Consider the following 144,179-nt stretch of genomic DNA (forward strand, 5'->3'; position numbering starts at 1 on the left):
AAAATTGATGTGATTTTGAAAATGGAAAACTATTGTACGACTCTCTTTAGCATCAAGAGAGCAAGTTGGACTATCGCCATAAGCTGCATTTATTCGAGTCAATCTTGCATTAATCACTGTGTCTTGAAGATTACATTTCATGTTTTTTATTTAGTGGTTCATATATTATAAAAAGTGCCTTTAAGTGTTTTGAGGAAACACATTAAAATCCACTGTAATGCCTAGGTGTCTGAAAATGTTAATATATAGCAGGTACATTTGCCTTTGCAGTTTGAATAATCTGGAAAAGGGTTTTTTTTAAGTTTCATCACTGAGGCTCCCTAACATCTGAGGATTAAATTTATGAGGCTACTTTTCAATACCTTCCAAAATATGAATGTGTATTTTTCAATCACTCAATTGATAAATATGAGGTTTAAGAACTTTTCCAGCTTGAAGCTACATAAGTGATTTGCCACCTTTTTGCTCCAACAGGAGGGCTAGTAAATTAGCTGAGCTGTTTTCTGTTACATACATTAACTACCAGAATTTAAAAGTCTGTCTTTTATAAAGCAAAATGCAAATATCTGTTCTCTCTGCATTACTCTATGATGATTATTATTAATGAGACTCTAAGGCCATAGAAGGTTCAGATCAGCTAAACATCCACATGTTTGGATACTTTATCCATAGTTTATCTGAATGTTGTTTATCCTGAAATATGGGTGGACATCTCACAACAACAGAATTTCTTTTGAATTTTCCAGTCCTTCCTTCCTGGATCTGACAACCTTTCCCTTGTGAATAACTCTTTCTCATGGGAGTAGTTCTGTTGCAGCCACAAGACTACTCATGTGAGGTAAGGATTACACCTGTGAGTAAAGGTTGCAGAACTGGGCCCTTAATTTGGGTCAAGATAAAGGAAAGCGTGGGGTGGAGGCCTTTCTCTTGGGTGGGTTAGCAGGGCTCCCTCCAAGCTCCCTCTGCTCCTTGGCTGGTGTGGTGAGAGCTCTCCTTTCTGTTTGAACCTACTTTATCCACTGTTGGGGTCCAACATGGAGTGTGAAAATAGTTTTTATGATCCAGGCCAGAATGTGCAGAGGCATACAAAGATTGATGGGTTCGAATGAGTTGGCATCCTTTCTTGCCAGGCTGGTAGAGCAGCATTATCATGCTAGCATAAAAGATGCATTGAGAGCACTGGTCTGCTGGCCCCATGACTAGAACTCCACTTTATTCCGCTCATTATGGAGCAGAGAGCAGGAGATCACTGGAGGCTTGTTGCAGGAGAACTGGGGGAATGGAAGATTGAGGAAGCTGAGCAGAAGCAGAACAAAAAGAGAGAGATGGGGATTTCAATCCTCATTTCATGGAAACTCAGCCTCTTTAAAACGTACATGGTTTTCCTAAAACAAAATGTCTCAAACATTTCTCTGTGGTAAGTCTTGAACTTTATAGGAGGCATTTGTATCATTGCTGGTTCTGCTGTGGTGCTGAGCAGAGTTGAATTCTGCTCTCATATAGGAGGGTATTTCTGATGGCAGCATACCTGTGATCGGAACACTCAGTGCCTCTATTGCAATAAGACAGGGCTGCTGTGTGAAGTTGCCCAACATCCTGTGATACCACATTCAGTGCCAGCATCATGTGGGGGCCTGTGAATATTGTCATTCACAAATATTAAAACCAACTGCAGAAGGCTAAGCAATTGGCTTCAGTATGGTTTGGGTTTTGAGCAAAGGTTTTCTTTTGTTTTTTATTTTCTCCAGACTAGTTTGTCCATATCTAGTAATTATGTGCAGTGGGCCATATCCTGCAGCTTTTAGTCTTTACTCAGGCTAAATGCCCATTGACTTCAGTAGGAGTTGTGCCAGGATAATGACTGAACAAGGACTGCAGGCTTTAGCTTGCCTGTCTTGCAATCCATTTAGATATGATTTTCTATATAAATATCTCAATTTTTTCTTTAAATAAAACCATATAAAAGTAGAAGGAAGATAATAATTTATGTGGAATGACTGAATAAAATAACCACCTCTCACACTTGTTCGTTTATTGTACAGCAAGATGAAGGCTAGGACATGAACCTTATTTGCAAAGAAACATAGCATATATAATATATTGGGAGTGTGCAATAGGTAAACAAGATCTGGCTGGGTGAGAAGTTGAGTGAATACACAGGAATTATTTAGTACTTTCTCCAGACCAGAAACAGGCCCAGACAAATATATGCCTCTGACAAATATCTATGTAGGTGGATGCTGATGACCCAATTAATTACTTTCATTAGAATTATATGTGTTTTGCTGGGCAGCTGACTCATAATTTATTGGGATGCATTCTTTTCATTACAGATTAAATATGAGAGGAGTCTCAGGGAGGCTGCATGTTTATGGCCCCGTAGAACCTTGGTGTCACTCTGAATCAGTGGAGTTTCATGAAAGATTAAGTCAGTTCTTAGAGCCTGGAACAGAAACCATCATTGTCTGCTGGCCCATGGAAGTTCCATAGCCTACTGGGCTCCACAGCCATGAAGGATGTTCTCTGTTAATACCTATCTGAATAATCATAATATAGGCTCATGACACTGTTCCTTCCCAGGTGCAAACATAGACACATTTCAGAAAAATTTGGGGGGAAGGAGGGAGAGGGAAATGTTGTGTCAGCATACAGATTATTCTCTGTCCCAAACAGCATCACAAATGAGAAAAAATAGGCAATTACTGCTTTCCTAAAGACTGCACCCAAAGCCTGGGGCAGGCAAAAAGTGGAAGACATAATGGAGCATATAGAACTATGAAAAGTCTGGGAGGCAGATGGGCAAACCAACATCGAGGAGGGGGGGGAAACTGCCTCCCTTCCCCATAGCAAATGAGGCCCCTGGACACCATTCAATCCAGTGAATGACTTAGTAACTCCTGCTAGAGTGATATAGGGATGGAGGCAGATAGAGACCGAGAAGAAGCTGAATGTGAGAAGCGGGGCTCTAATTTACTGGAATTCTCTTCTGCTGGCCAGCTTTGCAGCTCAGTCTGATGAAGTTTTCTTGGACTGACCTATTCAGCGAGAGGATATTTTTGTCTGCATCTGCTCTTTAGGATATACTGCACAAACCAGAAAAATTACAGCTGGCTAAAGCCTTATTATTTCCTTTAGTCGTCTGCCTGGCACTGCAGGATTGTTCACTAGAGTATGTTTTTGAAGCGTTTACAATATAAGCGAGAGCTGGCTTTTTAAAAAAAAAAAAAAAAAAAAAAAGGAAATTGTTTAGTTAAAAAAAATTGTCCCTGGTTTGGTTAAAAAATGTCAGAATTCAAACATATTTGACCTGTCCAATATAATTTGTATATTTGTACCTACAATAGACAGTTACCATATACTGTTATCTTTTACCATGGTGCATAGAAAGAGGGTTCTGAAGCTTCCAAATGGGAAAATATATTTTAGATGTTGCAACATAGTTGTGTGATGGAGCATCATAATGGCATTGAATCTTCCCATTGTGGTCTCATATGTAGCATCACATATTCATATAGTGACATGATGTGACAATGCCATGTGATGTAGTGCTACAGCATCATAACGTGGCAATATTATTTAATATTTACATTGCAGTAGCATCTAGAGGCCCCAGTCTCATATATAGAGACATATATGAAGTTTCAATTCCTGGTCCAAAGAGTTTATAAGCTATAATTATAGAACAGCTTCTGTTGCAGCTCAGGAGGCTTGGGGCACAAAGCAGGCTGGGCATGTAAAGGGCATAAGTGCCCCCTAGCACAACTTTGAGCATTTCCAATGGACTGTTCTGGTAGCTGGAAATCACCAGACCACATCAGCACTTCAGCCATGACCCTAGTAATGAAAGAGTGATTGGAGCAGAGGGTCTGGACCCTTGGTCTGCCACCTCCTAGGTGGTGCCCTAACCACAGGACTACAGTCATTTTCACTTTCTCCTTCTATTTCTTGCTCAGTGACTTTAATTATTTATACACAGTGGAACAGCTGCAACAGGACAGACTAAGGGAGTCCCCTGCGCTTCCCCCATCGGAATATCCCATAAAGCACACTCCCAGAGGTGGGAGACCCCTCTTCAAATCCTTTCTCCCTCTCTGGCAGAGTGTGGGGAATTGAACCTGCTCTAACCACTGGGCTAAAAGTTATAAGGTGGGTGTCATCACTACCGCCACATTGTGAATGGGACATGATCTGGTAAATGGCCTCTGAGCATGCCTATCAGATTGGTCCCCACACACAAAATAGACAAGCCCTGCTCTTTTCTCCTGGTTCATGGATCACTCTGGGCCATAGACAGGACATAGGCATCTGAACACCTAGAATCAGGGAGCTACGCGCACGCTCAGAGGCACCTAGGGAACTTTTATTCTGAAAATTTAGGTGCTGAGTGAGTTTAGGCACCTACAGAGATCGGTCGGGGTGTGTGTGTGTGTGTGTGTGTGTGTGTGTGTGGAGAGGGGGTTGTGGATTGTAATGGAATCTGAATCAGGGACTTGGTGCCTAAAGCCTAGAGTTAAGCACCTAACGTACCTTTGCAGATATGGACCAAAGTATTTTTTTCAAACTTCATTAACCTATGTGATATTTTTACAGCAGATTTAACTCAAATAATTAACTGTGTTCTTTTGGCACCACATTTTCACCCCCACCACATTTACCTGTTCATAGCTGCCTGGAAAGGAAACTTGAGTATAAAAATTGTCAGTAGTGCTAGTATTAATTTCTCTACCACATCTGGTATTGCTTAATGTTATGCATAGTCTCTTAGCAGAGTAATTTTCCTTTCTACAGTACCAAATGAAACATATATTGCTTATAATTTGTTTCCACTCCCTTTCAACATTTTTGCTTTCTTTTTTTAATTTAAAACTTGGAGGAAAATAATGAAAAACATTTCTTCTGTTTTTTTCTTTCTAAGTTTCTGTAACAAGCAGATTAATATGAAAACTTAACTTGTAGGAAGGAGAGGGATATGTTTTGTCATGAGTTTGCCAAAATCATGTTTTTCCTTATGAAAATCATGTAATAATAATCAAATGCTGGATATAGATCATTCAGTTAAGAAACAAAATATGTCAGGTGCATGCTTCAATGTTCTGACAACTTTACAGACCAATCCAGCTTTGTTGTTGTGGCTCTCAACATATCATCAAAGAATTGTGTTCATTGTGTGTATAGCCTTTTATCAAGGGAACTAAAGGCCGATTCAGGAAAGAGTTCCTATTTGGGAACGTGAGCTTAACTTTAAGCATGTTGTTAAATCTCATTGATGTCAAAGGGATTTTAAGCATATGTTTATATGCTGTCCTGATTGGGGATGGACTTACACGTATTTATGTGCCTTCCTGAATCAAGTCCTAAGGGCATCAGTAAAGGTGTTAGTAAATACCTGCAGTAACTGCACTGGGCAGGACTTGTTATTCAGTTATGACTTGGGTTTTTTTGTTTTGTTTTGTTTTTAAATTTTATTTTTAATTTAAAATGCAACAGATTTTAAGAACCAGTCAGCACTTGTAGCTGAGCTGACAACCCATGGATGAAATCTGCAAAATGAAAGTTTTAATAGGACAGCTCAGGGGATGATTGGTTAAGGAACTGAGCCAATACCCATTTAAGTTAATAAAGGGACATCAGTGGCTTCAATAAGCTATTGATCAAGCCTACAATGATATATTTCTCTCACATCTCCTTTAAAAAATGTCTCCTGTCTAAATTTATAATCTTTTACTCTCCCTACATATGGAAGAGCTTTCCACCCCCAATCTCCTCCACATTTCATCCTATCATTTATATTTTTCATAGCCGTTCTCTGCACCTTTTCTAGTCATGCTGGGCCTTAACACTCTGAGAAAATAGTCACTTTTTTCTATGCTATATAGGCCAAATCCTCAGCTGGTATATATCAGAGTTGTTCTTTTGGTCCTATATTTTGATCTATAGGCAGCAAGAAGCAGGTACATTCAGGGTTTTGAATTGCTAGTATCTTTCAAAGTGGACTTTGAGATAAGGAGGATTAAAGAATGAGTTACACTCATATGTTCATACTGTGTTTGTGGCCCAAAAAACAGGCCTCTTCTGTGAAACTTGGGAAGCAAATGGAAGTGCGTGGAAGAAAAATTACTCCACAACACAAATAGGAGCCATATCTCACCAATTAATCCCTTTACTTCTGTCTTCCTTCACTGAATGTTAGAAATAGCATTAGAATAACCTTATTAGGGAGTGGGGGTATTTGAGAACAGCTTCCTTGGCAAAGATGAACTACACTGCAGGGAGGCAGATATACCACTCCTCAGCATCACGGTGTGATTTACTGTTTGTAAGAAGGTGTCTGAGACTTGTTTATTTTGATGGTTAATTTGCTAGAAAAGAGAATTTTAACACAGAGACATGAGAAATAATTCTGCAGTCTGCTTCTCATTCAAATTCATGTCTTTACATTTAAAAGTTCAGCTGCAAAGCCAAAATGAAAATTGAACTAAGCCTAGATTTCTCTGCTGAATAGCCCCACTGTAGGAGCATTCAGTACAGGACAGTTATAAATTCTTTTTCATCTGTGAAGTCCTCTTGCTACTTCCTGGTTCACTGCAAATATCCCATAATGCATCATTTGGTGATATGACAAATATGAGAAATATTAGTGCAACCATTAAATCCATTGTATTTGTGATGTCATTGAATGATGCACTACGGGATAGTTGCAGTAAACCTAGAGGATTTCACAGAGGAAAAATAATGTTTAAAAAGATTAGTTGAAATGTATTTCTGTTCTGAATGTCCCCTAGAGCCTGGTTAGTGGGGAAATTCAACCCATATATAAGGGCTAAGCTCTATTTTCAGTTCATCTTTAAGTGCTGAAGAGCCCATGTGGTTCAGCAGAGACTGCAGCTTGATTCCTGTACAATGATCTGTGTAGGTCTGTGCTGTGCACAAGTAGGTCATTCCATGAGAGGGCAAGGCAGATCTGAATCCATGTAGTAATCCTCACCATATTGCTACCAAACATAAGCAACATATATACCCTGATTTTAGTCCTGAATTTGTCTTTGTTTCACACTGATCTTGTGAGATATCTCACTTTCTTTCCAGTAAATTACTGACTTCATATATGATGAATCATGAAACTCAGGCTGTACTCAACACCATTGGTTCTAAAAAACTTTACAGGGCATTGTTGAAAGTTCATTGTAGTTTTGTCATGTTTGTCACTGGGCTATTTTCCCCACATTTGAGCCGTAGCAAGTTTGGAGACAGGATCTCAAACAATGTCCCTATGGCCTATAAGTCTCTTTCACCTAAATGAATAAACAATGGAATATAGAAAGGAGACAATCACCACATAGGACAGTGGTCATCCGTACACATTTCAAAGTTTTCTTTAGATGATGAAGCTTAGTATTTGTAATACTGTACTTATTGTAAGGAATATGCTAAACATATGAGGTAATGTTATCTAAGGCAATTTAGGGTTTTTAACAGTGTGTGCTGGATATGTGCTGCCACGTCTTCTATAAAAGCAAAGTACAATGATGGTAACAGGTTATCTATAGTACTTACTGACACACTTTTAGTACTGTGTTAATGCTCAGCATTATCTTTCCTCAGAGGGCTAAGTCACTAACTGTGGAACAATAGTGGATCCTTTGTGAAATATTTTCCATAATGCATAATATGCAGCTCAGGAAAAATGCTTCACTAACTTCAACCACAGTATATTTTAAAGAGGAAAATACAATCCATTTGGGGGATTAATGGAGCCTGCATGGAGTTACTATAATAAAGGGATCTTTGATAAGAATTAAACCAGTTTAATGCCATCCCAAGACTCCCTGTTCCCACAGACACAGCAGAAACACCATCATTAGTAATGCAGCTGTACAGATCTCATTGATTTGCAAGTGAGTGAACTGGAAGGTAGCAGGGAACATTTGAATGGCTGTGCTCTCCACTGTCACAAATGTAGCAGTAGCCACTGGAGTCAGTGCATGTCAACCTCGCTGAGACAAGGGAATAACCTTTGGTAACCCTGACTCATGTCAGATGACTGGTGTGAGGAATAAAGACCAGTCTCTTCCTATATATCACTATCAAAGTATTGCCTGGTCATTTGTATGATTTCTAGAAACTTGATTTAGTGGTGTGTGTGTGTGTGTGTGTGTGTGTGAGAGAGAGAGAGAGAGAGAGAGAGAGACGCAGCCCACAGATAAAAATAATTCCAGAAACCAAAAGCTATACAAATGAAATAAAAACACTCTGTGTCTTCTAGGCAGGGACAATGTCAGAAAAAAACACAAAGGAACCTGGAGAGTTGCTAATCATTCTGCTTTTGGTACTGTAAGGTTGTCACCATCACAATAGTCAACACTGAACAAACAGCTGATTGGGTAAGTACTGGGTCACCCAATGACCCACTGACCAAATAGGATACAAAGCCCACTGCTCAGGATTCCAAAGTTTATAATCCACATAGATGAGATGTTGTTATATAAACCTTGCCAAGTCTATAGGGCCTTTTAAATTCTCAAATAAGAAGCCTAAGAAATTTATGGCAGTGTTGCTAGATGTAGAGGCCAAGTAAACTTGCAATGTTGATCTTAGTTGTGTTTAAATTTCGCCTGCCTTCTGGCACTTTGAGCAGTAGTGGAAAGAAATCATTTACTCATAGTGGCATTAAGCGTTTAGGAACACAGGGGTACCATGGACAAGCATTAAGAACATAATTTATGTTGCACATGTGGTCTCAGAACTGGTGGTGGGTACATTTTCTCTGAAACATTGTTCATCTGTAGTGACATGGGTGGCATAGAAACCAAACATTATCCTAATGGGACAGACAGAACGGAATGCAGTGCCAATTTTCCATTTATCAAGTTTTGAACCAGGTTACCAATTTTAAAACAGTGAAAACAAAACAAAGTTTGCTTTCTTGAAGATTTTATTTCTGATGAACACACAGTTGTCGTTGTTGCATGACTGGCATTTAGAGGACTTTGTTTATCTTTATTTATGTCTATTCTTTGTGGCTTGATTTGGTATGGAATGCAGTATATGGGCTTGTCTCTTCCTGTTTTTTTAATTCCTCTGCAAGTTTCAGGTTTAAGAAAATAATCCAGTCAATTTGGGATCCAGTCAGGGATTATAGTTTATAACTATCAATTGGAACCCCAGATAAAACAGCCAGAATAAAACACAGTGTAATAATCTCTTAAAATACAGTACATGTTGGACTGAATCTTTAGAAACGACAAAAAGCCTATCCACCTCACACTGAACAATTTTGGTTTGAAGAAGCTTGTTTTTATTCCTTCATGGCGCATTTCATTTCAAATGTACAGTGAAGATTGTTTAGAAGGCTATAAGTACTATAGTGTGTAAGAACAGCAGTGAGATGATCTACCAAGGGAAAGAGAACCTTGATTTAATACAAGCTAAAATGCAGTACAGTATTTTAAACCTAGAGACAAATGAAGGACTCATTTGTGTGATTTTGTGATGTGATTTTAATGAAAAAATTGTATGATACATACATACCCTTAATTTTCTCTGGTATAAGGTTGCTTTTTTATTATTAATACTTGACTTTTTATCCCCCTCCTCCCACCAGTCCCTGTTTTCCCCCCACTTATGTATATTCTTAAAGATCTTTAAGAAAGGAAAAATGCATAGACTGTATTTTTCTAGCACATAAATTATACAGTAGAATAAGACTATCGGCTATATTGGGATTCTGCTTGTTAATTTTAAAAATACTAATTTTTTTAATAATATATTTTCTTAACAGTATTAGTCACTTAAATCTTGCCTGTGTCTTTAGTCAAATTAGATTTATTTTCTCATGTTTCTAATCCATCTGTTAGAATAGCTACAAATCATAATCCGTTCCCTGTAATGACGGTAGTGAAGAGTTGGTTTCTGTGCAACAGTGTATCTTTTTCTTTTTTCTGTTTTTTTCCTCTTTTTTTATTTCATTTGTTTTATTTTTATTTCATCACATTTTTAGTTGGTATAGCTAGATCTTGCAAATTGCTGTCTGAGCACTATGTGAGTTCTTGGAACCAAATATCAGGGGGTAGCCGTGTTAGTCTGTATCCACAAAAACAACAAGGAGTCAGGTGGCACCTTAAAGACTTACAGATTTATTTGGGCATAAGCTTTCGTGGGTAAAAAACCCAGCATCTGAAGTGGGTTTTTTATCCATGAAAGCTTATGCCCAGATAAAACTGTAAGTCTTTAAGGTGCCACCAGACTCCTCCTTGGAACCAAAGCTGCTTAGAGGGCAAATTGCTCCTCCCCATCTCTCCAAAAATGTTCAAATCCATGAGATTCACTAAAGGGCAACCTGATTTGCGGGATATGCAGTTTTTCTCTTGATGGAGTTTTACCTGAAGGGTTTTTTACAAACTGAGATTTAGTGTTTTTCTTTCTTTCAATACAGCTTTTAATACTAGTTAATCACATTTTCCCCAAAGATCATTGTATAGTTACTCAAACACAGTACAGTTGGTTAAAACACATGATTAGTATTATATGGATTCACTGTATTTTATATGTATGGTTGAATGTTCTTTCAGAAAGTTCACTGCACACATCCTTTGAAGGAGAGCACTATGCCTGCAAAAATAGGCCAGTGAGACAAGAAAAAGAAGGGTTTAGAAAGGCTATGTTTATTGATCAATAAATCACAGTCACTATAAGTGACCTGCTGACTTCAAGTTCCTTAGGTCAAGGAACCCTTTGCTATTCTGCAACTTCACCTCTTTGCTGAGCCTCTTAATCAAAACTGTAAAGCCAGAAAGAACATTGAACAATCAAGACTTGGATGATTGGATTGGTTATTTTAAATGACTAAACCTCTGTTGGTGACAGAATTTTGCGGATAGATTTCATCTTCCCAGACATTACTAAGTGGGTTCAGTATTTTGTGAAAAATGAACGAAGTATTTCTTTTTAAAAAGAAGCAAGCATTCAAAGACAAATCAGTGATTAGGAAGAAATACGTAACTGAATGTATGTACAATTGCTGCAGGGGATAATCAGGTATGCAGTGACAACTCCTCCCTCATCAACATCACTAGAGAATCATTTTTAATGGCACTACACTATGAACATATAAAGGCAATAGTATGTGTCCATCCTAATTCACCCTGAGAATCTATTAAATATAAATTACTAGATGTGTCTGTGCTTTTTGAGGCAGTGTTGTATCGAGGTGGGCAGTAATCAGGATATAAAATACATTGTATTAAAATGTATTTAAAACAGTCGATTTGTTTTATGCCAGGGTAACTGAGTGATCTCTGGTATAGCTAGTTCACTGCCACTTATTGTTGCTTAAAACATTTTTTTAAATTAGCAAAGTCCATAAAGAAGCAGCTGCTGTCCAAAATACAGATACTTAATGGGAGGGGGAAAACCTGTAAAGCTTTACTACTGAAATGCACCTAGAAGTAATAGGGGACAGTGAAGAAGATATGAGTTTGCCATGTGATTTAGCAGCAAAAAATCCAATGTATTCTTGGTTGCAGCGTATGATGCCATCAGAAAGGGATGGTTTTAGATGCCATCAGAAAGTTACTGGCAAATTGAAGGGAGAGAAATGTTCACCAAAAAATTACCTTTTTTGTAGAAATTTTTCAGTTTTCACCAACCAAAAAATGACATTTATTTACTGGAATTTTTTGAGTTTGGCTTTTTGTTTTCTGACAAAACCCCTCAAAATTTCAGAGGGTTTTTTTTAAAAGAAGAAACATCATTGTCTTGAAATTTTCCAAAGGGAAAACAATCATTTCCCAACCAGCTCTTATTTTTTTGGCATTACCCACAGACCAAGGAAAAGCCTCCGAGTCAGAGATTCCTACCTGCAGGTAGTGCACACCTTCAGAACATCGATCATTTCAAAATCTGAGATAGGCACACCAGTTAGATCCTTTCTTTTGATAGGTTTCAGAGTAACAGCCGTGTTAGTCTGTATCCGCAAAAAGAAGAACAGGAGTACTTGTGGCACCTTAGAGACTAACAAATTTATTAGAGCACAAGCTTTCGTGGACTACAGCCCACTTCTTCGGATGCATATAGAATGGAACATATATTGAGGAGATATATATACACACATACAGAGAGCATAAACAGGTGGGAGTTGTCTTACCAACTCTGAGAGGCCAATTAATTAAGAGAAAAAAAACTTTTGAAGTGATAATCAAGCTAGCCCAGTACAGACAGTTTGATAATAAGTGTGAGAGTACTTACAAGGGGAGATATATTATCAAACTGTCTGTACTGGGCTAGCTTGATTATCACTTCAAAAGTTTTTTTTCTCTTAATTAATTGGCCTCTCAGAGTTGGTAAGACAACTCCCACCTGTTTATGCTCTCTGTATGTGTGTATATATATATCTCCTCAATATATGTTCCATTCTATATGCATCCGAAGAAGTGGGCTGTAGTCCACGAAAGCTTGTGCTCTAATAAATTTGTTAGTCTCTAAGGTGCCACAAGTACTCCTGTTTTTCTTTTGTTAGTAGACTGATCATATTCTACTGCAGCATTTAAACTGAAATGTTGTGCAGTGCTACAGCAAACTTCCACAGATGGGCTTTCCCCTTCTATTCCTCAAAAGTAACTGACATTTGGGGCACGTCCACAAAAGCACATGGGTATTTCAAATGCAAAGGTGTTGTCTTGCCGTGTGACACAGTAGCACAGACTTGTCGCTGAGGCTTTGAAATTGTGAAGGGCTGGAGCAAATCTTCTTAAAGTCATTACAGTAAGACCAGATGTTCAACTGGTGTAACTCAGTGTAGTTCCATTCACTTCAAAAGAGTTACTCTTATTTACACCAGTTGAGAATCTGGCCCAGTGTATCTCTCTTAACTACAAGGTATGATGGTTACACAATGTAGAAAACAGGGACCACAGTTAATGGTGGTTTGGATGACTTTAATGTGCATTTTTGTACCCTCCATTGTATTTTCTAAGGTCATCCTTCAATTTCCCAGCTTTGACAATTGCCACTTGTAAGAAAGCTCAAAAAAATAATTCTGCTAAATAGATTCACAATGAAAGCTATCATGCTTTATTTATCAGAGGTGCAAACTCTGCAATCCATATTCTGGGCTCCCTGAAAAAATCCAGACCCAAGCCTCTGCATGACGTTTGAATCATGTTCATGAAGGCCTAGGTTATGGGAAAGAAAATGAAGTCCAATGATCCACTGTGAAACATAAACACGGGCAGGTTTTTTTGATAGTCACATGCATACTCATTTGAAGAAACTTGAGAAAGAGACTTTGATTGAACATAGAAGTGTGGAAGAGGGGCATGAAAGATGATCAAAGAGAGAAATAAAAGTATAATGGATGGGAGTGGTGAGAGCAGAGAGAATGGGGGCATGAAGAAAGAAAAAAGACTAATTCCCTAAAGATACACTGCCAAAAATCAACTGCCACAGCTGCTAGCCTGGAGAAGACATCTGGGAAAAAGCGAATGTGGTACAGGTCTGTCTATAAAGGATTGGCTGGTCTGGCTTGCGAAAGGATGATTGTGGAAGGCCACTGAAGATAGAGGCCTAGTTAAAACAAGACTAATTACTCCACAACAAAATACATGATTTGACACAGTAACTCTCAGAGGTGAGACTTGAAGGGTGAAGTGCAAATATTTTGAGATCCCAAAAAACAAATCTCTGTACCTAATATACAGACCTACGTAGTCATTCCCTTTTGTTTTTCCTCCTGCCCTGAACTTGGTTCCAGTTGTTTTTCAGATCCAGTTTGTCTGCTGCATTAATTTATAATTGGCTCTGCTGTAGTCAAAGGGGAAAGCAAGTCTTAAGACTCATCTGTTTGCTGCACCCACAGCTGCCAAAGGCCAGCTGCGTGTAAGTTTCTGTTTCGCTCTTAGCTGGTTCTCAATCTACAAAAATGCTCGAGTGTTAAGAGCAAGTGGGTTACCAAATGTTTGTTTATATCCAATAAAATAAATAGATGAACATTCTCTGACAATTAAAAATAGGTTTAAAATACATAATTGATCCTGTCATTTGTTGTCATTGGGTATGTCTATGTTGTAAATAAATAAATAAAAACCCCACAAAAAATAAAAATAATGCACAGCAAGTCTTAGCATCCGGATCTATTGACTTGGGTTCATGAGGCTTGCACTATTAGGCTAAAAATAGCAGTGTACATATTCCCACTTGGGCTGAAGCCTGGGCCCTGAAACCTAGTGAGGAGGGAGGGTTTCAGAGTCCAGGCTCCAGCCCAAGCAGGAACGTCTACAGCTGTATTTTTAGCCACATGGCGTGAGTCCCACAAGCCCCACTCACTTGACTTGGGCTCTGAGACTTGCTGCCATGGTATTACCCCTCCCCCCCCAGTATAGATGTACCCATAAAACCACACACCCAGAACCTGAGTTTCTTTTTTCAGCCAGCTCCCTTGATTTTAACATAGAAGATAATTATTTCCTCTCATTTAGTCTATTACTAAGCTAAAAACAGTTCAAAATGCCTAATCATCAGCCTGCAATCTCCATCCACAATGAGACTCCATGTCATGATCAGGGAGAGTTGGACCAGAATTTCTTTTGAAACCTTATGGTGCAGCTTATTGACAAAAGGGTGTAGCCAACTAATTGACTCGCAGTTCAATATTAAGAATGGGCAAGAGACCAAATAACCAAGCTCAACCATATTGTCTAAAGAAAAAACAATTGCTACAGGAAAGAAAGAGTTAATACATCACCAATCCTTCCCAGGAAGTGAAGTTGCTCTGTGTGTTCAATTCACCTTACACAGAAGATGCCCCCTTAAACTAGCCATCTTTTATAGGATGGGTGTTTACAAGTTCCAGAGCATTGTTCACATCACTTTAAAATTTAAGTTTAACTAGCCAGCTTGTGCCAGCTTTGCCTTTGGTGCTACCCTGTACTTTCCCGGCTTTCGTTTGAATATTAAATTCCATACATTGAGGGGCATGAAGATACTCCCTAATACAGAGCATTCATAACTCTTATAATTATTTCCTTGTACCATGTTGGTCCTTTGTTTCATAACACTCATCCATCTAGCTCTTGACAGTTTTTATATTTGCTTAAGCCAAGTACTGAACTATACTTGTCCTGGGGCATCATGCCATATGTCTTCACATAAGTGAGCAAGAATAAGCCTAGTACAATTTAACATCGTTACCCAATACATGTATGTTACATTAATACCATGTGTATAATATCTATTAATGTGGTGAGTGTATAAGGGTGTGAATATATCCTGTATGTGTTGGCTAACAGTCCCCTGCTTGTCACTTTGCTGATTATATCAGGGTGATTTTTTGGATGACCCGACAGCAAGTGTGAAAAATTGGGACGGGGGTAGGGGGTAATAGGAGCCTATATAAGAAAAAGACCCAAAAATCAGGACTGTCCCTATAAAATCAGGACATCTGGTCACCCTAGTGATAATTTAGCCAAATTAATATATGAAGCAAAGGTAAGGGCATTCATGTGAGATTTCCACTATTTTACCAAACTGTGTAAGTGGCAATACATGATTAATACAATTAAAATAATACTCCTTGTAATATAAGCACAACTTTAAAGATACTTCTATCCAAGTATGGGAAATTATTATTTCCAGATCGCCATCATGGATAAGGTTGTCCAAAACTTGTTCTGCTTTAAGCATGTTATCGTTAATCTGAAAAATATGAGTTGCTTTTCCTTTTAATAAGGTTTTTAAATTTAAAGTTAGTGAATCCATATGTATGTTAAAAACTGGCACATATTTTTGACTTCATCCTGGTTCTGGGGCTCACTTTGAATCATGGATTTATTTTGAAAAACTTAGATTGGCTGAGATGATAGAGTAAGACTTTTACAATACTATGTACATAAGGAGTAAAACAAATTTGGGCTAGTAACATTAGAGACAAGGATTCCATACCATTTTTTTTTTTATAATTAGTCACTACACAATACTGTCTAGCCATATTAGATGTCACACTCACTGCTGGCATCACCACTTGGTATGCGTCACAGTGCAGGAGCCAGTATGGGCTAACTTTCCTATCTTGTTGTACTGGTACAGACCTGCATGGCCACGTACTATAGTAGCACTGTCAAAGCCATCACACTGGTACAGGTAGCCTCCTAGCTGGCTCGCCACTATTCAGAAAAGTGTGTAGCCAACTAATTGACTCTACTTGCGGGTCAATATTAAGACTGTTCAAGAGACCTAATAACCAAGCTCAGCAAGTTCATTATCTAAAGTCAAAGAAATACAGGAAAGAAAGAGTTAATACATAACCAATCTTTCCCAGGCATTGCAGTCTCGCTGCATGTTCAGTTCATCTTACACAGAAGATGTGCTTCCCTGGGTGATTGTTACTCCTGTTTGCCCTGGACATACAATTTTCTTAAGCTGAGTTGCAATACTGTCAAGGACTGCTGTCCCCTTTAAAGCTGTCCAGTAAAGCTGCCGTGGCTACAGCTCACGGCAGAAGTTTCTTTCTTTTATAAGTGGTGCAGCTTGCCATAAGATCACACTCAACTAGCATGTAGAGTTATAGAATCCCCTCTCCGCATATGCCCTACATTTTGTGCCACAAAGGTTTAACGTTTTAATGCATGACCTATGTATCACAGAAGCATTTAGTGTCTCATCCTGCCTTACTCTAAATCCCACTATAAAATTGTATTCCTCTAGCATTACCTGCCTGGAGAACTTGGTCCCATTTTTAGGTGCTGAATAGAGTCCCTGATTTCCTCGGTAGTGTTATGCAATCTCCTAAAAACATAAGTAGAGTCTCTCTCTCTGTGTCTGGTGAGCTGTATGGACCAGCAAGTCCTGGCATATTTTCCCTATTTGAGGCCGCCTGCTTAGCAACTTCTCTAGAGGGACCCTTCAGGTCTGTAATGCTGAGTGATGCATCAGTAATGGAAGTTGTTTCCTATAAATGCCATTTTCCAGGTAACCTGTGGAATGGACAGTAACCGACTATATTGCAGTGTCAGTATCCAATATTGGTACTGATACCATAAAAGAAATATACATAGAACCAGATACTAAGCAAGGTTGTTTTGAATAACATAAGCCTTAAATAGGATGCAGTGGTCACTGATCCCAAATTACAAATTGTGCTACAGGGAATTTAACACACAATATAACACCTTCCCAATCCACTTTAGTTTTTGCTATGGAGAACAACACTATTCACCTAATTGTTCATCATTAATAAGGTCTGGTAATTTTTTTCAGTATTCTCTAATGACCTGGTTATGGTGGGTAATGCATAATTCCCATAGATTCATAGATTCAAGGACTGGAAGGGACCTCGAGAGGTCATCGAGTCCAGTCCCCTGCCCGCATGGCAGGACCAAATACTGTCTAGACCATCCCTGATAGACATTTATCTAACCTACTCTTAAATGTCTCCAGAGACGGAGATTCCACAACCTCCCTAGGCAATTTGTTCCAGTGTTTAACCACCCTGACAGTTAGGAACTTTTTCCTAATGTCCAACCTAGACCTCCCTTGCTGCAGTTTAAACCCATTGTTTCTGGTTCTATCCTTAGAGGCTAAGGTGAACAAGTTCTCTCCCTCCTTTTTATGACACCCTTTTAGATACCTGAAAACTGCTATCATGTCCCCTCTCAGTCTTCTCTTTTCCAAACTAAACAAACCCAATTCTTTCAACCTTCCTTCATAGGTCATGTTCTCAAGACCTTTAATCATTCTTGTTGCTCTTCTTTGGACCCTTTCCAATTTCTCCACATCTTTTTTAAAATGCGGCGCCCAGAACTGGACACAATACTCCAGCTGAGGCCTAACCAGAGTAGAGCGGAAGAATGACTTCTTGTGTCTTGCTCACAACACACCTGTTAATACATCCCAGAATCATGTTTGCTTTTTTTGCAACAGCATCACACTGTTGACTCATATTTAGCTTGTGGTCCACTATAACCCCTAGATCCCTTTCTGCCGTACTCCTTCCTAGACAGTCTTTTCCCATTCTGTATGTGTGAAATTGATTTTTCCTTCCTAAGTGGAGCACTTTGCATTTGTCTTTGTTAAACTTCATCCTGTTTAACTCAGACCATTTCTCCAATTTGTCCAGATCATTTTGAATTATGACCCTGTCCTCCAAAGTAGTTGCAATCCCTCCCAGTTTGGTATCATCCGCAAACTTAATAAGCGTACTTTCTATGCCAATATCTAAGTCGTTGATGAAGATATTGAACAGAGCCGGTCCCAAAACAGACCCCTGCGGTACCCCACTCGTTACGCCTTTTCAGCAGGATTGGGAACCATTAATAACAATAATATTGTTATTAAGCGGTGCAAATAACTTATCTAACTTCTTGATTTTCCGTGACCTTTTTATTTATTTGTTTGTTTCAATTATTTGGTTGCTTTGCTATTGGCCCTAGAACTGATCTTCCAGTTCACGGCTGTCACGTTGGGGTGGGGTGTGAGTGTCATACCTACTCTTTGATTACACTTCAGTCTCTGAAGCTCTCGGACCAGCACCTAAAAAAAATTCATCAAAGGAATTAAAAGAAAAAAAAAAAAAAACTAAGAGCACTGCCTGCTAAGAGACCTGAGACTCACCCCACTAAATAACTCACAAGAAAGGGAGTGAGGTGGACCCAGGAATCTACCTTACGTGTCTTATAAGGCTATCATTAGATCACCAGCCCAAAAGGCTCCCTCCCACCTCCCCTTTTAAACATTTGTGTCTCATTAGCTCATGACAGATTACACAGGTTGGGGGATATAATCTCATGCAGCATGACTCAATATAATTTCTTGTTTTAAAGAAGTTTCCTGACATATATAGAAGTTTGCCTCGGATGATTGACTATCCATGCTACTTGCAAATCAGCAGGCAGCCTGCTGGCCAATTACCTGAGTATATTCTCAAGTACAGTAGTTTTGCACAATTATTCTACCAGGGTGGTTCTGCTGCTTACATAAAAGGTTATAGAACATGAAAAATAACAAAAACTGACATATTTTTCTCATACTCAAGTGGTATTTTTTTCAAGTGGAACAAGGGGGACTTAGTGAAATAATCATTGCTCTTTCACATATATGACTGCAGTGAAATCATATTACAAAAGGCACAGAAGGTCTATTGCAGCAGAGCATGGTTAGTGCTTTAGAAATATTTTAAAAGACAGAGCAGATATCAGATAAACTTGGAGCACTGAAATTCTGTCTCAGGCCACTAGATGGTGATCCTTGTAAATTGGGGCTCAGGTAAATACATAATGAAGGTTAACACTCTTAGAGATTAAAAAAAATCATGTAATTTGAATAAGAAAAATCAGTTAAAATGCAAAATTATTTGTATCATTAAAATAAAAAAACAAGCTACACAGTATTGTAGGGAAGTAGTTCTCACTTTTCCACAGTCGCACCTCAAATTACAACATAAAAACAATTTGAGGATCCCTCTCTCTTACCATCTAGCCACAGAAAAAGGGATGGGAACAGGGCCATGACATCTCAATCCTGTTTGCAGCATCCAGCATGAGAATGAACCCATGCTGTAGGATTATAAAAACTATTGCACAAAGAATATTGCAAAGCACCTCAGGTTATTTTGATACCTTTTGCATCAGCATGTTTAAAGCTTATTTGTATTTCTGTTCCATTAATATTTTGAAAACATAATTATGAACAAAGAAAAAGGGAGATATAGGACTTAATGATAGAAATGTTTTATTAATCAAATATATTTACATTTTTGTTTTTTCTTTAAATGTGTGCCTTTTTCATTTAAACACTGGTAATCTTTACAGTTTATATCACAAGAATAAAGCTACATGCATGACTTAATTGGTCCTTTGCAGTAAAAAAAAAAAAAAAAAGATGCAATTTTATGACGTTTAAAAAATGCAAGCAAGCTGTTTACCATTCTAAGTACAGTGCCATTATTATTCTTATTACAACAAAGGACCTTTCCAGCATACTGTACACTTACTGCATGGCTATTTGCCCTTTTGTAGATTGGCTTGATGATGTCTAAACTTTCAAAAATGAGACAAATCAGAGGAAAAAGACAGCACAATTTCAAATGTTTTATTTTATGGAAACTCATATACAGAAGGTATTTGGATGCAACAAAAAAGTGCACTAAGGATAAATTTAAAATAAGTCATAGCAATACATAACTTTCAAAAGTAGTGAGGACTTTTATCACTTTTTAATTTTCAAATATTTATCATTTAGAAACCACATCTGTTTGGCACATATCAGACAGCCATATACCCTAATGGCACCATACAAGTGATAAATAACAATTTTAAAAAGAGATAAGTATATCAAAGAAAGTAACAGATCCACACATCATAGCCTTTGTGTTTTTAGTATCTAATGTGCTGTAATTATTACATTGCTCAAAGCTCTGTTCTTGTTCAAAAGAAAACAATCATTTTGTTATTTTAAAAGTTCATATTATTTGTCAACTGTGATTTCTTAAGGGGCTTGAAGCTTTTCTAAGAAGTGTGTGTGAGGGAGAGAAAGAGACTTCATTCTGTGTGTAGGTGAACATTAGAAATGTATACAATTTTAGATATATTGTAAAAGATTTTGGATTTTGCAGTATTGGAAGAATGTTATACTTGTACATATTTACCAAACTTCAAAAGGGAGATCACAACAGTTTCAGAAATTCAGAAATGGTAGGCACATAATTATTACTGTTTGAGGTAATCATACTTTACTTACTGTTTTAATTCACTGTGTTCAAGCATATAAAATTATATCCTTAATGATCCCAAATGCATAATTAGTACATCGATACCCAAAAAGAAACTCACTCAGCATTCAGTAAGAGTAGAAAGAAACTAGATTTTGTTTAGTTCAATTCAGGATGCGTTTTAGCTTGTCAATACTCTCAAGGACAGTTTTACACTTACTATATTGTAATAGATGCACACTGTTGCACTGAATAACTTGAGAGCGAAACACCCACTCTGAAATCATGTATTTTTTTGCACTGAATTGCATTTGTATGCTGCCAACTATATTGTGAAAGTGCCTTAGTAAAGCGACAATGCAATAATTAAAAATGTGCTTGGGAAACAGGCACAACATAATGAATAAAATGTCCTTTGGAAGTACAAAATAATTCCTGCAAAAATTATGCTTTTTCACTGGTATGTTTAAAAACAAATCCCAACAAACTCCTAAAAGAATGCAGTTAGTCTTCAAATCTTTTGGGCCACATCCAAGAAAGCACTTTACGGCAATTATAAGCACATGATTAAGGCCATCGCTTTTCAGCAATGGAGTTATGGACAACTTTAAGTACATGCTTAAGTGCTTTTCTGAACTGGCCCTTAAAAACTACTGCAAAGCATAGGCCTGACCTTGTGAGATACTGAGTGCTCTGAACTACCACTGATTTCACCTCACAGAAAAAGAAGAGAATACCTTGATAATACAAAATCACAGTTTGCTGATACAACATGTAGCTCACATTTGCCTCTCAGAGTTTAGCATATCTCATTTCTCACCTAAGATGCAAAACCTACTTATTTCTGCAGTTTATGATGAAATAATTCCATAATTTACAATAGTGATGAGAGTCTTGCTCTGTTCAAGTGCTGAATAGGACCGTTGCATTATATTGGGATTATTTCATTACTAAGCTAGAATAATGTGTGTGCATCACAGTACCAACAAAGGTGTGCTAAAAGGTTTAGAAGCCATCCTGGTCTTTCTAAAGTAGAGATGGCCCCAATCCAAACACTCCCAAATGTTAGGAAAATACAGATTTAGTTCTGAACTTTGCTGCTTAAGCCAATCACTGCTGTGAATAAAATGATGCCTAAATTCTGACCTTTAAATTGTAATATTGGATACCTAACTATCCATGTTACGTGGCTCTCATCCTATAGAAAATCCGATGAATACTAGACTAGAACCTCAAATAATTCAAAGGATAAATCTGGATAAGCATCCATAAAGTTAGACTCTTACCCAAGCTTATCCAAATTTCTTTAGTCTAGAAACAGGGCTGGAAAACTCAAGCGGAAAATGCCTTTTTACTATATTTCTGCTACTTTCTGATTTTGTAACTGAATACTTATAAACAACTTGAAAATTAGGACCGGGCAAAAATAATTAATCTGTTTTTAGTCACAAAATTTCACAAAACAAAATTACAATTTTGCCTCCATGACATAGCAAGACCCCCAGAACTGGCTCTATCCCCTTATCTTAAAATTGCAGTGTTTGCAATGAAACAGAGAACATTTTAAAATATTAAATGTGAAAATTGATCTTTTATTAAACAAAATTATGAAATTAAAACACGTCAAGGTTTATCCTTGAAAAGAGACCATTTTTGAGTGAAAATTAGCCCAGAAAATTCAGCCTTTTTTTGTTAAACTGAACCCATTTAAAGAATTGTTGAGGTTTTTAAATGATGCTGTGAATACTTCAGACAACCCTTAATGCAAGACCACACCAATGTGGATGAAACACTGAAAAATAATATAGAAACTGACAAATAGAGTATCTTGACTGTGAACTGTTATGGTGTAGTATTGCCAGCAATAAGATAGGAAGAACACATGGCTACAAATGACAAGTATTTCTATCATTTTATTGCCCTTCATTTGCCAATACCGCCTCCTTTTTTCTAAACTCTCCCCTCTCCAGCACTGGAATCCCACATTCCTGTGAGTACAAGCTCCGAAGTAGGTAGGACACTCATTTTCCTAGTGGGATCCCAATGTGCATTTAGCTGTTGAAGAAAGCTTGTGTACCGTATATTGGGTGAAATCCTGGGCTCATTGAAGTTAACAGGAGTATTGCCATTGACTTCAGTGAGGCCAATATTCACCCCTTGTATTTATAAATAACGTTAGGAAGTCAAGATCCAGCATCTCTCTGATTACCTCTGCTCTGGATTGCTGTGCGTTCATGTTTCTTTACCATCTTAGAATAACACATAGAAATATCAACAGAGCTGTGTGGAAAGAAAGGTTAGTAGTCCTGTTTGATGGTGGTTGATTTAAAGAGGCACTGCTTTGCGCAGTCTCGTTTTTGAGCAGAAATCACCATTGAAACTGATGAGGGCATGCTGCCTAATATCTGATGAGATGATATGACAGTTGCATCAGTGCCTACCAACTCAGGAGACTAAGCATTGCTTTAAAGATGAGTAAGATGTAACCAATACTCTTGCCTCCACAAAGGACTTTACTTACACATAAACATTTACTCTTTTAAAAAAAACATATGAACTGGATCCAGAGGGATATATTTTTAATCCTGAATGCTTTAAGGAGTACCGGTTAAAATCCTGGCCCTGCTGAATCAATGGCAACATTCTCATTGTCTTCAGTGGGGCAGGATTTCACCTAATGTGTGCAACTGCCAATAAAATCACATTGCATTAGCTGTGCCTGTTCAGAAAGTATACAGCCTGAAGGTGTTTAGCCTTTCCTGTATGCACACACTAAGTACTCTGTTATTGTCTATATATCTTTATGAGGACACTTCTTTTCTTGGTAAATGTGTATAAACTCCCTTTAGCATTAATGGGCATTAAGCTCTTGGCTTGAATGAAAATTAGGTAGAGATCTCTAAAGTGACTGCAATGAAGCCACACACAAGACACCTGGATTCAGGTTTTCTTACAATCTTGAAACTGGCTGAGTTTGTTGAAAGTTTCAAGTGACCTGGGATTGCTTTCAAATGAACCTGAGCCAATAAGGTACAAATATCTGGACACTGTAAAATAGGCTACAGTAGACTTTTGAGTAACAAATCATTACATCAACCTCCCAAATAAAATCTAATCCTTTTTGTTTTGCTTCTCACTGTAGGACTTTCAGATAGAGAATTTATTAACATTGGATTTTTATTGAAAACACTTTCTCTCTTTTTAAACAGTGATATTGTGTTTCAAAGCTCTACGTGTTACAATATTTTCCTTGCTGATAGTCTTACACAACTGTATATCTATAGACATGAAAAACATTTCTTGTTTGGTTTTCCAGGAACTTTGTACCAGGACAAAATTGTGTAATGAAACCATGTACATGGAAAAAGTGTGCAAAAATGTAAAGTCTGGAACCATGAAATGAAATGTCCTTTGGTCTGAGGAACTGGACACTGATTCAGATATGGTTCTAGATCACTTTCCATTGCACCATTCAGACACAAGAATTTCTATTATAGCTATGTCAAGACCAACCCAACCAAATATAAGGACTATTTCTGGGTCCTTTGAATCATGCTCCAAAAAAAGGTGCAACAATAAACAAGTCCATGTGCATTCGCAGTCATAACTATAGGCAGAAGAACCCTTGAGATTCCTCGCTTTGGTATTAAATAACAATTATAAATGCTTTTAGAAATAAAGCAATACATGGTGGGACTTGAAATGTTAGCAGTCCCAGGTTATTTGTCCATTGAAATAAGTCTCATCCCTAGTCATAAATAAATAATCTCTTTCCTGGCCTTACTTCCATGCCAGGATCAATATCTTTTAACATCTTACTTATTTTATTACTGCTTTTGGTTTTCTGGGACTGATTGAAAGTTGCTCAGAGGAAATCTTTGGTTTTGCTTAAGTGTCCATGACATTTAATCATGACTTTCCTTGCAGTTTAATTCCAACCAGTCAATCAGTTAATCCACTTCAATTGATTCTGTGCTCTCTGTTATTGGCTTGCACTCATTGGGCATCCTCTGGTGTCGACTCAGCTGGGTGGCTTGTGTGAAGCTCCTCTCACACCTCTCGCACCTGGTGAAGGCAAGAGAGAAAATTGAGACTGGGGAGCTGCTCTTGCGGGGAGGCGGGGAGTGATGGGCTTTGTCTCATCCTGTCTAATCAGAACAGACACTCAAAAGTGGCTTCAGATTTTACCGGCTCAAGAGGTTTAATTGGTGGCTACTTCCAAGGCCTTGATGCCTATGATGGGACAAGGCCTGTCTGATTCAGAACAGAGGAATCTGTCAATAGACAGGGGGAAGGTGATTTCTCCAGAGAGGCCTGTCCTGCTGTAGCTCTGATCACTGTCAGTTCAAATAGATAAAGAACAAAAAGAGATTTTTAGGAGTGAGCCATCAAAGCAGCAGCTTGGCTGCAGTTTTCTGCTCTATAACCCCTGAGGAGAAATTGATGACAAATAGAATTTCACCTTCTGCTAATTTAAAAATAAGAAATTCACCTATTGGAAGAAGAGAAGCTGTAGAGCAATAATTGCTTAGTGTAATAACAAGAGAAAAACTCTGTATTTATCTATTACTATATAGTTGGGTTTACTTTAAACAATCTGGTAGGATTAGTGCTTGGTTAATCAATTGTCTGAAAACATCCACAGCATTTGATATAGTTGGGGGGAGGGGGAGAGAAGAACTCTTAATCAGCAGTGTGTGTTTCATTGTCTTTTAAGTCTTTTAATTACCCTTCCCCCCCTCCAGTGAACTACAATGTGTGGCAAAATAATCCGAGAATTAAGATATGAAATTTGAGGGAAAAGAAAAGGGGTTTCTCTAGTTCAGAATGAGTCATCTGGCCTTCTAGTAAAAGAGAATCCCTTGTGTATCTAATATCAACTTCTTTACATATTGTGTCCTCTTAATTAGCACTGAGAATGCTAGATATAATTGTATAATGAGCTAGGAATACAGCAGATTTTTCACTGTAAGGCGCTCACTCATAAAGCGACCATTAATTTAATGGAGCTGTGTGATGTTTTATCTTCATCAATAAAAGCATCACTATAATGAATTAATTCCCCAGCTTCAAAAAGTGAGGAAAACAATGGCCTGTTACCTTGTATCCATCTTTCTCTCTTCAGTGATATAAATCAATGGTTCACAACCAGAGGTACACATGCCCGTGGGGCTATGCAGAGATCTTCTGGGGGGTCCATCAACTTATCTAGATATTTGCCTAGTTTTACAACAGGCTACAGAAAAAGCACTAGCAAAGTCAGTACAAACTAAAATTTCACTCAGCCAATAACTTGTTTATACTGCTCTATATACGGTACACTGAAATATAAGTACAATATTTATATTCCAATTCATTTATTTTATAATGATATGGTAAAAATGAGAACATAGTAATGAGTAATAGTGTGCTGTGACACTTCTGTATTTTTATGTCTAATTCTGTAAGCAAGTAGTTTTTAAGTGAGGTGAAACTTGGGGGTACGCAAGACAAATCGGACTCCTGAAAGCGGAATAGTAGTCCGGAAAGGTTGAGAGCCACCAATATAAATTATTGAAGCTGATTTATTACAGGATTTGCCATTTACAAAAAGAGTAAGAAGGTATTTACATATATTCATAATTATGGTATGTTCTACATGTTAGTAATTTAAAAAAAAATGTTTAGGAACCCAGGGCACAGATATTATTCATTCATCTGAGCTATTGTACCAGCATAGAACGTCAACATCCGTACATTGTGTTTCTTTGATTGTCTTTCTGGGAATATTTTTAGCAGCCTGTTCTACTGTTAAAAACTGCACTGTGATCTTGACAAATGTAAAATGTCAGCGTTAGGTCTGATACATTATCAGCTCAATGAAAATAACTCAGAAGTATTGATTGCCTAATGATTTTTGGTGTATTCATTAACGTCTATGTGCAGATCATCCTCTCTCCAGAGCTCCTGAAGTGCTGATGACACATTAGTGTATTGCTGATTGTTTATTAGAAAACTGATTAGTTACTGGATTAGTATGTCAAAATATACTACTTTTCATTACTTGACAAACTTGCAGATTATATATCTATATAAAAAATCATGAAGGAACTGGAATCAGTTTTGGTGCCAGGATTAGTTTAGGCTATACGAGTCACTGCAATTTCCTCAACTTTGCATTTTGTTATTTGATATATGACTCGGTGTGTGAGTATTCTAGGTATATGTTTGTATTATGCTGTACATACATTCTAGATCAATACAGACCTATGTAGATCTACACAGCAGTGTTTACCTACATATTCCATATATGATATATGTAGGCTAAGATTTTTCAAGCATGGGCCTGTAAAATTAGGCTTCTAAATTAATGTTTGGACACACACAATGTGGTTTGATTTGCAGAGGTGTTGAATAAACCAGAAATCCCACTATAGTTGATAGGAGCTGAGGGTACATACAATTTTTGAAAATCATGCTACTTGTTTAAGTGCCTAAATAATTTTTGGTATAACTGTCTTGAAAGCAGTTTGAAAAGTTAAAAGTCCATTGCTAAAAATGTGGACCAGGAAAGAAATCACTTCAATATCAAAATATTTAGTGAACCAGTTTGTTTACAAATGTTAATTTTGTATGTGTGGCTGATCATCTTTAAGGCCCGGTATACAACAAAGCACTTTATGCGCATATGTAATCCGATCCCTATTCAGCAAAAACCTTAAACTCATGCTTAAATCCCATTAAAAACAATGGGGGTATGCACATGCTTACTTTGAAATGCTTCAAATTAAACACACATTCAAGTGTTTTGCTGGTTTGGGGCTAGGTTGCTCAGCACACTGGAGGATCAAGCTGTAAGTAAATATCCAGATATGAACAGATGAGGTGGGCCATCACAACCATCAGTATCACAGTCTTAGGATAACGTAGAAGGAAAGAAAAACAGAAAGTGGACAGTGTATAGGAAATAATGTTTCCAGGATTGTGCTGTGGGTTTTTTCTGTAATGGCTGTCCTTCCCCACATACTCTCTGTAAAGTAACTGGTGTAGTATGCTGTATTCTTCAAATGGACCAACAAAGACAGATACATGCATATATTGAGCCACAAATGTTTAATCTTGTGCACTAGTTAAGTAAACTGATAATTGGCGGGGAAGGCGGCCGGCATCTAGTATATGTGGAAGCAAAAGTGTTCCTTAAAAAACAACAAGGAGTCTGGTGGCACCTTAAAGACTAACAGATTTATTTGGGCATAAGCTTTCGTGGGTAAAAACCTCACTTCTTCGGATGTTCCTTAAAGTTATTGCAGAAAGAGAGACAATAGTTCAGCTCAACAGTGATCACTCACAAGGGTTAACACATAGATCATAACCCATCCTGATTCTCTCTGAGATTTTAGACGAGATTTTTCAGACCAGCCTCAACAAAATCTTTATTTTTGAAGGTGAAGGTTTGTTATTACATAATGAGGCTGTAACTATTAGTAGTTATTCTTCCTACTACCTGCTACGAAGGTGCAATCAGAGGGGACAGATGTTCTGTACAACCACTAATATTTATTTCTAAAATGCATTGTGGGTTTCATTTACCCCTGAGCAGAAAAGAGCCGTGTACTAAAATTCCATATAAGCTATTTGAGAGCCCTTTGTGGGACTTAAGTGGTCCCTAGGCCCCATGTCAGGCCCATGCACAGGAATGATACCATAATATTTAATGGCACCATATGCAAGATGTAGCAGGTTCTTGCCTTATCCACAGCACATCTCTCTCTTTTGCTAGTTTGATTAAGGGGGTGGGGAGAAGAAAGTGTACATACTTTTGCTTTGCTCAATAGTATGGCTGGTTTTCTAAGGGTCTCAAACAGCATTGACATCATGGTGGCTTTTCAGGAAGTACTGTTTGGCTAGATAGTGCCCATGTCACTGTTCTCCTAGTTCGCTGCACAGTACCCTGTCACTGTTAGTGGTTGTCACAGCAGCAACATCATGTTCCTTTAACTCATCTTTAGCTAGTGTTACTGAACTGGAAGAGACTGTGGGAGTAGAACGTAAGATAGTGGCTTGGTCAATAATTTTCTGTTTTTTCCCACCTTTTAATATGGTTGAGAACTTTGTTCCAGATTAAGAGCCATAGTGGAGACTTCAGTGAGAGAAGAATACATAAAACATTACAACGATGAGGCTCAGTTCATAGCTTGTGACGACAGAAAGAAATCCCTTCCAACTGGACCTGCTGCCCAGACAATGTAGCGAGGGCTTTGATTACACATAACCTCTCTTAGCTTTTTTTTAATCGATAGGGAAATGCAAATAGAAAATTCTCACACACACATACTGCTACACCTTGCAGCAAAAGAACCTTCTCCCACACCGAACCAATCACAGACTACCCCTTTAATAATAATTTTTAAACAAATTGTGAAGGGATTTTAAAATATTTGTCTTTTTCAAAATTGTGAGCACACAATTTTACATGCAAAAAAGGACATGAAGTTGTATAACTAATCTATGTGCATAAGCACTGTGATTCTGTGTGTATTAGGCCAATATTTCATAAAAGGCTAGTTAAATGCTTAACTGGCCCTTTACATGAGCATTAGTTGGTTTGCGCATGTAATCACATTAACTGTACATGCATGTTACTTGTGTGCACATTTCAGCTGTGAAATTGCACATAAACCATTTTTAAAATTTACACCCATGATATTTTTAAAATAATTTCGTTCAAATTTTAATCAAAAATGTTCTGTAACTTAGTCCTAAAAATTAAAAAAACACCGGAATACCAGCAACTTTCTGAACATATGTCAATTATCTCTTTTGTTAATTCCAAGAATATTCCCAAAGCCTATTCAGCCAGAATACGTTAAATTCTGTCTACATTGCCATGACTGTCTGTCCTTTAGGAGTAGGGAGAGTTTAAACCAACGGACTTTTTAGTTTTGCACTTTTTAAGTAAGCATATGCTCAAATCCCTTTTGTAAATATATATATTTTTAAAATACATTGTGAAGCAAAACCACAAAAATTGTCTTTGAACCATGTACTACTCCTTGATATTTTAAAATGGCCTCAGAATGTGTTTGGGGTTTTTTCCTTTTGTTTTTTATGTTTGTTTTAACTTTAGTATCAAGCCCTCAATTACTTCTTCTGGTGGAAGATTTGGCAGCAACCTGGAAGGATCTGAATGGTGGTGATACACAAAAACAATAGTACCGATCTTTTAGATAGCCCTTTTCATCAGTAGATCTCAAAGTAATTGATAATCTTTTTAATGTATTTATCCTTACAAAACCTCTGTGAGGTACATAAGCTGCAGCTCTGTCTCCCCCCTCAACTGAGGGGGAGGGTAAACCGATTTCTGGATAATCTAGTGCCCACCCTCCTGCATGCTGGTCCGCATGAGTGCGGGGGTCTGCACTTGTGGGGAAGCTTGCAGGATCAGCACATAAGAATATGGATCCCCTCCTCTGACATCTGGGGACAGGGAGAGTTGGAGCTCCAGTTTAGCTCCATGTGACATCACTATTCAGGGTCCTCCAAAGCTCTTGTAAAGACCTTCAGCAAAAAACAGAGAAATTAGAACTGATGTTTCTGTATTAAGCAGGTTAAAAAATCCCTAAGACAATTGTACAATGTTGTTCTTATCCATCGTAAGGAAGCAGTTAAGGGTGTGCACATGTGCGCATACACAAACATTTATTTATATATTTCGCTACTCTGCAGTTCACCTTTAAGAAATGGCAGAACTATATTGTCAAGTACATGTATGTCTTAACATGAGCAACAAAAGAAACAAAAAACAAAACAACACCCCAGAATATCTGTTAATTACATAGTACTTAACTAAACACTTTCTTTCAAGAATGAGATTGTGGTGTTGTCACAAAGAACATTATGGAAAAGAAAAAAAATCACCAGACCAAAGGGGGGAAAATTAATGATTGTAAATGGGGCAAAATAACAGCTCTATTGGAAACATGACAAAAACAGGATGTTAAGAAAAAAAATTAAGTGGAGTCAACAAGGTTACACATAAGTAACACCTTAACATTAAAAGAAATCTATTTTCCACTTTGACCTGGAAACCTCTTCAATTAATTACTAAAATCTATTTACACAGCAACTAGATAAAAATCAATCTAATGGCCAGCACTATTTTTGGCTCTCTTTCTATGGGCTCTGTTCACTCAAGATACTAGCTCTGTGTGGGTCATTGTTGAGGCTGCAGGATTCCATGACTTGACATCCACAAAGCTGTCCTATTTTCTATTCCTGGTCCCCAAAATCTACTGTATGGAATATGCCCAGAATTCTTATTCTTGTCCTTCCATTCCCCAGCACACACATACATGGAGGCCATGCTTCTCTTGTGGCCATATATGGAGGCTGGCCAACTCTGATGGAATCTTGCTATGAGGAGGTTCAGTGATTGACCGAAGCTCTCTTACATTAGGCAGGCATAAAATACAGGAAAAGAAAAATCATGTTGAGTGAGGGCACATAGTGAACTGGGAAAGACGCTCTCTCCCTTCAACTCCTTATTTCCTCATCCCCAGGTGAAGAAGACCAGGTATTTTACAGAAAAGAATGGTTTGGTTATTTTTTCCCAGGGAGGTATTGGTTCCAGGCAGAAAATTATATGAATCCATGTCTCTCAATTCAGCTAAGAGAGGGACACTTTTTACTAATGCACATTTTCTTCTATAAGAGCCTCCTAGATTAAGTAAGGAGTTGGTCAGAGCAGAGTCCTTTATCTGCATGAAGTAGAACCTACATTAACCAACTGTGCACCAGTCTCTCAAATACACAAACAAACAACAAATTTCTGTGGCTTGGCAGAGTGTTGGGTTTTATTTTAAGTGAATAACTAGGTAAGGTAGATAACTGATTTCTGTACTACCTCAAAAGTGCAGAAGCCTGCAGATCTTGTTAAATCCCCTCTTTTATCTGAATTTATACCTCTTAAAGAAGTCCTTCATGAAATGTAGATAATAAAGGTCTCACTGTGTACATGTACATTGAAACCTGCACTAAAGGTATGGCTACATGTAAATCACTAGAACTGCAGAGACAGTTACAACAACAGGTAACCACTTGTCCTAAGTATGCACTTGCAAATAAAGATGGGCCCAAGCCACAAAAATTCAAATTTAGATTTCCAACCCTACCAAGTTTGGGTGTATTCTGATTTCAGGTTTGGGATTGGCCCATTATAGAGACAGTGACATTCAAAAAATCTGAAACAAGGTTTGTTTCCAAACATCCAAGGAACGTTTGAATTCGGAATGTTTGTATCAAGGATTTTGTTGAACTATATTCAAAGTTTCCAGCAAATTGAAAACCACCTTGACTGACAGCTGATTTTCTCTGCTCACTTGGATGGCCACTGCATTTGCAAATTATTTTTATGAGTTTATTAGAGTCATGTCATGGGATACACATAGTATTTTTCCAATGGTCCTGAGTCTATTTTTCTCTATATGTGATTAACAGTTACAAATTAACTGGTATATGAGCTACTTCAGAGTATTGACAAAACAGGATGAACCATATTATGCCTGTTACAGCACAGTCTCGACCCATCCTTTTCAGTTTGTCAGACAATTTCAACTAAGGTTCTCTAATTGAGAGACAATTGTTAAACTGCTATTTAAATTAAAACAATCAAGTTTTGATTGGATGACAGGCATTTGCTCTGGGCCATACATGTACTAGGTATCTGCATACATGCCTGGTTTGATTCTGATTTCAGTCACACTGCTAATGAGTCTGTCTGGAATCTTGACCTTGACTTTCAAAAGAAGCTCTCCCATGGGCTGTTATGGGTGGACAACTGCTATGCCTTTCCCTCTCTGCTCACTGTTGATCAACATTGATAGCTTCAGTTACTTACTTAAAGGGTTTTTCCCCCGTATGCGTCCGGATATGATTGTTCAGTGTTGTAGCACCAGCAAAGGCACGGCCGCAATAGCCGCACTTGAAAGGTCTGTCACTGGAATGGGTGACTACGTGGTTCCTTAGTTCTGAAGGTTGGGAGAAGGATTGGGAGCAGTGGCCACACTGATAGGGTCTGCAAAACAATAGAAACACCACATGATCACTACTTTCTATTTCAGCAAATAGAAAACAACTTGGGTGGTGCAAACTAATTTTTTCAAATTAATTTCTTAGTTTTCAAAGAGGAGTCTGGATGTGAATCTTTGGATCTATAGTAGGAGACATGCAAGTCCCCCATCCCCCATGAATCACTGTGCAAATTTAGAGGACAGAATCCATGTGCAGAAACTGCCAGAGATCCTACAAGGCCCCTACAAAACCCCCAATATAATCATAAAGTATTCTTCAGGTATACACAAAACCTGGATTAGATTATATGTCTGATTTTTTAGTTTCCTCAAACTAAGGGCCCAATACCGTATTCCTTATTCAATGAAAACTCCCTCTAACATAGGGATTTGAGCCCTATGCTAGCAGACTCAGAAAGTCCTATTCCTCTCTAGCATTAGTGCAGTCTTAGCTAAAAATTTTACCTGTACTTGTCACTGGTATATCCCAGATTGGTTTCTATGACCATTTGAAAATATTTTTTTTCTAATCCCTTGTACACTCCAAAAATTAATATTTTTTTTCTAATCCCTTGTACACTCCAAAAATTCCAGCTTTTTAAAGAGGAACTTTCACAATGAGACAAATTTAGAAAACAATCACAAGCTTTTGCTTTTCCTATTATTTTTCTGTATTCTTGCTGCTATTGAAGACATTTGCATTTAATTAATAGGTTTTTCCATCCTGGCCTGGATTTTCCTTTTGTGTGATCCTGAAATGAAATCATAATTCTGTTTTTGTGACATCTTAATTTCTTGCAGTGAACTGACTGTGATGCCACAAGTTCAGAATTATAACATCATCACTACGAACTCAAGTAGAAAGAAGAGGCTGAGAGACAGAAGGATGAGACAGGACAATAGTTTGAGTACCAATACCATTACTAACTTGTTAAAGTGGCAAAAAGTGTTTTGAGAAACATATACAAAGTAAATCAATTTCTGTTTTGGCAAAATAGATTTAATTTCCCTCCTTTACACAAGTCTCTCTATGTCAAAACGATTTGGTAAACTACTTCAATATTTGGAATGCTTTCTATCTGTTATGACATTTAAAGTAAATCAGTGGCAGGTCCTATTCCGTTTATCAAACTTTTTTTTAAAGAAAATTAAGAATGTCTTAAGGGATATTAATGATTTTTATAGAGAGCAGCAATTCAGGGCACAACTCTTGCTGTCTGAATTTTTTTAGAGCCAATGGCCAACACAGTCTTAATTGCTCTCTCTTTAACAAATGTGTATGTTCAAATAGCTAGAAACCAAAACTAAAGGGAAGGAGATAGTGGTGACCAAGCATGTACAACAATTCAATTAAGTGCAAAATAAAGTGTACCCTCTCATTTGTCAAGTGAGCTGCTTAATTGTGTCTGCTTGCATCGCTGATCACAAATACTATTATTTTATAGTGCTTCAGAGTACTGAGCACTGATTGTAGAATTTTTTTTTGCTTGATTAATAGTCTGGTATTGGTCAATAACTCAATACTATACAATTTTAATTACTTACATTTGAAAATCTATCTAACTGCTTTTAAAGAAGTTTGAAAGATACATATAAAAGTTGTGGAAAGGTTACCTGGTCTGAATGATTATACTAACATTGTTTCCCCTATTCCCTTTAAAAATTATATAAATGCATGTAAAATAATATATTTTAAATAAACACTGATAACTAATGTATATCAATTACCATTGCTGGAAGACAAGAGAAATATGTTTTTCTGCTTTACTGCTTCTTCAAATGCATTGTTAACGGATAAGGAAATTATTTATCAAACAGATATGTAAATTCAGGCTTTTTTAGGATTAAACATTTTTAAGCAAAAATAATATATTAAGATATGCTGTATCCATGAACAATTGATTTTCTAATAGTGAAAGGGACCATTAACGTTTATTAGCCTCTGGTTATCTATTTTTAACAGCTCCCATAATAAACAATAAGACACTAAATAAAACCAATTAATCTTTTATTTTTTAACAACAGTCAATATGATTAATTTCACATTGTGAGAAGTCACATCATTCTTTGTATGTAAATACTTCACAGTAGTAAACCAGTTATGAGCAAACATTAAGAAGCCAAATAAAATGTTGCCATTAGCCTCCACATTGATTCAAACTAGATTTCTTGACCATAATGAAAATTTACATTTTATATTATCCATAGTGCATTACACTGTATGATGCACACAATGATGAACTTTGTAGAATATTGTCTATTCTTATGTCCCTTATCTCTCATTTTATTGCCTTTCACCCAAATCTTGCAGGAATGGCTATAAAAGATGTTACTTCACCAAATAAATTGATCCCTTGTGTGAATCTGCATAAATGATGCAGATCTCCAATCAGATTAATCAAGAAAGGGATCAAGTAAGTATTTTGGAGCTAGATAAATGAATCATAAGTTAAGCAAAGCCTGTTTTAAAAAGAAGACAAATTTATGCATGCATAAATGTATGAGCTGACAATTTGTAAATGTCTTACCTACTTTATTTGAACTGCAAGCAGTTCCCAATATGCAGAACTGTATGACTTTTGAATACTGCTATAATAATGTATGGTATTTTCCAAGAAAAAAAATATAGTTTTGTTTTGTAACCATTTTTACTGTACTTGGGTTGTTGTTTTTTTTTTTTTTTTTTTTTCTTAGCAGAAAGAAATCAATACATTGTTTTTTTAAAAATGAAAGCAGTGCAGAAGGACTGAATGTGAGGGATGATCGGTTCGGTGAGTACATGGACACCTTCAGAGCAGGGTTGTCTTTGATGTAGCAGTTATCTCCTGTGCCATCATTTTACTCTGCCCTGGAAAACCACATTAAGATGGTGACCCCCTTATTCTCAGAGTCATGGAGAGAATAGGGCTCATGAAATGAATACTAAATGGTGGACTTTATAGGCTGAATTTTCAAAAAGAGGCACCTAGGTTGAAGCTGCAACATGGTTCTGACCCCATCCACAACCCCTCATTCAAAAACTCATACAGTTCTGCATATTGGGGACTGCCTGCAGTGCAAAGAAAGTGGATAAGATATTTGCAAAGCTCTTCCACAAATGCATAACTTTAGGCATATGGTAGGGCCATTGACGTCAAATAAACTGCCCACGAGTTTAAAGTTACCCATGTGGGTAACAGCTTAGTTGGTTTGGGGTCATATACAAGTAGACGCTCCAGCAAATTTGAATTTCTCTGCAGTTACTTTTATGCATGAATGGGTACATACCAAGAGTACCCTCTTCTATATCTGAATACACATTTGCAGGCATGTAAACTGTTATATGCATGTTTATAGGTGAAACATATACATCAGTGTATGAAAATATGGTCCTAAGAATCTTTTAAATGTAATTTTTCCGTAAAAATCTATCCTAGAATTTTCTCCCCATCACTGTGTGCTAGAAGTAATATAATAATAATAATTAATAATAATTAATTTACATCTCTATATTGTAGCACTTCAGAAAGGCTTTCATAGTGCTTTAGAAACATTAATTAAGCCTAACAAATACATCTCTGAGTTAGGTATTATTATACCAATTTTAAAGATAGTTAAGCTTAAAGAAATGTACATAGTGACATACGGTATCACTGAGAGTCAACAAAAAGAACACAGCAGTCCTATCTTCCAATCCTCTCTCCTTAAAAATTAGGCTATATGCTTCATCTTCTCACCCAAACTCAAAGAAAGCGTATCTCCCTACCTAAGAGGCAAATTCTGCTGACAGACAAAATTGCACAGCTCTCATTTGCCTCATGTACTAGAAATCCATTTTGTTACCCATCTTTGATTACAAATTTCTATAGGTAGATTCTACAGTGTCAGATCATCAGTGTGTAGGAGCCCTCAATCTCTCTCCTCTAGGGACCAATCCGATGACCCTTACTCATGTGAGGGTCTCCCTGGGTGCACTCATGAATGTAAAAGCTATGGGCTCAACATCTAAAGTATAATACTGAAAGGAGTTATTTTTAAGAATTTCTTTAAGTACGGGTGAATCTCTGGCATCTGAGGGTTTACAACATTCTCAAATTACATTTTCCAAGATCACAGAAATAGTTAAGAACTTTGTTTTTTGCAGTGTACTTTAAACCTGTCTCTTGAATGTGTAAATTCTGCTGAAACCATTATGAATGTTTTCTTTTCCCAGTGCTAATAATCCTTTTTCTGTCCACTTTCTATGGATGATCAGCACAAAGTCAAACACCACCTATGCACTTAACTGAATTTCACTCAAAATATGCATGCTTATCCAAGCAATTGTATAACTTTTGGGGGAGATTGCACTAGAATAAGACCATTTAGTTACTGTTTTCTCATTTAAATAAACCCCAACACAAAAATACATAGGTTTGAAACCACTTTTTTCAGTCTTCTTTTAGTAAAAGATTGATCTAATTAATCTATTTCTCTTGTGCCCACACCTTCGGTATTGCAACATGTCTTTTGAATCCAAAAGGGCAGAACTCCTGGACTAATCCAGCTCATATGAACACATGTCCCATTTCTTTACACTGTCTCCAGCATAAACTGCAGGAAATATTTGAATGATGGGCTGCATGATCAGAGTCCTGAAAAAAAATCTCATAATTACTTTGCACTGAAATACTCAATTTTTCTCTTTTATGGTGAGCTGGTCTTTTATGGGTCTCTTCACACAGTTTCATTCATTATCTTCATGGTTCTCATAGAACTCCAGTGTAAATCTTTTGAGGATGGGCTGCTTGTAACAGTGAGTTTTTGAATACCTGTAAACCTTTCATTGAAATACTGTCAAATCAGCAAAGCCAAATTGTGAATCAGATTCATCGTTTCCTTAGCTAGATAAGTACTAGCAAATAGGAGAAAACCTGACATACAGCTGCAGATGCATTTCTCACTGTCAGAAGGCTAAGTGTAGGGCCTTGTTGCTAGTGAAGAAACAAAGACATATTTCATGATGTCAGAATGCCAGGAAGCGGGACACCATGGCTTTCCCCATTAAACAAGCAGTTTGTTGCCAAGGCTTTACGGGAAGATGGAAGACTCCGATTCAGGCATCACCTTAGTTTTTACATTACCTGAGTCAAGGAAAGCAGGGCATGTTGTGATGCTGGCACTCTCTGCCTCCAGGGAAGGGACTCCATGAATTGCTCTCACACACACGGCAGTGGTTTTGGAGCAGAACTGCAGACATGGGCCAAAGTTTCAGTACCCTCTTCATAACTGAATGGATATGGCATTGGAGTGGAATCTGCTGTTTTGTATGGTTAATGAGAGGGGGAAATGCAACTCAGGGTGTCAGTGATTCACTCCAGCTGCCATTCTGAGTGGCCTAAAATGACTGTTTCAGAGAGGTGAAGAAGCTATTGGCATAGTCCCTGCACAGGAGCAGGATGAGTGAGGGAGTGCCCAGTTGTGGATGCTTTAGTTAAAACAATCAGTTGCCTTGGACCCTACCACATGGAACATTTGAAGTTACTCACCATGAGTATTTATAAAGGGTTTAATGCAGGTACTCAGTCTCCTTCTAATTGAACTGAGAGGACGTGATTCTGCAAAGTGACATTTAAGAACTAGCCTACATCTTGAAGTTCTCACAGGGCTCAGATTGATGGGTTTTGTTATATTTACTAACTATGGGCCTACTCCTGCAACTCTTACTCACATCGAATAGTACTTATTCAAACAGAGTAGTCCCATTACAGCCAACAAGATTACAAACATGAGTACGTATATCTCAGTAGAAGTAAGGATCACAGAATCAAGTTCTCTATGACTTTTGGGGCCATCATTTTGTAAAGAACAAAATAGCTCATATGTTTCTAAACTTCTAAAGCAGTAGGGGAGTGGTACCATTTTGTGCACCTTTTGCTACTATTAACTATAAATGCTGGAAGCCTGCAAACCTTTTTGAAAAGAGTATGCAAGAACAAATGTTCAATTTAGCATGACATTTACTTTAATTGCAAAATAATCCATAGTCACTCTATAAACAGAAATAGACATTGTTCACAGTATTTCTTTTTTGTTTAGTTGCTATAGGTTTTTTAAAAATAAGTAATTAATTAATTAGGGTAACAGTACTGAGGGCCAAAGATACACATCCTACAAAGAAAAATGTATTGCAAGAAAAATACCAACTGGGGTAGAGCCATGATGCCTAGAGAAAAGCATCAATTAAATTGACAACTTAACCTTAAAAAAACAAACAGACATTCATTGCTGAACTGTAATAGCAAAACAAAGCGTACATTAATATACTTCAAGGAAACAAAAAGCATGAGGGCCAGATAACATCCAGAATCCACCCACCAAGGACGCACTTGCATGTATAGTGTCTACCCTCCAATCATCAGCTTAAATACATGACAATCAACAAGAGTAAATATCACACATACACATTGAATATGAAAGTGGGCCACAAGCAACACCTGGGAAGTGCAGGCATCCTCCCTCCGTTAACACCACTACATACTGTACATGACAATCAAAGAGAGAAAAAAGAAAGATGTAAATAAAAACTGGTCATTCTAAGAACTGTTGCTGATTTTTAAAAAAATAAATGAAAATATTTGTCTGAAAATGATTCACTGTGATTGAAGGCTTTTGCTTACCCCTTTCTGGAGCCCCCCAAATGGGATTGTTGGGAATTTCTGCAGCAGAAAAACAGAAGAGAAAAGGGATTTCTGACTCCTGGTTCAAGGAATAGAGGGTCAAATTGCCTCTGTCTGGGCAAGAGTTTAAGGAAAAACTCCAGAGGCTTGGATGGTCCCTGGGTTAAATCTGAATGGATTTAGATGTTACCTCCCCACCCATCAAGTGACTACAGAGAAACTCTACATTATTTAACAAACAGGAAAAAAAAAGACCTCAGTGGGAAAGGGGAAGTAAATGAAAGGGGCAAATAAGCTTTCATTAAAATCTTAGTTAAACTCAAATTCAAAGAAACTTCTGGGAGAACTTGGGACCCTCCTCATCTTGGGTTCACTATTATCCAATATTTATTTCTTCAAACTTCTGCCTGCTGAATAGTATTCTGTTCTCAGGGGCTGATTGAAAAACATTTTTTTTCTGTCCTTTTTCACTCTTATCTTATCCTCTACTCTCATTCAGATTTCTTCTGAGATAAAGGAAGTTTTAAGTCATTTCCTTCTTTGTATTTCTCAACTCCCAAATAGTTTACATTTCTTAAATTTCACGTGATGAAGTGGGGATCATAGCTACATTCAAGGATCCTTTTCCTGCTTTGACCACCTATAGTTAATCATGCTGCCTGCAAAACAAACACAACGCCAGACTAGATAGTCTCAAGGCCTTTGCTAGAGGAGGCAGCCACAGCTACTTCCCTCACATCAAAGATGCAGTGGCTGGTATGTTTACAAATTTCTGACAATAAACAGGTAGCTGTTTATCGCCTAGAGTGGTGCAGTAGATAGTGGAGAGAAATTCCAATCCTAAGAGTTGCATACAGTATCTAAGGCTGGCAGTGAAACAAGCCTGGGCAATTTACACCTTGATTTCTTGTTGCCAGGAAATTACTTTAAGAAATGAGAGGTGTTCCTAGAAATAAGCAAAGATACTTCTTTTCCAATTCCTATGTTGCTAGGTATATGCTCTACTAATGCCATTTATAGTAGGAGGAAAGACTGGCCATGAAATAAGTTTAAATAATAGTGATTTCTAGTTAGGGATATGAGAACCCAGAAAAATCTGGAATCTGAATTCAAGAACTCTGACCCATACTCCTAACTCCTATATTTTCAAAATGTTGCCAGAGGTTTTAGCTATGTGAATCACAACTAATACAGTTGGGAATTGTATAGCTAAAATCCCAAACAATGTTGGGAAAATATTTTTCTCTGGTAGTTTTGGTTGTTACATATTGTGGGAACTCAGGAGGCATTTGAAAGTTGGCTGCTATCAGAAAATTACATAATTTATAGTATGAAATAAAGCTATTTTTCAATACAAATATATATTTTTAACATGACAATGCTTTTTTTCTGCTGGAGCCAGCGTGCACTTTAGATATTGCTAAAGGGCACAGAAACTTGAGAAGGTTTTGACGCATCCAAAATTTTAGCAACTCTCAAAATTCTATTCGGGATTAAGTTCTAAGACTCTAGATCTACCATACACACTTTAAAATTCATCTGTTTTTATCCAGCAGCATAGGATATATGCTTATTACACAAACACACACAATATACACTGCTATTGCATTTTTGTCAAATGTAACTTGCATTTGAGTGCTGCATTTAGAATGATTTTCCAGGCGATTCAGCTGTTTTACTCAAGCGTTCTTCACAGCTGAAGGAGAGACAAAACATGGGCAGTCTTTTTAGTTGAATTAATTTGATTTCTGTCTTTTGTGCTGCCAGCGATCAAGATTGTCAAATAAACCAGCTTTGATTCATAAATAATAGTTCCATTATATCTACTCTGCCACTGGTCAGAGTACCTGAAATTTTAATTCACTTGTTCAGCTAAATTTCATCCTCAGTTCATGGCCATAAAATTCTCTATTGACAAACTTTCAAACCAACTTTGACTCTGAGGTATCTAGTCAACATTTTTCTTCTGTGTGGATATTAGTTTATTGAATAAGTGGCATCTGTTTTCCTCCACATCACTAGTGGAGTAGGTATTTCCTTTTGACAGCTTTCCACGATTTATGGGTTTGCATGCTCTGAAGAAAAATAGTACTAAGCAAAAAATTCCAATTCATTACCTCTTAGTACTTAATTAAGTTCATACACATTGCACACTATAGGTGAACCCTGAAATGACTATGACAGCCACTGAACAGCAAGTTATATTATCTTTGGAAGACAAAGAGACTTTTGATTATCTTGACCTCATTTTTTCATCCATAATATTAATAAACTTTCCTTCTGTTTTGTTCCCTCTAACAGATGTACCAAACCATTCTGAAAACAAGATTATATTCTTGGATATTTCCTTTTGTATGTACGTTTAGGTACCAAATGTTTTTACAAATTGTGAAGTTAAGCAATGGCCATTATCAGCTTACTTCACACAGCCATAGATGTATTATGTTGTACAGGCTCCTCCTAATAATGGTTTAGTTTTGGAAATGATAACAGTCTGATAAAAGCAAAAAGCAGAGGGTCTGGCTACGCATCAATACAGAAATAAAGAGTGCCTGTGTTTTACCTGTCAGGGTTCTGCGTACACACGTGCATCTGTAAGAGGATCCGCTGGGTGAAAGTCTTAAAGCATTGCCCACATTTCCAAAGGTGCCAGTCACTGAACTCAGAATTTAGTTGGCTGGTTGACGTTGGGCTTGCAAGAACTCGTTGGTTTTTGACACTGATCTGGTTAAATCCTGACTCGATAGGCCCAGACTTATCCAGAAGAGAAAAATTTCTGCTACACGGAGTCTGTGGAAATACTATGGATCGCTGTGGTGTGGCAGGGGGTAGTTTGCTACTTTTGTTAAATGGCTGTAGGGTGTCTGGTCTGGACATGGCCTCCATTACAGTTGAAGGGACATTCACTGGGAGAAAACAAAAAAAGTAAATAAGATCTGCTTTACTATTTCTTAAAACTAATACAATTTGGGGAGAAAATCAAAAACATTCAAAGTCTATTTTTTGCTGACTAGATTCAAACAATTTAATGTTGTTATAACACATATAAAAAGGGCTGGAATGAGACTGCGATCTGAACGGAGAAGCTGGTTCTGCCATGTAGGAAGTTATCTGAAGAGAGATGTAAGAGTTTGTAATGGGCCAGAGAAGAGTGACAAGAGTGGTTAGAAGTATGATACAATAGGATTCACATCTGAGAGAAAATTCTGCAGGACTTACACTATATCAAATCTCTGTGTTGCAGAAAACAGACACAGCAGTAGTTCCCTTATCCTATCAATGGGCAGTCACTAAAAAGCAATATTATACCCTCATTTATACACACAAAGTCTGTACAATACAAATAAGTGTATTCAGTGTGATTGCTTGCATGATTAAGTTCACGATGAGACATTGGAAAATATATGCCTAAATATCTTTGTACCTCAGTTCCCCACCAATAAAATGGGATTACTAATACTTCCCTACCTCACAGAGGTGTTGATAAGATAGATTGATTAAGGTTTGTGAGGCACTCACATATTTTGATGATGAGCACAATGCAACACATGAGAAAATAAAATTCTGCATTCAGTGCAGCATTTGGATGTTGTGCAGTAAATGAGTCATGGGGAGTCGCACACATAAAAGAAATATTCGAAATCTGCCTCATTCCTTGAGCACTGTCCATCTTGTGCACTGAATGAGGCAGGGATTCTGTGGAAAAAATAGTATGTGATCATGTACTTAAAGACTGTATGAAAACGCACAATGTCACATGGATGTCTTAAATTCTGGTGTTTCGTAACTTTTGAATGCTTGAATTTGCAACCATAACATTCTTTTAATGTAGCATTTGGGGATTTCTCTCTCTCTCTCACACACACACACACACACACACAGATTTACCTTCTGAATACAAGTATGTCTAGTTGAGATACAGTAGCAGTTTCAAATGGTCTGTTTAATGAATAATTGTGACTAATGTCTGAATAGTTACGGAAATTAAAAATACTGAAATAAAAAAATGCAGTACAAACCCATTTTGATATGGTACTGTAAATAATACAAAGTTCCTTTACAAAATTATTTTTTTAATGTTTCCTCAACCAAAACAAACATGGTAATCCATGTTATTTAATTTATGTATGTCTAGTCCTTTCTATGTTGCTCTTCACTGTACAGTCTGAGGGCCTATTTTATGAGTAGTGTTACCTCCAGTAGGATGTGCATTGCGTCTGCAGTACAGTTTTTAAAACACATCCAAACATTTTAGGTGTATGGAAAAACATGTGCAGTAGAGCCTGTCATATGTAAACTTTTCTTTTCATAACTCTGTTTTAAGTTTCTCTGTCACATAAGGGAGACTTAATTTAAAAAAAAATTGTAAGCATAAAACCTCCATCAAGAGACTCAAATAATGAGGTTTAAGAGCTAAGTAATATTGTCACAGTTCATTGTGGGTGAAATTCACCCTTGTGCAGAGGAACAGCACAAGGGCTATTTTGAGGGTTTAAGTGGCACTTAGGTTATGCATAGGCCTGGTGCTGGGCCTCTGCCCAGAGATGAATTTTTCCCTTTCTGTCGATCTCCCTAGCTTGTGGATGAAACTCCTTGGTTTCCCTTGTAGCGAAGCAGTAAGTGACAATATTTAAAGATTTAACTGTGGTGGGATTTTGTTCACTGTATCGTTTAAAAAAAATGATTTTGTAAAGTACAACTCACAGAAATGAAAATAATATTTCTGTATTACCCACTGGAGCAGATGATTTTTTTTAGTGCTAAACATTATGGCCAAAATTTAATGTCTTTAAAACTCCTCTCAAGTATAAGAGATTTGAAAACTCAAGATGAAAAAGGATGTTTATTTTTGACAGTTTAATCCCTGATATCTTGCTGTTTTATTGCTGCCTGGTTCAGTATTTAAGTTGCTAAGAGACCCAAGTTCATCTCAGTATAGCTGTTTAAGTATCCAAGTATTTGACTGAAAAAAATATAATATATAGTTGATTATGCGCTGGCAGCCACAGGGTCATTTTTGGCCAAAGTCATTCAAGCTGTTATTATTTGCTTCTTCCACTACATAGACACACATGGCTGTCACAATGGAAAAGAGTTCCCTGATGCAAGCTGAAAGAAGGTTGAGAGAGACGCACACAAAAATACTAGGAGGTGCTGAGCACTCTTAATTCCCACTGAAGACAAGTACACACACCTTGCATGACTGGGTCTGTGATATAAATGATTTGCTTTTTTAAAATTCACAGTAAAATCAAATGGCCGGGGAGACGAATGATTGGAATTGGGGATAGTTGTGACAGGACGGGGGCTCCATCATCATATTAGGTTATTTGTAATTAGCCTTTATTTAAAGGAACTAGCATTTTCTCTAACCACAAGGACCTCATCTCTATGGACAGCCAGCCTGGGCCTCCATCAACACATCCCACACTAATATGATGAAGCAGCATTGACAGTGACTGGAAAGATCACATTGTTATCTTTTTGGCAAGACAGTAAATCCTATTATAGAACTGGCAACTAGAGAGAGGGTTGGGGAAGTAAATAGAGAATAAACCTATGCCATGGGGGGGAACCTGCAATTTAGGTCTCAGTCCTGCCCACCTGTAGGTATGTGCATTTTAATCATATAAGTCGTTCCACAGACATCATATATCTTAAGGATTTTCAGAATCAGGGCCTTTGTAATCGTCCAACTTACCTTAAATAAATATCCAGGGTTTACTTCAGACTTCTTAAGAAACACAAGGAACAAAACAGATTAATTGTGAAATATGCATTGTGGACATATAGTTAGAAATAAAATACTTACAGTTTTCATCCTGTGCAATACACTGTAAAGGGATTCCAAAGAAAGATGTGTAGCTGTCATTGTACCACACCAGCAGTTCGGTGCCTCTGGGGATATCTATACAGGCCCTGTAGAATATATTTGACCTAGTCATAACAAACAGAAAAATAGCCCAATTTAAGAACAGGTAGCGCTCCTTTTACCATATTTACTATTATGATGGAATTCCACCGTTTTGGAAGAATTTCTGCAAGTTATCCCAAAAGAATAGCTCATTGATTATAGTAAACCTGAATCCATCTCATCAATGTGGGACTCCAATTAGTGCTTGTAAAACAGGATAACAAACCGCTTAAAGCTACTTTGTAACTAAGGTAGTTTAAGCCCTAAGAAAATGTTTTACAAAACATAATAAGCTATTGTTGTTGCAGTATCCTTTTTGAAAGAAAGTTTAAGGCAGACAGGTTTTTTTGTTTCAAAAACATTCCAGTGCAGAATTTGGAATGCAAACACGGCAGCATTGCACCAGTGCACAAGATGCAGGAAATGGGACCGACTCAAAACAGATCAGTTTATTTTCACTATCCAAACTGAGGGAAACTTCAAACACACAGTTTAGATGGTAAAAAGTAAATAGATAATAATTCTTTTAGATTTAGTAAGTGCTGTTAGTAACAAAGTGAAGAATTTTTTAAATACAGAAGATGATTTTTAACATGTGCTCTCTTATATTTCCTTCAGTCTCACAACAGAAATATACCTCCCAAAAGAGAGAGAACTAAGGTTGAATAATATGGACTTTTGGCCCAGAAGAGTCCAGAAAACAGGGCTTGTAATGAAGAAGAGTTACTGAGGAAATCTTTCTCAATATGAAACATGGGAACAAGGTTGATGGCCCCTCAGGTAAGTATGATTTAGTATTTACCATAACTGAGAATCCTTCTGTAAGTTCTATCCCGATCTCACTTTGAGTTAAAGAACTCGAGTAATTCCAATGAAGTTAGAGTTAGGTGCAAAATCGGTGTGAGATCGAATCAAGCATCTAGAAGAGGAACTGAAAATCTTATTGGTTTGTAGTAGCTTTTTGCTTAAGCCTGGTACAGTACAGTAAAACGCTCTTATATGAAATGGATAGAAATTCAATACATACAAGAAGAGCATTCCACTCTGCCTGAACGATTACACACCAAAATGATACAGTCAAGGTACCAAGAAAGGACCATTTTTTAAATTTTTTACCCTCTTGCGTAAGGCAGAAAAATATCTATAGACTAAAAAAAATAAATGTTAGACCTCAACTGGTTTTCTCAGTGAAAAATTGCTACAAATATTAGCCTGAAGTTCAAGATAAAAGCGTTTAGGATTGGTAGGCCTTAAATTTAGCCTTTCTGTAAAGAATTTGCCGTAGCAGTGCAATTTGTTCCTTGTATAACACTGCAGACATAAGGAGAATCCTTCACCACATTTTTCATGGCAGTGAGATATGCACTTGTCAACATATTTTGTCACCGCAAAGTGGCTCTTGGCAACAGGATCATAAAGATCAATAAAAAAGTGCAGATTCTCAATATTTTACTAGCAGCTGCAAAAATTTCATTTATCTTGTTATTTTCTCGCTTACTGCCACCCTGTCTCAGGAGGGCACTGCTAGCTAAGCAGAATGTTTTTCCCAACATTCTATGAATATCTGACAAAAACTCTTGCCTTCGTGTCTCTCTTGTTCATTCTCTCTCACTCTCTTGCTCTGCTCCTTTCTCTCGCTCATTCTCTCTCTCTCTCTCTCTCTCCCAAAGCTGTACATGTTATTAATTCTTTCCACCGTTACATAAAAATCAAAATTGGAGCCATGCTATAAATCACCAGCATCTCCTAACTTGAGAAAAATCGAGTCTACTTTGTACTTCACCCTTGTAACATTTCATCTCTCAGTTTGGCTTCCCTTAATATAAACACAGCAGCCCGGCAAATGAATGTGCTAAAACCAAATGACACACTTTGCCGCTGAAAGAGCAGAACTGTTTTTGAGCAATGGGTGGTCTGTGAAGCTTGGAGTAGGCCGAAAAAAAATGTGTAAGCGTACACCGTTCCTTACAAGCGTACAGAGCTTCCAAAACTCGCAGAAATCTCTGCATGCTGAAGTACATCAAAGGGATTTTTCCCTTTTCGGATAATATTTCCTTTGCTGACATGTATTTAGTATTGTGGTTGGATGACTCATAAAGATAGCTTCATGGCGTCCCAACGCAGTTGAAGCAGAACACATGCCAACAAACATTATTGTCAGCCTCAAAATAAAAACAAAACGTTCAGCTAAGGGTCAATCAATCAAGAGCGCTTTGAAGAAAATTCCATTTAGATATTACAAATCATAACAGAATGAATTTAAACCAGCTGACTTTCTGTGAGGAGGACGTCCATGTACAATAAAAATTAGACCGGTTTTTCAGTGTCCAACTTTTCTATTTTCTTACACTTGGATTCAGTCACTGGTGATGGATGCCAGTTTTTTAAATTGTGTTTTTGTAGTTCATTTTACAAAGATCTGAAGTAATCAAAAACAGATCAACAGAGGGAACTCTAAGTAAAAGCTCCATCATGAAAGCAGAGTTGTAAAATGTACTTAATATTGACAGATGTGTAACGACTTTCTCATGCCCATATTTCATTTATGTTTTTCATCTATATGTTTGTATACATACACACACTGTACACATACTTCACATACTCAAACATGGTTGTCTCAGTGGTTCATAACATATGTGGACTACCAACCAAAAGTGCTCTTTACATCACAGAGACAACCTTAGTTTAAACAGACCATTTAAAAAATGAACCATCAGAATTATAGCTAAAAATATAAATATTTAAAACTACAATAAAAGTTTGTAATAATATAATAAAACACTGTCATATATTCTTCTTTGATTTGTTACTTTATTTTGACAAGGGGCCAGAAACAAAGTTGAAAAATGCTATTGGGCCATTTTATCATTGTTAAACTGGCACCCTAAAAGAAAATCATCAAACTGTGTGTATTTTTCATTTTTGTTTGCATTCACATTTGTTAAAATAGTTAAAATATTATAAATAAGTTTAAGACCTGTCATTAAAAAAAAGAAAACCCAAAATAAATAGCCAACAGCAGGAGTGCTCAGCTTAGTTCCCAAACATTCTTTGATGTACTTGCTATAACATTTAATAAAGCCAAACAGTCGCTTCTGATTCTGAAGGGGGAAGATTTGTTTATGGCTGAGATCATATATTTATGTAACACATTTTCTAGGTTTTTTGCTATTGTTTGTAGGGGGAGAAATGGGAGCCATAATTTCTTTACACATTCTTTTTTACATTCTCATTTTTATTTTGTTATAACCTTCACTTGCTATTGACATCATAGGCATAGGCCACAAGACCATCTTGGCTGACAGGTGCATTCAGCAGATGCATATTTGGGTCATAAATGCCCAATGATGCTCCCCAAACTGAATTTTGAACACTGAAGTCTGATGTTTTCATTTCAAATGCGGCCTTCTCCTTGTCCTTCTCCCCTAACACAATTATTTATTGTAAGAGAGGGACAACTCTTCAAGCAAACTACTCTTTCCAGAGCAGTCTACTGAGACTACTCAAAGGATGTGCAGATTGCTTTGTACAATGTGATCTGCATACATGTTCCTCTTCTAATGACAGAGGGTTTAAATCATCAGGAACATCAGTGAGATCAGAATCAACCCTGTAGTATGTGGTCTCAATGATGTCCCCCTCCTCAGTTTTTGACAACCAAACTTAAGAGCTCTTAAATCCATACTACCAAGTTTGTACTGTACAAAATGAAGCCATCCAAGAAAGCCCAACAACTGTTTGTGAACTGGTGATAATTACAATTCTGACTTTTCACTTCAAGGATTTTTTTCTTGCAGCAAATAAATCAAGACATACTTTACCTGTACTGAACTACTGTTAGGTTCTGTTCCCCACAGTGCCTTGCACATCGGATATACCTCATCCAACTTGACTTACTGGGTTCCCCGCCATCAATAAAGTGCTGTAGTGTCCCATCTTGGTCATATATCTGGAGAAGAGGTCAGAAGGTCAAGGAGTTAGAACGAATCATCAGCAATCATTTTCACTGCTTTGCCAGTGTCTCTGGGTGCCTGTTCCAGAAATTTATTGCCATGAGATTTGTCACTGCTTATTGATGCCCTTAGAAATACAAACGGAATAACAGAGAAATATTTTTGGTGATGCAAGTTTATCATGTTCCCCTTATCAAGCCAATCTTTTTATATTAAACATATTTGTGGTGTCTCAAAGATGTGACCATGTTTCCCAAAGAATATTTAACCTATTTTTGACAGGCCAGCCTTAAATAATGAACTGCCAGATAAACAAGAAAATCTGGATGTAAAGGCTGTATTGAAATGGCTGGAACAGCTGAGCAAGGGTTAGTAATCCCTAAACATCTAAAGAAGTAGGTTTTTTACCCATGAAAGCTTATGCCCAAATAAATCTGTTAGTCTTTAAGGTGCCACCAGACTCCTTGTTGTTTTAATCCCTAAACAGGGATCACTTCTTTCACATTTCAAATGCAGCAAAAGCTTGTACTTCAGGACAGGATGGTATAGAGTTTAATACAGCAAATACTAATCAATTGGGGAGCCCTAAGATTCATAGCACTAAAATTAATGGAAGTGAAAGGAGAAAGAGTAATTAAAAGTACAATTTCTGAGATAGCAAATGAGAAACCAGTCTTGAAGAATCTATGTTTTCTTAAATATGACATCCCTGCTAAGGACAGGAAAACCAGTCTGAAGTTTAAAAAAGAACCCCACCGCCCTCTTCTTATTGTGTCCTCCTAAAACCAAAGAATCAAACCTCTTTGGAGGCTCTGCAATATTAGGTTAGCTTTTAGTTCTCCATTATTTTTCGTACACGGATGCACTGGGATTGGGATTGGAACCAGAAAACCGAGACTACAGTGAGAGAGCCTGTTCTCACAACCTTTTAAATCAAATTTTGCAAATCATTTGGATAGTTTGGTTAAGTTTCAGATCAGCACTCGAACTGTTGGCTGCTTATCCAAACCAAACCTGATCTCCAAATCTGTTGAGATCACCCATTTCTTAATTCCTGTCCCTTTAAGAGCACTTTCTTTCATGACATGCTTGCAGAAAAACATCTAAGTATACTAAAAATAATCTGCTCTTTTAAACATGTGTTTAGCTAATAAAACAGGGAAAATATACATATATTAAATTGAATTGAAGATTTAAAAAGAAAACACATTATCAATTCCATAAACTCAATGTTATGTTGGCAGGATTGATCCAGAAATGATATTGAATAAATCAGTGTAAATGTGTTTCAATCATCATTTTAAAAAAACAACTTGCTTTTAACCATGAACACATTAAATGCACCAAACAGGGCCAGTCAGCAGTAGCACAGCGCCGTACCACATGGGAGATATGAGCTTACAACCTGACCTTATTTCTTTGCTCCTGGTTGAGAAAGGCTGGGATTTCTTCAGAGGCAATGTATTCATCACTGGGAGACGATGAAGGGGAAAGTGAGTCTTCTACAATGATGCATATAAGTTATTCATGAGTGGCTATAACAAGCTAAAGATGGAACCATGCCTGATGCTCCTTGACTGGAGGGCCAGCTAATCCAAGAGCTAAGAAGTGATGGAATAATTAGGTGAACATAGCAGGGATCCTCAGGGCTTTAAGGGTGTCTTAGGGGAAAAAAGACCTGTGTCTAAAAAGGACAAGTAAATGTTCTTGATGGTTTTCATTTGTTGTTTTTTCCATGTGTGGTACCTTGTTATTAACTAACAAAAACATGAACTGACATCCTTTTTCATATAAATACATGCTAATTTATTGTACAAATATAGGCAAATATCTTACAATGAATAAAACGTATGTAACGGAGAGGGAAAAGTTTTACAGGAAATGTGCCCACAAAGAGAGAGAGAAGGAAAAATTAATGACTAACAGTGTTTGGCTGGAGCCATCTTGGCAAAATCTGTCTAAACAGTTTTTCACACAATGCTTATTTATTTATTTATGTATTTATTAAAGGTATTTTTATGGTGCCTCGCATAGCAACATGGCTTACACTGAGGCAAAAAAAATCCCATTCATAGAGCTAATATCCCCCTCTATGCCATGAATTCTAAAAGATAGAGATGAAAAAGATGAGAACAGCAGATCAGGTGACAGGGTAAATGGACCCAGCATTTATAGATAAACATGGACAAATAGAGGCCTTTCCACACTTTCTGAATATGACTAGCTAGGACAGGGGTGAGCAACGTTCGGCACACGGCTCGGCAGGGTAAGCACCCTAGCGGGCCGGGCCAGTTTATTTACCTGCTGATGTGGCAGGTTCGGCTGATCACGGCCCCCACTGGCCATGGTTCGCCTTCCCGGGCCAATGGGGGTGGCGGGAAGCTGCGGCCGCACATCCCTCAGCCCGCGCCGCTTCCCGCTGCCCCCATTGGCCCAGGACAGCGAACCGCGGCGAGTGGGGGGCCACGATCGGCCGAACTTGCCGCGTCAGCAGGTAAATAAACTGGCCTGGCCCGCTAGGGTGCTTACCCTGCCGAGCCGCGTGCCGAACGTTGCTGACCCCTGAGCTAGGACCTGCCACTGAGCATGTCTTAGTACCAATTCACTCAAGCTTCACTCTTGAGTGGAAATAATCCCCTTTATAAGACAAGAATGAACTGAATTATAGCCCTCATCCAAAGTGTACTGGACTTCCATTTACTTTACTCAGCTTTGGATCAGGCCCTGTAGCTGTTACTTCATTTTACTGCTGACTTGTACCTATGGTTTAGCTTTCTGTATGTCACCATTCTGCCCCACAACTGTAGCAGCAATGTCTATAAAAGCAGATGGGAACTCTAAATTGGGCAAAGTTTCATAACTGCTAGCTTTTCTTATGTTTGGGAGACATCACAATTTCTCTATCATATTTTCTATCGGATTAATGGCAGAGAAAGGAAGGGGAAATTGCTAAAATGTTGTTGATTACCTGATGTTCTGGTTCCTCACCAAAGACAACTGTGTTTTCCCCATTTCAAATGAACCCACAGCAGTCCAATTCCTGTTATGCCACAAACCAAAATCTATAGTGCCATGAAGCAGAGGGCCTTTAACACTAAAGCAAGAAGGACATTGCTACATTGTCTGTGAGTTTTGTTAAATCACAAAACTCCAGCTGAGGTCTAAAAATGTTGATTCACTATATCATTATATTTTTGTCTAACTCAGGCAACAAGTATGACGGGGGGAAAAGCATAATCAGCTATAATGTAGAATATTTATACTCTAACACAAGCTGTGAATGGAGCTACTCTGGCATATTATATACATTTACACATTCCCTCTATATTACACACACACACATATGCATACTATGCCTGTAGCGAAGCAAGCCTTGTAATAAATTGCATTTACTATGCATTTACCTTTGACGGGATTGATAAGTGAACAGACAAAACATTTTGGGATTACTTTTAACAGATTCCAGAAGAAGCTGCCATTCTGAAAATAAGGTATTCTTTCCCCAACTCTGGCTGGAGAACCCACTTGCCACTAGGTGCCACAACCCTCCTCACCCCGTGCCTTTCCCTGATATGACCAAGGGAGTGGAATCCAACCAATTCATTGTCTCCCTCTTTCTCCCCATGTTGTTTCTTTCAGTCAGAGCTGGGAGCAGCATCCAACCTGCTTACTCTCTTCCCTTCCCTCTTCTGAGCCAATATAACTGTTGATTCGTTATTAGTTTTGCTAATAAGTAGTATGTTAACATTTCCTATCTTTAGTCAGTTCTAATTTATCTTAAGTAGTACACTGAGCTATTGGTACAATTCAGATACTGACAAGAGGTTATTGTATAAGGGTTATTTATATGGTACAACTTGTTCCTTTTTTATTAATCTCTATGCAATAGAATATTGATGTTTTACAGTTAAAGAGATTATATACTCAAATTTAAATGCAAAAATGTATGATGATTTTGCAGTTATAATCCCTTGGTTTCAGATTATCAGATGTCCCCACTTTCTTGTCCAGAGCCAGAGTATAGGTCAAAGTGGAAGAGGGCTCTAGTTGACACAAACTATTGAAAGTAATCTCTTTTCCAGTTTTTATTGCCCCTTCTCAAGAATACAGACTCCCCAACATTTAGGGGCATAGGCACAGTGAGTAGCAGCAGACTATTAGGTATATGAAGGGCAGATGACCAACCTCTTTCCAGGTTGCCATCAATGCTGCTACATAAGCTAGATGTGTTCAGAGCAGGATATAATGGAGACAACAACTAGGCAGTTGGTGCGCTGAGACTGCTGCTTCTTATTCCAAATATAATTGTTTCATCTGCCCTGTTTGTTTTTCTCCACTTGTCTTTTGGCATATGCTAAGATTGTAATCTCTTTTGGGGGCAGGGTTTGTCTTTTAATTGCATGTATATACAGCACTACACAATGGGGTCTTGATCCTTGATTGCAGCCTTTGGGGACAACCAGAATACTATAATAAATCATTATTAAAATAAAATAATAATAATAATAATTAATAATAGTCTTTTCAAACCAGATAATATATCATGTAAGTGATCCTTAAAAAAAATCTATGCAAAATGGTTACTAAACAAAATAAAAAAATACTGTAACCAAGCAGTTGGGTACTATTTAGAATATTCAGAGGCATTCGTATGAATTTAAATGTGACCGTTTTTGGAGGGGCATGTTAAACACACACATATTATACACATCAAACCATCAATACACATAAGTACATCATATGCATAGAAATAAACAGCAGTACACTCACCATTTCAACAAAAATACATGCACTGTGGAGCCATCTGAATAAATGTATCCACAAGTACTTGGTGTGGTGGGGTCACATCGCTCCTCCGGCCCTGGAGCCGCGACAGGGAGAGAGAGCAAGAGAGCCCCTCTCTCTCTCTCCCTGCTGCAGTCCCGGGGCCAGAGGAGCTCTGTGTCCCTGCTTCCCCGGCCTCTCCACACACACACACACACACCCCCGCCATGCATGCCCCTGAAAATATGTCATGTACTAAATTTAAATGAAACCAGGCACCTCCCACTTGGATCAGACCCCCCCACCCGCGAAACAAGCTGATGTCCTAGGCACTGCCACAAACAATAATAATAATAATAATTAATAATAAATGAATAACAAAATGCCAGACAAGACATGGCAAAAGCATTCAGAAAACTCTGAATCATTTTCACCCAGATGCTGCCATCTAGGCTCTTGATTAACATGCCAGGTACATGGCAAAATACCCCTCCAGTGCCGTTAGATGTACAAGGTCCAGAAGTGCCACAGTAATTGTAATGGAAGGTTGGAATTTTGGTGGAGCATTTCTGCACAGAGCGGCAAGCCAGCAGTGAAATAGTTAAATACAATTTCACAGGAGAGAGAGTGAGGGGAAAAAATGGTTAGTTCAGTCAAGTTCTTTCCTCAGTATCTGTTGCTTAGCTTTGTTCCCTTTCCATGGCCTAATGAAGGATTGTGTCTTTTGAAAGTCTGCCTGCATTTTATTTTTCCACTTAACCCAATAAAAAGTATTAGTGTACAACTTAACTGACCTCTTGTTTTCCTTGCTTGCAAAAAGAGGAAAGACTGGCCCGCACAGTGGAATTTTTTAAAGAGAAAACATATATGGTTCTATATTCAGATTCTAAAAGTGACTATTAAAATTATACTTTTATTTATGTTGTAAGACATCAAAGAGATGGCTAAAACTCCCAAACTCTGCAAATTAATTCTTACCATTGGTAGAGGATTTTTTTACTTTTTGCTGTACAATACTTTCTATATTGATATGACACATATAAGGTCATGGTAACTATAATATGCAGCAAGGATGAGATTTTCAAAAGATTTCCCTCAATATTAGATACTGGAAGCTGCCTGTAGGAGTTTCTTTGTAAAAGGCCCTCCAACTATGGAATCCAATGCCCTCCTGAAGGGACTAAAATATCAAGCCCTTCAGGACCCATTGCAATGCCCATATTTTCATTTATGTTTTTGGAGAAGAGAATTGTGTGTAATAAAGGCTGGCATATGTGGGTATGCTGTGGTACTCTGACCTGATATCACTGGTTGGTTATTTGTTTTGGGAAAGCTGCTGTCTGTGTCATTGTATTAGTAAAATTATGTTAACCTAGATTAGTGGATGGGCATTTTTACCCCCTTTATTGTGTTAAAAACCTTACTCAGTAGATAAATGATAACTAAATAACGATACTTCAAATGGTGAAAATGTTGAGAGAAAAATACAAACCAAAACCCAAGGACAAAAGACAAATATGGGACAAAATACTTCTAGAACTTGCAAAACTGCTCTAGATGCTTCTCAACATTTTATTTTATTTTTAAATTTAAAACATTCACTATTTATACAAAAATTAGCAATGATCCTGAACTTAAGATGTGGTTTTCTTTTTAACCCAAAGTCCATCCCCACAGTCTATATTTAATTGGGAAATTTTGACTTTTGTCTCTCTTTATCTCAATAATATCTTATTCCAAATCTTTCAAGCTTTCCCGACGGTTGGATCTCTTTGACAACTCAAGCACGTTCTTTATTTGAAGAAAATAGGTTATAATTAAGCAAAGTAACTAACAATTTGTATTGCAGAGAGTTTTGCAGCCCAATATTGATCCTATTGATTTCTAGGGAGTTGACTATTAATGTATTTAAAGTTAAGCACATGCTGAAGTGCTTGGATAGATCAGGACTATAGCGCTTGGCACTTTGCAGGATCAAGCCCTAAGGTAATAAACCTGGTCTCTAGCATGCAAATGGCTTGAAATCCCGGATTTATTTAGGCCACACATAAAATGGGAATAATAATGATTATTCATTTTTGTTAAGTACTTTGAGATCTATAGATGAAAATGTGCTATGTAAACGTAAAGCGTTAGTATTAGTTACATATGTCAAGTGCTGTAACTAAACACAGCGTGGTTCAGTGTCTTGACTGAGAGGCACAGTGGTGCAGTAGATTAGCTAGGGCTACAGAATAAAATGTCTTGGGTCTGATACTTAATGTTATTTATTTTTTAGCACTTCTAATCAGCACTCAGCAAAAATGAGCTGCACTGTGTGTGAGTAGCTAACTTAGTTGATTAGGAAATATGAGTATTTTGACAGAGACACACTTAATGAGGAAGCATCACTAAAATAATTATAAATTTAGCCAGTGTTGCTCTCTCTTTGATTTATTAATCTGGTAACCCACTCATCCTATTTACTGAAGATTTGAAACTCATCTCTTTATTCACCTACGCAAAACAAAACATGAAAAAGACCAAAGCCAACTCACAAGCATGGGAAATTCCCCAAGCACATCATTTACAAAAACCCACCATTTAAAAGAAAGGCAATAATTAGATAAACACATAATAAATTTTAAACTAGCTATATAATAAACAAACACAAGCACAAAGAAATTCATGTTCCATCACATGGAACCTTAAATTTGATGCAAAATTATTATTATTATTATTACATCAGTAATACCAAAATACAAACAAAAACTATTTTGAAAAATAATTTAAAATATCCATGTATAGCTGAATTACACTGACACATCCATAACTAATTTTACCATAAGATGATAATGTTACATGGCTTTTCTCTTAAGCTATATAGACATTATTTCCAAGAAACGTCAATTATAAGTGCTTTACTAAACATTCTACTCTCAGTTGATAAACAGATTAACTTGATATTTGAACTTTAAAATATGCCTCAAAAAGACTATCTAGGGACAGATATCAATATAACAAAAATATTTTTTTAAGAACCAAGAACTCCTGTGTTAGTATTAAAGTGGTTGGGTTGTGATGAAATATTCATTCATTAATACTTGATAATAAAAACAAACACATAATTCCTATTTGGACGGTGTAAAGTACTATAGTAAGTGGGCCTTTTAGAGAGAAAGGTACATAGACACTATGTCCTTAACTATCAATATACACCTCTACCCCGATATAACACGAATTCGGATATAATGCGGTAAAGTAGCGCTCCGGGGCGGGCGGGGTGCGCTCCGTCGGATCAAAGCAAGTTCGATATAACGCGGTTTCATCTATAATGCAGTAAGATTTTTTGGCTCCCGAGGATAGCGTTATATTGGGGGTAGAGGTGAACTTACTTTTAAAGGTTTGGATTTTGTAAATAATGTGATAGGTAACTACCATTGTTGTCACTTAGCAAAGTCAACTTTTTTTTTTAAACAACATTTTTTTGTTTTGCGAATCTTTATATTACACACACACACACACACTTTTCTGCTACAGTCAAAGGTTTCCAAACATTTTTAGATGCACTTAAAATGTCTTTAATTACTATTAGCAGAAAAAGAATCTAACTACGTGAGCAGTAAGGAAACATCAGGAGGCCTCTTTGGAAGAAATTTAAAATGAAACATTCTTGAACGTTTGTTGGAGATCCTCCCCAGCAGCCTCTGCACATCTTTAAAAATGTAGAGAAATCAATCTTGATATTCAATGATCTATAACTGCCCAGGCTATCCTAAACACTTCTTTACAGTTAGTCATATGTGGTATGGACTGTACATCTTGCAATATCTGCTTAATGTTTCTTCTCTTTAATTTAGCAGCCATCCTCTAGCCATTTTTTAAAAAGAAAATATTTGCCAACTAATATTAAAAACTACTTGGACTTAATGTATCTCAAAGGATTATAGCATATGAAAATATAAATACTGTTTGGAACTGTCTGTGTTAGGTGAAAGGCTTCATCTCTTTAGACCCCAATCCAGCAAATGCACACGTGTAGTCTCATTGCCCTCAGTGGGACTACTCATGTAAAGACACGCACGTGTGTAAATGGTTGCAGAACAGAGGTCTAATTCTGGAAAGCTGATGAGTTCATAAAACGGTTGATTTTAAATAAAAGTTTCAACGTTCAGATTTTGACACTGAAACCTGGAGGTCCCCTGTTGTAAAGGAGATTTCCATGTAACAATAAGGGCTAGTACTACTCAACAATATGGTCCTACACGGTGACGTTACAGACTTCAAACTAAATTTGTGTGAAATTGGTACCCAGATTTTCTCCAGCACAGAGACAAGGGCATGGAGGCAATGTAACTTTTAGGGCTGTAATAAGCAACATTCACCAGTTCACAAAGGCAAAACTCAGGAAATGTATACACACACACTCTCTCTCTCTCTCTCTAAAGCTGATGGACTTCCCACAAAGCATTTTATGGCCTCCTCACTATATGCTTTTGTATCCTCTTAATGGCTCCAGTGACACAATAAAGCAAATGCCAGTGTTTAGTGCACCAGTAGTTCCAATTTGGAAGATTTTGCTTGGGTTTAGTATTTGAAGATCCATATTGTGCCCCACTGCCCATTCCTATGGATGCAGTCACAATAGCAGCAAGAGCATGTGGAGGCCGCACCAATTCAGCCAGCTGAAGTAGCATCACCACAGACTATGCTGAGGCAGTTTTCCAACTTCTTCTCCACTGTCTCATTTACCTGGGACACAGTGCATAATAAGCAAATATTTTGCAAAACTGGGCTCAGTGCATAGATAAACTATCCTCACAAAAAGCAATGGGCGAAAAAGAAGGATGTTCCAAGAAGGGAGAAATAATGAAAAAAAGAGGGATACAAATGATCAAAGATGTGATAATCCCGAGAGAAGAAGTCCAGCTGGGTGCAGCAGAAATTCAAGCAGGTGTGCTCAGGGAGAAGGAGTTCCATATGTGAACTCCTTAATGAAGAAGGCCCATGCACCCAGTCCCAATAAGTGCCTGAAACTGCAAACCATTGCTCATGTGAATAGTCCCACTGAAATTATTGGTATTATTCATATGAGAAGATGTTACAATTCCTAAAATGGACCTTGGGCCAGAGAACAAGGACAACCAAGCTGACCCTTGTTACCCCATTGCTTATGAAGACATGACCATTTCCTCTGGTATGTCACAATGGATACCATCATCCACCACCTTTAGTATCTATAGTAACTTTACCAAACAATCCCAGCATCCTGTGTCATTAAAAAGAAGTCAGCTAATTCCTTACCCCCATGTTGTTGCTCCTTTGTTTAACTGAGAAGTTCTTTTAGCTCATATTCATACAGTCAAATCTAACTGGGCAAAAAATTAAAGGGGTAAAGATATTTAAGCACAAATAACATTTCAGATTAGTGTTTTAAACCAGTGTTTTTCAACCTTTTTGATGCCAGGGACCAACTTGCTGCCTTCTTCAACTGTGTCAGGGAGATCTTAGGGACCAGCTAAGGGACCACGGACCAGTGGTTGAGTAACACTACTTTAGACTATTGGCAGCTGGTATAAGAACAGGTGTTGGTAGGTTAAATTATTAGGCCGCAAGGGATGCAGTGTTTTCTGGTGATTAAAGCAGGGGAATGGGAGTCACAACTCCAAAGTTCTTCTCCTGGTTCACTGTGATCTTGGGGAAGTCACCTAGGGCTAAAAGGTGCTCATATATAAAAGGCTCTAAACACAGCAGAATTGCCTTGATTCCACTGTGCAAGTGGGGCAGATGGTTTGTGAAGACTTTGCAGAAGAGCTCTGTTTCCCTTACATACCTCAGAGTTCAGCTCTGCCTGTCTCCATGGCAGCTGGGGCTTGGTGACATAGTGAGAGAGCTGCTCAATTGATCCACTACTACTACATTTGCTGTGGGCTATGTTTTAAAAATGTGATTTCAAACTGTGCGTGCACAGCTTTGCACAAGCCTGTATTATCACGAGTGATAGAATTTACACTTGCAAAACCCCAGACCCAACATTTCTCTTATGATATTTAAAGAAACATTAAAGCAATCACTATCTAGAGCATATGGAATGGCTGTTGGTTTAAAATCTGTGGAGCTCTGTTAGATTAAGGAACCAAGATATTTTTTCTCCTACTTTGTAGTTAGTCTCTTATTCTTTCTTTTATCTATTTTATGATTTGTGATAGCTCTCATACCACCATAGTGTCTAGGGGACAGATTTACAATGGTATTTAGGTACCTAAAGATGCAGATAGGCATCTACCAGGATTTACAAAACTGCCTCAGCAGGTTAGCTGCCAAACTCCCATTGAAATCAATGGGAGTTAAGTGCCTAAATACCTCTGAGGAATTGGGCCTAAGTGCCTTACATTCTGGTTGCAAGTAGCTGCCTCTCCCCCACTCTGGACATGCCATTAGCAGATTCTCCCACGTTATGAATTCTGCTGCTGTTGCATTTCAATGCAGGGGCATTTGCTGCAGGATCTTTCACCACCTGCCTCCTTCACAAATATTCATCAGAGTTGGCTTACCAGTACAGTGACCAGATGTCCCAATTTTATAGGCACTGTCCTGATATTCTGGGCTTTGTTTTATATAGGCACCTACTACCCCCCCCTTCCTGATTTTTCACACCTGCTATCGGGTCATCCTTAGGGTTACCATACGTCCGGATTTTCCCGGACATGTCCGGCTTTTGGGGGCTCAACTCCCCATCCGGGGGGAAATCCCCAAAAGCCGGGCATGTCCGGGAAAATCGGGAGGGCTCGGTGGTGCTCGGCCAGGGCCGGCGCCGGTGCGGGGCCGGGGGCACGGTGCCGGGCCAGGGTCACAGTGCCGGGCCGGGCGCGGGGCCGGGGTCCGGGGAGCTGGTCAGCCGGGGTCCGGGGAGCCGAGCCCGCGGGGCCGGGAGCCGGGGAGCCGAGCCCGCGGGGCGGGGAGCCGGGCGGGGAGCCGAGCCCGCGGGGCGCCGGGGAGCCGAGCCCGCGGGGCGGGGAGCCGGGAGCCGGGCGGGGAGCCGAGCCCGCGGGGCGGGGAGCCGGGCCGGGGGCCGGGAGCCGGGGAGCCGAGCCCGCGGGGCGGGGAGCCGGGCCGGGGGCCGGGAGCCGGGGAGCCGAGCCCGCGGGGCGGGGAGCCGGGAGCCGGGGAGTGCGCCGGGCCGCCGGGGGCCGGCAGTGCTGGGCGGGCCAGGGGTGGTCGGCCGGGGCCGGCACCCCAGGGCCCGAGCCGACCCAGGCTGGAGCCGCCGGGGGCCAGCCTGGGCCGCGCCTCCTCCCCCCACACCCCCCCTTACCTGCTTCAGGCTTCCCGCGAATCAAATATTCGCGGGAAGCAGGGGAGGGGGCGGAGACTTTGGGGAGGGGGCGGGGTTGGGGCGGGGGGTGTGGGCGGGGCGGGGGGTGGGGCCGGGGGCTGTGGAGTGTCCTCCATTTGGAGGCACAAAATATGGTAACCCTAGTCATCCTACTTACCAGCTCCATGGCTCTGAGAGAGGTAAAGGGGACCAAGGGTGAAAGACTGTGACTGGATCTGAGGGCCCAACCAAGGAAGAGGTAGAAGGGAAGAAAATCTCCAGGATCAGATCCAAGGTGAGCTTCTCATTGTGGAAGGAAAGAAACAAGTAGTACACATTCTTTCACTGTGTTTCTATCCACAGACTCCTCATGGCCATGCATCATGTGAATTATGCCCAAGGATATTCCATGAAAGAACTTACAAGAAACAATGTGCCTAAAGTACCTATTCAAGTAGACCAGCTAGTTTTTGAACTGACAGTGTAAAGTGGATGTGTTGCCAGGGCCGGTGCAACCACTAGGCGAACTAAGCGGCCGCCTAGGGCGGCAAGTGGTTGGGGGTGCCCAGGGCCATACTTAGGCATAGGCAGCTGGGTAGGGCACCTGAAAATTTGGGGCACCACTGGGTCTTAGTTTCAGAGTAGCAGCCGTGTTAGTCTGTATCCGCAAAAAGAAGAACAGGAGTACTTGTGGCACCTTAGAGACTAACAAATTTATTAGAGCATAAGCTTCGGATGCATCCGAAGAAGTGGGCTGTAGTCCACGAAAGCTTATGCTCTAATAAATTTGTTAGTCTCTAAGGTGCCACAAGTACTCCTGTTCTTCTTTTTACTGGGTCTTAGTGTGCACCCTACTGGTTTTCCTATCCCTGTTCTGACCCTTCCTGTAGGCTCTGAGTCTTCCTGGGAAGGGGCTCTAGTAGTTAAAAGAGAAAAAGTCTCCAGCCTGCCAGACCTATTAGCACAACACTGAAACTGTTAAAGAGCCATTCAATGGGTAATGAAGACATTTAACAGGCATTTGCCAACCCCCAGGTATCTACTGTCAGTTTCTGAATGTACTGACAAAAAAGAGTTGTGCATGACTGTGATAGAACATGTCAGTCTACAGGACCTTAGTTTAAAATTTGCTTTAAAAATATTTCATTAGTGAGTTGGTGAAAATTATAAAATCACATCTCTAAAAAAATCCTTGCATAGTTTTTTAGATGTACAATCATCTTTAGCCTTAAATGGTTGGATCTTCAGACATATGGTTTTTTAAATAAATTCTTCAAAAGACCACCCTTATCTAAAATACATATTTAATTGCTATAGTAAAAAAACTTACTTCCAAAGTCTTCCTGTCCTTTCTATCCATCCATTTCTCCCTTCACCCCTCCCCCCCATTGAAGGAAGCAACAGCTGACAAAGAGTTTCCCTTTCTTTACTTCTGACTATCTGATGAACTAGTTTTAAGCAAAATCAGTACCTTAGTAAGATATAAAATCCTTTGTTATGCCTAAAATCTTTGGAAACTTATTTTTTAAAGTTGGTGAAATTTCATAAACATGTGTATTGTTATGGAGATCACACACAGTAAATTAGTGTTCCCTTTTTCTAAAAGCAATGAACATTGTTATGAACACACTAAACCTCTGTGACTGATTAATTTAAAATAATGTCTGTTTCAGTGAGTTAAATATGTAGTAATCTGGAATGATTACTTTATGAAGGCTTAAGAGTACGTTTAAAATATAAAATCAGCTTAGAAATACTGATTAAGAAAATGTAAAACAGAGAAGAGATGCATCATGTATTCCATAATATTTAATGTTGTATTCAGCAAGACAGCTGACTCACCCTTACTACAAAATTTTTGCAAATAAATGTATGACAAACTTCAGGGCATATCAAAAAACCTGTGACTGACATTTTTTATTCCCAAGTTTAGTGCTTTTAATTAGGTACCTTCTGCATGTCCATTCTGCGTGAGAGAGAGAGTACAGCGGTCTCTGCGGGGAACTGTGACTCTCTGCCACTGTGAGGCATCTTGTTATTCTTTCTGCCTTGTCCCTCCGCCCCCGCCGGGCTGCAAGCTCAGGCTGCCGTCGGGCATAGGGGCACCAGTTTAATAATACTGCATATGGCCCCATAAATCCCAGGGACGGCCTTGGGGACGCCAAAAAGCAGTGCCCTGGCTCGGCAGGGAGGAGCCGCCTTCCGGAGCCACCGGAGAGCCAGACCGTCTGCTTGCGGGAGCGGTAAGCCCCAGCCATGGAAGAGCCGGCGCAGCGCAGGGGGGCAGGAGCCCTGCAAAGGCTGTGGTACCGCTAGCGGGGGCAGCCATGCCCCCCGCTTCCCCTGCCCAGGCTGTGGCCTGGTGCCCCCCTGGGGGGCTCCTGCAGGCTTCAGCAGACGAATGCGGGGAGAGGCCCCCCGTGCGTCTCCCAGCTTGTCCCTCACCACACTCGGGCTCTGGGGCTCCCGGGCATGTGAGCTGCCGCTGCCAGGGCATGGGGCCCTGAGCCTGCTCCGGGAGGGGCAGCGGTGGTGGCAGCGGCTCACCCTCCTGGGAGCCGCAAAGTCTGAGGATGGTGAGGGGAGAGCTGGGGAGGCGCATGGGGGCCTCTGCCCACATGAATCTGCTGCAGGAACCCCCAGAAGGTAGCTCCTCCCTGCCAAGCTGCTGCAGCGGCCCAAGTCCGGCAAAGCCATTGAGTGGACTCGGGGTGGGGGCTGCCGGGGTGGGGAGGGCTCGCGGGGGGGCTTTGCACCCTTTAGGGGAGTTCAGGGGGCAAGGAGGGGGGAACCTGATCTGGGGAGCAGCCCCTGGGCACGGTTGGCCCGTGGGCAGGCTGGCCCCTGGGTCTATAAAGGCTCATTGGGATTTGCCCCTCTATGAACTGATGTGCGGGGGGCGCAAGGTGGAAGTTTCGCCTAGGGCGCAAAATATCCTTGCACCGGCCCTGTGTGTTGCTAATGGACCCAGGGAGGAGTGCTACAAAGATATTTTTACTAATTAATAACAAAAGCAAGATTGGTATTTTACTTCAGTGGAGCTACAAACATTTTAAATGACAACCATTCAGTATCCCTCTGCTTTAAAATAGGCTAGAAGTTGGTTTACAGTTTCTTACCCAAGGATCCTACTCTGCCAATGTCACAAATACTGTCACTTCCAATAAGGTAATGGCCACCAGCGGCAAGAGCAGGAGGTCCAGAAATCCCAAATGTAATTACATTTTATTTCCAAATAAATAGATATCACAGTTTATTACTGGTGAGAAGGGCTTCTGGCTTCACACACTGTTGGACTGGGTAAAATGAGTGGAATTTTCCTCTACAGACATATAGATGTCTGTGCATAATTCAGTGAAGAGTTTCTTTGTTTCTTTTATACCCAGAGTACCTACATTTTGTCCATCCTTAAGGGCCTGATCCAAATGAAGTCAGTGGGGCAAATCTATTGACTTCAATGAGCTATGGATCAGGCCTTAACAGTCATAGTTCATGAAACAAGGCCATTAAACTGTAGCCTAAAGAGTTCTTCAATGCAACTTGTGGTCCCACTCATATTCAATATGGAGGTCTAGCCATGGGGACTATAGGTCCCAGTTACGAACTTCAAGTTCCAGCGTATAATGCTTTATCTCGATCTGAGCAGCTAAGGGCATGCAGGCCTGTAATCTTGATCGCCTATACCTCCATTAGGGTGACCAGAGAGCAAGTGAGAAAAATCAGGACGGGTGTGGGGGGGTAATGGGAGCCTATATAAGACAAAGCCTCAAATATCGGGACTGTCCCTATAAAATAGGGACATCTGGTCACTCTAACCTCCATGTTGAAGATGAGAAAGATCACAAGACACAACATAGACCTCCAGGGGCTGCACTTTGACTTACCTATTTCATGTTTTAAATATATTCCAAGAAAAAATGAAATTAAAAATAAATAAAATTAACAATCCATGAAAGTTTTTTCTGTAAAAAACAGAGATTCTTAAATAAAAGCCCATGCTGGAAACAACTTAATTTTCAAGCAGTGGTAGGGAAATATGGTATCATGTTCCCCTGCGATCATTACTGATTGAGCTGGTTGTGATCCAGCAGAGAATAAGCAGGTCAGAAAAGAAAAAAAATAGTCTTGTGCTTAAGGCTGAGACTCTGCACCAGGACTCAAAAGATTGTGGTTCAATTCCCGATATGCCATAGAGTTCCTTTGTGACCTTGGGCAAGTTACTTAAGCTCTCTGTCTTCAATTCCCAGCTGTAAAAGTAGGGATAATATTTTCTTCCACCCTTTGTTTGTCTTCTCGGTGTTTCAGGGCAGGGACTGTCTCTTACAATGCATTAGTATAGCACCTATCTCAATGGAGCCATAATCTGAGTTACTTCTAGGCTCTGTTATAATAATAACTATTTAAATGCTTTTTGAATCCCACATTTCTGAAAGAGCAGTTCATGTTTGTAGTGAACGAGGGAGTTAATTTTTTAAAAATTATACTTAACTTCTTTGTGCAAGTTTTAAATAATGAAGCACATTGTTATTTTTAGTTTTGAATATTTTGGAATGTCTGGAATGCCAAGTTCCCAAGATGATGATTAAAAGGTCAAGTAATAAAATATATGATAAACTACGCCTGAGATTCCTCATAAAACAAATGAGTAATGGCTGTAAAAACTGTGTTGCTGTAGTTTAATACTGAAAAATATATGTGTTGTATCAATTCTTTACTTCAATTAGATTACAGAAATATTAGTAAATCAGCATGATAATGTTTAATTTGCAATTAAGCCTGTTTCAAGGCTGAAGTCAGACTCAGAAAAAACAGTTGAAAAGAGTCCATGAACAGTAACACAGTATTGGTGTTTGCAGTGAACACGTTTTGGACAATGTGAAATGGATTTTTTTTTTTCTTGTCACAGTGAAGGTCAGGTATTGGTAAGTATCACTTTAAGTTTCTTTAGAAGATTACTGGGGTTTCTGTGAGGATTATAACAGTAGATTAGAACATGTTCAAGTCACAGTCACAGGAGCCCTCCAGAGCTGTTAAGCATTTGGCATATCTCACTTATCTCTAAGGGTGGCAGAGGCCATCAATACAAAGTGGACCATCAATCAATCTGGGGTCTTCTTCAGACATCTCCTGTCAGCTGATCAGAGGAAGACTTTGGAGAATCAGCTTTCCATTATCAGGATTTGGTCTGTGATCAGAACAAGCCACTGAACCTTTTACTTTTCACTTGGCAAAAACATATACACTGGAAAAAAGTCCTGACAGTTCATTCATTTTGCTCCATACTGGAGCCAGATGATGTTTGACTGGTGGGACCCACCCTCTTTGATGTTGTACTCTTTTGAGAGTGGCCTGCTGTGAAAAAAATTTTATCCTTCCAAATTAAAGAGAAATATTTCTGTGTCCAGCTGTTCCATGTGACATGTTTGCCATTTTTCAGTGTATTGGCTTTGTGCCATTTTGCAGGCTGTGTTTCAAACCTATCTTTTTCCATCTCCTTCTCTCAGCAACAATATCCACAATGTGTTAGTGTCTCCAATGTCCCTATAACATCAATACCAAAAAGGAAAATACAAGTGATACTTCATTGCTATGAACTACACTAACAATATTTACACATTTCTTTTGAAAAAAAAATTTCAATTAAAACCAGCATCATTTTATTACATGAAATGAAGTATAAAACTCTCAAATATAATCTACCTATGAAAAATTAATGTCAGTTTATTTCTGATTATAGTAACCAAACTATGAAGTAAATCCTCTGTAGAATACATTTGCAAACTAAATGAGTTTGGATGTTATTAAGACTCGTTTCATCTGTACTGAGTCCACATCAAAAAAATGGCACCAGTTCAGCAGGCCCTAGCTCTGTTTAAATTAAGACAAACTTCTCATGAAAGCTTGAATAAACATTTAGGTTTAAGTAATCAAGAAAACCTGTATCTTCTCATATTTATTAAGTGCAATTTTTAGAGTTATAAAAACTGCTGTCACGAGTTGTGTATACTCTAAATAAAGGGCGGGCCACACCATTACAATTTTCCCCCTTCCCCCTCATCTCTTGAGGTGGGTGAAACACAACAGGTTCCAATTACTCTTCTGCTCCAGGCTTCCCTCTTCCCTTTCATTTCCATATTTGCTGACATGAAAAGAAATCAATGCTTAATAGATTCTGGCACGCTCACCACTGTAGAAACCTATGTTCTGTAATTTATCTCAGAATATGACTAGCAAATTTGAATAACTGCTCATGTACTCATCACATAAATGTGATGTGAAAATTAAAAATAGAGTCAGAGGCACTGTAGGTGAAGAAGGAAGTATCTATTTTGGAAAACTACCCAGAGAGGACAATATAAATTAACTGTTTCCCCTTTCAGGTACACAAATCGAAGCTTCCTGCCAAAAAAAAGAGCAGGATCAGTACTGTCCTAAAAGATCTGAGCTAAAAATAATGTGTAATGATGTGGCCTGCTCTTTATTTCCAGTATACATAATTCATGAAAGCAGTGTTTATAACTCTGCAATGACATAGATATATGAATAAATGGAAATTGATGGTGCAGCTCAAATATAACATCAGTGGATACCCCATGCTATGACCTGCAGCCATGCTCTGTTTTGTTGTGATTCACTCCCACTCATAAACTAAGCAGGTTCAGGCCAATTCTGCATTTGAATAGGAGAAATTCATGGAATACCGAGTTGCTGCAGGAAACAGTACTGGTGAGTCTGTAGGTGGCACTCTTCCCTCATCCTGTAGTGATTTGGAGTGCTAATCTTCATTTATATATAAACTCTATAAATGGCTACATTTAGATTTCTATGTCATAACATTGCATGATGATTCAGTACAACATTGTAAAGATACCATGCATGTCATCATGGTTCCTCACCTTTCCTAGGCGTATTTTCCTAGATAAATTTGGAAACTTCCTCACCACAATGGCCTCTGATTTCCCCTTCCATATTGGACAAAGATTCTCAATCTCCATTATTTTGCCTTCTGTCCTATCATCTTCTACATCCACCACAAAGTCTTAGCATTCTTCTCCTTTTCTGCCCTCCCCCACTTCATTACAATTACATCAGAAAACGCCAAACAACAATGAAAAAAATAAAAATAAATGACTAACCATAAAGGTTTGTGTTATCCTGATTTTTCCTTTAACTCTAACTCTGTACAGTTTTTGTCCTTCTTTCTATCCATTTCTCCCTTGTTTTTAGTATCTTTCCTCACCCCCATTTCCTTCACCACTTCTCACATTTTTCTTTTCCATGGCATCCCTCTCCTCTGCTCTCTACCCCAATTTCATATTTTTCTCTCCCTCCCACATATCCCAAGAACTCCCACATCTTTCTCTGGCTCCTTTACATCAGAATAATTCCCCTGAACTCCATGGAGTTACTCCTGATTTTCACATGTGTATGTAAGAGTAGAATTAGCTACGCATCTCTTTTTTGTTTACACCAGCCACCACAACACAACCCTCTTTCTCTGGGTCCTCATCTCTTTGGCACTAAGGCCCAAATCTATCTTTCCTTTCTACTCAGATCTCTTTCCCTAAATACCCTAGGATCTTTCCAATTCATTCTCTCATCCCAGGACCTTTCCCATTTCACATCATTTCTATCCTTAATCTCAGACACACCTACCCTCAACAATAAGTGAGGGTGTTTTTCATGGCTAGGAACACACAAAATCTGTTTTTTAATTACTCTCCCCCAGCTGTCTTTATTGTGCAACACAATGGGCTAAATTAACCCCTAGTGTAATTCAGTGGAAGTCAATAGGGACAACAGAGGTCACTTTAATTTTTATTATTAATAAGCTAGTGGATGCAGTGATGTGCTATAATAGGCATACATAAAAACAGTCACTGTACCTAAGAGTTTGCAATCTAAAAGCCACAAATAAGACTAAATGCACTGGGAGACCCAGACAAGGTGGTAGTTGAAAATGTAAACGCTCCCCTAATGTAGACACTTTCCCTTTAAATACAAATGGGGTAAGGAGGGCAATTCATTGATGTGGGTTAGTAATCTTCCTAATCCTGACAGGAATAGCCCTGTTTCCCCTACCCTCCAGGAAAGGAAGGCTGCAGCTCCCCCAATTAGGCAGAGATTTCCCCCAACTCACATCCCCATGTCTGTGGAGAGAGTGAGGAAACCCTGTAACCTGCATGAGGACTGAATAGAAGAAGTTGAGCGTACTGACAGCCAGCTTGTTTCTTCTGAGGCCAGTCCCCGAAGGGGCAGATGAACAGCTATGGAGAGAGAGAGAGAGAGAGAGAGAGAGTGTGTGTGTGTGTGTGTGTGTGTGTGTGTGTGTGTGTGTGTGACCCCATGAGCTAGGTTGGGTGACCAGGTGTCCGGTTTTCGACCAGAGCACCCGGTCAAAAAGGGACCCTGGCGGCTCCGGTCAGCACCGCCAACCGGACTGTTAAAACTCTGGTCGGCAGTGCTGCAGCGGTAAGGCAGGCTAGTTCCTACCTGTCCTGGCTGGCACTGCACTGTGGCCTGGAAGCGACTAGCAGGTCCGGCTCGGGGCTCCTAGGCAGGGGGGACCACAGGGGTCCGCACACTACCCCAACCCTGAGCCAATGGGAGCTGGGGTGGGGGAGGGGGGAAGTCTCTGCAGGCAAGAGTGGCACGTGGAACCTCCTGGCCCCCCTGCCTAGGACATGGACCTGCTGGCTGCTTCCGGGGCGCACACAGCCTGGTGCCAGGACTGGCAGGCAGCCTGCCTCAGCCCACCCGCTGCACCGCTGACCAGGAGCCACCCTAGGTAAGCCAGTGCCTTGAACCCGAGCCACAACCCGCTGCCCCAGCTCTGAGCCCCCCCAAACCCAGAGCCCCCTCCTGCATCCCAAACCCCTCATCCCTACCCCCCCAGAGCCCTCACCCCCCCTGCACCCAGCCCCCTGCCCCAGCCCAGAATCCCCGCCCATACCCTGAACCCCTCATCCCCAGCCCCACCCCAGAGCCCTCACCTCCTCCTGCACCCCAACCTGCAGCCCCCTACCACACGCTGAATCCCTCAGCCCCACCCCCGAGCCTGGAGCCCCCTCCTGCAGCCCAAACCTCTCATCCCCAGCCCCACCCCCAGCTGGAGCCCTCACCCCCTCCCACACCCCAACTCCCTGCCCAAGCCAGGAGGCCCCCCCCGTAAATCCCTCATTTCTGGCCCCACCCCAGAACCCGCACCCCCAGTTAGAGCTCTCACCCTCTGCCCCAGCCCAGTGAAAGTGAGTGAGGGTGGAGGAGAGCTAGCCACTGAGGGAGGGGCAATGTAGTGAGCGGGGGCAGGGCCTCAGGGAAGGGGCAGGGCTAGAGTGTTCAGTTTTGTATGACTAGAAAGTTGGCAACCCTAGAATTGGGGGGCAGTGAGGGAATGGATATGCTCAGGAAGGGGGCTTAGAAAGAGAAGCAAAATGGGGAAGCAGAGAGAAAACTTGTATAAACTTGGAAGCTCACTTAAATATTTTGCTTGGGAGACCAAACATAAATGAATATGTTCCTGCTAACAAGATGCAATACAGTTTTTCTTTTACTCCTTTTCAAATGCCTCGTAAATCAGATACTGGCTCTGAATTTGTGGATGAGCCTTCCCAATTAAATTCATCACCACATTTGGAAGAGGAGCAAGCATTAAGGCATCTATTTGCAAGCAGACTGTTAGCCAGCTACTCAGATTAGCTACTTCCAAAGAGCTAGACACAGTTCTAATAGAAATCAGTGTAATAAGAAGCACCTTCTGGTTCTTATGTGACAGATTTATGATCTCACATGAAAACGAATGTCCTAGAACTAACCCTTTTTAATAAGGAATCTTTAAAACATATTAAATGTTTGTCCTAATGAAGTAATGGTTTCCTATGGTTTTACTTCTTTTCTGTACTCCCTGTAGTTTTATTTCTTTGTTGAAATATGTCACTTCTTAAATTATTATGTTTTCCTAAGTCTACTACATTCTTTTTCTAACCCACACTAAGAAAGCACAATTGTCAAGCGTTCAATTTCGAGGGCAAACTGACCTCCAACATATTGTGAATAACATATATTTCATATTTTACAGTTATTCTGAAAACATTCCTAAACTTATATCCTGTGTGTGTCTGAGTATCTTCAACTCACTCCACCCAACAAGAGTAAACCAAAAAGCCTAATGCCACCCGTCAATATCAAGGACGAGGTGAGAGGAGAAGATGAAGAAGTAATTCAGTATGATGGAGTCACTAATATTACAGCCAACTTAGATAAGACACTGTTGTGAGACAGCCCCACAGCAGCTGTTGCAGTCCCAAAACTGTCATTTTCGAGTGTTAAAAATTGTCTAACAACTGTCTAAGAAACTGGGAGGACAGGAAGAGAAAAGAGCGAAGTCAATGCGCTATGATTTTAGCCTTCACTGACCCATTTTGTCAAAGAAGTACTGTGCTACAGATTGCACAGTCGCACAGTACAGTGCTTCACTGACACATTTTGATCCTTTTTTCCTCAAAGGTCTTTCATTCCCTAGTAGATCTTATAGAAGGACATGAACTACTCTGGGCTTCCTGAGGGAGAGATTTACTTTGTCCAGGTTAATAAATTATCTAGTAATCTCATGTGGCATCTGGGTAGGCAATTTATTACACCTACTATAAAACCCTTGGAATCAAAGATGAGTAAACATCTTAAAAGGGCAGGACAACCTATCATAATGAGGCAAATTCAGAGGCATGCCATAATCTAACACTTAACTGTTGTAGTCTCTTCCATAAAGCCACGTGTCTCATGAAAAATGACAATCTGCCACACGCAAGGGAATTCTCTCCTCCAGTCCATAGTGCCAATCGCTATTTTTCATGTATTCCATGCACAGAATTGGCATTGGTGTCAATGGGAGTTCAGCATAGAGAAGTACACAATGTGCAATAGAGATCAACACTGAATGTAAAAAGAATTTTGTCTGTACATCTGATCCTGTGATGACCAAGTACAGAATTATAGTTATGTAAATAAAAACTCACAACACTCCGTCAAAGCAATAATTTTTGGTCAACAGTTAAATACATTAACCCATAGATAAGAGTGACATTTGCTAAACAGTCATCCAAATGAATACTTAGGAACACACATCTATGTCTTTACCTTTCTCATCCACAGTATCTCAAAAGTTTTTGTGAAATCATGTCATGAAAATTAAAGTGGCTAGAAGAATTATATTCTTGTCATTTATTTCACCCCCCTCCAAAAATTCTTAGGATTTACCCACTGACTAAATTCCTGTTAAAGTAAATGAGAAAATTACAAGTCAGTGAAAAATTTAGGGAGCATTATTGTCTTTATGAAAAAAAACCTATCATTTTAATTAAATCAAATCCAACTGTTGAAAATAAAGCATTTTAAATCATTTAACTATGAATTATATGTAAACCTTACAATAACAAAATTTAAAAATTCATGTGATTTTTTTAAATGCTAGTCTCACTTCTTTGGAGACACATTTTCAGTCCAAAAAGTTATCTGTCCAAAAATGTTTAGAATCAGCATCGTATTAGCTATTAACAAAGGGTATGATCCTGACCTCATTAAAGAACAATGAGAATTTTTAACATTGATTTTAGCGGGATCTGCAAGAGGCCCAAAACCATTTTGAATTCAGCAAGTATGAGTATGTGAAACTCCATAATGGTTACCAGAGGTGGTATTCTCCTCAAAATATTCCAGGAGTATGCTTAATTCCTATTAACTGTGCTGTAAATCTCCTATGTACAGTAACTCCTCACTTAACGTTGTAGTTATGTTCCTGAAAAATGTGACTTTAAGCAAAACGATGTTAAGCGAATCCAATTTCCCCATAAGAATTAATGTAAATGAGGGGGTTTGGTTCCAGGGAAATTTTTTTTCCTGGAACCTAACCCCCTCATTTACATTAATGGAATTACTTTACATTACATTAATGTGTGTGTGTGTGTGTGTATACACCTCCACCTCAACCAAGTTTCACAATCATCATCACTGTGTACCAGTATTAAATTGTTTGTTTAAAACTTATACTGTGCGTGTGTGTGTGTATGTATGTATACACACACACACACACAGTATGAGTTTGAAGCAAACAATTTAATACTGATACACAGTGATGATGATTGTATAGCTTGGTTGAGGTGGAGGAGTCAGAGGGTGGGATATGTCTAGAGAATGCCTTACTGCTAAATGATGAACTAGCAATTGGCTGAGCCCTCAGGGTTTAACTCTCACACTCTACTGTACAAAGCAGCAGGAAAGGAGGGAGGGCAGACAGAGACAGAGACACACACCCTGTGTGTGTGTGTGTGTGTGTGAGAGAGAGAGATATGCGCATTTCCCCTTTAAGTATGCAGAATGGGGTCAGAAATACACTGCCTTGTTAATTAGATCAGCAAGCTGAGACCAGACTGCAGCTGCTGCTGCCTGGAAGCTCCCTCTGTCATGTGTGTCCCCTGCTCTATGGAAGATGGGGTAAGCGGGGTGCAGGAGCAGGGGAGAGGGGGACACCCTGACATTAGCCCTCCTCTTCCTCCCCCCACACAGCAGGCAGGAGTCTTGGGGAGCAGCTCCAAGGCAGAGGGCAGGAGCAGCACATGGCAGTGGGGGGAGGGACAGCTGCAACTGTTAGCCTGCTGGGCAGCTGCTGCACAGGGAACTTAGGAGAGCAGGGAGCTGATAGGGAGAGCTGATAGGGGGCTGTTGGTCCACCATGGTTCCAACCACCCACCAGCTAGCTCCACCAGGCTGCTCTTCCTGCAAGCAGTGGACAAAGCAGGCAGCTGCCAAACGACGTTAGAAGGGAGCATTACACAACTTTAAACGAGCATGTTTCCTAATTGATCAGCAACATAGCAATGAAACGTTAACCGGGACGACTTTAAGTGAGGAGTTACTGTATCTGAAGAATGAACCCCAAGTCTGCAGATTTTGAAACATTTATTTATCTTGGAGGTGTGGGCTTAGGGGTCAGGAGGGAGTGTTTCAATTCTTAAAACACAAGAAGTTATTATAAAATAATAATAGTATTTAGCATTGACTATTAGCACTTTTCCTCCATAGATCTCAAAGCCCTTTACAAAAACGGGTATGTACCTTTAGTTTCATTTTACAAAGATGGAAACTGAGATATGCAGAAGTTAAGCAGTGAGTCAGTAGGTGAGTGGGGACTAGCACTCGGGCCTTGTGATTCCCAATCCAGTGCTCTATCCGCTGGAACTTTGTACATATAACTCCTATCAACATAAATAGTACGTATTCACATAACTTTGCATAGAGATGAAACTAAAATCCAAGCCTCATCATGTGTCATTCATTTACTGCCTACACTCAGCCCTGTGATTTGTATTGATTTAATAATATATCTGAAAGCAAAAATGTATAGTAAGCCAAAGACACTCCAAAGATCTGTCATGATGTAATTATTTCTTTTTTTAAAAATTGTCTATATTTTCTTCATGCAACAATTATTTCAGTTGTAAGTTTGCAAATTTCTAAAGGAAAACATAGCAAATATCTGAACTGTAACACTGCCATCAGCACTCTACTATTGCATAAATACCTTTAAAATATGGTATTAATATAAAAATTATATCATACAACTAAAAGAATGTAATATAGCTTTGCTATGGCAATGACCAGATCACTTTTCCAAACAAAAAATATACTCCAGCATGTCATTTTGAACTTCTGACCTTTTTAAAAGGAAGAGGGCTACAATTGAGAACAAATGTTTTGCAAGAAAAATATTGGTGACTCTATATTTGCAAAACAGAGAATGTTTAAAATACACAGCATTTATTTTAGCAGACATATAAGATGCTCTTGAGCCAAATTCTACTCTTGCATAGATCTGCATAAATCCAGACTAGAGTCCTCTTGATTTAGAGATTAATCTGATTTTACACTAGAGTAAAATGAGAACAATATTTGTCCCACAGTTGATGACATCTTTATGATCTCAGACAGTGTAAAATGCAACTTGTTAGTCATTTAGCGGTGAGTCATAGGTAAGGTACAAATATGAACTGCCATTGTAAAGTTCACGAGCAACAACTCTCAACGTAAAGAGCAAACAGTTATCTGTCATATTCACAGATGTTTTGGAAGAACATATTTGATACAAATATTTATTACAGTATATTGTTAAGTTTAGATTGTGGCTGCTTCAGTGCCTTTTGGAGTAGCAACATATGAAAGGCCCCATTAAAATGGAAAAGTTGTTAAATCATATTAATGTTAAAAATTGTACTAATTCCTATTAAGCTCCATTTAAACAGCATTAAGTAAATATGTTCTAGACAATTCAGCTGGAAGTGTTGTTTTATTGATCTGTTTGAGGCGGGGATGGGTCGTGTGAGTGTTGGTGGTGGTGGTGGTGTTTTTAAATATCTTTTCTCTACCAAAATATCCTTCTTGCTTTTCTTTATTTTCTCTACTGGTACACAGCTGCTGCAGCAGCAGCAGTTTTGAGAGATCTAAACTGCTGAAAGCTACTTCCCTAAAATGACCTTTCCTATCCAATAATTACTTCAGCGGTGTAAGCTCATGCACTAGGAAACATTTCTTCCTCATATCGCTCACAAGTACTATTGTGCTGGGAAAGCTTTCCAGACATATGTGCACATATTTTAAAATCACAAAAACCTAAAAATATGCCATTCTTTTCATTTCAAATCTTGACTGTCCAGGATGCCTCAATCATTCTTTGAAAGCCTTGAGATAGTATGTGAGTGACAAGAATATGAGTATGTCTGGAGACTGACAATAACTGCATACCAGTATGTGCATTACTTAGAATCCCTAGGTTACAAAAGAGAGAGCAGAGTATATATCCTTTAAAGTGTAACTATTTCAAGGTTATCAGATGGAGGAAATGTGAATCCTTATCTAAGACAACAGATATGTTTGAAGCGGCCATGGACGGGATTTTCAAAAGTATCTTTGTGACTTAGGAGCACAAGTCCCATAGACTTTCAGTGGCACTAGTGTTCCTGAGTTATTTAGATGTTTTGAAAATTCTACCCTTTATTTACAAAACCTATGAGGAGTGCTGGGTTTTCTAGATATTAACATAGATATGGATCACAATATTTAAAATCTCAACCATATTAATACCAGGAAATGGGGTAGAAGAATGACACCAAACACAATCATTTGTAATTGTTTATTTGAGTTAAATCTTCCAAAAAGTATATTTACCAAAGACTGATATTGGTACCCTTCTCCCAAGGGTAGGTTTTTGGGGCTTTCCATGTTTGTTGACCATTGCAGGAGAAATCAGTGATGCACAGTCTACATGTTTTCTTAGTGCAATTTGATTTATTAACACCAACCCTTAAACAGAGTTAGTTGCAAATGCCACACAGATTCTCAGGAATCTTAGCCAACACACCAGTGCCTGGTTCCCAGAGATCAACTCTGCCCCAACTATTGAGTCTAGCTAGAGAGATTAAGGGAGATCACAAACTCTCCTGCCACTTGCAACAGTTCCCCCCAAGAGAAACAGCATTACAAAAGCTAGCAACAATGCAGCATATTGTCAAAGACTGAACACTGCTCACATGCTGGGGAAAATAACTTGTAAAACTTTGTAACAGTGCCATCTGGTGACTTGGTACCAGAACAATATTCTCCATCACACTGAAATTAACCACCAGAAAAGCCAAATTTTTACCAAATAAAGAACGAATTCTGGATTTATTTCCATCCTACATTTGCATTCATTTACCATGATGGTGCACACAAATTAGGTATTTTCACATACAAATGGACAAGTAACTGCCTAACTAACCACTTTTGCAAACAAATATTTGATGTGCACACCAGATGTGGAAATTGAATAAACGACATGCATATAAATGTTAGGTCAAAAATGTCCTAAAATTGAGGGATATATAGCTATAGATCTTTTATTTTCCATGTACTGCACCTTTTGATTTCTAAACACATTAACTGCACACAGAGTTCAGCAGCTATTTTGTACTTATGCTCGGTAGACTTTCAGAGTCAACCTCCTGCTCTCTCAGAGAGACTTTACCTTTGTTCTTTCTTGTTTCATTGTTTTAGCCTGAGAGTCTCTTCTTTGTGTAGAGACAAAAAAACCATAACAAAGACCATTAACATAAATGAAAAGCTTAACTAATAAAACTGGATTTGTATCCCTTTTTAGAGCTATGAAGTTCTGTATAAAGCATGATACATGCCAAAGAATACATTCAAAGGCAAGCTCAGGGTATCAGATTTCCATTATTTATACTTAAGCCACAAGAAACAATGTGTAAAAAATATTCAAGGTCTGACAAACTCAGAAAAACTAGAAAACATAATAAAGGGTGATATTAGCTCTCTAGGCCATCCCCTAGTTTACAGCTATATAAGCAATACTGGAACCATTTCTGGTCATTTTACTGAACAGAGATTTTTTTGCAAACCCTTCATTTTTGATTCACATGATTCACCCCTGAACTTTGTTTTACATTTTGAGTTCTTTAAAACTCAATGTAGGCTTGCATAAAACTAAGCACATGTTCCGTAACAGGTTTATCAAAGAACCTGTGTGATCCTGGCCTGAGTTTTGGGTTTGGAATGAAAAATAAAACTTCCCAAATTTCATCTAGTTTCAGGTTTCCTATCATTTACCTAAAAAATTTGCCATATAGATCACCCACTCATTACAGACCCTTGTAATCAATACCCATTCACACTAGGGCAGCATACAGATGGGAATTTTATTAAGCTTTACATCTCTGGGTCAGACACTTGAATTCAGTCCATATTATTTGGGCCCTCTCCTGTTCAGATTTGAGTAAATAGGAATTTTGCCATTGACTACAATGGGTTCAGGATCAGACCCTTAGTGACCAAATGTCGTTATCGTCTGATGGCTGTACCTTAGCTTATGTAAAGGACTTCTGTGGTCTCAGTCCAGTTCCTACCACCATCACAATTGGTTCTAATTGCTGGCAGTCTCATCAGAGAAGCCTAAGCGTGAATGACAAGATATATCTACTGTCTTAATCTCTGAAGCAGTGCTTCCAGATCAAGGTTTTGGCAAATTGGAGAGGTGGGGTAAAATAAGGATGTTTTGGGGCCTGTGAAGGAAGCTCTCAGCTTTCATTTTAAAACAAAGGAATTAGCCCTCTTCCTTGCTAAAATGGGATTGGACAGGGAGGACAATAAAATACAACACAAGCCACATTTAAATTAATTTTAAAAAACCCTAAAATTACCTTTCTGTAATATAAATAAAAGAAAAGCCTGCTGTCCTTTCTCCTTTATACCAGCTCCACCAGCAGCTGGCCCTGGGAGATAGGAGCCCAGGGTACCCCACTATTACTATAAAACCACAACCACCACCACAGGGTCTTCTGGAAGTAGATCTCCAAAGCTCACAGCTTCCCTGCAGGGGCACCATTGTAGTCTCTTTGGTCCGATCTGCAAAAGGACTAGATGTTGCAATGCCTAACTTATAGGCACCTAGAAACAACATTGTGGTCCACAAATTTTGCGTTAGGTGCCTAGTTTCCCTATACAATGAATGGGGAGAGACGGGCACCTAGAAAGGCAATCCACAAAAGTCAGCATAATAGACAGCACCCCGCCTAAGCTAGCTAATGGGAGATGCCAATGAGTGTGCTCTACGCCCTCCCCTGCTCACGGAGATAGATACCTAAGTCCAGGCTGCAGGGAGGCATCTATCTCTGCTCGTGATACAGAACCCCTCTCTTGGAGTCAGATGGCTTTAGTACCTGAGTTGTTTTTTGTGAGAATGAGTTAGGCACCTGCTTCATTCTACACAAAAGTAAGAGTGTGTGTGTGTGCGCGCGTGCGCGCAGCCACCTTATAACTTTTAGCCCAGTCTTTAAAGCACTCATCTGGAATGTGGGAGACCAACGATCAGCTAAATTCAATGCAAGAGAGGGAGAAAAGATTTGAACAGGGGTCTCTGACCTCTCAGGAGAGGGCTCTAACCACTGATCCCTGTTCAAATTCCTTCGTCTCTCCATGCAGAGGGAAGAATTAAACTTGTATCACCCACAGCCCAGATGAGTGCTTTAGCCACAGAGCAGTGGGATATTGTGGGTCTCCTTCATAGACACAGGAACTAGGCGTGTGGGGGGTGCTGCAGTACCCCCCCAGGTTTTAGCCGGGGCTCCACTGCCACCCCACCGCACCCATGTCCCAGCCCGCTGGCCCCCCAAATCCTGGGTCCCAGCTGCCGGCTCCCCACCCCCGGGTCCCGGCTGCTAGCTCCGGGGGTGGGGGACGGACAGGGGTAAGGTGACTAGTTTTCAGCATCCCCACTATTCAAAGTGTTCCTGTGCCACGTATCTCCTTTGATATTTCCTGTTGAAGCTGTTCCACTGCATATAAATAATTAAAAGTCAGTGAGCCAGAAAAAGAGGGAAAGTATAGTCCAGTGGTTAGGGCACCCAGCTGGGAGATGGGAGACCCAGGGTTTAGTTCCCCTGTTCCAATGATTCTTTAATTATTTATATACAGTTGAACAGCCTCAACAGGTGGGATTGTGGGAGCCCCACATCAAAATATCCTAGAGCTCAGTGGTTAGAGCACTCACCTGAGAGAAGGGAGACCCCCCTCTTTCTTCTCCTCAGGCAGAGGGGGAATTGAATCCACATCTCCCATAGCCCAGGTGAGTGCTGTAATCATTGGGCTAAAAGTCATAGGAGAAGCGCTACCACCATCTCCTGTGGGCAGATTTTGAACAGGACCAAGTCTGGAAGACGGCGTCTGAGCATGCGTGCCAGATCAGGCCCCACACATGAGATAGGCAGGTGAATGCCTAGTTCATGGATTGCTCTGGGGCTTAAGCAGGAGATAGATGTCCAGACCCCTTGAGTGAGGCAGCAGGGTGGGCAGAAACTTAGGTTCTAGGGAACTTTTACAGTAAAAATTTAGGCATCAAGTGAGTTTAGGTGCCTACGGGGTTAGGCAGGTATTCTGTGGATCACAGTGGAGCCTGAAATGGGGACTTAGGCACCTAAATACTAGATGTGGGTGCCTAAGTGTGGGGTTTAGGTATCTAAATACCTTTTGTCTCAATTACATCAGGACCTGTGCTAGTTCATCTTCAACAGAACAACAGATGTCTCAGGACTCAAGTGCCCACCAGTCAGTGACTTATATCTGACTCCACCCATCTTCTTTGCCCACCATGTTTCCCACCCCCAAATTCCTGCTCTTTAAACTCTCCCTGCATTCTCTCCATCTCCTTGACCTCTCTTCTTCTGCTATTTGCACATGCTCTTCTCCTCTCTCATGCCTGTCACCCCATCTCCAATCCCTCCTTCAAATAAATAAACTCATTTATAAAACCTGATTTAACAGGAGTAAGAAGAAAGTAAAGCATAGATATCTCAGTAATTTTAATATATGTACATGACACACCTGAGCAGCCATACAAATGTATTTGTTCCCTGTGTACTCCCTTACATTATTTCACCTGTTTAAAATTCTTTATATTTAGGTTGGGGCAGAGAACAGGTCTTTCTTATTTCTTTAGAAGGCACTTGATATGTTAGGTGCTGGAATAAAAAAACAAAACAATTACAATGTGGAATGGGAACAGATTCCTCCCTGTCATCCATCTGCCTAGCTCTCAGCTCAGCTATTTATATTGGATTCTTTCATGAGAATTTGGTTGAAAAGAGGTTAAAGGGATGTTGGGAAAATACTCTGGATCCTACAGTATGTGCATTTGATTCCAATCCTGCAGGTAACACTTCCAATTGATACCAATCTGATTTTAGAGATGAATTTACAAATCTCATGTTTACAATAGGATTTACACAGGTGTATCTATAGGCATAATTAGGCCCATAGAAGTTAAATTTACAATTCAGTCTATTATACATTATTTTTGCTCCATTTTTTGCAATGATATTCAAAGAAATACATATTTTTGAGTGAGAATATTTATAACAAATTAAATAATCCTAAAGTTTTGTATGTGCTATATCAACTAATTTAATAAAAAGGAGGTAATTAATAAGTGACGAGACAGAATGAAAAGTTCTTTGTGGCACAGGATAAACCACCCAAGTAGTTAAATCAATGCCTTTCTGTTTAATTTTGCTATTTGTTTTTCTATCGGAGCTGCCAATTCTCTAACATATTAGAGAAGAAGTAGGAAAGTCTTTTTGATTGATAACAATCACAGATTTTAGTGTCAGATCAGTAGACTATTTCTAAATAAGAATTTTGTATGTTCCTGTCACACTCTTAGTTGAATAATGATTCCACAAAAAATTATTTTAATGTTCCTTTTTTAACTGCTTTGACAAGAACACCATAACAATTCACATCACCTTTGACCTGCAGGGTGTACATCATCTTGTCAACATATAAACAAACACATGATAGGTTGTATTTTAATAGATTCTATAAATATCACAATCCAATTTATCAAAAGGTTCACCAAAGTGACAGCTGTAGGGTTGCTGGATAATAGCTGTAATGTTCATTCACAGTGTTGTTGCAATGGGATTGTTGCTTTGAAATGTAACAAGCTACTGTTGCTCTAAATTTCTTATTCCCTTGGAATTCTAACTCAATTTCAAGTGTAAAAGATGACTGGCTGCAGACCGTATATACCACATAATCATGAGGATCAGACTTCCAGGTGGAAACCACATGGCTGACTTTTATAATAAATCCATCTTCCCCAACCTATCATTATCAACCAATCCCTGTAATGGAATCTCTATCAGAAGAGAGGGCTGGAAGAGATATTCAAGCACAGAAATATTCACTGGGAAGCTGAACAGAACTTAATTGCAATATGTCTTAAACAGTCTCTCAGAGTAACATTTCCTGCTGCTACCCTCTCTTTGACTATTCCGTAGTTTACCTAATAAAGAGGGAAATTCTCACAATCATGTGGAAAGGCCCATTCAGCTGATATCTCCTTGGATTATCTGTGGAGACTGAATCCAGAACTCCAGAGCACAGGCCTCTACCACTTGAACTAAAGAAGTAATCCATTAGCTGGTAGCAGCAGTAGGTTAATATCCTCTGTTTGGACCAGCTTCTAGAGGGAGACACACTTAGCCAGCATATAATTGTTGCAGCACTGCATTCATTTACACATAGATCTGTTCAAGCTATTAAAATGCTGGGAAAAGAAGTAGGAAAAGACAATTGAAAAAAAATCACACAACCAATTGGAAGATCCCTATTTAAAATACAAAGCTTCCTAAATATTGGGAGCAAATACAAACTGATATGATGAGAAATCCTAAAACGAAAACTGCAAGCTACATACTTTCAAAGGGATATACTAAAAGAACTGTTTGAAAATTTTCAAACAAAATGATCAAAAACAAGTTTTTGGTAAATGAAAGAATGTTGATAATTATTTCAGCAATGATTTCAATAGAAAATTTGTTTAAAAAAATCACAATGAAATCTTTTTAGAAAAATGAAAAATGGGTCCACTTTGAACCTAGTGAAATAGAAAGAACCTAGAAATTTCATATTTTTCATCATTTCTTAACATTTTTTTCAACTAGGTCTATAAATAAATACTTTAAACTATTCATTCTTAGAATGCAAAGTACTTTATAAAGGTAGGTATCATTATCCCCATTTTACGGATGGGGAAACTGCGATACGGCTCACATAATGAGTGGCAAAGACAGGAACACAACTCTGGTCTCTGGACAGCCTGTCTGGTGCCCTATCCCCCCGGACCCCAAATGAGGAACTTTTAATAAATTGATAGGTCATATTATTAAATTCAAAGAATGCTAAAACATTGCTATTTTTGTTTTGCTGGAATTGGGAGGAATACTGTATTCTTTTTAGGGAATGAGCACAGCAAATTATCCACTGACCACAATATTGAATAATGTGGTTTAACAAATGTTAAGAGTCAGCTCAACAAATCTGAGACCACACAATAAAATAATCTATTGGCCTGGTTCTGATCTCACACACGTGGTACACATTACCACATAGCTTGAGAAATAAAATATGATGATCCCCTACGTAGCAGCTGGTTTTTTCAGATATGTGGTGATACCAAGTTTGTGTTCTAGATCAGGTATAGACTCTGCCAACCTGATCCTGCTAGCTGCTGAGCATCTCATGTGAGCTGCTTTCACTCCCACTGATGTCAAAGGGAGTAACCGAGCGGGCTCAGAACCATGCAAAGACACTGAGGTGAAGCATCTTGCAGGATCAGGACCTATCTTTGTACTATTTATATCTTTCGTATACACTGGATTTGATCCAATTGATCGCAACTTGGCACCACAATTGATTTTTTTAACAATAGTGTAGTTACTAGGACTTTTGAAATCAATAATTCGAAACTGTATCCAATTTTCAACAGTTTAATTTGTCATGTGGGTTTAGCAAATTGTAATAGTGACTTGGTTAAAATACTGGCTACTGTGTGCGTAGGACTGCCCTTTTCTAGATAGAATATAAAGTCTGCTCAAGTGTTTGCAATTATGTCATTTGCTTGTGGTTGGCCTGGCACAGCTCTGACACAATTACAGTTGATGGTGATGCTCAAGTGACTGTGGCCTGTTTTCCACTTTTATCTGCTGATACTACTTGGAGACACATTTTAGTCTTTGCAAAACCCAGTAATGCATTACTAAAATGGTCATAAAAACTTTCTCTAGCAGTCTTAGTATATTGATATATTTTCAAGTTTTCCCCCACCCCACTGGGGTACTAGCACTCAGTGGTGCCACCCCTTTCTGCCCCCACCATGCGGGCTTCCGGAAAAAACTGCAGAGAGGAGCCAGTCAGAGGCTCTAGCTAGCTAGTAGGGCAGAAGCAGCCAAAGCAGGGACTGCTGCACTAGTGGGAGAAGGGGAAATGCAGCCCAGCTGGGGCCAGCTCTCCCCCCTGGACTCCCTAGACCAGGGGTCGGCAACCTCTGGCACGTGACTCACCAGAGAAAGCACCCTGGCGGGCCGGGCCAGTTTGTTTACCTGCTGTGTCAGCAGGTTCGGCCGATTGCGCCGTCCCAGGCCAATGGGGGCAGCGGGAAGCCACGGCCAGCGCATCCCTTGCCTGCGCCACTTCCCGCAGCCCGCATTGGCCCAGAGCAGCAAACCGCGGCCAGTGGGAACCGCGATCGGCCGAACCCGCAGACGCAGCAGGTAAACAAACTGGCTAGGGCTAGAGCTACTAATGGGTCTCACGAAGAGCAAGTTTATAAACAAAGTATGTCCCCTTTCAAGTAAAAACAAGTCCCAGGGTGAGTACCCTCATTTTAGGGATCACATGGCATGAGCGTACCTGGTTTCAGGGTCACACAAAGCATTATTAATGGAAGACAACTAAAAAAATAATTAAACAGCATGGTGATCTGTGATTTCTCCAGCGAGGTGGTTCTAATAATAAATTATCATGGCATGGAACTGTCCCGACTTAACTGTTACTCCTCTAAAACAGATCATTTGAAAGCTAAATGCAGCAGAGGAAGGCACAGTTTTCCTGCAGCACATATGGCTATGGCTAGATGCACTTTGGAAACAATGTGCTGTACCTTAGAAAGTGAAAGAAAGTCTCAGGTTGCTCTTTGGCAACTATGCTTGTCATTTCAAAACTGGGATTCATGGACTCCTGTGAGAGACATGTCCAACTATTCCTAGCCATAAAGACAGCTGATTTAACATAGGGGCCCTGGAACTGGGATGAGTAAGCTGAAAAAAGCAGGGGGTGGATCTATGAGATTCAAGAGGGACGAAGTGAGAAGAAGGAAGAAACATTAGGACCACACTGAGACCAATAAGTCCTTAAACTACTAATACAACATGATAAATAATTGCTGTATCCTAAAAAGGATGCAAAGTAATTATGGTTTGGTTTAACAAAGGCGATTTTGGAAAATTGTTGCTCTGCCTGTGGTCTTGGGAAATAAGGAAATCTGCACACAGTAGGCTAAAATTTTCAAGGCACCATTGCCCAGGAGTTACCCCAGAAGCCGCCTGATGAGCTGAGGGTAATATGTGGCATGAAGTCTAACACTTTATGAAATAAACAAGAAAAGAAAAGAAAAGAAAAGAAAAGAAAAGAAAAGAAAAGAATGTAGTCTTTTCACCAAAGGGTACTGCTTAGTCTGTAGCTGCTTAGCCTGACTATAAGCTACCCTTTGTTGTGATTGGCAGATCCCAAGGTCAAACAGCTACTCTGCCAGAAGTACTGTCAGGCCCACCCAGACCTGGGCACGTGGCTTGCACCAAGCCATGCTCCACCTCTGTACAGGGTTAGAGCTACCATCGAGCCAGAGCCCAGGCAGTCTGCGCTGATTAATTTCTCAGTCCCAGCTACACGCTGAATCCTACAATTCTGGGAGTTACATACCCTTTCTTAGTTATTGTCTGCCCAAACAGCTGAACAAATTCACCCCCCCTGCAAAGACTACATCCGCCCCCTCAAGTTGTTCCAGTATGTCATGTCATGTGTTGAAACCTGAACGTGATTCTGGCTTGAACCAAACAAATAGGAGAATGCACTGTCTAGTCAGCCAAAAGCAACAACATACATTAAGCAATTAAGCACCAGTACAATATCCTGAGGACAAGGACAGACCACTTGCCCTAGCCCTTCTCCAGCACGTAGTTATAGGGGTAGGAAAACCTTGTTGCAGCAGGTGGAGAGCCTGAATGGCCCTTTGCTCCTCCTCCAGGTTAGCCTAGAAAAGGGAGAGGGGGAAGGCAGAACAACTCCATCCTGGCTAATAAGAGGAATCCTTGGAGCAAGAGGTGCAATTGAGGGCACAGGCTGACACAATTCCAAGCCATGATTGGTCAGAAAGGACAAGGAAAGAAACCTTTGGCAAATCCAGCCCAGCCAGGCCCCACTGTGTGTATCTGTGAGGCAGGTGAGGTGTCTGTGGATGGGCCAAAGCTTTAAAAGCCTGCTGAATTTTTAAATCGCTGTTTATTGATGTGTATGTTTCTAACCAGTACATTTCTAATGCCTGTGCCCCTTGAGAGGGAGGACTTACAGTATCCTTTTCTGAATATGGCTGCAATATATTGGTTCCCAACCACTTGTACATACAGTATAGTATAGACAGGGTTACTTCAAGCATTGTCCAATAAGTGCCTGACAACCCCTTACATCTCACCCCTGCAACAGCCTCACTTTCCTGAACACCTTGGTGATAAAGCTGAGGCCCAGGCTCAATGCTGAGTACTACTGTTCACCTCCCATTCAATTACGTTTGCACTAAAACTGCAGTGGAAACTGAGCAGCCTCCACCTCCTGTTCAATGCATGTTGACATGCCCAGAGATCTGGAACATACCAAGGCCTCATGTGTTAGACCACAAACCAGGGAATGGGAGGCAGCAGTGAAAATACATTGGGACCCAATACAGAGACTAGACCTCAACTTCATCATTAAAGGTCTCATCCTGCAAGGTGCTGAGCACCCCCTTTGTGGTACTTAGTAATTTGTGATATTGGGATTTAAAGAAAGGTAGAGAGGACTAGCTCGCTGTCTGAAGGGATGAGGATGCTGCTGGCAGGCATGTCTGAGGTCTTAGTCCAGCATTCTAGTATAGCTGCCCAAAAAGCTTACTGCAGCACTAAGTAATAAATAATGGAATTTTTTGAACATGTTTCCACATAACTATTGAATTGTGTCTGCATATTCACTCAAAAGTCAACAGTCTTTGTCAACTCAAAAGTCAGTACTGCCTGCTACCATTACCTGCCTTGGCAAATGTTTTGAGAAACTGCTTCAATGTCATCTGCTAATTCTGAACTTGGCTTGCAACAGATGTGGTCAAGATATAAAACAACTATCCCTGTTATGAAAACATTTCAACACTATCAAAACCACGTTTAGAGCATTAGCTCTCATTCACCATACTTTAGAATATAAAGCAGATAATAATAAGTACATGAGTCATTCATACAGAGGTGACATAATTCAAATTAAATTAACTGCAAATACTAAGTACTTTGAAAAAAATCAAGGCCTTATGTTTTGTGCTATCAATACATTTATTAAAGATTTCACCACAGTGTGGAGCGAGTTAGACCTAAGCTCAAATATGGATAAATAGAAGGTTTCCCCAGAATTACAACATTCACTAGAGCCAGCTATGTCCAGAATTCTATGGGTCTTATTATCTACCTTTCTTCAGTGCAGCATCACTATCAGAGGTATGATATTGCATTACAGAATTACTGATGGTCTCCTAATTTGTATTTTTCTGAAAATATATAGAAGGATGGGGTAGGAAGGAGTAGTTCCACTGAAAAGGTTTTCACAGATTCAATAGTTCAGTTGTAGTAACTTCTTTGCCTTAACCAGTGTCAGATCATAGGAACACAAACATTCACTATCACACAATGAACTGTGCTCAGTCTACCATTGATAATCCAATTTTTCTCACCTGTGGCTTCATTTGTCACAGGCTGTCTCTGAAAACCAGAGTAATCTATGAGGATAATACAGAAGGAGAAAACATGTAGATGCCACAGTGTCAATACTCGTGGACAACAAATGGTTAAAAATGTTCCACACTGCTCTATTATGAGCATAAGGTATTAATCTCACCTAGAGATTATGATCTCACTATAAGAAAAGTTTTAATTTGAATCAATCCCTTATTTACAATACCATCCCAAAAGTCAGAATCAGTGTGCCAACTGGTGTGATTTGAGTAATAAACCATCCAGGATATCCTATGTTTACTACAGAAGCTATATATTCAATAATCCAAATTCACCACTGGTGTAAACAGCCATAACTCCTTTGGCTTCAATGGAACTGCAACACTGAGGTCAACAGCAAATTTGGTCCATTATCCTCATGGACACTGAATTCACCTAGAACAAGTCTAGAGGATTCCAATTTCACCCCCAACTCAGAACTAATAAAGGAAGTGTGATAAGTAGCAGGTGACCAGAATTCCTAAATCCTTAAACTCATGTGTAACATATACTGGATATTTCCTAACCTGGCATCAGAGAATTGAACTAGCATAGTCACCTTGTTTACCTTACTCTTTCTGTCCTTATGCTGACCATGTCAAGATGAACCAATACAAGGCCAGTAGAGTCATCCAAACAGATCTTTGTGATGCAAACAAGACTGGGCATCTCCCAGTGAGGGAATGACTTTATCAGCAACCAATCATGCAAGCAAGTAATGTGCCTGAGCCCCAATCATTTATTCCTAAATAATCAAATATGCCACATATCATATGCAGATATCAAATATCTGCCACATATCCCTTTCTCCCATGGGAGTAATAAAAGGACAGAGTCATGTGGACATAATTGAAGCCAATCTAAAAACAACAGAAACCTTAGGCATATATATAAAAGACATTTTTTAAAAATAGCAAACTAAAGACTCCACTTTTAAGATTGCCAGACATAATGGTGCCATAAGAAGGAATATCTGCTACGAAACCATATTGCTCTAAAAATCTTTGTGGCAATACCAACAAACATTAATACCCTCACCTCCACAAATGATCCCCTGCCATAACTGCAGGCAGAAAATAAAAAATAGCATATATGTGTGTGTGTGTGTGTGTGTGTGTGTTATTTTTTATTTATATATATATTTATTATATATATAAAATCAAATTAAAAATCATTCAAGGATTTTGACTTAATCAGTACATTAGATTGGCTGAATATATTTAACCATATATTTATTTATTTTACATAAAATACATTTCAATACTGTTATTAGTTTGTTTTAAGATTATACTAAAAGAGAAAAGATTCTTAATTTGAATAAGCATTATTTTATTTCCCAATTTCATTGCTTTATAATAAATACACAGTATAATAAATAGTGGTCTCAAATTTCTTCTGTGGATATAATAAAGTCTCGATGACAATTAATGCCTGATAGACTGACTCAGCTCTGCTTTACAGTTGCATAATTGAAACCAAAACTGTTGAGACACATATATATATATATATATATACACACACACACACATATACGCAAGCGCACACATATTTGATAGATAGATAGATAGATAGATAGATAGATAGATAGATATGCTCTACATTAGTAACACCTAGCTGAATTACAGTTAAATTATTGCCTGGTATGTGACCATTTTGCCAAATCTGTGTAATAAATATGCAATGTAATACACACCAGAAACAAATGTGTTCTAGATTTTTACAAAACACTAAAAAGAGGAAAATGTATTTTTGATACAGATGTTTATCTAATTAAACACAGTGTATTATTATGCAGTCACTGAAAATACCGTCTTTTTTCCAAACTAAAATGTTGGCCTTAGGTCAAGCTACAGCATATCCATAATCAGGGTGCTTTTAAGGTAATTCTGTCCTAATCTTATCAAACCAGTGCCGGGTGTACACTGAGATACAACCTAGAGGTTCTGTAGTGCTTCTCAGAGAAAATGCCGGCTTCTTATCTTGGAAAAGTGCTGATTTTAAAACAGTGAGTAACACTGCTGTACGGTATTCACTCTGTCCTGAAAACCTGACTGAGACACCAATGAGAGTTTTGCCTAAGCAAGAACTGACTAAGGACTGCAGGATTTGACTCTATATGACCACAATTAGCATGTGGCCTGACACAAACTAGTTTGTTGCCAATTATGTTTGCCTGAACATAATCTACATTTTTCAAAAATAATGTAAAATAACATCTGTTAAGATGACAGTGTCCAGATATTTTTATCAGGCATATTTCTGATTTTTCACACATACAGAGAACATTATGTTTTTTTGTGGTTAATGGTTAAACAGTGGATTTATTATATTTGTTCTGGTATAGGAAAACTTACTTCAAGGGTGTATTCTCATTGTGACTTAATGTCTTTATTATATCTTCTAGAAATAATTGACCCAAATCAAGTAACTAAACAGTATATCTATTGGTTAATTAGAACTTTAAAAAGCAACAAATAAAACACATTATTGACTTTTATATCTTCAATCAAATAAATATTTACAGCTGCAATTTGCAAAAATTATTTACCTTTCAATAATGGATCACACAGAGAATATGCACTCTAGACTCCAATGAATGTCTAGATCAGCAGCAAACAAATTACTGGTGAAAGGGGAAAAAAAGCTTTCCTGCTATCATTGCAGCCTATAAATAGCATGCCATCTTATGTGGGTCTCCTTTAAAGATGTGTGGTCTTTTAGGTTAGTAGACTTATTTCAATGCATAATTGACCTTGAGATGGAAAACAACCTCACAGTAGAGAGGCGTCCTATTTTAGTGAACAATGACTATAGATATTAGAGGACATGCCTGTTGTCAATGCTCATTGCTGCAACCTGCCTATACCACACTGGGACAATCAATTTTGTAAATGATTGCAATAATCAAGGAAATTGCCTAATTTATAAATCCTTGCATACAGCATTTTAATGGATTCTTACATTTTAATGCTGATGCCTTCAGAGCTAAATGAATTGTTGTCCAAACTGTCATTACACAAAATGATAAAAACATTCAGTCTTGTAGGTAACTATATCTCATGGATATTCAGACCATCAGGACACAATCACTCATTAATGACTTCTATGATAGTTTTGCGTTACAGAAAAACAGGAACAATGAAAAAGCCACAGTTTCCTTGTGAATGAGCCTTTGTGGAAAGTTTTGGAATTTGCATGAATCACTTAAAGTTGAAAATTTTTAATCTTTAATGAATCCGTATCATTAAAATATCCCTAGTTTTTCCTGCACTGACATTTGGCTTTTCTTCTTCTTTTTTCCATACAGTAACATGCTACCTCATTTCTGTAACTAAGGACCAGCTCCAATGCACAAACTTTCTGATCATGAATCATATAAGCACAAACAATGTTAATACTAAAACTGCACAAATGCAAAGCCCAGTGCCATGTGCTATTATTAACAGGTAATTCTACGAAATCCACCAGAAACTTGCTCTGCATACTTAACTTGGTTCCACAAATGTACTTATACGTAGATGGCTATTTTCAGTTAAACCTTGAGCAATTGATTTCAGCCAATAGTGTGCTGTCAGTACTTTACTTACTGCTCAATCTCACTAACCTGACATTTATGGTGTACTGATTGGCCTCTGTCAGTGGTGGAGGTTGTAAATTCACTTTGAAAAGCTTTGTGTTAACAGCCTTCAACCAGGCTCTGAGAAGAGTACGAGCAGGCAGGCTGACAATTGCTCGACCTCCTGCCCTTATTACAGTGAGTAAATCAGGCTTTGAGCCATTAGGCTGGAGCCTGAGGCCTACACAAAAAGGATTGACATGACTAAAGGTCAACCTCTGTCACACATGTGTAACAATTTGGATAATGGAATTCTGTAACTTATCTGAAAAAGGTGGCAAATGCTTAGATGGAAAGTGTATGTTAGACTGGATTTTCCAGCTTTTATGTTAAGTAGTTATTCAAGAGTCTGTATTTTTTGTCAATACGCATCTGATGCCATGAAATCTGAGAGGATAAAAGGTGTAAAGAAGTGATCAAGATAATTCTGTGAAATACTGAACATCTTTTCCATACTGAAAAATGTGTTCTGCCTTTAGGCACAATGGATTTTTTAATGGTATCTATCACCAATATATTATTGGTATCAGGTATGCAATATATTTAGGGTATACATACACATCATTAAAGTGCTACCTTTATTCACATTTAATCAGAAGTGAATAGAAATAATTCACAGTTAATGGTACTATAAATTAGGAGTAATTTTATGCCTTAAAAACTAGATTTTTCTCAAAAAATGGAGGACATGTGCATAACTGATATGTGCATGACTGCTACTTAAGGGTTTTGCAAAGCTCACATTCTCTTCAGTGGGAGTGGGATTGGGCGCTATGGCAAGTTAAATTACTTTTTGCTATATGTGTTTTTAGATTTGTGTACCTAGAGATATAATAAGTACAGTATACCAATCAAATAAATACATTGAAGACAGAGGTATGAATGACTTATAACAAACAGATAAGATGATCCTAATGAGAAACACCCAATGGGCTAAATTTAATTGTCTGATTAAAGGAAACTATGTTAAACTTAAGCTAAGATAAGCTTTTATATTTGAAATCAAAGAAATTTCAGATATAGTTTTGATTTAAACTCTTCAGTCAGGAATCTATAAATTACTAAAGATACTGGAAGAAATGTGATAGTAAATAATCATGAAAAACTGACTGGAGCAAGCTGCTTTATAGCAGCTTAGTGCAATTATCTCCTAAAGTGCATACATTAAATATGCTGTGACCCTGAATGTGATCTTACTGAACTTCTAGCTAGCTGAGTTACTGAACACAATACTAGCAATATTTCCAATACACAGAAGATGGTTTTAATATATATATGATAAAAACAGAGTTTACCCTAAAAAGAAGACATCTTATAATCATATGAGGCAAAACAAAAACAGCAGCACCAGCTGTTACTCTGCATAATTTAAGACATCATAGTAACATTACTAAGGTTTATTTTGAAGGCAAAATTATTTGAATTTCATGAACATGACATATTTGAAACAGAGCTGACAAGCCCTCTAGAATATCAGATGATGGATTGCTGAGAAACATAATTTTCACTTTAATAGAACTATGGCATAATTCTATCCCCTAGTGCTTTTTCTGTATCAGGCAAATTTAGGCCAAAACTATAGCTTTGAGAGTATGAATGCATATGTATCACTATAACTGGAATGAGTTCTTAATTTAAAGGTAATGGTTCTTTCTATAGATGAATACATACAAATGTGTACAGTATGGGGTCTAGCTAATATATGTCTCATTATATTTCCTTATCTTGCTCTCCCTGAAGTCCATGGCAAAATTCTCATTGACTTCAATGGGAGCACAACACACAGACATATCGTACCACATTGAAAGGACAGGAGGATTTGTCCTTATACTACTGCCAATTAATTCTGTCCATCTTGAGGGCAAAACAGAACTACTGTGTTAGCATTTTGCAATTATTAATAAATCTCATTTTATGTGTGTATTTTTATTCACCTCTCTAAATAACACTAACAGATATAAAAGGTAAGATCTACACATAAAAGCAAAATTTTAAACTACATCTAAAATTATGACATAAAATCAAACCACAATGAAGTATAACAATGTAGTTGATATCTCAAGAACAATTTAACTGATTTCCAGCATATAACACTGATGAAGGCAAAATGTTACCAGTATAAAGAGGAAAAGGCAACTATGAGATTCAGTCCTTCAATATAACTATCGCTGCAATTGCAGTAAAACTTTGCTTCATCTAAGTGATCAAAATGGTTCTTCTATTAAGTATTTTTTGAGGAAGAGATCCATTTATCGTTCAGTTATTTCTAGGATTTATGGAGTCTGAAAAACTTTAACTACTAAAACTTCTGTATTTTATTTCAATAGAATTTTAAGTGTATCCCGTATGCATTCCTTAAGTCTAGTCTTATTAAATTCTGATATTAAACAGAAAGGGGAAACCATGTGCAACTAGATTAATTTATCTCTAGGGAATAAGGACACATTAATAATTGAGATAATGTTTTCATATATGTTAGAATCAAGTGTGCCTTTTCACTTCTTTATTAGAAAACACATTAAGGGAAAATTATCTCATTCTCATCAATAAGACCTAATTGCTGAGAAAGTCTCTGTTTTCTTTTCAATAACATTAGAAGAGGATTGTTCCCATTACTTCAAGATGAAAAAAAACATCAGAAAAGTTATCAAGTACTGTTGGAATAAATGCATGTATTACCAAAGAGAATGTTTACTTAATACACTCAGTACTGTTTTCCTTTTAAACAAATCAGAGTTTATTGTATCTAGATTGAAGTGGGCCAAAGGGCGGGGGGGTGGAGAAGGAGGGGGAAATGTGGCGAGGGAAGAGAAACAACCACAACCAAAATGACTAATATTTTTGGCTTTCTGAAGATCTGATCTTACTGTAGGCTATACAAAATTATCTTGACTAATTGCTAAAGAACTCTATAATTTCCCATGAACACCCATAGATGTCAAGACATGTTGTGAGGTAATGGAATGGTATTTAATTTACTCTGAATTGCTGTACATTGAGCTATATGGATTACATATAAAGCAAACACTGACTGCATTGTGAGAGCACTCATGCAGACAAACCAAAAAATATTTCCATGGTTTTGAACCATATATCAAATGCAATGATTCTGATGTTTGCCACAGCAAAGGAAATAAAAAAGCACCAAATCTGTATCTATGCTTAATAGTTTTTGGAATAGCTCTTCGGTTTATTTAGCACACACTGAAAACAATAAAGAGCTGTAAATTGAAACAAAAATCCATCAATTTAACTTTGCAATGCCAGAGAAAAAAATATTAGAAATCTATTTAGAGTACTGAAAAAAAAAAAAGATATTTACCTCACTAAGATCCATCAGGACTTTAATATTGAATACTCATCTGTAGTCACTTCTACATTTGAATCTGATTTTAAAACGGAGATGGAAGGGAATTAACTACAGCCATGTTTTTATAAAAGGACAATGATGATCCTTTAATTTTTATTATCTGATTTTATTATATGAGATATACTAAAAGTATATAGATTATTCAAACACATTATATTTATTCACAGAAATCACTTTGTAAAACTGCAATCTCCTCCTGGTCTCCTTCCTTTGCTATATTTGTTCTTTAGTAAACATCAGTATTCAGAAAATAAAAACTACCATTTTGAGGGTCAAAATAAACAAAGAATAGCCAAAATTTGGAGGTTTTGTGATCCTTGCATTTTCTTTTTGCGTTTGCAGAAATAGTCTGAGTTCATAAGTCTCCCTGCCCCAACCTATTTTTCTTTTCAAGATTGTTCAATTCAAAACACATGCAACGCATGCACACACACACACACATCATCTTTTTGCCATAAAGGAAGCCTGCACAATGTGGTTGGGATAGAAGAACAAACCAGCACAAAGCTCAGGTGACACTCGTAACTAGACAGTATTTGGGATTTACATCGGCACAGAATTTATTTTTTCATTAACACTTTTTTCTGTTCTGTTCTCTGCTCTCCCTGCCCTACACCTCCCATTGCTTTCTGGTTTTCACTAAATATTTTTCCATTTCCTCTCTGTTTCCCTCCCCACACTGTCTTTTGCCAGTGTCTCTATCAGAGGACACAATAACACGCACATTTCAGTTGACCTTTCAAAACCACAATATTTAAGTGAACTTGAAATTAGGCTAAAAAATGGTCACCTTGAAAAAAGTTGTCAATATTTAAAACTTAACTTACATAAAACGTGACCGGAGTCTAACTAAAGAATCAAAATATTGGGAAAAAATTAATTATGTAAATATATAGGGCTGAAATCTCAACTTGTGTAAAATATCTTAATTCTAGTGACTTCACTTGAACTGATGATTAACAGAAGTTGAAAATCTGACCCCTAAATTTTATTATTTCATATTCTTCAGTTTAAGACAATATAAACCACCAATACTATGTCAGAAATAGTATCAAGTCCTGTTGCCACATTACAGTGTATGCTCTATAAATGAGTATGAATAATGTGCCTAAATGTGCTCCCATAAAAGTCAATAAGAGTTTTGCAATTTACTTCAACTGGAACAAGATTTGACCCAATATGCAAAATAGGTGAAATTCTGACCCCACTAAAGTCATTGGCAAAACTCCCATTGACTTCAATAGGGCCCGAATTTCACCCAATGCATTTTGAAACTTGCTGGGGCTGATCTTTCAGCCTTTATGTGAAACTCTCAGTGGCCTCAATGGCAGATTTTGTAAGAACTGTAGAAAAAGGCCTTCGGTATATAATTATTTATTTGTATTGTGGTAGTGTTCAGGAACCCAAGTCAACTATGATCGTGCTAGTTGCTGTACAAACACATAACAAAATAACAGCCCCGACTCAAAGAGCTTACAGGTCTGCTGTGAATGAATACAGTACATATTTCCATGTTTGAATCCATAATACCAAACATCTAGTAAAAATCCTATGACAGTTGAAAATACACTTGGAGACTAATGCAGCGCTCACTGAAGTCAATGGAAAGATTCACATTCTCTTCAGTGGACTTTAGATCAGGTCCCTAACTAGCAAACACTTCTCTAACTTCACTATCTCAGCAAGTTAACAATGATGATTTTGCTTGTTTAGGTGCAGGGTTGGAGCCACTGATTTCGCAAATACTTCCTCCTCTTCTGGACGAATGACACAGTCGTACCAACTCTCTTCAGATGTCACTCCCCTTGATTTCAGTGGGAGTTCTTTCCACAGAGGACTTACAGAATCAGGCCTGACATTTTCCAGCACAAAACAAAACTGTTTTTAAAATTCAAGGGACAAAAATACCCCAGAAATTATGTTATGAATTAAGGATAAATGAATGGCAAAAGGATAGAGAGGTCAGAATGCCATTCCTCTTTTTATAATAAACACTTAATTCAATAAATACTGGGACATGATGAGGGAGGGAAGAGGATACTTTTGTTAGCTGTTTATTGTTAAAGCTCTGTCTAAAATCAGCACACTTTGTTTTCTTTTTTTTTAAACTAACTTACCAAAATGCAAAACTGCTCGACACAATCATTTATCATCTGTGTAAAAATTATAGCTTCCTGGCCAGCATAATACAGATGCTAACTTTCAACTTGAAGATCATTTGTACAGCTGAATATTAAACTTCTGAAAATAGGCATTCCTCAAATGGTGCTGTGCCCGCAAACCCTGATTTATAGCAGAATAGTGACTGGGGAAGCGCCTGTAAGACCAAGTGCAATATAGATTTTATGATTTCTTAAACCAACCTGGAATCTACAGCCAACGTTCATCCAAACTACACCAAGCTTCCAAATCCTAAAATGCCTTTACACGGATCGTCAGTGTCTACTGCCAAATAGCACTGCATTCCTCCTTTCAAGAGGATAGCTACTAAGAAGGAATTGCCAAACAAAAAACTAAACCTGGATTCTGAGCAAGGATGCTGCCTACAGGACCACAGGAAAGATGGTCAGAACTAAGCACACTAGTGCAAATGTGGCCCAGAGTTCTAAGTGTTGGTGATTACCCTCATCTTTAACATGGGAGTGTAAAAAACAGGAACTGAGTCCCATCACATTTCCAGGCCACAAAGATGACTGGTCTGAGCATGCAATGTGCCATCTCAAACTAAGTGCCCTCCACTCAAATCAAGATGGAGCAACACATATTGGCACCAATCATCTCCCTGGGCTGCAGCCACTTGGATAAAGATGAAAGAAGTACTGTATGTTGGGACTATGGCCGCCTCAGGCCATATCTCCATATTAAAGATAAGAGAATGTGCAGCAATCTGCCTCTTTTTTATGCAAACTAGGTGTAGTTCTAAGGTTCCCATTAGTTTGCCAATGGTACCTTCAATTGGAGAAAGTGTGGGCAAGTCCTTCAGGTATATATTACTGATTACACATTTAAATCCATTGTGGAGGCTTTGGGGTCAGATCAATCTAGCCATTATGTACAAAGGAACTAAACTGTATGTCCTACATACAATGACACTCTGAGAAAATCAAACTTCTATAAGGAACAGAAAGATGACTTACTTCCCAGAGGTGCTGAGTGTTCCTGATGGCTCCCGTTTGAACCTTCTCCGGCAGAAGGACAACTCCCTGGAAAGGCCCAATCCATGTGCCCTGCTGGATCCTCTGAGCAGCGCAGATGCCATAGGCCAGACCAGGCACAGTGCTGGTACACAGACACACTTCCCGGGGAAGATCCCTGAGCCATTCAGGGATCTCAGGTGGAGGTGCTGCGGCTGCAGCACTACTAGTGCCCACTAGGCGGCGCAGAGAGTGAAGTGGCCCATGCATGGGGCACTCACCGTTGCGATTATCAGCACACATGTCACATCCTGTGAGGCAAACAGGAAAAAGAGTAATTAACTTGGTATTATCAGGTTACTACCATCATCTCCACCACAGACAAGGACCCATACATTCCTCCACCTTTTTATCCATTTAAAGACATCTAAACACACACACACTTTTAAATGTTGCTTACTCCCTTCTCCTAACCTCACCAAAGCCCTTAAAAGAGAAATGCGAGAGCCTCAGCAGAAGCTCTGCAGACATTCTGCAAGCACAATGTGTTCATTGACCTGCCAAGCCTCACTCACTGGGACAGAGTTTCTAAGATTAGCTTTTTTGATTAATACAAAGGCTGTTTTAAACATCTGCCTCTTGTGATGAAGGATTTAGTAATATGCTTCAATGAGACATTTTATATCTCATTGATGATTTTTGAAGCCCCCCCCCCAACATTCACCTTGCCACAGCTCAGTTCAGGGGTGTTATTGGAATGGAATTTAATTTTATCCTTATTTCTTATAAAATATTAGCTCTAGTTCCACATTACCATGTGTATGCATGTATGCTTATTTAATACAAAGAAATAAAGGAAAACTCTCAATGGTAAATTATATTAATGAAATCTTATTCATTTGCTTTCTTACAGTTCAATCTGACCTTTCCTGGATACCACAAAACAACTTTAAGAACATTGTTTTATTGTACAATAATACATGTTTAATGTCTACTATAGCAGATGAGGATGAGGATAATAAGACCATGTTTGGTGATGCAACCAGTTCCTAATAAAAAGACCACTGTGTTAAAATACTGATTACACTAACTATCCCTATTAATGATGGCTCTATATTTTGGGAAGATCTGTCTGGGATTTTCTTTTATAAACAAAGAAAATTTTGGAAAAGTGTTTCCATTACACATTTCTACATATGCCACGAATGCTCGACTTCCAGGAAAATGTTTCATGCTCAGAAAATCCATTTCTCTGGAGATATATTGAGTTAATGTAATAATAAATCTATTCAACTATGTTACTGTCCTCAGAACATGTTATATCTTGTAGCACAATTAAAGTTTTTATATGAATCTATTCCAGAAATACAAACAAAAAGCAATAATTATACTACAGTATTCACATAGCAATTCATGGCTCTTCCCCTAATAATTTTACATTAGCCACATGCATTCTTATAAAAATAACACAAACTATTCACCAGAGGGCCTGAGGTTTAGTGGTCTAACCCACAGATTTGGAATAACTAGACTCCCTGGAACCACAGGTTCAAATCCCAGCAGGACTGACTCAATCCTTCTTCCTTCCAAGGTAGATGAATTGAGTAGTTCCATGCCATTTATTATGTTGGAGTCTTTCAGATGAGACCTTAAAAAAACCCGTCTTTCTACTCTGCATGGACATTAAGGGCTACATTTTCAAAATACAGTCTCTATTTGTGGAGTCACAAATTCTTGCACATACTTCTAATTGCCCATATTTCTAAGCATTATCATCTACTGTCCACATGTAAGTCCTAACACATGCAAATGATAAGCTGAGAAATTTGCAAGAGTTAGTGAATGACAAAGGAGGCTAGTATGAAACACCCTTGAACATTTGTCCGTAAAAAATCCTGGAGGGCTTCTATGTGTCCTTAAGCAAATTTCCATATCTCCTACAAGTATGCCAGTGCCAGTTCACTGCTGTCCTCCACCAGAGAAGTGGCTTCAGTTAAGTGATTCTATAGAGAGAGAAGTCTGTATCACATAACTCTTGTGGAAGAAACCCAGGGAGGAGGTGGGATTGCACAGGAAACTCTTTGTTTCATCTCATGAAATTCCTAATTCGTCATGCAATCTGAAAGAGAGGTTTGCAGGACCATAAATGGGAGCAAAGAGAATGGTTTTCAATATGTGTAGATATCCCAAAATCCATGTGGAAATCTTGATGTATGCTGCTATGTCCTTCTCACCCATGTTAAGGCCACTCCCTCACCCAAGAGGGTTTGACAGCATGAACCAGGAACCCACAGGAGTTAGTTCTGACAGAGTCAGCATTAAAGTGGCAAATAGTTTCCCACAGATATGCCAGGAGATGATGCCACATAGACATATGTCCCTCAACCACTCCCTTTCCTACACAGCACCTTTTTCAAACTATGTGGTTTGTGCTACTGATGCTCATTTCCCCTTTCTATGTTGACTTCTCCTATGGGCCTATTTGCACACCTTTCATTTCCTCCCAGCCAAAATATGGCCCAGAATTTTTAAAGAACTTTGAGATCCTCTGATGTGAAATATGCTTTATAAATATAAAAATGTTATTATGCAGGGTTTCTTTTATTAGAACATGTTTTACTTCAATATATCATTATAACTTATTTGTTTATAAAACCTCATTTAAAACCCATACCAAAACTGTGTGTAAGCTAAAATATTTGTACCTCATTTTTGTCAATTACCTTTTTATTTTAATAAAAAGGTAAAAATATACAGCAAAATATATAATATACAAGAAAATGTCTCATCATATCAGATAAATTCGTTCTCTCTCTTTCTCACTGAAAATTTAGAATTTTGTTACTCACTAGTCTTGAGAGAGGATATTATGTAGCAAACACTCTCCATACCAATTCCCAAAAGCAAACACACATCTAGATAATAAAGCTTAGCAAATCCATGTTTGTATTTTCAAAGCTTATTTGGAAAGTAGAGAAAAATATCACAACATCCTATCTCCCGCTTCCCCCAGAAACCTAAGGGTCAAGGAATGATTATGACGACCCCAATCCTGCATTTCTTGCATACCAAAATTTACATTGCAACTGGAGTTTGATATGTGTAAGTATACTGGACCAGGCCCCCAAATGGCAAAAAAGACACAACTGTGAATTAAGTACTCTTTTTAAAAAAAATCTGATTGCTCATTATGTAATCTACAAAAAAACATTCTATAAGAAAGTCTCAGGATTTAAGGAAAAGATGGCTAACCAAAATCTCAGTTAGCACCCAGAGCAGACCCTTGAACTATGAATAATTTGTACCCTGCTTGATGATCTTTTAGATGTGTAACCTTCTCCCAGCATCCTGGTTATTAATGGTCCTCTTGGAGACACAATGTCTGCAAAACAACTTGAATAAATGAAGCCAAGGCATCTTCTTGACTCTGTCCAGGTAACTCCAGTATCAGCCCCCTGTACCCTGCCACCAGGTACACATCATTTTTCACACGCGTGTGTGCACACACACACCTTTTAGAACCTCCCCTGATTTGTGCATTGTATTTTGTATTTGACTATATATGTGGATTAGTAGCACGAAAATCTTTTACACACACACACACACACACACACAAACACCTTTTATGCATTATATTGTGTGTTTGACTATAGATGTAGATTAGTAGCATGAAAACAACCTTTTAGCACTCTCTATCTCCAAGAAATAGAGATTGGGAATTTGAAGAAAAATATAAATGGATGCCATGTCACTGTCACTTGGCCCCAGGAGAAGATTCTCTTTCACCAGCTAGCAAAGGGTACTGCTGTTCCCTGTCCACCAACTACCCCCTGGGAACAGTAATAGGTGATGTTTGGCATCTGCAGAATCTTCTCTTCCTGATGTACTTCTTCCCTTTCATTACTGTTAAGGCTGAAAGACTGAAAAGCTGGATATTTTCTGAAACTGGGCTGGCTAGAGAGTCTGGTGTAAAAGGGAGGAGTGTTGGCAGTGCAACATAAGTCTGTCATTAATGCTAAGCAAGATCGGAAACATTCATGCTTTTAGTCACTATTGTACTTCTATCCCCCACTTCTGATCAACTTACACCCCGAAGTATGAGGATTCTACTGCACTACTGTAGTTCCCCCTCCAAAAAAAAAAATATGTGCAAAGTGAATGCAGAAGGGATTTGCTGGTCTTTCTGTAAATGGTACAGCAGTCCTGAGGTTTTCAGAAGGGTTGCCACCCAGCACAGTAAGTAGCATACCACTGTGCAAGCCCTACTTTTTGACCCTAATGGATCCAAATGGTAATGAACACTACTGGCCTCATCTAAAGCTCATTAAAGTGAATGGAAATATTTCCATTTACATCAACTGACTACTGATCAGGCCCTAATTCAGGAAGAAAGCCTAAAGGAGATGGCAGTAGAAAACAGAGATTTGATGGAAATGGATGAAGCATGGGAGACTTCAGCCAAAACTGGGTATCTCCTGGTAAAATTCAGCACTACCTCCCTGAGAATGCTGGAGTTAACAAATGAAAATGCAGCCAGACTCTCTGGAGATAGCTCACAGTTTCTCACTCTATATCCCCACACTCTGTTGATGGGAGGAATAAGGGGAAGGAAGGAGCAAGGGAAAAAACTTAAATGATCTATTTGTAGAATTTCTTGCTATGGCTCTTTGGGGAGGAGTGCAATATTTTTATCATTTATTCTGCCCCATACAAAAACTGCCATTAAATGAATACACCATAAAGTCTGCAATATAACTCCACACACATACATATACAAATCTCAGACTCAAGCAAAATGAAAGAACACACCATTTCCCCCAAAAGACACAAGCACAACCTCAAAGCACACTAATTTGAATAACAGCAGCACTGTATATTTAAAATGAAAGCCGAATGGATGAAGAAAGTTCTTGAAGGTGCATGTAGAAACCAACATAATGGTATAAACCAAATAACCAGCTGTAACAATAAATGAAAGAAAATACATTTCATCTCAGCAACAATGGTGCAGTTATGCCGGATACCTGCAGTTTGCTTGTATTGAAGAAGTTTGGCCTTTGACCTTGTGCTTCATGATTCACTAGGAGTCTGCTGGTATCCAGTATAATTGCCCATCATTTCAAATGTTATTGCCAACGTATAAATATAAATCATATACTACTAACCCTATCTCTCTGTGTACACAGATAATATACACATCTGAGAGGAAGGTTGTTCTTAGTGGTTAAGGGCCTAAACTGGGAGTCAGGAGACCTGCACTTTGGTTTCCTGACTGCTAAAGACCTTTTATGCGACCTTAGGTAAACCACTTAATCTCCATGTGTCTCAGTTTCCTCATTGGTAAACTGGAACTAATATGTCCCTACTTCATAGGGGTGTTATCAAGACAAATTCATCACAATGTGTAAATTACTTGGAGATACTCTTGTGCAAAAAACCCAAAACCAAACCCATCCCCAAAAGCATTTTGCCCTCCTCATTGATAGGGGATGATCTCTTTTCCTTCTCTTTTGCTCATTTTTTCTTGTCACCAGATTGGCTAATTTTCCATGGGATTATGTGCCAAATTATTGTATTCATTATTAATTATTATTAGTCATAGTATTTGTATTAAACTAAGTCTCCTATCAATATTTATATATGCCCATGACTAGAACTATATGCAACAACAAAGAAGACAGCACCAAGACAGGTAAAGCATATTTCACAATCATTTACAAGCTAGAATTTTTTAGATTGGCTTTCCTGCTTCGTTAGAGGTTACCACCATAGCTCAACCATTAGTAGGGGGGAAGGGGGCTGATTGGTCACTGGCTGGGAAATTGGACCATTTTTTTTTACCTTCTAGAATCTTCTAAGAGGTCTGATTTTGACCAGATGGAAATTCACCCCTTTGAGGGGGGGGGGGGATTTTTTCAAGCCTGTTCAACTTGGATTCACACCATTGTTCTCTCTGGAATAAAAATCTACCTGATTTTAAAGTCCCCTCCGTGGTGTCCCAGAGGGACCACACAGGTAACAGTGGCAGCAGCAGTAAAGCAGAGGAGTTTCTTGCTGCCCTCCTCTCGCTCTTTCTCTGCACCTGAAACCAGCCTTGGCCTCAGCAGAAGTCTCTACACTCAGGCTAAGTTTAATGCAGGCCAGTGCGCTCCGCAAGGAGGAGGAGTTCTGCTTTTTCACTCCCACTCCTTCACAGGGCTCCTCCGTCGCCCTGGTGTTGTCTCCTCCGCATGGCTCCAGCTACGTATAACTCCATTGCCCTCGCTTAGCGGTTTGGCAGCCAGCTCAGCCCTCCTGCCTGCCGCCCGGGGCGGGGGCCGTTCTGTGCAGCCTGTCGCCTCAGCTCGCGGCGCCGCCCAGGCACTCGGGCTCGGCAGCAGGTGCCACCAGGCAGGGCACGCGCCGCTGCTGCGGAGGCACTTTGCGGACAGCGCCATCTCGCCCACTCCCACCCTCCTGGGCTTCCCCGGGCTGCGTGCGGCTCCATCCGTCCTCCGGGGACGGGAACAAGGCGAAGGCATGGCTGCTTAGCTGCCCCCCTTTCCAACCGGATTATGGAATAAACATGCCCCCAGGGATCCATAAAGCTAGCGCAATGCACTAGGGGGAGGTATCCTGCATTGGGGCACACTTACAGCCGCGTGGCTAGGTGATATAGATAGATCGTTAAAAGTATGTGCGTTGTTTTTTTCTTTGCACAATCCCCAAGCCCCTTTTCTCAAACCTGCAAGAGCAAGACCCTCAATCCCTCCCTCCCCATCTCACCCAGAGGGAAGAGCTTTGCCCCTATATAACATCAGGCATAGACCAAAGCGGAAGGGGTAGTTGCTACTGGGGGGTGAATCGCTTCGCTTTAAGACCAGAGAGAGATCAGAAAGTCACACTCCGCCTCACTGATTCTTTATGGAGCCAGGGGGTGGGGGGACAGATGACTCCTGTATGCAGAACAGCGCGGGATGAGGTAGGGTTTTCTCAGTTTTTGCTGGAAAACCCTCACCGCCGAAAATGAAACAGGGTGTTCGGGGCGATGGGCGGGGGCGGGGAGAAGGATTTTGATGTTCTCTGTCTTCGACCGAGTGTATGAAGGAATTAAATTTCAGTGTCAGGTATCAGAAGGTTAGGAGAATATTGTGTGTAGATAAACCTTGCCACCCCCTGCCCCTCAGAGACCCCCATATACAATGTAGAGATGATGAATGGGCTCTAGGAGAGGAGATCGAAGCTCGGTCTGCACTGGCTCTACTCTCTTCAACAAAACTATAGGGCAATTAATTGTGGCTTGTCCCCTCATCCTTCATCTCCTTGTGGCACATATCGATGGAGATTACTGCTGATGGACCATTTTATCACCTTAAATAAACAGTCACCACCTTCTCTAACCTCAATCTAATATATGGCTATCTGCTATGTTTAAGGGTGCTGGGTAACCAATGATGTAAAATAGCTAAATCATACATGTTACCAGCAATCTGCAAAAATGCAAATATTCCCCACACTGATCCACTTCCCTATAATGCTATATATACACTCGCAGCTCCCTGGAAATCGAATAGTACGAGGCGTGCAGACGCTGGTTTATGTGACCCATTCGTTTTACACAGCGTATTTATTACAGCGGCAGGTTGGTGCTTTACAATTAAGAAAGAGGACTCAGCCTTTCCAGTATGAAAGCCTCTTCCCAGGAGCAAGGGACGGCTGTCCTTGGGGCAGTTCAACTTTTCCCCACACTGAAATTTGGTATTCAAATACCCAACCCAGGACCTCATCCCCTCCTATATATATCCCCTCCTTCATAACCCGCCACCCTAATAATTCTGCTCCTTTTAGATAAAGAGCTACTCAGAAAATTGTCCGCAATCGCGTATCTCTTACTCAGGCAACATTACCATTGATTTTAATAGAATCCCATTTCCTTCAATGGGAGTAAAGACTGTAGATTTGGGCCCTAATTAGTTTGATTATTGTGATTTTCTAACTCAAAATAACTCAATTTGAGAAAAAAACAACAATAGACATTTAGCCCACAATCCTTGTGGATTCGTTTAAAAAATGCAACAATTTTCAACTGATCTTTAAAAATCGACGCATGTGTTTGGGAGTAACTTTTTCGCATCTATCTTTAACGTCATAACAGTCCATATAAATGAGTGATGATAGGATATTAATTGACTAGCATAATTGAACAGGATAATATGTAGGATAAGGTAGGGTTTTAGTATTTGTTAGAGTAATTTTTTTTACTATTATAGGGTAAATAATACGCATTTTGAAAAGACGTATTAACTTTACTAACCAAAATCGTCAAAACTACAATCACCTTTGTGATCGTCCATATTGTATAATTCTCCGTAAAATATTTTAAATCAAATAAATTAAATGTGAACCTTACATTATAATAGCGTTTAAATGGTGTCAAAGCCCAAAACTCACTTTGCAACTTTGTATTGTTTATTTAATTTAAGTGATGTATTTATTAGGCACAATATGCAAGCTATTGAGCTAGTGGTGCATGTGAATTTGGAATTCATCATCACTATAGGTCTTTGTGCCACAATATTAATATTAAACGTGTGGGGGAGGTTTTATTTGCAAAGCATCTAGGTCAAGGAAAAAGTTTGAACCAGTCTCTTTTCTGCAGCCCAATAATAATAGTCTTGTGGATACAGACTAACACGGCTACCCTCTGATAAAAGAGACTGTGTTTCCCTAAAGATGTTAATCCAAACTGTGATTCCTGTAAGGCAGAGAAGGAGTTTATTCTTCCTTGTTGGGGGAAAGGATGTTAAAAGTATCATTTAGAGAAGAAATAATGACTACAATGACTTATAATTTCACCGTATTTTTAAGAAGAAGCGCAAACAAAACTAAATCCAAGAAATATCTGTTAGTAAGGTTCCTACGCCTAACCCCGAAAATGTGTACTTCGAAACTTCTGCATATATCAAGGCCCGATCACGCAGTCCCTATTCTGTTATACTATCCACTTACTTCAACAGATCGGGCCCTCAATCTGTTGCTATCTTTCGGGCACAGAACTCTTTAAAAAAAAAAAGCAGCACTGCAACTTCTGTGCTTTTTAAGTGACTCTTTGCCAATCTTGGAACTTCGGTAGATTTATTTGGAGCTAGAACTCAAATTAAAATCTATCACCTCTCACCTCATCCACAAACCACTCTCCTTCCCCTCAGAGAGCCACCTACAGTACACTGAATTAAGGAAGTAGTGAAGCTAGTTGAAAATCAGTTCTACCAAAGATCACAGTACTGTGATTTCTATACATTTTCTTTCGCGTTATATGATGTATGCACCAGCTATCCCAGTGCTGATCAGTTTTCTTTTTGAATTGTGCCTTAATAAGTGAAGAGCATATTATTGTAATTTCCATATAAAATATGTATTATCTCCCTTTTGTTAACATATTGCCCAAAATCACAGAGCAAACATATCTACCTGTTAACATTTCTTATTAAATAATAAATACATAACAATAATAATAAATCTAATATAATTGCAAGGAAAAGTTGCCTACCAAACAAGTTAAATGACAATGCATTTACTGAAGACCTGCAAAATGTAATAATTCTTGCACCATTTCTCCCTTGCTTTCACACGGTGAAAACTATTCAGGCACAACAAGATGAACATTTTACAAACGTCCTTTGTGATCGATGTATTCTTTATGAAATCCACCTTTAATGCTGTGATTGGAAAGAAACTCTGCAGACTTCACCAGCGTGCTATTTATTCCACTCACTCCTTCAAAATGTTCCTTCCAAATCACTTTATCTTTCTTTCTCTTTTTAAAACCTTTATCTTGTAGATTTACAGAGCTGCTCTGAGAAGTTAAACATGTATTGTCTGAGTAGTTTGGTTGGCGATTAAAAGTGCATTTCAAATTCCATTAAGTGCATGTAATTTATGAGATCAGGTTTTCTGCACTGGAGAGTAGAAAATACGCTAAGTCTTTTGGCTACAGAGTAAAATTGAAGCACAAAAGTCACTGAAAACTAAACCGCTATCCAAAACAGAAACATTTGCAAGGCAAAGAAGGAACTAAACTTGTACCAACTTCCCTCATACTCTTTAAGAGTATTAATATCAATGTAATTTAATTAATTCACAACAGAGTGCCATTTAATGGCAACTTTCGAAACAAGTCAGTCTTTGAAATGAAATTAAACAAACCCACATTTTACTTTTGTATGTGTTTATGGCTTGTTGTTGAGTTTTGGAGTATTTTTAATATCTAAAACAAAAGTTCAAAGTATTTTAAGAAGCAGTCTTTTGGGAACAATGCAGAAAACATAAGAGATAAAGATATCTTAGAGCGTTCTACTTACATAGAGACGAAATGTATGTTATTGTTAATAAATGTGATGGGTCAATCCAGTCAATACTTTGAGAAAGTATTAACATGTTTTAATTAATATTATCTATTGAGGCTATTGAAGGTATATTTAATATTTATGAATGCTATAAACAGTTGGTGTAAACAACTTCTAGAAATTAACAAAGACTGTTTAATAATTTGGGTCTACCTCCAAAAAATAAAAAAAATATTGCGGTGATAACAGGATTAAGTGCCTATCAAATCCCATGTACAAAATTGGGTTTGACATCCAATCCGGTATAGGACATTTATACTTTTGAAAGCAAACGTGTCATATTAGATTACTATGTCACACTTTTCAATAGAAATAAAAATAAACTAGCAAGGTGTGATTGATGTTAACAAGCTCTGAAAGGTAAATGATATTCCAAGGTGAGATGGGAGGGGGGGCGGGGAGGAAGTTCTCCACAGCCCTTCAAATGAAAACTTTTCGCCTGCCAAGCGCAGCTGAGTAATTGATTTATTGTAAAAGAGCTAAGAATAATGTCCTGCAAACTTTGGCTTTCCATATAGGCACCAAGTAAGAGAAACAAAAGGAACCACTTCACAATGAATTGCTGTGTTGCTTATCTGCATTCTGAATTCATTTCCCTAAGCACTCTCTCAAAAACTTGCTCCCAGAAAACCTTGTTTTGTAAAGGGCACCTCCCAGAGAAGGGTCTTCGACAGAAATGGAACCTGGTTCTATCAAGCAATGCACTTAAACCTGGCTCTACCAAGCAATGCACTTAAACCTGGCTCTACCAAGCAATGCGACTAATTGTAATTGGCGGGGAAGAGCAGGACATTTGACGCTTGTCAGTGGGAGAGAGCAGGGTGCAGAGCGATAGGGTGCAGGTTCAAGGTCGTTGTTACCCAGTCTTGGGCGTGAGCGGACTGATTTCGGACTCTTTAGGTGTCAGGCTTGCCCTGGGCAGGGAGGGTAGCTGTATGAAGGGGTACATACGGTTGTTGGGGTCACCGGTGTGCTGGTTCAGGGGGATGATCTCCATGCGTTGCTGTCCATACAGGTAATAGTCCAGCTCCTCTGCTGTACATCGAAACCTGGGCGCAGCCCGCTCGCTGCACTTGGCGCCCCCGCCGCACAAGTCTTTGCTCTGCAGGGAGGCCGGGGCTCCGGAGGGGGACTCGGAGCTCGGTAGCGGCCCAAATACAGGAATCTGGGCCACAGAGATCGAGGTCAGCCCGGCCAGGGAAGCGGCGGCGGCGGCGCAAGAGGAGGTGGAAGAAGATGGGGTGGACGAAGAGGAGGAAGAGGACGCGGAGGAGAGAGAGGCTGGCCGCTGGCGGAGGCTGTCAGCCGAGGGATCCGCTCTCTCGGGCGGCGGGAGCTGGGTGAGGGCCCCGCTGCTCTTGAGCTGGCTGCTCTGCGGGAACAGCTGCTGCCAGTGCTGGAGATAAGCTGGATCCACCTTCAGAAAAGCAGATCCGCCTGGGTCGCCGGGCTTCAACATCTCTGCAGCCTAGAGAGCAGGGGAAACGGGAGAGACAGGCGTGAGCTCCTACCTCCGCGCGGTGCCTCCTGCCTGCCCCAAGCCGAGCCAGCGTTCAGAGACACAGCCTCGCGCGGCCGAGGTGCGGGGGCTGTCTGAAAGAGCAGGCAGAACGAAGTGCCCTGCTTTGATTTCTGCCGTGTCCCAGCCTTAGCGAGAAAAAAAAAACAGCCTAGGGTCAGAGAAGTCCCCGCCTGACATACATAACCGGCTCCTTCCGAAACAGGCAGAGAAGGGAACTTTTCAACGACTACACCGTGCACTAAGTGCTTCTCTGTCAATAAACCACAGTACAGAGCTACTGGGTCAGGGGAGGGGTGGGGGTCTGGCATGTACAGCCCCTCACGCCAAGTGTCTGCAAAGAGAGGGGGTGCCACTGGGAGCCACCCCAAAATCAGAAAGACAAGCCAGCCAGCTCGCCATGCCTCCACAAAGCTCCGTGACTTAACTGTGCCCCCCTGCCTGCTGCAAGGACCTTTCTCCATCTCCCCCACCCCGGTGCATTTTTACCACCCACAAACAACCCCCAAGTTCACTTTATAGAAAGGCTGGGAGGAAAAACGATTCTGTATTTCGAGGTCTGTATGTATGAGAAAAACAATCGCTCAGCGGCATCCCTGAGCGAACTCGGCACAGTCAGACACAATTGCAGATAGCGGCCTCGGAGGAGGAAGAAACCCCAAACAAACATCGAAACAGCCTTCCGCAGCTCCCCTGGTGTACCCGACCCAGAGCCTGGCATGGCATGGCTCCCCCTTACCTGAGTATTTCTATTGGCTTTACGTGTGTGTCTGTGCTGTGTGTACAGCCCTAGGAGATCACAAGCCGTACGAGGTTTAAGAAGGGGACTTTTTTGTTATCCCTCGACAACACGAGCTTCCAGGTAGCGGCTGGAAGGGATAAACCTGGTGAGAGCCGAGCAGCCGGGCTCCCTCTGCTGTGGCTGAGTATTTCAGGCGCGTCCAGGCTCCTCTCTGGCAGACTCTGCGCTGGACACGTGGGCTTTACGACAGCACAAAATACAGTGTGTGGTGTGTGTGAGAGGGAGGGAGGGAGGGAGGGAGAGAGACAGAGGGGAAGGAGCGGGAGGTTAACCGTGGGTCTAAACACAGAGCCCCCTTTTTGGCAGCCTCACGCACTTTGTTCATGTTTCATTCTTAAAGATGTCCCCATTCCCTAAACTGGGGGACTTAGGGTACTTAAAACAGGTCTGTTTCCATTAGCACACAGATAGGGAACGGTGGCTAAGTGGGACTTCTGAGATGTTCAGACTTTCCTGCTTAGTCGCTAAGGCAGGACTACGAAGTGTAAAGTTTTACTTGTTTGCTATGGGTTTGTCAAACGACAGCATCTTGAACGACAAAGCGGGACTGCTCGAAGGGACCTGTATAGTAGGCGGTGTTCCTTTCAGTGCAGACAGCTTTAAACTCTTCCTTGTAGTTCGGTGTGCTCAGGTTGGACTCTTTTGTAGATCAGTTTCCTATGACACTTTCATTTGATCGCCTTCATGTATTTGACCTTTGATTTACATTTTGCTTTTATCGTGCAGATGCTACGGTGTATTTTGATTCGCTTCCTTGTTCGTTTCCTTATTAATTGTTCCCCTTTCTCTGCTTTCCTGGTGCACATCTGGTCGCATACACTCCTTTTTTACATTTCTCGGTATAATTTACCTTCTGTTCTCCATGGGTACTTTAATAAGATCCATTTCAAGAGTTCCCAGGATAGGTGGAGAAACCCGCTGTTTTCAATCTGCTCTACTTCTGCCTTAGTTCTCTCTGGACTCGAGAGTTAGCCCGTTCATACTCCAGAAAATCTATACGTACTCTAGTGCACCACACAAACCAAAGTTTAGGTAGTCAAGACGTAGCCTCCTTTGCTAAACGTCTGCGCTTTAACTACAATTTTTTTCCTTGCTCGAAATTCAGGACCACAAGGTTGGCTATTTTCCGTGTAATTACTGAGAAATTTCATGTATCACTTAGTACTTAAGATCAAGTTTCTTCGGGCTCTTTTTCACATCGCATGAAATGATAGAAAAGGGATATCATTTGTCCTATATAATATATACTTATCCAAATATATACATTTAATATAAAATGATCAGATCAAAATACCTATCAAATGTAACGATATAATTCATATTGTTCTATTTCATTTTGACGTTATACACACACTATATTCTCTCTCTCTCTATGTAGTGTGTCTCAGTATTTAAACAATTAATTGAAGACATTTCTCTTCAACTTTCTACTTATTTCTTTCCCACCCGTTCATTCTTGCAGAGCCTGGGAAAGCTGCTGTTTAGATTTTGTCTGTGTCTAAGGCAGGACATTTTAACACAAATTTGAACAGAGCTGGGACAAAAAATGTTTTGACTGGCGTCATTTTGACAAGGTCATTCGTCATGTGCTGTATAGATTGATAACACCTAAGTTAAGGCAAACACAACTAGGGGGAAAGAACTGATTTTATGGGATATTAAGCTAGCCATAAAAAACTCCACTGTTTTTGATCAATTCTATTGTGCCAGTTATAATGAATTCTCAGTCCTTTTCCTCTATTAATCTACTTTTAAAAGTTCTGAAATGTTGGTATTTAGTTCACAGGAGAAAAGTGTGGAGAGGGAGAGAACCTTTTTTTATCACTTTCTTATTATTGTGTGTATAAAATGTTGATAGATATGCAGAAATGCGTATGGCTACAGGTTTTCTTTGTTCTCATTTTAATACTATATATTATGCTTCATCAGTTCTTTTCCGGTAAACTTTTTATTTCCTCTTATTTGTTTTTTTCCATGTATTTTATAAATTCACATCTTTGAATGATGATTGTTTTTATTACGAAATGTCCTTACAAATATTAAATGCGTTTTAATGGCAGCAATCTTTAAACATTCGTTTCACACTCGAAAAACATGAAGTAGTAGGGAAATGCTCACAGCTAATGGGTTTAAGTGTATTGTCAATATCTCCATTTGCCTTGGATTGTTACAGAAATGATGCCTGTAGTTTCATATTAGTAGATTTTTATCTGCTATTGCAAAACTAGGGCACTCTCATACTTGTAACGAGGAAAGTCTCCCTTTGAGTGATCAAGATGGCAGAAGGCGATTTGCAAGGGCACCGAGTAGGTGTTCGAATCTCCTACAGGAGGATCAGGTTCCTCCCGAGATTTCTGACAAATGAGGGTAGAAAGATCAAATCCAAAATAAAACAGGATTAAAAAAAGTTGTCCTTTCCCTCCACCCCCTCAGGGCCGACTGGAGAGCCTGGAAAGTTGGACGCCTAATGCAGCAGGGCTCAGTGGCAGCATTGCAGGGCAGATGCTGTAGCTATACCAGACTGTGGGGCCAATCCTTCTTGCATTGAAATCAATGCGGGGAGAGGGCAGGATCGGGCTCCTTGTCTCTGTCTGGGATTGGAAGGGCTCCTCCGGGAAATACTGCTCGGCTGTCCCTGTCACTCATGCAGAGTCCAGCAATGACCAGGGGACCAATGAGCCTTGTCGATTGGATTTTTTTTTCCAAATGGAAAATAATCCAGTCGGTCTAATTAACTCGATTCACTCTGGAAGACTGGGCAGGCAATTGCTGTTAAACTAAATAACCAGAGGGATCCCAGTGGTACTAAGTCACAGCGGGGTGATAGCTGCTCCCTGCCTCTCCAGGGATGGGGTTAAAGGAGCTGGCTTTGGAAGGGTCACACACTTCTTGCGTTTCTCAGTCATAACAGATAACACTGCGACACGAGCCGAACATTTAAAATAACAGATGTGGGGTCTGAAAGAGAAGAAACAAACGAAATGAAGTGTCAGTCCTGGTCTTATAGTTTAGTACCAGCTTTGCTTAGCCAAGTCCAACCTCTGGTTTGTCTTTCTAGGTTTGTGAGTGCGTGTGTGTGTGTGTGTGTGTGTGTGTTTATATCGCCCCTTCCCCCGCCGCTTGTCTCTGGAGGTTTATTGTTATTATTTCTTGCTGTAACTTCTGTGTTTATAGAGGCGGTGGGAGAAAAGAGTTTTTAGCCCCCTCCTCCTCTCGCTGGGTTTTTCATTATTTAGAGGACGAGCACTGAAACAAATCACATTGACCGTTTAGAAACCGATCAAACCTTTATAAAAATCCATCGCTAACGAATCGATTGGTGAATATTTGCTAGGAATTTGTTCAAAAGAAATAAATGAGGGTAAGTGTATTAAATGCAAAGGGGAACACGGTGGTGTTTTTCTTCATTGATTAATGACCTCTAAAATAAAACAAGTAGGAAGAGGAACCAGGATCGATAAATTAACTACCCAAATTCATCATTTTCCCTGGGAATTAAAAAAAAATCCTTACCTAGTCTCTCTCTCTCCCCCTCTTTCTCTCTTTGGGGACTGGGTTTTCGGAGGGAGGGGAACTAAACCCCCTAAAAGGGAGGGGTTGAATCGGGGGAGCCCCTATCTGATATTGTTTGGTACACAATTAAAAAGTTTGCCTTTCATATTAATTAATTCTCCTGATCTGGGGAAGACAAATGGTCGGTTGCCTCTGACAGGAGTCCGATAAAGGATTCAGCAGCTTTCCTTCTTGCCCTAGGCATCTCCTCATTCCAGTTTTAAGGTCACTCGCGGCTGAGTTAATAATTCATTAATATATAGACATTTATTCAGATGGGATTCACGGACATTCACACTCCCCCTTGCATTGCAGCGTTTAGATTTAGTTTCCCTTGAAGAAGAGAAGGGGCTAGAGGAAGGAGACTTTAAACAATAAGTGGACCCGTTCCTACAGCCTATTCTAGCCAAAGATGGGGCATCCAAACCCAAACCGATCCGGAGCAGGCGAATCAGTTGAATCATCCTGCTCGAAACCCCAAGCATTAGGAGGGTCAGACCTTACGCTTTGCCTCCTCGGACCTTTGCTTTGGATAGTACCCTTCTGCTCCGTGCCACACTCTGTGCTGCGACGGGGAAGGGCTGTGCTGTCTGCACTCCCCCCTCCCGAAGGTTTCTTTCAAAACCAAGAATTAAGGTTCTGCCTTTGGGGATGGGCTGTTCGCCAACCCTTCCGCCATCCCCCCTCCCCCCGAACTATTACATGGGGGCGAGGCGACCCACAAAGAAAGCAGCGGTAAAGGGAGCAAATAAGAACGGCCCCAGGCACCAGCCAAACTCACAGCCGTCCCATCTCCGGGGACCAACCAGGGCTCACCATTGTTACTGGTTACAAAAAAAAAAAAAAAAAAACAAAAAAAAACATACATGGCAAAACATAAATACCAAGGGCTATATTACAACCACTAATGCTCGTGGCACACGACAAGGGGTGGCTCCTGGCAAAGGAGATCCTGGTGCTGGGCACGGGGAGGAAATCCCACTTGTTAAATCCCAAACTCTGCGCGGCATATTCAGCCCTGTCTGTGTCTGCCAATAGCTTGCCCCAGAAGCTCCTCGCGCTGAACACTCCTGAAACACAGACTTGGTTTGGCGCAGCTGCCTTCCGTGCCTGGCAGCAGAGTAGTCATTTCTTTACAATACAGTACAGGACCCTAGAGACCCAAGGGATACTGCAGAGAAAACAGGGAAGTAAGGGCGAAGAAAATCAAGGCAGGGTGCAAGTTACAAGTCCAGGGGAAAGAAAGGCAGCTAGGAGGCGGCAACAATTCCAGATAATAATAATAAAATAGCCCTTCGTCCCTGCTGCTCTCTGAATCAAGCGAGATCCGAACTAATGCTCTGCTCAAGGCAGAGGGAAGCTGGGGGCTGTACGAGCCGTGGGGAGCTCATAAGTCTGCCCGCGGTGTGGTGTGTGCTTTGGTGAGATGTAGCTGTTGCTGGGGGACAGAAACCCAAGAGGGCGCCCGTCCTTCCCGCCCTGGGCAGCACTGGGGCTAGGCGGCCCTGGGGTTCTGTCCGATCCGTGCGCTGCCGGGCCAGACTTCTAACTAACACGGACCATGAAACCTACCAGCCCGGCAGCTCCCAGCCCCAGCTCCCCGGAGCTACAGAAGAAAGGCAGATCTAGGGAAGGGTTTGTCTGACCCACGCACCTCAGGCTTTGGGATGCTTTGCAGCAGGGCTCTCGTGAAAGCCAACAGATGGTCGAGATTGAAACACTGATCCTAGGGTCCCCTTTGCCTTTGTTTCCAAGCACATATCACCAGCCTAAGCTGTCTCCTCCCTCACATCCAATCACTTCGAATTTCATACCATTGCCAGCTTTGACCTTTCTCTCTCCCCTTCAGCCCCTGCAAGGTGGGCACCGCAGAACAGAAGAAGCCACAAGCTGCCTCCAGGAGATCAGGAGGGGACAAGGGCCCAGACTGCAAGACAAGGCACTGTCAGAGCGCTAAGGATTGCAGTATGGTGTCGGGGCAGCTGGTGAAGTTGCCCCTCTCCCACTCATTCTAACCTAAGTAAACAGTGGTTTTCCAGCAGGTTAATCAACAACGGACCCAGATTCTCTCCATCCTTGTCCAGCACCACAGCAACTCCAGGTAGACAATGACATTCTGGTCAACCCCATACTGGAAGGGTCACCTCTAGGGATGGGAGGATAGTTTAGTTCACACACCCATTAGGTTACTCAGGTCTTTTCCGAGACTGTCAAAACATGTCAATTGTGAGCCTTTCTTTTTGGTGGCCTAGACAGCACCTGTCCTTGGAACTGGACTGAGACTATGAAATAATTTGACAACAGCCACCAAACAGATGCCAGACAAGTAATGACTTTTCACCACTATTGACCTGATGCTGATGTGAACCAATGACCTTAAAGGTGAAAGGTTCTGTAGCCTATTACCAATTCCCTGAGACAACCAGTCCTCATAAGACATAGATTAAAATATTTGCATCCACCACCAAAACAAAATCTACTCTTAGTAAATGCCTATCATGAGTACCAATAGTCAAACTAGAAAGCAAAGTGTTCAGCTGTAAAAAGACAAAAACATCAGACCAGAAGAGTTAGCAGTTAACCAAGCCAAATTAAGGCTAATTTGACCCCTCTTTCAGTTCATAATCCTCATATGAGCTCTGAACTGGGAAGACAGAACAAATTATCCTTTGAAATATAAGAAAGACACTTGGGAAAGAAAGAACCTTGGGAATTTACAGATAGAGGGTTTTTTTATTTATTTTTTTGCCAAAGGCAGGTTCTAATATTGTTCCATAAACACACTGGAAACTTAAGAAACAAGAAAACCAATGAAAAAGTTATAGGTATTATTCACACAAAGTGTGTTCCATATTTCACACTATATTCATATAAAACACTTAATAAAATTAGTTTATTTACTGACCCAAATTTTCAAGAGTGATTACAGATTTGGGGCACCTAGATTTTTGGGTGTGCTATTTTAAATTCCTTTAAGGCACTTGATTTTCAGAAAGTGCTGAGCACCAACACTGTCCTTGTAAAAAAGGTCCTTTTAAAGTGATTCAATTTCCAAAAACAGAGGTTCCCAAAATTGCTAGTCACTTCTGAAAATTTAATCCACCGTGTTAGGGTACTTCAAATAGCAATAGAAACAGGTGAGAAGGTTTTCCCTATATTTTAGCTAAAAAATGTTTTCATAAGTGAGGCATCTATGAAAATGATTGTTTGTATGTGATATTAAAATGACAAGGTCAATGTTTGATGCTGTCAGGAGAATACCATGGTTTCTGTACAGGACCAACAGTAATGGAGACAGTAATAAAAAGGGTCTTTTTTCTGTTTTAGCTTGAAGTCATAATCATGTGTGGATGTTATTTTACAAAAATCTCACACTCCATATTTCTCACTTTACAACTGCTTTTTACAATAACATCACACACTTGCTTACTCACCAGCTTGTTACTGGGTCTATAGTATGAATATTTAAAAAAATCATTAAAAATTTAAGCTGGTGAAAGGAAACAGATTGACAACCCTGGAGACTGAAGTTTTTCTTGCTCTTCAGGCCAGGAATCCTATCTTCCTTGTGTTTATACGGTGTTTTAATAGGCTGGTAGTGTATATTTGAAACATCCCACACCGCTAACAGGTTTGGATTCTGTGGGAAGAGGCTAAGTTGGTTCTGCTCACCTACTCAGACAAGTAACTCATTACCCGCTCTGGATATATGGGATTGTCTACACCTGGAAATTTACTGATATTACCCATATATGACTTATACCAAATAAGCCACATTCCAAAATAAGTGTCCACACAGGAAGTTACTGATTTCCAGGGAGGCAGTTCACCCTTCATGGCAAGCTCTGTAATAATTTCCTATTTTAAAAGTCCCATCTTGCAGCCCTTATGCATGTATAACTCCCACTGAAATCAATAGTTTTGATGGTGTATGTAATTATGTAACTTATCCCTTTTTCCCCCTACATACTGCACCTTCTACATTTCATAGGTCTCTCCATTTTTGTAGTGTTCAGCAGCAGTTTTGTTTTCAGAATTCCTGCACCCTGAAACAGAGGATACGCACTTTCTGATTTCATGCAGAGACTTCCCTTTTGTTGCTTCTTGGTTTCCTATGTCAAAATAAGAAGTCATTTTAGACTTGAGCACAAATGAACACAACAGTTCTTCTGCCTTAGGGTGACCTGACAGCAAGTGTGAAAAATCTGGACAGGGAGTGGGGGGTTATAGGAGTCTATATAAGAAAAAAGACCCCAAAATCGGGACTGTCCCTATAAAATTGGGACATCTGGTCACCCTATTCTGCCTTCAGCTTCAACAGAAGCTTCAAAATGTTCCTACAGTCACTCTGCAGCCTGGGGGAAGATTCAGGCTCCCTGGGTTCCCAGCTAGGCACATAGCTTGGCAGTCAGGCTGTGCATTGGATTATAGCATTTGGACCATACTGCACAGTACTTTGAAAACTAACTATAATGGAGCTAAGAAAATCTGTTGTTTTATATCATTTTAATGAAAACTCTGTGAAAGTTTAAAGTCTGCCATTTAAGTCAGAAAGAAACTATGTAAAAGTCAGCATATTTCTTAGTAATTTATTTAGCTGTATCACACTGAAATATGTAAAAGGGTCATAGAGCTCAAAAGGGCCAGCATACATTTATCTTCTCTGTGGGCCAAATCCTGTAGGTTCTTACACAGAGAGAGAGAGCTTTATACACATCATATAGTTCCACTGAAGTTAATGGAACTATTAACCTGTATAAAGTTAAGCATGTCCAGAAATGTTTGCAGGGTCAGGACCTACATTTGTTTGGGGGAGCAGGGGAAAGTATTTCCAGACTACCATTGAGAAACGCTGCCTGGCAAAAAGATACTCATTTCATAGTGGAAGTGCTGTAAATAAAATTAAGAATTAATCCTATAGGTCTCACTACATCTGGAAGTAGTGCTGATTACCTGTCTCACTTCAAGTGAATTATTAATAAAGTATATACCTCTGTTGTAACCAAACATGTCTCTCTGTGCTCCTTCCTGCTGGCTGGACTCCAACACCCACATTCCTCCCTCTTTCTACTTTGTTCTCCCCCCTACCTCAGTCCATGAGTTCTACCTCAAACTGAGGCCTTGGCTACACTTGCGAGTTGCAGCGCTGTAAAGCCACCCCCAGCGCTGTAACTCACTCCCCGTCCACACTGGCAAGGCATTTGCAGCGCTGTATCTCCTTGGTTGCATGTACTCCACCTCTCCGAGAGGAATAGCGAGTGCAGCGCTGCCGCTGCAGTGCTGCGGCGCCAGTGTGGCCACCCAATGCGCTGTGAATGGCCTCCAGAATTATTCGACAGTATCCCACAATGCTTGTTCTAGCCACTCTGCTCATCAGTTCAAACTCTACCGCCCTGGCCTCAGGTAACCAACCATGTGATCGACCCTTTACATTCCCCGGGAATTTTAAAAATCCCCTTCCTGTTTGCTCAGCCCGGCGTGGCGTGGAGTGCTATCAGCAAATCTTTCCAGGTTACCATGCCTCCACGCGCCAAGCGAGCCCCAGCATGGAGCAATGGCGAGTTGCTGGACCTCATCAGTGTTTGGGGGGAGGAAGCTGTCCAGTCCCAGCTGCGCTCCAGCCGTAGGAATTACAATACCTTCGGGAAGGTATCAAAGGACATGATGGAAAGGGGCCATGACCGGGACGCCCTGCAGTGCAGGATTAAAGTCTGCACCTACTGAGTGCCTACTGCAAAGCCCGCGACGCAAACGGCCGCTCGGGTGCTCCCCCTGCGACCTGCAGATTCTACAAGGAGCTGGATGCGATACTTGGGGTTAACCCCACCTCCACTCTGAGCACCACCATGGACACTTCAGAGCCGGTGTGGGGGGGGGGGGAGGAAGAGAAAGAGTAGGAGGAAAACGGGAGTGATGGTGGTGGGCCGGATGGAGACACCCCGGAATCCCTGGAGCCATGCAGCCAGGAGCTCTTCTCGAGCCAGGAGGATGGTAACCAGTCGCAGTAGCCGGTACTTGGTGGAGGACAAACAGAAGAGCAGGTTCCCGGTAAGTGTTTTTTTCGGGAAGGAATTTTTTCGGTGTGGGCTCTTTGGGAGAGGAGGGTTAAGCATGCATGCCTAGATGTGGAATAGTGCATTGATGTGGTTTATCACATCGTGGTAATCAGCCTCGGTAATCTCTTCGAATGTCTCATCCAGAACGTGTGCAATGCGCTTGCGCAGGTTTATAGGGAGAGCCACCGTGGTCCTTGTCCCAGTCAGGCTAACGTGTCCGCGCCACTGTGCCGCGAGGGGTGGGGGGACCATTGCTGCACACAGGCAAGCTGCATATGGGCCAGGGCAGAAGCCGCATTGAAGTAGAAGACCCTCCCTTGCTTCCCAGGTCACCCTCAGCAGCGAGATATCGTCCAGGACGAACTCCTGTGGAAAATGTTGGGACAGTGTTCAGTGTAGGTGCCCCCCTGAAGCTGTTGGCTCTCCCCAAGGCACAGAAACCCAGAGGACAGTGCAGCCCTGAAACAATCAGTCCCCATTACTCACCATTTTGAGGCTCCCATGGGATATGTGTGCTCTGTTTCGGACGGGAAAATTATGCTATTGTGTAGACCCTGTGTGTTTTCTACTCCTTAAGTGCGGGGGGGATCATTACTCTGTCTGGTATAAACAATGCTGCCTCTGTTAAATGTTACGTTTTGCCTATACAGCTGCATCAACCTTGAGACCTCAGCCATCCCTCTTATCGCCTGCTCAGAAACTGCAAAGACTCAGGAAGAGACCGCGAAAAAGCAAAGAAGATATGCTGCAAGAAGTGATGCAGCAATCTATTAAAGAGAATGAGAAGGCACAGGACTGGAGGGAGAGAGAAAGCAGGATCCACCAGGAAAACGCAGCGCACCGGCGGCAAAGCACCGCGCACCGGCAGCAAAGCACTGATAGGCTCATCAGCATCCTGGAGCGCCAAGCAGATGCTATCCAGGAGCTGGTAGCCATGCAGAAAGAGGAGCAGTACCGCAAACGCAAACGCCACCCCCCACTACAGCCCTTGTTCCAAAACTCTTTCCATTGTGCCCCACTGTCACCTCCAACCCACTTTCCCCAACTTCCGTGTTCTTCACGCCACCCGCTGCCTCCAACACCAGTATCTTCACCACCCAACCCTGAAGATCACGACCCTTACCCTCTGCACTCAACCCCCATCACCATGCAGTATAGCTGCCCTGAAGTGCAGCACTCATTGCACAGCACACCAGACAGGACATACAGGAATCTGTGATTGCACTGTTCCCCACTCCACCCCCTTTTTTCTTTTCAATAAATATGTTTTTTTCTTTTCAATAAATGGATTCTTTGGCTTTGAAAACATTCTTTATTATTGCATAAAGTAAAAGACTCCTTAGCCCAGGAAATAAACAGGCACTGCAAATCTGCTTGTCTGCTAAGCAGACACTGATTCCTAAAGATTGGAACTACTGCACTTCACTCCCGTGCAGGGCACCAGATATCACTGCTGGTTTTCAGCCTCAAATTGCTCCCTCAAGGCATCCTTAATCCTTGCAGCCCTGCGCTGGGCCCCTGTAATAGCCCTGCTCTCTGGCTGTGCAAATTCAGCCTCCAGGTGTTGAACCTCAGAGGTCCATGCCTGAGTGAAGCTTTCACCCCTCCCTTCACAAATATTATGGAGGGCACAGCACGCGGATATAACTGCGGGGATGCTGCTTTCGGCCAAGTCCAGCTTCCCATACAGAGATCGCCAGCGGGCCTTTAAATGGCCAAAGGCACACTCCATGGTCATTCGGCACCGGCTCAGCCTGTGGTTGAACCGTTCCTTGCTGCTGTCAAGACTCCCTGTGTAGGGTTTCATGAGCCACGGCATTAACGGGTAAGCGGGATCTCCAAGGATCACAATGGGCATTTCAACTTCCCTACCGTGATCTTCCGCTCTGGGAAAAAAGTCCTGGCCTGCATCTTCCTGAACAGCCAAGTGTTCCGAAAGATGCGTGCATCATGCACCTTTCCAGGCCAGCCTGTGTTAATGTCAATGAAAAGCCCACAGTGACCACAAGTGCCTGGAGAACCATAGAGAAATACCCCTTCCAATTAACGTACTCGGATCCTAGGTGGGGTGGTGCCAGAATAGGAATGCGCGTCCCATCTATCGCCCCTCCACAGTTAGGGAACCCCATTTGTGCAAAGCCATCCACTATTTCCTGCACGTTACCCAGAGTCACGGTTCTTCTGAGTAGGATGCGATTAATGCATCCTTGCAAACGTGCATCAACACGATTCCAACGGTTGACTTTCCCACTCCAAACTGGTTTGCGACTGACCAGTAGCTGTCTGGAGTTGCCAGCTTCCAGATTGCAATAGCCACCCGCTTCTCCACTGGCAGGGCAGCTCTCAATCTCGTGTCCTTGCGCCGCAGGGTGGGGGCAAGCTCCTCACACAGTCCCATGAAAATGGCTTTTCTCATTCGAAAGTTCTGCAGCCACTGCTCGTCATCCCAGACTTCCATGATGATGTGATCCCACCACTCGGTGCTTGTTTCCCGAACCCAAAAGCGGCGTTCCACGGTGCTAAGCATGTCCGTGAATGCCACAAGCAATTTCGTGTCGTACGCGTTACGCATCTCGATAGCATGTCAGAATCCTCACCCTCACTCTCACTGTCACTTTGGATCTTAAGGAATAGTTCGATAGCCAAACGTGATGTGCTGGCGGGACTCGTCAGCATACGCCTCAGCAGTTCGGACTCCATTTCCTGCAGACAGATCGCGCTGCACAGAAACCGTTGAAAGATGGCGCCAAAGGTGGACGGAAACAAAGGGATTTCTGGGATGCGAAGCGATGCATCACGGGGCATTGGAACAGGACCCAGAATCCCCCGCACCCATGCCCCCTTCCCACAACCCACAGCGCCAGAATGGGAAAAGGTGCTCTGTGGGATAGCTGCCCATAATGCACCGCTCCCAGTAGCGCTGCAATTGCCGCAAATGTGGCCACGATAATGCGCTGGGCAGCTGTCAGTGTGGACAGACTGCAGTGCTCTCACTACTCAGCTGCACGAAGTCAGGTTTAACTCACAGCACTGTACATCTGCAAGTGTAGCCAAGGCCTCAGACTCCCCTCCCCTCCTGTTCTTCAAGACTGAATGACAGGGTTTTCTGCCTCTCTGGGCACAGTGCCCTCTCCTCCTCATGTTGCCTATTAGAAGTGTTCATCTTAGGCCAAAATAATCAAATACACACCCACGAAGCATACCACAGAAGGAATGAAGTAGGACATCATGGAGATAAACAATCCTACAGCAGTATATTAATGAGCAAACTAAAGCCTGAAAATTAAAACAGAACTTTTGCTACTTCCCTATAGTATTTTTGGTAATTATTTTGCACGTGTTGGGTTCTTGCAACTTTGTCAAGGAAAGTAATATTTTCTCTCATTTTATTTTAATCAAACATTTGTTATAATTTCTTACATAGCCAAATATTTCCTAAAAATAAACCAGAATCACTGGGTAATGGGAGAAAAATTAGACCCAGTGCAAGCAGTGCAACTCCATGGTCCACAACATATAGTACCTACACTTCAACTCTCAGGGTGAAAATCAGATACAGTAGTTGGACATGCAAGTGCTAAAATACATACTTGCAACCAGGGAAGTCAGGTCTAAAACCAGCCAAGGGATTTTTTTGTTTGTTTGTTTTTATTCAGGCAAAATTCCCAGTGCATCACCGGCCCTGAAACTAATAATACAAAAGGCACCTGTTTCTACACCAGGCCCAGATATACTAAATCTGGAGAGAGACAGAGAGAGGAAAGCTGTAGTACCAAGTCAGGCTCACGGATGCTGTTGCTCAAAGTATGTATGGGTAGTGTGAGCAGGTGGAATGGATCAGCTGGCTCTTCAGTGAAGTTTTTCAGCAACTTTCCTCCTCTGGGTTTTATTCCTGATGTCTTCTGAGTGAACTGTTTACAACAAGAGAACCAAAACAGTTTACATAACCTACTAGCAAACAGAATGTTACCCAGCATGGGCTAGAACCCAGTCTGCAACAACTGGCTGTGGAGTTCTGCCTTCTCTCCTTCTAACTACCAAGGGACTGTTTTTTAGTTTCTTGTTTCCCTTCTGACAACCAGACTGGTCCTATTACTTCACTCTGTGTAGCTTTGCAAAATCTGCACAGTGAGCTAACTTCCTTGTTTGGAGAAAACAAATAGGTCCTCTGTACCTTGTCACAGGCAGTTACCCTTCACCCACCTGAGCAGACATATAAAAAAGAACTAATCTGCAACCCAGAGCACTCAGCGTACCAATATTTTGTTGACTATTCTGCATTTTGGCTGAAAGGGGCTAGTTGTTCTACTGAACTGCCAAAGTAAATGATGTCCCATGGGGGAATGGAAGAGGGACAGATGGGTTGGTAAAAGAAAAAGAGAGAGAGCTTCCCATTGCAAACACTCTATCTAGGGAACATGCACTGAACTGGGAGCTAGGAGACCATGAATTCAAGTCTCAACTCTGCTGTTCATATTTTTATGCACTTTATAGCCTTTATTACTTAGCAAATCCTCCCATCTGATCCTAGAAATAAGTCATATATATGTTCCCTATTTTACAAATAAATTAGTTGAGTGGCTGCACAAGAGCTAGGAATATAATCCAGGTCTTTAATATAGCAAATTAAAACCTCTTCCATTTAGCCACACTATCTTTCAGAGTGAATGTATACCAAATTTGTGTGCTTAGCTATAACCATTGCTGTAACCATTAGACCACAGTTCCCTCCCAGAGCCAGGAATAGAAAACAGAGTTTCCGTTCCCTTACACTTTACTACTGTCGAGTAAATAGCTATGTAACCCACTGGCAAAATGTGTGTCATGCCTCCCTCCAGTGGCTGGTCCATAAAGAGGATAACAGTTAATTTTTTAGTTTAAGTGGTGGGAAACCTATGCTGGAGTTCTGCAGATCCAGGATTCAAACCTGATGACCACTCTGGTGGATGGCGGGGGTCTGTGTGGTTGCATAATATAAAATATGTTTTTCCAGTTTTCGTTTTAAATTGGTTTAATTCAAAATTTGAGAAAAACACCCTCAAAAAAGGTTTCACAGTTAAAAACCACTATAATCTGTCATTTCTGTGGTAACATGACAAAACACAGGTGTTCCATATTTTGGTCATTTGATATACATTTTGATTTGTTGTGTTACACACTGGCAAATTTGCAGGTTAAGATGTATACTGAAATCTGTCCAACTAAAAAAAGAGATGTGAATAGAAGGGAATCACTCACTGGGCTACTTTCCCCCAAACCCAACAGGAAAGACATTTGGACATTAAACGTATGTAAGAAGAGAAATCTTATCAAAGACAGCATGTTTGGTTACTATTTTAAAATGTGGCTATTGCTACTATGCTATAATTTAATTAACTCTAAAATATATGTCCATTCTTTTATTTGCTTGTAAAAACTGTTGATTCCATTAAAGTTTGAACAGTTTTGCCTTTTCAAAAAGACCGCATTATCATGCTATTTCTTATATTTATAGGGAATACCACAAACATGAAAGATATGTTAATTACTTGCAATGTAATGGTGATCAATGCATGCAGATAAGTGGGGTTTTTTCAAATTTGGATTATCTCAAACATAATAATGCTTTTTTATATTAAAAAGGTTAACTTAACTATTCAATATTCATTACTTGTGTTGTTTCTTTTTAATTGAGGTTTGCAAATCTGAATTCTTAAATGTGAGTAGGTTAGTGGATAAATAAATCTGAAATGGATTCATTACAGTCTATCTCTAGAAGTTATTACATTGTTTTTTGATAGTAAAGCCATATCTTTTTCTATAAGATTGGAATTTTAAAATGTGTCAGCCATGTCAATTACAAAGTCTGATTTGGTCTAATAAATCTCATATCCTTAGAGCAACTTACTAAACCTCAGTTATGCTCCTGGGTTGCACAGATGATCTAAAATGTGCTCAGAGCTCTGAAATAACATATTTATTCACAATAAACTGCTTAGGAAACATTAAAAACGTGCAAGCAATAACAAAGATTTACACTGCACTATGCAAACCTTGGCTAAAAGGTTCCCATTAAACTCATGGTTCAAGTACAATTCTGTAGAGATGGTGAACTGGTTCATAAAAATAATAATCTGAACTAACCTAAACCTTGACTGTTCCCAGATTTCTGAATTAAACCTGTAATATGTTTAAAGTTCACATTGATTCCAGTAAGAAACTGAATCCACTTCAAATTACATTTTCCCCTTCATTCCATCCCTGCTGTCGTTCCCATCCGTGTACAACAGATCCTGCAGAAAAGGACCTAGGGTTACAGTGGACATATGAGTCAATAGTGTGCCCTTGTTGCCAAGAAGGCTAACAGCATTTTGGGCTGTATAAGTAGGGCATTGCCAGCAGATTGAGGGACACGACCATTCCCCTCTATTTGGCATTGGTGAGGCCTCATCTGGAGTACTGTGTCCAGATTTGGGTCCCACACTACAAGAAGGATGTGGAAAAATTGGAAAGAGTCCAGCAGAGGACAACAAAAATAATTAGGGGGCTGGAGCACATGATTTATGAGGGGAGGCTGAGGGACTGTTTAATCTGCAGAAGAGAACAATGGGGGGAGGGGGATTTGATAGCTGCTTTCAACTACCTGAAAGGGGGTTCCAAAGAGGATGGATCTAGACTGTTCCCAGTGGTACCATATGACAGAACAAGGAGTAACGGTCTTAAGTTGCAGTGGGGGAGGTTTAGGTTGGATATTAGGAAAAAACATTTTCATTAGGAGGGTGGTGACGCACTGGAATGGGTTACTTAGGGAGGAGGTGGAATCTCCTTCCTTAGAGGTTTTTAAGGTCAGGCTTGACAAAGCCCTGGCTGGGATGATTTGGTTGGAGATTGGTCCTGCTTTGAGCAGGGGGTTGGACTAGATGTCCCTGAGGTCCCTTCCAACCCTGATAGTCTATTCTATAATTCTATGATCTCAGTTACCTCTTGATGAGGGGATTCTTTTCTCCTACCCAATTAACCTTCCCTTTCCTTGAGTAATCTTGACAATTATCATTCAAAATGTCTCCTTTCTACTATTACCACTGTTGTCTTGAGCATCTTCTGGGAGATCTTGCATTCCACAGAACTTCCCATTATTTTCTCCAGTATGGGGAACCATATAGAAAATGGGACCAGCATTCACAGAAGCAGCAGTGTAGTTAGCAGCTGAGCCCGGAAGTTTTCTTCAGAGAGTAGGATCAAGAATGGATTAAAACAGTAGAACTTACTTGACTTACTACCTTTTATGCAAACAATATCCTACCATAAATGCTTTACAGAGTTAGATAATACATTTGCAACATTAAATATTAAAAGGAGAGATAATAAAAGAGATAAATGGGAGAAAATATTTTTTCAAAAAGTTACATTTACAATGTAAGCAAACAATTTCCAAGCCCCACCCTCCTATGCACACCCACACAAAGGATTCTGATTATAAGCACACATCGGGAAGCTCCATTTCAATGCTAACATTTTCTTTTTTTCTGTACAATAAGTATTTGATAAGCAAGATCTATGCAAATTTCGTTTAGGAGTAACAGGCCAAATTCTGCTGTCCTTAACACACAATACAACCCCATTGATCTCAGTCGGGTTGCAAGTGTGTAACTGAGAGCAAAAGGTAGCCAACAGTCAAGTATTTAGAGTAACAGACGCCTTCATTTTTTAAATGACGCTTTTCTTCCTGCTGTTATCATTACTAGGATGCACTGGAGAGTTCCACACTTGGCTAATGTGTACTAGACAGAATAAAACGGTAAGAGCAAAACCTGTAAAATAATTTTAATATAGATTTTCGTCATGGCTAAAGACGATGGTAGTTCTTTAGAACAGCCATTTAATAGAAGAGTCCTTAGCTAACAGTGACCTAAAGAAATGACAGAATCACCATTACTTCTTTATATCTTTGTCTTTGTCTACTCGTACAAATGTGGAGTAATAATCATATTCTGAATCCACAGCAACCTGATATGCTTCTAGGCACCATGGGAGAATTCAGCTTGTTCCTTAGGGCTGATCTACATTGGGAACTTACATTGGCATAGCTATGTCTCTCGGGATGTGAAAAATCCACAGTGTAGACACTGCTAGCCTGATGGAAGAATTCTTCTCTCAACCTAGCTACCATCCTTGGGAAGTGGATTACCTACACCAATGGGAGAACCCATCCTGTCAGCGTCGGTGTAGATAGTGTCTCCATTGAAATACTACAGTGTAGCAGCTGCAGTAGCCTTCGGAGGCAGCGACTTAAGCATAGACACACCCTTTGATATGTAAGGGTATGTCTACACTACGAGAGTAGTTCGATTTTACTTAAATCGAATTTCTGGAATCGATATTGAAAATTCGAACGTGTGTGTCCACACTAAGGACAGTAATTCGACTTTGTGAGTCCACACTAATGGGGAAAGCGTCGACATTGGAAGCGGTGCACTGTGGGCAGCTATCCCACAGTTCCCACAGTCCCCGCTGCCCATTGGAATTCTGGGTGGAGCCGCCAATGCCTTCTGGGTAAAAAAATGTGTCGAGGGTGCTTTTGGGTAACTGTCATCATCCGTCCATCACTCCCGCCCTCCCTGAAAGCGCCGGCGGGAAATCAGTTCGCGCACTTTTCTAGTCAGTGACAGCGCGGACGCCACAGCACTGCGAGCATGGAGCCCGCTGCGACCATCGCTGCAGTTGTGGCCGTTCTCAACGCCTCGCAGCTTATCATCCACCTTTCCCAGAGGCAGATGCAGATAAGTCAGGCGAGGAGGCTACGGCACCGCGGTGAGGGCCTGAAGTCTGAGAGTAGTACAGACCTGTCAGAAAGCACGGGACCCAGCGCCGAGGACATCACGGTGGCAATGGGTCATGTGGATGTTGTGGAACGGCGATTCTGGGCCTGGGAAACAAGCATGGACTGGTGGGACCGCATAGTGCTGCAGGTCTGGGATGAATCCCAGTGGCTGCGAAACTTTCGCATGCGGAAGGGAACTTTCCTTGAACTTTGTGAGTTGCTGTCCCCTGCCCTGAAGCGCAAGGACACCTGGATGCGAGCAGCCCTGACTGTCCAGAAGCGAGTGGCCATAGCCCTCTGGAAGCTTGCAACGCCAGACAGCTACCGGTCAGTCGTGAACCACTTTGGTGTGGGCAAATCTACCGTGGGGGTTGTTGTGATGCAAGTAGCCAAGGCAATCGTTGATGTACTGCTGTCAAAGGTAGTGACCCTGGGAAACGTGGAGGTGATCATAGATGGCTTCGCAGCGATGGGATTCCCAAACTGCGGTGGGGCCATAGATGGAACTCACATCCCTATCCTGGCACCGGACCACCAGGCCAGCCAGTACATTAACAGAAAGGGCTACTTTTCCATGGTGCTGCAAGCACTGGTGGACCATAGGGGACGTTTTACGAACATCTACGTCGGATGGCTGGGCAAGGTTCATGACGCTCGTGTTTTCAGGAACTCTGGTCTGTTTAGATGGCTGCAGGAAGGTACTTACTTCCCGGACCACAAAATAACTCTTGGGGATGTGGAGATGCCTATAGTCATCCTCGGGGACCCAGCCTACCCGCTAATGCCCTGGCTCATGAAGCCCTATACTGGCGCCCTGGACAGTGAAAAAGAACTCTTCAACTACCGGCTGAGCAAGTGCAGAATGGTGGTGGAGTGTGCTTTTGGCCGTCTCAAGGGGAGATGGAGAAGCTTACTGACTCGCTGTGATCTCAGCGAAACCAATATCCCCATTGTTATAGCAGCTTGCTGTGTGCTCCACAATCTCTGTGAGAGCAAGGGGGAGACCTTTATGGCGGGGTGGGAGGTTGAGGCAAATAGCCTGGCTTCTGATTACGCCCAGCCAGACAGCCAGGTGATTAGAAGAGCCCAGAGGGACGCGCTGTGCATCCGGGAGGCTTTGAAAGCTAGGTTCCTGAGTGAGCAGGGTAACCTGTGACTTTTAAGTTTGTGTACAGAGAAGCTGAACCTGCCCCCGTTTCTTTACCCAGTTAATGTTGACTATCCTCTCCAGTTACATACCCCCTTCACCCCCTTCCAACACACGTTTAGAAATAAAATCACTTCTACTTTGTTAATGAACACCGTTTTCTTTATTACTGTTTTCGCGGGAATGTTTTAAACCTGGGACGCAGACTGTGGTGGGGAGCGGGTGTAGTGTAGTGATGCAAATGACGCTTCTAAACTCCAGGATTGACAGGCTCCGCAGTGGTGGACTGGTTGTTTCAACGGAGCCTGTCACCCCTCCTGATCGGGACTGTGTGTATGGGGGGGCTATGTGACTTTGTGGCAGGGGGAGGACGGTTACAGATCCCCTGCTGCATGGCTCTGTGATCCAGGATAAGGACCGCGGCATAAGATCTGTAACTGCCCTCCCCTGCCACAAAGTCACAGAGCAACCCACCCCCCACCACAGAACATGAAAACCACCTCCCAGACTGACCAGGGTAACTAGTGACTGCACTGTGTATGTGCCCTGTTGCTAGACCTGCCCCCGCCTATGTACCCTGCTAAAGGTGACTGTCCTGTCCAATTACCAACCCCCTTCCCCCCCCTTTCCCCCCTCCTCCAAAAGAACATGATGAAAACAGTAATTAACAGAAACGTATTTTTTATTAGCAACTACACATGAAACTGGGAGGTGAAACTTGGATGGGGGCTTGTGTGAGGCGGGAAGGAAAGAACTTGTCAAATTTTGGGGAATGAGAGCCTTCTACTACTAGAGCTGTCTGCAGGGGTGGAGTGAGAGTTTGCACGGACTCTGCCGCCCCTCCTTCTTTGCACTTTGGGTGACGGGGGTATGGGACTTGGTGGCGGGGGAGGGCGGTTACAGATAGACTGCAGCGGGGCTCTGTCCTCCTGCCTCTGTTCCTGCAGAACATCCACAAGGCGCCGGAGCGTGTCCGTTTGCTCCCTCATTAGTCCAAGCAGCGTTTGAGTCACCTGCTGGTCTTCCTGCCACCACCTCTCCTCCCGTTCCATGTGTGCTTGGTGCATTTGGGACAAGTTCTCCCGCCACTGGGTCTGCTGTGCTGCCTGGGCTCAGGAGCAGCCCATAAGTTCCAAGAACATGTCCTCCCGTGTCCTCTTCTTCCTACGCCTAATCTGTGCTAGCCTCTGGGAGTGTGATGCCAGGCTAGGTTGTGAGACAGTCGCAGATGTCGCTGTGGGAATGGGAAAAAGGGGTGAATTCCTCAGAAAGATAAATGTAGTTGTGAACAAAGAACATAGTCTTTCTCTGTGAACAAGACCATGCACAGCACCTATCACATGCGCACTCAGGACAAGGTCGAATTCTCGGCCTTCGCATTCAGTGCCTGGGGTCTTGCACAGCAGATCTGAGAAGCGGGGCAGGACACCGGAATTTGTGTAGCAGGCAGACATGGTAAGCCGTAGACTTGTGGCAGCTTAAAACTTTAATAGTAGCCCTGGCCTCCTTTCACATTGAAAGCAATGCCAGTCCCTGCTGCCAGCAATCCAGCAAGCAGGAACTCTGCCCCTGTCCCACCCCCTCGCGGCTGTCCCCGGGAAAGATCCCTGTATGCTGCCCCTCTCCCGCCTCCACCGCGTGGCTGCAAACCAGCGGTTACAGTTCAGTAAAGGAATGGGCAAGCAGTCCCAACACTAACATTCCCCTACCTAATTCAAAGCAGGTCACCATGAGCGACATCACCCTGATGAGGATCTCAGACAGTGAGAAAGAAAGAATGCTTTGGGAAAGCCTCCAAAGACCAGGGCCGTATGCCGCCCTGTTCTGCAGGGCAATGATCCCTGAGTACTTGATTGTCTCGTGGCGCGGAAACGTTTCATACTACGGAGGACCCGATAAGGCCGCTCTCCCCAGGAACCTGATGCAAAGGCTTTCCAATTACCTCCAGGAGAGCTTCCTCGAGATGTCCCAGGAGGATTTCTGCTCTATCCCCGGACATATAGACCGCATTTTACTGTAGCTGCACTGGCAGGGACTAAACAGTAGAGCGGCTTGGGCAGAACAATCATGCTAAACCGGACATTGTTAGATTTTTTTTCAATAGTTGCACTGCCCAGGACTGAAACGTTAAGCGCCTAGGGCAAACTAATCATGAGAAACCCATGTTTGTTATTCTTAATATTCCTGTTCTGTTAAAAATAAATGTTTAGATGTTTAAAACACTTACTGGCTGATCCTTCCCCAGATTCTGTGTCCGGGTTAACGGCTGGGGACGGTTGGTAGGGGATCTCTGTAAGGGTGATGAAGAGATCCTGGCTGTCGGGGAAATCAGCGTTGTAAGCGCTGTCGACTGCCTCGTCCTCCTCATCTCCTTCCTCATCTTCCCCGTCCGCTAACATGTCCGAGGAACCGGCCGTGGACAATATCCCATCCTCAGAGTCCACGGTCAGTGGTGGGGTAGTGGTGGCGGCCGCACCTAGGATGGAATGCAGTGCCTCGTAGAAACGGGATGTCTGGGGATGGGATCCGGAGAGTCCGTTTGCCTCTTTGGTCTTCTGGTAGCCTTGTCTCAGCTCCTTGATTTTCACGCGGCACCGCGTTGCATCCCAGCTGTATCCTCTCTCTGACATGTCTTTGGAGATCTTCTCGTAGATCTTTGCATTCCGTCTTTTGGATTGCAGCTCGGAAAGCAAAGCCCCACACAGCGATCAGATCCAAGACTTCCCGATCAGTCCATGCTGGGGCCCTCTTTCTATTCTGAGATTGCACGGCCATCACTGCTGGAGAGCTCTGCATCATTGCCAGTGCTGCTGAGCTCGCCACGATGTCCAAACAGGAAATGAGATTCAAACTGGCTAGACAGGAAGTGGATGTGTGGCTGGTCAGAGCATCCGAGCTCGTACTGCTGTCCAGAGCGTCAACAGAGTGGTGCACTGTGGGATAGCTCCCGGAGCTATTAGCGTCGATTTCCATCCACACCTAGCCTAATTCGACATGGCCATGTCGAATTTAGCGCTACTCCCCTCGTTGGGGAGGAGTACAGAAGTCGAATTTAAGAGACCTCTATGTCGAACTAAATAGCTTCGTGGTGTGGACGGGTGCAGGGTTAATTCGATGTAACGGTGCTAACTTCGACATAAATGCCTAGTGTAGACCAGGCCTAAGTAACCCCTTATCCAGCACTTGAGAACATGCTTAACTCTAAGTGTATGAATCGTCCCACAGATTATTTCAACATTTGTTTTCTTTAATGTTCTACATAAGAAATAGTTTTCCAGGAAAGGAGAACGGCATATCCCTGAGACAGTGTCTTTTACACTGAATCCTGTTTGAACTGGATTCTCAACCTGGGAAACAGTATTTTCCCATTCACTTCAGTATACACTTACAGATCCATACCTATAACAGACCTGGGCTAATGTGATCTGAACACTGGGCCTTACCCTGCCGAGTGCTGAGTATGATTTGGTCATTGTACCACAAAAACTAAATTATAAGCATGTTGAGAGCAACAGTTTATGCATGTAATATAATATGGCACTATACTTAGGTTCTTGAGTATGTTTATAGGAACTTTGGAATCTATTTCTGCTTAATAGAAGAATAATTAATATGTCTGAGAACTGGGAAAATGTGGTCAGATCTAGCAGTCCTAGAAAGCATGTGCTTTAATGGCGGAAATAAAGATGCTCAGTATATTACACTCAAGCTTACTTAGTATCAACCACTTAATGGAAAACTTCACACTACATTGAAAATGTTTCTAAACCATTTTGCACTATATCAGTACAATTGTATCTGATTAATATCAAGAGTTATTAAAGTATGGTTGGAAAAATAATCATATAAAAATGGTGGCATCTAACAGATTTGCTCCCTGTGTGTACTGAGTCAGGGCGGCTTTTCCTTCTTTTGTTTTTTTGTGACTAAACTACATTTTTACAATTCAACTCCTCTTTGGTGAGCAGAGTCAACACAGCTGTGAAAGAATTAACTGGATTCTCTTCTGGTTTGTGTATCATAAGAGATCTGTTAGCTACATTTCAATTACTGAATCTTTATTACATGTGATAATGTGCAATCAGAAAAAACACTGCTTGACTTTCAGACTGCAGGTTGGGTTTGAAGAACTGGCACTAAATCAAAACCATCACTTTATTTTCAAACAGTGCAAATTTAATATAGAACATCGAGAGAATGGAAGGGAACATGAAACCCTCATTATGCTATTTTTACAATCATTTTTAAAAAATCACATTTTAAGCATTTTCTCATTTAATGTCAATTGAAAAATCTGTATTTATTTCTCCAAATAACACACAATGTTAATTATTGCACTCAGCATAAATATCTTCTCAGTTACCTACACTAATATTATTTTATGTATTCAGCCTAGAATCATGGGTTGCATGTAAAACAATGGCGCAAGCAGACTGGAATTATGACTTCATTTTTTTTAACTTTAAAAAATTGGAAGGAAATGTCACCACTTTGGTGATTTCATTTTCAGCTTGATAAAAGTCAGATCACTTATTGGAATATTCCGGATAATTTCAGAATATTCTGGCAAACTGATGTTGACATTAAGAGGGGTTCACATTTAAAATAATCTAATCTTCAAAGAGGAATGAATCAGTATTTTGGCAGTCCTTTCAAAAAAGCACAGCTCTAACTAAGTCCTAATGTAACCAAAAATAAATCTAAAAATATTACCTATGTGAAGTCTACAGCATAATAAATGTTAAAAAATGGCACTTAATGGGACAGGAATACCTAGGTCAGCCTAAAATAATCTATGAAGAATGCAAATAGGAAATTAGCTGCACTTTGTCTCTGGAACCAAGGACTAACAATTTAGCTTTCTACGTCTCTGTGAGGAGAGCTGAGTGAAAAAAAACAATGCTAATAGAAACAGCCTGGGAAGAGGACAGATTTGTTACTTGCATACCAAAGCAGAAACAGCAAACTGCGTAGTATCAGAGTACATCATGAGGCAAATACAAGCCAGTAACAAACACACTTCAAAGAATGTGGCCTACAATAGAACTTTGAAGAACATGTAAGACTTGGATTGAGGTAGACACAAATGATCCTACTAAAAAGAATTATATTGTATATCGACAGCTCAGAGAAAAAACATGCCACTAAGTAAATATGAGACTGTTGAGGAAGGGTGATTCAGTGGACAGGGCATGAAACTGAGAGTCAGGAATTTGGATTGTGTTCCAGTTCTGCCACTGACTCAATGAGTGGCCTTGGGCACGTTCTCTGTGACTCAGTTTCCCCATTTATAACATGGAGAAAGTGGTACTTAACCATCTTTGTAAAATGCTTTGATATCCATGGATGAAAACTCTCATGTGCTAGATATTAATTACTATTATGATTAGTTTCATTTGTAGCATGGTGAATTAACCTATGTATTTTCCTGTAAGAGAGGATTATTAATCTTCAGACAATTGATATTACACAGACTCCTGTAATAGCTGATTTTTGTAATTGTTCCTTATAATGTTGTCCACTCTATCCTACATTGTGTGCAGATTCTCTCTCTCTCTCTTTCTGTGAGAGAGAGAATATATGTATACTAGACTCAACAAAAAGAAAATTAAATCAATCTTGGTTTCCAAGAGACCCAATATTATGATCAAAATAACGTCAAAGGAAGTAGAAAGGTCAAGCAGCAGCAGCAAAAAATTCATCAACCAGTGTCTGAAGATCAAAATAAACTCTTAAGAGGGGTGTTTCAAAGTACAGAGGACAAAATCCAGATGGCAAAGAAGCCAAGACATTTTGATTTAGAAGATATTGCCACAGTTGCAATGTGTTATTATCACTGAGAAAAAGTGAAGTCTGACTATTGGATGGCAACTCATTGGGACTTCTATTAGTAAGATTTTTTCTTTAAAACTGGATTGATAATAGTTGTTTTATGACATTATTAAACTCCCCGCCATCAAATTGAGATTAACAATCAAGAACCCCAGAGGGATTAGCGAGTGAAGAAAAACCATAACTATTTACACCAGAGATTTGGCAAAGCATAATAGAGCCCTGGGGTGTTAGAGCATAAAATGCTGAAAGTACTTGTGGTTTGAGAATTGTGACAAGTTCAGTATTTGGGATTACAGAACTGTTAGTGTTGGCAGTGTCATTGGAGGGCAGCTGACTCTCGGTGATCTTAATTTTGTTCTCAATGCAGCACGTGAACAGTTCATAAAGTTCTGATGATGGAGGAAGAGCCAGATTAGACAGCTTCCCTGCAATAAAAAGTTACAAGAGAGCAGGGCAGTCTGCCCGTTCTGCAATTAAGTTGGAATAGTAAGCAGATCTGGCTTATTTCAAAGCATCTCTGTATGCATTTATATGGCCCAAACCTGTAAGTGTACATGAAGTCAAGAAGTCCTCAAACAGTATTTAACTTATGGTCTGTAACCTTCACATTTTAAAGGTCCCCATTGTACCAAGGAGCACATGAGAGTAATGGCAAGGGCAGTTACAGGTGTAATGTTAATGTCGATTATTTAAGAAAATGAGGAATTTCACTTGGTTGGGCAGTAATAGAAGCAAAGATTCTATTCATGTGGTGGACCACTGTGTTCAGTTAACAAGGAATATAAGGTATATAAGGTATACTGTATAGAAGGTTCTGAGGTCCTTACTCATGTTTTACTCAGATTTTATTCAATAAAGACCTCCAGGTTTGGTCAAGAGTGAACAACTGAAAGTGCAGGTAACAAAGTTAATTGTACTTTGCACTTAAATAGCAATTTTCTTTTATCTCCATAGCACTTTAAAATATTAATGGATCCTCAAACTGCTCCCCACCAGATGGGGAAGGTGACATGTAGGCTTCAAGCCTGTCAGCATTATTGTATATGTTTGACCTTATGGACATGAATATTCCCCTTGAAGTCAATGGAACTACTCAGATGTGCATAAATGTGTATGTAAATGTTTGCAGTTTTGGGGCCTAAAAGATTTGTCCAAAGCCACAGAAGGAGTCAATGTGAGTATCATGATTAGAACTCTGAATTCATGACCCTGATTCTCTTGCTTTAACTGTTAACTGTTAAACTTTACCCCTCTCTTTTACAATCAATTGTAAATAGAGATTAGATTATCAGGAAAAAAAAACCCAGACAAACAAAAGCGGTGAATATTACATTTACTAGCAACTAACATCACGATTTCTGTAAATTCCTATGGCACTGCTTAAGTAACATAACTTCAAACAACTTTACTTTGTATAGTGCCTTTCATCCAAATGATCTCAAAACCAGTTAAATACTGTGGGCACAAAATTAAAATTAAAATTAGCAGATATGGGAGAAAGAAATTAAGACACACAAGGGAGAAGAGATGTTTTCAGATGAGATACTCTGAAGGTATTCAAAATAAAATAGAAAATCAATGAGGTGAGAAGGTAAATGAACTGCAGAGTCAATTAGGTGAGAATAGCTCCAGAAAAGCTATTCTTCTTGACAGGAGCTGCAGAGGAGAAGGTTCTTGCAGCAAGAGATTATGTGACTTTTCATACAAGAGGTGCATAAACTAGCAGACTGAACAGGAAAGAGGTTTTCTGGGAGGAATAACACAGACCACAAAGAGGAAAGAAGGAATGCATGCAAAGGGGAGCCTCACCAGTGCGCAGTATAGGGGGCAGGAGGCAGGATGGAGGCACAGGAGAGAGCACCTTTGGGAGGCACAGGAGAGCAAGCCTCCCAGCCCAGGGTTGACAGCTTCAGGACTAGCACTTGAAAAGTAGCCACACAGACGGTGCTTTGAAGTTGCAGTTTGGGCTGGAGCTCACACTCAGACCTCCAGGGCGATACTTTCTGTGCTGTGTGTCAGTCCCAAAGAGTTTATGATCTAAATAGATCTTTTAAAAAGTTCCATAACTTGAGACATTTAAAATTAAACTAGAAACACACTAGAAATGGAGTAATTCTGCACTGTCAGGGAGCTGGACTGTGTGACTTGGGACTGTCTCTAATGTTTATGAGTCTGCATTTCAGTTGCAGCTGGAATATCTGTTACAGTGTCGAAACAATCAGAAAGTTTAAAACTAGATAAGAACAAATTCAAGAGGCAATACAAATAGATCATGAAAAGGCATACTGCCAAAATTATTCCAACACCATAGATGTATCTCTTTCTATCCCAAGGGACACTACACTCCATAAGGGAGGGAGGCAGGATCCATGGCCCCAGGATATTCTGTGGCTATTCTGGCTTTGATGTTGTACCTGCACAGGGTTAACCATAACAGTTATCTGTGAATTTATGAAGCTTGTTCAGAAGAGATGGGGCACAACAGCTTCAACTAAAGTGTGAGTGAAAGGAACTGACTGGACATCTTACCTGATTATATGCTGGCAATAGCCATAGAATGAACTGGAGCATTCAGACTGGTTTCTCTTTTTTATGAATTTCACTGTGGAACGTCAAACCGGTCCAGAAATGAATCAATTTCCTTTGCCTATGCCCTTAAATTTGATGAATAGAGCCTTTGGTTAAAGCCACTGAAAGTCCTATTCATGGCAGCTAGATCACTGAGTATAACGTTGTTCTTGGACCTACTTCTGAAAATAGGAATGGTAAAGATTTGGGCGTCAAATGGTGTGTTGCAAAATGTTTCTCAAATTGTCTCCAAATTCATATTGGCTTTGTCTTGTTTGTCTTATGCTTTTTTCCATGTTAATAAGTATCAGAGACTTCAGTTTACTGCTGCATGCTGAAGAAGAGAATAAAATGTTGCTGCTGGCCCCTATTTTATGAAACGCTCTGAGAAATTCACTTCACCATCCAATGGCTTCAGAGTCAATTTTCATAAGATTGAAGGCAATACAGATATGTTAGTAGCCCACCTGCCCCTGCTTGTGGATGGAGCAGATAGCGTTGTGGGGGTACTGAAAAATTTCACTATTATGAATTTTATAATTAGAAAAGTCCTCATAGCATCAAAAGTTCAACACTTAGCAAAGATTTAAGTTTGTGGTACATCTCAATCCCCAAATTAGAGGATTACAGTGCTAGCTACAAGATGGATTCCCCTATCATTCATATCTCAATAACAGAAAAGATGAAGGGAATGCCACAAAGAGGGACTTTGAGGTGAAAAGCAGAGGGAGACAAGAGAGTAGATCTGACTGTATGAACTATGAGTTCATAAGTACAGCCATATTCTTGAGCTCAACAACCCGAACATTTTGATAACAACAGCACTGCCAACACTTAACGTTTGTATAGTGCTTTACCATTTCAGTTCAGTGCTTTCCAATGTTGGGGGAATGTTCTCCCATACCCCCAGGACACATACCACACTAGTCTAGGGACAGAGCAAAAGGAGCAGTTGTGTTGGGAAAAAAAAGATGATTCTGAGTGCCCTGTGAACTTTCATTGCAAATGTGCTTCTGCGGCTAAAGGGGTAGGAAGCTTTTTGGAACCTACCTTTTCCCTCTGCTCTTTCAGCAGTCACTAATATAACTGGTCAAAGGAACAGCTCATGTCCACAGGGGGAATAGGCTTAGGGAACAACTTGCTGGCTCTAGGCTCTTGCAACATACAAGTAGGATGGACACTCTGACAATGAATGGCATGTAGCCTCCTGCAGCAGAACAACTAGGGGAGAGGAGCAAAAGTGAATAAAGAGATAAAGCAGAGGGAAAACAAATGAAATATACACAAGATGAGAAGGAAAAAAATCTAAGACACAACAGGAGAGGACAGAATGGCCAGAAACAAGTGGAAATGCAACAATATCAATGGTATTTAGGACAAGGAGATCCCAATCCTTCTAGCTAACACAGGGGTATCTGACAAAAAATGTTTGGGAATTATGCTGTTACATTATTTTAGTGAATCCTCTTCACAACACTGTTGACAGGAAAGTATAAAGCATTATTATGCCCATCTTATGGAGGAGAAGCAGGCACAGAAAGGCACATACTGAGCAATCATAGAGCTGGGATTAGAATTCAAGACCACCTAACTGTCCATCCATTCTTCAGTCCACTGGAACATAAGCAAAACCTCAACAACCCAAGTCCAGCAGTCCGTACTCAGGCCAAACTCCCACCGCAACCATCAGGAAAATGGCCAAAGCAAGAAGTGAGTAAGGACTTTAGGAACCTGGAGAAAGTAACCAGATTTTTCATACTGTGGAAGAAGAGGACAACTATCTGTTCTCATCAAGATTATTTCTTGTCTTATCCTCTACTAAGATGTAGTAACAATCAGGAGACTAATGAAAATACAGCGCTATTATTAAAGGGGAGTCTAAAGAAGACTCTAATGACAATTAAATATCTCCCTCACAGTCTGTATTCACCTCAGATACCTGAAGTTGAAGTATTTTGTACACAAAGGGCCTGACCCAAAGCCCAATGAAGTCAAAAGGAAACTTTTCATTGACTTGAATGGGCAGTGGATGAGACACGGTTATGACAGTCCTGCCATTGGAGATGAGCTTGATTAACAAAACCATGACACGTTTTATTCTGTTGCTGTCTTGCTGACTAGGTCTTCCCTGTTGGAAACAGTTACAAAGACGCAGTGAGACTACATTCATGAAGGGGAAAGCAATCAGAAAGAAACTTCAGCACTCCAAACCAAGCTTGGCTTCCATATAGGGTGACCAGACATCAAGTGTGAAAAATCGGGATGGGGGTGGGGGTAATAGGAACCTATATAAGAAAAAGACCCAAAAATCGTGACTATCCCTATAAAATCAGGACATCTGGTCACCCTACTTCCACAGTGCTCTTCTCTCAACGTACTGTAGCGCCATTCTGATGGAAGTGAAAGAAACCTCTGCTTAAGAGTCATTAGGTTGGTGAATCTTATAATCTAATCATAAACAATCAAAATCTAATCTAATCTTATAATCTAATCACAAGCATAGTTTTCAATTTGACTGGCAATATCTACTGCACAAGCTTTAGTCCTTCCATCACCTGCAATTTATCTCTAAAAACAGTATGTCAGCCTGATAAATTTGATTGTGTATTATCTATTCTGTCTTGTTTTCTTCATGGTCCAATATGACTATGCCTATTTCCCCCCATAATACGGATGGACATGAAAGAAAGTACCATTGCAGAAAACAGAAAAAAACAAGGCAAATAAATAAAACAAAAGCTATAATCAGTTACAATTTTATAAACAAAAGAGGGCAACGCCTACCTATTTCATGTCTGTAACTCCCATAAATAAGCAGCATTTCCAGAATTACCCCAATCATACCCCACTAAAAAAGTCTTTAAAACAAACAGTGAACCAGTTTTCCCCTTAAAGAAAGTATCTCAGCCATATCCAGTAACAATTAGAATTTGAATAAAAACTGGATTTTATGTCAGCCCCCGGAGTCCTTACCCTTCCTGGAGTCAACGGATTTGACCCACTGTGATTTTCCCTAGTCATCTGGAAACATTCTCTTTTTAAAATGAAAACAAGAAATAAAAGATAGCATTAAAAATATTTCATTATGCACATTTGGGACCTCTCTCTCTTCTCGTAGTTTCTTCTTTTTATCAAAACGTCTTTTCTCTTTGACTTTTGCACTTGTTTGGAGTAGACTTGAGGAATAAAAAAAAAAAAAAATCCTCTCTCCTGACTCACTGATCACTTTCTTTGCTATTTTCAAGATATTTACTTTGCAAGTAAAACTATGAAAATGGACTGACATTGTCCTAAGCATCTCTATGTCAGTGGGACAGATGGGCAAAGAGCAATAGACCTGTATGTCTTCTGTATGCCATGGTAAAAGCAGGTTAAACTAGATCTGCAATCAACTCTTGGAAAAACACACCAGATTTGTTTTTCAGGGCCTAATCTAAAGCCCACTAAAATGTATGGGAGACTTTTAATTGACTTCAATGGGCATTGGATCAGGCCTTCAATATTCTCTATTAGACCATCTACAGCACTCTCTCATACTCTTCTTTTGGCTACTCTTTTCAAAGTCTTACATCAGCATATGCACTCTCCATTCTAATCTCATGAGTTTCTATTTCATTTTAGATGCCAAATCCTCAATATCCCAAAGTCTCTGTTCTACTGCCAAGAGTTTATTTGAGAAATAGAACTGCTACAACAGCTTCTGACATATGCTTTATAAATGGCTCTGTGTCTGTCAGAGATGGCTCTGAGAGTCACAAAGCCTTCTTCCTTCTCCTCAGCCACAGAGTGTCTAGACCAGTTGCTTTAGATGTCTTCTTTTTTCATGGACCCTAGCTGCTGCTCTTTGCCCCTGGCCTAACAGTTGTCAGGTGACAGATTATTGTCTACTATCCTATCAAGTTTATGGGGGTAACATTCCCAGTAAAGCAGCAATCAGCTCATGCCATATAATTATGTACACTAGAAGCAAGAGGTTTAGAAGTGCTTCAGTTCTCCAAGTGTAAACAGCATTTTTGAGACATTTGTTTCTTCTTCTATGCATTTGGACAGTCAGCATTAGGAGATAATGAAGGTCCATATTTTAAAAGATTCTTAATAAAGACAATCCAAGGATATAATAAGCAATGGAGATGGCTGTACCTGGGGGGAAGAGATAAACCATCGCAAATGGTGGCTAGGGAAATAAAGGCATAAGAAAAATAAGTTATTTCAAATCTGTTCTTTGTGTGTACGTCTACTGCAGCAATGTTCCATGGAAAGACACTCAAATACTTGTAAGACCCCCCAAAAAAGTTTCCTTAAGGAACAATTAAAGCATTCTGATAATAACCCATGGTACTATTTTAAAATCTGCTGTTTCAAATATGCTGAAATTGTTTTTCAGACAATAACATATAAACAATCTGTAACTGACCAACAGATTACAACTATAAAGTCAAGCAGCTAACTTCACCTTTGTCTATCACTAGTTCATATTGCTATAATTCAGGATGCGCACTAAATCTTACAGCCCTTACTCATGTAGTCCCATTGAAGTCAAATGTGATTACTCATCTGAGTGGTTGGGTCCTTTATTTTCATTGTTGTTTTACTTTCCATCTTTTTGCTTTTCAACATGATGGTGGCTTGATAATATAGACAGGTAGCTTTAAATATCCCAACATGAAACCTATCCAATGTCAGCTACTGACTACATTCTCCAAGATAATTCTATCCCACACTTCCTCCAGATAAGGCTGTATCTCCATTATTTGAGTTGATGATTTTTTGTTGAATTTCTGTGCATCTGTAATTTAGAATGAGTGGAAACATCTTTCTCCAACAAGGAAAGGTCTTTTTGAAGAGGACTGTTTTGCAGTGTTTCCTAATGACAGTCAGACTCTGGATTTGCCTCATCTACTCTGTAGTTTATTCCAGAGCCAGATCCCCTGGATAGAGAATATTTTCCCCCAAGTCTAGGACACTTTGTCCTGAGCTTTGTGATCTGCATTGTCCCAGAGAAGGGCAGCTGTCTTGGTGGTTCATAGATCAAAATTTGGTCTTTGATGTAGCTGGGGCTTTGAAGATCAGGACCAGAATCTGGGATCAGAAGCTGACTTGGAGCCAGAAGAGAGACTTTAGCATAGGCTCGATATGTTCATGGCAGCCTGAGCCATGGAGAAGGCAGGCAGTCATACTCTGTACCGGGGGCAAAAAACATTGTTGCGGGTGGTTCTGGGTACACGTTGTCAGGCCCCCCTCTCCCTCCCTCCCTCCATGAAAGCAATGGCAGACAACCGTTTCGCGCCTTTTTTCCTGGGTTACCTGTGCAGACACCATACCACGGCAAGCATGCAGCCCACTCAGCTATACGCAGCAGTCACGAACATTGTAAACACCTCGCGCATTATTGTGCAGTTTATGCTGAACCAGAACCTGAAAAACCAGGCGAGGAGGAGGCAGCAATGAGAATGATGAGGACATGGACACAGAATTTTCTCAAACCACGGGCCCCGGCGCTTTGGAGATCATGGTGGTAATGGGGCAGGTTCATGCCGTGGAACACCGATTCTGGGCCCGGGAAACAAGCACAGACTGGTGGGACCGCATAGTGTTGCGGGTATGGGACGATTCCCAGTGGCTGCGAAACTTTCGCATGAG

General features: G+C 40.2%; 1 protein-coding gene and 1 long non-coding RNA gene across 5 annotated transcripts; one reads left to right on the forward strand and one right to left on the reverse strand.

Annotated features, from left to right (window-relative positions):
• Positions 1-19,699: 19,699 nt before the first annotated feature.
• Positions 19,700-110,700, reverse strand: PRDM6 (PR/SET domain 6). Of its 4 annotated transcripts, none has more exons than XM_054033191.1 (9): positions 110,519-110,700; positions 109,212-109,728; positions 97,879-98,186; positions 49,116-49,243; positions 45,193-45,317; positions 41,944-42,286; positions 39,381-39,419; positions 32,571-32,747; positions 19,700-24,760 (listed from the first exon to the last, which is right to left on the reverse strand). In XM_054033191.1, the coding sequence occupies exons 2-9, from the start codon at positions 109,717-109,719 to the stop codon at positions 24,646-24,648; spliced, it is 1,743 nt and encodes a 580-aa protein (XP_053889166.1). In that variant the 5' UTR covers positions 109,720-109,728; positions 110,519-110,700; the 3' UTR covers positions 19,700-24,645. The 4 variants fall into 4 exon arrangements, with proteins under 4 accessions (XP_053889166.1, XP_053889168.1, XP_053889169.1 ...); XM_054033194.1 differs by lacking the exon at positions 19,700-24,760 and adding an exon at positions 29,675-30,232; XM_054033193.1 differs by lacking the exon at positions 39,381-39,419.
• On the forward strand, positions 43,920-61,571 carry LOC128839859 (uncharacterized). Its single transcript, XR_008445539.1, has 3 exons — positions 43,920-43,996; positions 45,913-46,074; positions 61,487-61,571. It is a non-coding gene; the product is annotated as an uncharacterized LOC128839859 (long non-coding RNA).
• Positions 110,701-144,179: the final 33,479 nt, after the last annotated feature.

The sequence above is a fragment of the Malaclemys terrapin genome, chromosome 6 (genome assembly GCF_027887155.1).
Source record: "Malaclemys terrapin pileata isolate rMalTer1 chromosome 6, rMalTer1.hap1, whole genome shotgun sequence".
NCBI lineage: Eukaryota > Metazoa > Chordata > Testudines > Emydidae > Malaclemys > Malaclemys terrapin.

Coding starts and splice junctions, on each gene's coding strand:
- PRDM6 (XM_054033191.1), bottom strand. CDS start 109,719: ATGTTGAAGCCCGGCGACCCAGGCGGATCTGCTTTTCTGAAGGTGGAT. Junction 49,244..97,878: donor ACACTCAGCACCTCTGGGAA/GTAAGTCATCTT, acceptor CCTCTTCTCCAG/ATATATGACCAAGATGGGAC. Junction 42,287..45,192: donor TATTGCACAGGATGAAAACT/GTAAGTATTTTA, acceptor GTTTTCTCCCAG/TGAATGTCCCTTCAACTGTA.